Genomic DNA, 142,312 nt, shown 5'->3' on the forward strand with positions numbered 1-142,312 from the left:
ACAAAATTTTCCCGAAATCTGGAATTATTCTTTTGATATTAACAAACAGACACTACAATTTAATTTTATTTATAGATAGAAGATATAGATTTAAACGTAAGTCTTCTTACACAACATACTGTTGGGTTTCACATCCAAAACTTAAATATAAAAGAAAGTATTATTCCTGATTTTTAAAGCGAATGAAACAGCTGTTCGTAATATTCTTCGTAATCAATTGAGACATCAATCATTATCAGTTCCTACTAAAATGCTCGGCGCCTAATAAGGGGTGACTAGGTCACAGTCAACGTCGTTGACTACCGGGCTTGGTTGGTTAGTCTTGTGTGCGCGTTGGTTACTCATATGTGTTTTCTAATAAATCTAAATATTATTAATGGTTTCTGATACGTTTATTTATAAGTTGAATCATTTTATTTATGGCTAACGGAATGATAACATAACATTTGTCATGTTGACTAAAGCAAAATTCGTGTGTGGCTCAATACAAATATGGCTCTCAAATGTCCGGCATAATATGGATGTACTTCCTCTTCCCGGACAAATGTAGGATGTCCGGTTTTGTACGGTATTCTTGTACTTGTTGACTAACTTCGTTACACGGTTTCGTCTGTACTTTACCATGTTATTATTTTTATTCAATTCTATTTCTTCAAAAAGTCCCACAGTTTCGTTATTTTATATCTAACTTTTTTATTTTTGTTATAAAAGTAATTAAGTAAGTCATTATTATTTCTTAATTCAGGGAATAATTATAATTACTGACTTAGTTAGATAATTACAATTACTTATAATCTCGTCTTGACGATATTTTAATTGGCAAATCCACACGGATATTAAGTGATTTGCCTAATGAATTTTAAGCAACTACCCACGTACACGTCATGTTAAAACATTACAATAACCTTCATGATTTATTCCCGACAGTTTCAAATCCTGAAAGATCAAAACTTCTGAAATTACATAAAAAAATCAACACCTCAAGAAGGAACACGAATAATTTTAAACCATCCATATTTAAACGATAAAAGAAAATAAATGAATAGATTTATAAACTACCTACATAGATCATCTAAACGTATTATTACCAGTTACCAGTAGCTAAAACATTAAAGATTAATACAGCATGCATCCAGCATACAGAGGTAATGAATGGATCTTGAAGCGAATGTTATCGTAGTACGCGACCGCGGCGCACCGTCCCTCAGCCGGCTCAGTCGCGCCGCGCGCATCGACCGTTTCACCCGCACTGCGAACCCGCGATCGATCGCCTTGCGTCTGATAACGCTAACGTGTCCAGTGGCCCTCAGTGTTGTGACTTTGTGATTTTGTTATCGGTGTTATCGCTTTAGGAACATTGCCGATCCCATCCTTGTAAGTTTTTATATAGATACTATATTTAAGTTAAATTTAAGTTTGGATGATGTGATAAAAAAAATCTATTAAAAGAATAATCAAAATTTCAACTTTTAATTAGCATTTCGGCTGTAATTTTAATTTATTAAAAATTAAAGTAATTCATATAAACAACCACGTTATAATCAAAGTTGTTAAGAATTGTAGCTTAGTTTTTTTATTTAAAATGTGATTGTTATAATTGAATTCGATGAAAGCTTTAAGATGACAATTATTTTTTATTATTGAAAATCATCCATTTGTAAAGAGCATAAACCATTACTTTCTACTTAGTTAAAATCAAGTACAAGACAAGTTACCTCTCTTAACGCGACAGACACTTCTAGTTGTTAAAGCATTGAAACAAGCTTATTTTTACACTCAGACATAAAAGAGTTAACCGAAAGGGAGCAGCTGCTATAAGTGAAACAAACCAAGCTTTATTTTAGTAGAAGGTAATGTCCTTTACCGATTTTTGTAGTTTGGCTCCAATACTTAATACTGAGATGTACAAACATTGACCTTGCTGTGTTCAATACAAAAATTTAATCAATTATTAACACGCTTTTATCTATATCTATACTAATATAATAAAAATTTCTATATTTTTATGTATTAAAATAACTCAATAACTGGGCTGATTTCAATTCTTTTACTATTAAAAAGTTAGTCTTATCATAAATCTTGTAAGATTACAATGTTATCTACTATCTTGTATTATTTTAATGCATATGTGGTTACAGACTTAATGTCATAAATAATTGTTGTAAAGATTGGATTATTTACTTACAACGTCCACAATAACCTTTTAAATAATACCAATAATAAAAATAACTACAACAAATATTAACAAAAGTCGATACAATAGTAATTTCGTGATATCGTAGTATGTTTTTAAGTAAGTTTATCGCGTATTGTGAAGTAAATTAGTATAGTAACTCGTGTTTAATACATTTTAGATACCAACTTATAATACACACTTCTTTGTTGCCTAAGATCTCAGCAATTACTGAAGATTTTTGAATATTTCTTTTTTTAATAAAAAGCTCAACACTTACGTCACGTTTTAGGGTAAATATTTTGGATAAAAACCCTTATGTGGGAAAGAGACCATAAGTTGCTGCCAATATAAAGGAAGCAAGATTGCCATTGTAAGGTAATTGGTATTTTGACATTTGCAATTGAGAACTTGACAAATGCAAACAATAAATTTATAATTTCATGCGGATGAAGCCGCACGCGAACAGCTAGTATAAAATAATGTAGGTACTAAAGAGTTAAGATCTTTCTTTTAATATTCTTGAATTGTAATAAATAATTTAACGAGTATCAAAAGTTATAGAATGGCCAGTATAATTTGATATAAATCTGAATAAGAAAACTTACCTTAATGATAGACACTGCGGTCGGAAGCTCTAACGATTCCCGGGCGTCATTAGATTTATAATAAACATAGGTTTGTCCTCCTCTGTGATTACCTTACCGGGAACTCGACACATTTCCTACTCGCACGCTTTTTATTTGAAGATATCGTGTTAATGAATACTAGTACCGTTAAAATGCCTGATTGTACTTCTATTAAATTGAAACATTGCATTTTGATTAGACCTTGTAATGAATATTTAACTAAAATAATAGAATTACACAACAAATTAAAAGCTTGAAGGTCTCAAAAGGTATTTTCTTTGTTCTAACAATTAACAGTAACGTAAATTAATACAATTAAAAAAAATCAGGAACAAGAAAGAACATTTAGCACTTAGAACTGCTGAACAATCAGTTATCTTATTAGCTTACTAATAAGAGCCATCTATTCCAAATCATATAGTACGAATGTCATATAATTTCTAAACGTGTAAAGAGTACAGATAATGCAGGGTTAACAACAACTTAAGGCGTTATTTATCTATACTATTATAATAAAGTGTAAACACACACTTCTTTGTTGCCTAAGATGTCAGCAATTACAGCATATTTTTAAATAATCCTTTTATAATAATTAGCCCTACACTTACGTCACGCTAGGCTATATATTTTCACGCCATTAAACTAAGGGGGTAAATATTTTGGATAAAAAACCCGATGTCGGAAAGAGACCATAAGTTGCTGCCAACATCGACATTTGCTATTGGTAATTTGACAAACGTAAAAAATAATATAACATTTTCGTAATTTCATACGGATGAAGCCGTAAGGGAACAGCTAGAAATATATATTTTTCTTTAAAAATCAAAAATCTGTAATTAGTTAAAAAACACAATTCGTATAACGACAATAAAAACCACATCAAGAAATAAGAATATCACAAAAATTGACACATGTAAGTTAATCTCGGATTAAGAAACATTGCAAACAAATATGGTATGTAGGCCATATTAAGATTAGCCGTGGATCATTGCCACTCGAGTACTGAAACTAAAGCACATGACAGTTATTAACGACAGCACATGTGGGCGAATGAGCATAAAAAATATGTTTCCATATGACACAGAACAGAGAACAGAACCCATTGAGCGGCTGCAGAAGTTACTCGTGTATTGCGAACGATCTGCGCCTGCATCGACCCAAATGCCATCCAACCGTTTCGTTAGTCTGTTCAATTCATTACGAAGTATAATTATATGTACATATGCTGAATGTCCTTCATTACGATTTAAAAATACTTTTTCTTTTACCTCGCTATTATTGTGTTTATTACTGACTTGTCTTACTAAAATATATTAAAGCTGTGATCGAAATATATTCCATTGATGATATTGTAAATTCTATCCCAGAATCAAATTTTTTATCCTTCCTATTTCTTTATTGCTTTATGTTATCTTATCGTTCTATTAATGTAGTAAAATAAAAATAAATCTTAAAGATAGTTTAAACAACTAACGTAAGTGTGGTCGTTAGGTATACATATTTTTATTTTTTGTTTTTTACGACGTCAAATCAATTTACATAAACAAAAGTCTCGTAAGAACCCAATATTATTATGCATCATAAGTATGTTTGTTCATCCATTTGCCTAAAATTATTTTATTTTAAATACGATTTATTGAAATGAATATCAATTAATATTTACCCAGACATCGCCGGTTCCGAGCACAATCATCTATATCGTGGAAAGAGCTCATCGCGTTGATGCAATTTATAATCTACTTAAGATTTCTATTAAATTCTCTCGTACTTATGTGGTTTTTGTAGAGTCAGTTTCGCAACCGCGTCTGCAATCTAATTTAAAACCGTACAGAACCCGTTACGGCGAGTTAAAAAGCTATAAAGCGAGTGCATCGCTTGCGGTTTGACCTGTCCCTTATCGATAATCGGTATTTGATTAACATCGCGATAACTTTTAAATCGTTCTAACAACTTATTCATTCTGGCTGCGCTCCACGTTCGTGCTTCGGCAGGGAATTTGCATCTTTAAACATTGTCCTTGCACCATCCTGTTTTCATTACGTATTACGGTATTTTTCTTTTTTGTCTTTCAGAAATACTTACAAAACTTTGATAGTTTTTTATATTACAAGGTGACAATACAGCTAGCCTCCAGAATTCGTGAAAATAACGAAGCGACCGCTGCCCATAGATATGCGCATTTTATAATTCCCCTACCTTTGCGTCACATCCCCCGCTAAATCCACATTACAGCAGTTATTATTCTGTCAAGCAGATAAAAACAGGAAAATGTAATCCCTGTCTGATTCTAAGACATTACATAGAATGAAAAAGATTAAAATGTCATAGAGGTCACAACGAAGCAGAGGCATTTTCGAAAAACAATCCAAAAAAACAACTCTCGTCTGCCAGGTAAAAGATCTGTAATTAAAAAAGTAAACGTTTATAGCAATAAAATGAATAAATCTAGTTTACGATGTTGGACGATCGGCTTCTTTATCATTAGCCTTTTTAATGGCTGCTATTTAGTAAGTGATTGCGTTCTTTTTTCTTTTTTCTCAATCGAATTGTGAGTTGCTACACGAAGGGAAGTTTTGTTTTTTTTTGCATTACGTAAATAGTTATACTTTAAATAAATAAAATAAAAATATTAAACGCAAATAAACTTAAGCAACGTAACGAAAAGAACAGTTTATTAATTAATATAATGACCGGTGAACCGAGTTGCATAACTGATACAACTTGTTTATGAAAAATGTAATCTTTAACATTTATCTTATGCTTAATTAACCGTGTCGAATAATTTGAATAACTTCAAAGTAAATTAACTGTTAAAAATGTCGGTGCATTCCCAAGTTCTTTTCTGTCAAAAAATTAAATTATTTATATAAGGATTTAACAGTATTCTGTTGCTTAAAGGCGATGACAGTTCGATTGATCGATGAGCAATCTACTTTCGATCTGAACGGTCGACGATTGACTCTTGCGCCGAAATAAGACTTAATTATTCGTATATTACCTCAAACGGACTGTATATTTAAAACTAAAATCGTAGTTAAAATGCGAAAGTGATGTTTCAGCACTTACATTAAATTTGTCTAGCATTTTACAGACAATCTATACTCCAAATTACAATATTTCTAACATACGAGTATATCTACTTTCTACACTAAAAGTTAAGTGTTCTAATAAGGGTCAACTTATTGTAGATTTAATATCAGAAATCTAAATAACTCTGAGGATAGTCCTTCAGTGCCTTTGGAACAACTTTAAGGCATTTTGACAACGTTAATTGAAAATGATCCTTACTATAATTTAAATAGTTTCCATTACGTCTAAATATTATAAATTCTTTTACTAATAGATTTGTATGTATCTACAAATGAGTGAGTAATCAAAGTGTATGTAGGATTTTGCAAGAAGCTTTTAGCAACATCTGTGACTGATTCATTTGTCCTTAACGATGCATAACAGTATCTCATACTCATTTGTCTTCTAATCGCGGAGGCCATACAAAAATATGTACAGTGGGTGTTAAATATAATTTGACACAAGGTTGTTGAAATTATTGTATAAATTGCGAAATTTCAATAAACATTTTTATTTATTACGATTTCGTATCATTTTTTTTCTAATGTAATTATAGAAATACATGTGTTTTAATGTAATTAAAATGTACTCTGACCGGTCTATTAAGTGTGTGCACTAAAATGCTACTTTTAGAAATTATAATTCTGCGTAAACATTTTTTTTTTGTCAAGATTTTGCTGTACATTGATTAAGAATTGATTTGAATTAAGCCGAAACTAATGCATATCTATTTAAGACTATAGAAAAATACTTCCTTTAACTTCCTTAAATGTTGCCTGTTTCTAAGGTACAAAAGTTTAACAAGTGGATTGACAGATTACAAAAAAAAAACATTTTATTACCCCATTTATCTCAACGAACAGTAAAGTAATTATGTATCAAGCCACCGGTTCTGTATCTCATTTGTAATCGATTATATTTCATGTTCAATCGAAATATCAAGCCAGTTAAAGTTGTAAAGCAGACGAGTCGAGTCCAAACGACGCGTAATACCGGAAGCGAACTGGTTACGAGTTGATTATTAAGCATTAATTGCTATTGAAATTTTTAACAACAAGATGATCGTGAACGCATGTCGCTGAGAACTCGCTTTTTGTGCACCCATTACGTTTATTAAGTAACGATGCGACTTTCACTGGACACAACTTGTTATTACAAACGAATCACGCAATCCTTTTAGGTAACTGAATACCTACGTTCGGTTAATGAACACTCATCAAGTTACGGTACCCTAAGCTCAATGAAACATGACGATTGTGCTCCATTGCCTTATACATCATTTGACAGCGCTCCTTGTCGAAGTAACTCAAGCGTGACATAATACGAATATAAATCGATAGCCTTAGAATGTACTGAAGAATGTGTGCAGAAACGAAACGACAATTTTATATGTGAAAAAATGAATACAGTAGCCCACTGTAACACTAACAGCTGAATACTGAAACATTTAAATATGGAGAACGGTCCCAAAGCTACGCTTAAACTCCAAATTCGTTTTAAATTTTGACGTCTACCAGATTATAATCGTCGCTTACGAAACGAGTATTTAGATTCGTTTCACTATTCGGCCATTACTGCCACAAAAACAGGAAAGTAGTATAGTAGGTTTTTAATACTTTTAGATTAGGGAAGTGCTTTAAAGAACTGAGTTTTATATTGAGGAAAACATAGTAAGTAATGTGAGGGTAAAGTTCACTTCAAAATTCAAATAAATAGATATAAAAAAACTTGATTCCTTTGTCACCGCGTATTCACTTTATCGACGTGATGTGCCGTGATTTAAAACATAATATCATGCTAGTTTATAGAAAGCAGGCAGTAATTACAGTTCCATGTCCAAGCTACTGCGGACATCAATCAAGAAGATTATCAGCATATATGTATTAGATTATATTATAATGTACTGTAAAGAAAATAACTTGTCATAAAAACTTTTGCTATCAACACATAATGTTAAACACTTTGTACGTGTTAATTTTTAGATAGGTACTTTATGAAATTTCTTACCATAGCATTAGACATTTCTCTCTTTAATATCACTTTAATGTGCGATTTATGGCATATAATTTCATATCTTAAAGTCTGATTGTATTTATTATATGTTAATATATGTATATCTATTCCAACTTCGCGCTCCGAGAGTTTTGTTTTGGAGATACAAAGAAAGCAATTAAATATACCTATTATGTTTACGATTCTGAGTGTAATAAATGTCATCTTTATCAGTTTGTTGAAAAACGGTCCGTGCAAGTTGACATTGCGAGCAGTCAGGTATAAACCGATGGGACGAGGACGGTCATTTTAGTGTATTGACACGAACAACTCGCGGAACGTTTTAATGTTTTATTATTAAACAAAAATTTACTTTCTATGACATTTAATACACCCTTTAAATATTAAAAATCTAGTGCATTAATAAAATACAACCGAAACTTAAAAATAAAAATTATTTGAAAGATTTTTTAAGGCTCTTAATGTTGAATCACTAATTACTAAATTAAAATATTAGTGGACTAAGCATTTTATTACATACAGCTAGTAACTTAAAAGTTAAAAATAATAAAAATGTATTGTCATATCATTTGATTACGGTATAAAAGAATGGAATGCCAATAAAGTAAATGTGGTTTTGGATGCTTTTACCACAAAAAAAGCTTCACTTGTTCCATGACCGTGAAGCGTGTCGGACGTCTGGAGATAATTGTTTTAATTGCAGAATTGTTAATATCAAACGCGGAACAAATCACATCTCGCCGACGAGAGTTCCGGATAAATCTATCGTGTTATGATCTACTTGTTTCCAAAAGTAAATTACAACCTTATACTAATGATGTTATATAAAATAGTGTAACATCTACTGATGACACAATTTAAGGTGACCCTAAAACACGTTCTGGCAAGAAATGTTTTCGGTGACATACGATAACTGCTTTATTTTTATATTTTACGAATGAGAGATGATACTTGTAAAATAAATAAAAAGCTAATAAAAAAAAATCATACATATTTATTACCTATGTGATTTTATTAAAAGATTTAAAGAGATATAGGTCACAAGGCGCCGTAAAAGACTAGAATTTTCCATCTTAATTGGACATTGAAGAATTATGATAAAATTCTGTATCATGTTATCATAATAGTTAGTTTCTTACATATGACCGCATTTTTCTCTACAAAGCAAGTTTTAAATTGTGAAATCATAGTTCCACACAATCTTTACTCTATCGTTAGGTCATAGACTTAAACGCTAGGCTATTCCGATATAAATTTATCTTAACAAGTAATTATAGAAAACGCACAGACTATAAATATTAATCAAAATGCTATCGAACGCATGCTTATCATTTCACATTTATTTTAATGCTTATGTATTACATTTTGTCTTTTTAAAATCTGATTTTGTGACCGAAAACGTTTTAGTATCGTTCAATCAAGTTACTTTTACGAGTATTACTAAAAGTTAATGTCGACTCGTTTACTTTTGTCTGTTTTAAATTAAACGAAGTCTTTTACTATCAGCTGGAAGGGCAATGACCTCTTTATCTGTCCACAGATAATATAAACAATGGATAAAGGAATAAACAATACGGTCGATACCGTTAGTGTGACTTTACAGATGTAGCAATAAAATCCCAAAATTCAATAAGCTTTCGTATGCATTGTTTGCTTTCGATAAGGTGTTGCAATATGCTAAGTTTCGACGGCTCCTACGCATACAGTCGTAACTCAAAAAAGTCCCATTTAGGACAGCCACTTTAGGAAGTTTATGGCATTAAAGTTAAGAGACATCTTACATTAAAAATAACTTTGCCTTCATAACCTATAACCTTTTTTACCGACTTCCCAAAAGAATATTTTTCTTATTTCATTACATCAATATGAAGACCTTGCTACGTTTAGATCAAAGTTCGAAAAGCATTAAATTTTTCTTTTTTTCCAAAAATTAGTTATGTCTTTTTGCGTAGGACCCGTAAGTTTTATTGAAGTTTTGTAGTAGATCGTAAAGGTTGAGGTGTGGGCAGGAGGTGGACCTGTGGGCACCGCTTGTCAATGGCCGCCTACAAACGCGTCGTCCGCCCGCCCACGCGTTTGTAAATCGTGCGTTTAACAGTACACGCGACAAATTGCCCGTGGTGTGGACGCTCTCATTATATTTTATTGGTTAATGTTATTTCCTTTTTCTGCTACATACTTGCACTTATTTTACTTTCTTGCTCATCTCAATTACACTTATTAACTTCTTACGGCGTGATAATGCGATAGTAAGTTAGTAAAATCCTTTATTGTTAACAAAAATATCACGAAGTGATTAACCCATAGTCAGCTTCGTATACGATAAGGAGTCTAGTACCGGTAAGAAAATTCTTTTCTTAACGATACTATCATACTAATATTATAAATGCAAAAGTTTAGATGGATGTACGGACGATTGTTAGAGTTTGTGGCCTATACTACTGAACTCGATGAAATTTGTCGTAAATAGTCTGGAAGAAAACGTAGGCTGCTTTTGTTTTATTTTAGTTATACGCACACGGACTTGCAGGCGAAAGCTAGTTTATGAATAAATACCTCAAGTAATACTAACTCTTCTTAGCAAAGATAAGATTGGATTTCTGTCTCGTGGAAATGGATAGCACCATGTTTTTGACAAGTGAAGCTGTTATTTAATTACATTTCACAAGTATATACCCTAGCCAGCAATAAATGTAGTGCTGCACGCCACTAAGTAAACATACGTTCGCAGAAACGTGTCAAGTGGGCAGGCGTCTCGGCCGAGCACGCAACCGGGCTACGTAGGTTTCAGTAGTTGACTAACGATGCTTAGAAATGATTCATACGCTTAGAGAGTTTCTACTGGAAATTTTAATATATGTTTGTTAATTAAATTTATATTTCGCTACTTTCCTTCAAAAGTTTACCAACAATATTAACGTTTTATTTATGTTTTAATGCGTACGTGGGTTTATTAAAATTAAAATATCATAAATAAATAAGACACATAATTAGTTACAATTTAATAAAATTACAAGGAAACTTTTTCTAGAAATTATATAAATGACACACATCGGAAATTAACATATACTGTATTCCAACGTATTTTTTTAAATCAAACAAAAGAAGTTTGTAAAAGACGAACCGCTACTCAACGTGCATACAAAGTCCCTCTTCCCGAGGAATACAATTGTTTTTTTCATTGCTAATATTTGAATAATATTCCTTGGTAATAAAGACATAACATTTACAACAATGAACTTGGAATATAAATAATAAAATAAATCTTATTCACACAAAGGGATGGCCGCGTATGAGGCAATCTTGTGTAGTTTCACGGTCTACGCCCACACACAATGAAATGAGTAATCTGGGAATCGAAAAACAATTATCGATAAAAAACGTAAATGTGGCAAAATCTTTGTATTTATAGAACTTTTTATAGATTCAATTAACTGTTTCCTTGTACGTATTACATAAAAACATATTCCTAAAAATGTTTGTCAAGGTCAGATGTATTACTAATGTTACCTACATTAAAGTGCAATTTATTAAGATGCTATATGTACCGGCGGTTGATCCTTTGTCTACTAAGGCATAGTTATATTCGAATTCCTGACTAATATCAAACTGTCATACTGGAATATTCCCGGTAGACATAAGTGAATCTAAATTACCGCGGTAAACTTATTTGATTATACGTCTACTTTATTAACACTTATTAATTTTACAATATAACAATCACAAAATGTTACAGACATTTCACTCCAGGATTTTAAAAAGAAAATTTAAAGACACAAAATTCACTAATAAATGATTACGTAAAATTCCGCTGTATCCACGATTGAGGAAAACTTTCCTTCACGAAAGACATTAGCTTGTCTATTGTACAGTTTCTTTATTCTAATTTATGCAAAGCGTTACATTCATTTTCAATCTTTTCTTTGAGGTTATGTTTTTCATTTTAAACTTTAAAATAGGATTCCGAGTTCCGACAGAAATAACACAAGCCGCGTGTAGAAATATCCGCGGAAGTGGAATTAATCTCATTTTAAACTCAAAAGACACTCTACTTTAAATTGCTAAAAATCGATTTTAAACAAGTACCTATATGTAAAAACACATTATATTTTGTATTTGATTTTAATTTCTTATAATTTATAATTTAAAACTGTACCCAAAAGTCGTAAACTAATTTTAGTGAATTTGAAAATGTCCGGAAGCATTGGTTGTATCTCTACATAAACCACGCACTATAGTAATCAAAACCCGGCAAATAACAATAACAAATATAAGCTACGTCCAATAAACGTTAAAAATTAGTTGTTACACAAATTAAATTTCATGTTCAACAATAGTCAATATTTAACCAAGCCGATGGCTCAAACGGTAATGTCAGTTAAAGTAAATAACACATTACAATGGAGACAAGAAATACTTGTTTTTGACAGTAAAAAGCTATAACTTTCGAAGTTATTTCCATGATGTACACATCCGAATTAACTTAATACCATTAGGCCGGTTACACACGAGGGCAGAAAAAGTAAAGCTTAACAATAGACAACGCAGTCCTATGCTTGAACACTTACTGTTAAAACACTACTGTACTTGCTTGTGCCCTCGTGTGAAAGTGGCATTAGCGACTCTTTCAACGCCGCCCCATTGTCCTGCAATAGATGATGATAAAACTACGTGAGGGAATTTTTATGTATCCGATCTCTTGGCGTTGTTATACTGCTATTGTATTTTAGTGGTTATTGCTTTCAGATTTTCAAGCATTTTGCGAAACTAGACAGTGAATTTAAAACAATTCCATAGTCAAGTAGTTTCGAAGTTATTGACCTCTGAAAAATCATAGATCCGACATCTTTATCATGATAAAGGCATTTTTTACAATCATAGGCGACTAAATCTAAATTACCTCGATATAAATACAAGCCAGAAATAGGCATAAAGAATTGTGTAGGAAAAAAAACTTTATTGCTGTAAAAAGAGCTATAAGTAGAAAAAGCTCCGCAAACGTGATGTGCAAATGAGTTATTTAACTTTTCAGTGAACGGTCGCCTGCGCTGGCGCGGCCGCTCCATGAGCATTCCTGGCATGAGGTGAGTCACGTGCCTTATTTATAAATATAACACGACTAATAACATAACACATGTTCCCTACTCTACGCTAATAACGGCTCAAAATAATCCAACAGTTTTGTACTTATTACTGAAGTATCCGAGACGCGTTGGATACGGAAATGAAGAAACTAGATAGCGCATGTGTCATATCCTTTTAACTCCTGATGAAGTGTCATAACAATCCTGTAATACATTAGTAAATGTTATAGATCATAGTCTGGAATAACTCATAGGCTCAGTAAGTTTCTAGTTTTGCTAGGACGGAGACCCTTGCTAAAGCAAGTTAATTAACAATTAAAAAATGAACTCGGACTTAAAGGTAATGATTTAAGCAAAATATTAAGTACTCCAAGCATGAAGAAAAAATGGTCTTATTCTGTCGTTATTTAGTATGTAAAGTCTATCCACTTTATTGCGGGGGCAATTATGATTGACTATTCGCTGAAGTGATAATATAATTCTGAACACGGGAAATCGTTTTATTCAATTATTTTATGGCAACTAATAGATAACGAACGCCTATTCCTCAGCATGCGTCTGTTTTAAAATGAACTCTTCGTATATCCATTGATTATCCCGTAATTGAATTTCTATGATTTATAGACAAAATATTAATATGAAGCACTCTGATTACTTACAGGCTTATTATCATTAAGAACTCATGTAACGATAACAAGTTTCTCGTGACGGTTGAAATGTTTTTTGATAACTTATTTGTTGCCCTAAACATCATATGGCTTAAGTAACCAATCTGTTACAATGACATCGTAGAATTATCTCACAATATTGCTTAAAGCATTATTTAAAAAACTAACTTCTTCTGTCCGAGTTGTACTGAAATAACTGACGGTTATTTTGCTTGTTTTACACCTACATTATTACTAACAGACAGAATTTTTGTTTAATTCTGTAAGAAGTTGTGAGAAAAACGTCATCAACTTGCCGTCATCCCTACGGAGGGTCGGCACAGTGTGCTGCTCTTCCATTCATTTCTATCAGCCATCATATATGAACCCACTCCCTTCTAAAGCATATCCTCTTTCACACAATCCATACATACTTTCTTCGGTCTTCCTCTACCTTTGTAGCCATCCACATTCAATCTTAACACTTTCTGGTTTATGTCCCCATCGTCTCGTCGCATAACACGTCCATACCCCGCTAACCTTGCGTCTTAATTCCTCCACCACTAACGCTACTTTAAGGAATCGTATTTCAAAGAAAATATCCTTAGAGATAAGTCAGAACGACAGCTAATTACACAAAGTGGTCATACGACGCAGGAATTTCAGTGGCATACGCACAGTCGGGGAATGCAAACTATCAAGATGATAAGATGGCATTTAGAGTCGTGTCACAATGAAAGATAGTGGAATTAATTCAGTACATTCCATTGAATTCCCAGTGGTTGATATCAATACAACTTCGAAATTTGGAATAACGAGTTACAATTTTTTCACATCACACGTTCAGTAATATCAATACGACTGTGAAATTGATTTGGATACAAAAACTTTAATGTACCTATTTCTTTGAAAACACAGTGATTGACTTGTAAATAAAATAAATCATACTAATATTATAAATGCGAAAGTTTTGACGGATGAATGGATGTTTGTTAGAGTTTGTAGCCTAAATGGTTGAACGAATTTCAATAAAATTTGGCATAGATGTAGAAAATAGTCTGGAAGAATAAATAGGCAACTCACTTTTGTTGTTTTTTTTTAATTCCACGCGAACGGGATCTCGGGCGAAAGCTTGTATGAACTACAGATCACTGTTAGAAGTTGTAGTGAACATCATGTAGAAAAATAATTGTCAATATACCTACGAGAAACAAACACTAAATGTACGAATTTACATAATATCTAACTTAAATTATTTGTAAGTTGATTGTTATCAATAAAATTGTATTTTTATCTAACTGTTTACTCTTGAGAATTCTAAATAGTAACATGCATTCGCCGTCTAAAGCTCTTCGCTACCTAACTCGTCTTCAAAGCGGACACTATCTGGGCAACTTTCCTATTAAACGTCAATTGCCCAGGACGAGTAAACGCTAAAGTGTCGTGTTTGAAATAAACGTGCAGCAACGAACGACTACTGCGTTATTCTGCGGAAAAACACTTTTTTCTCTTTATGTCGGGCTTCTTGGAGACAAATCCTTACATGTAATGTCAGTCGTGAGTCCGCCATTAGTAAAGAATCACTCATATTCCTTAACGCTCCTGACTAACAAGTCAACGGCCCTAGAACAGGACCTAGCAAGCCCACTTACTCAATGCAAACAAAGCTTGCATTCAAGAGTCCCCTCTAATTAGCAACTAACACACTTCAAACAAATTACCTGTTAAGATTTGAGTTTCTCTTAGTTAATAAAATTCAATTAATCGTAATTAATTTATTTATCAAAGAAAAAATCAGAATACAGTCCTTTCGATTAACTTTCGCAAGTTGGATTAGATTCTAATATTAATATACTTCTTCGTATCTCGATATAATTATTTTAATGATAATAACCCATTACTCAATAATGTCATTAAAATAATTACAAATAATTTAATAAATACAACAGGAAGAAGTGGGATAATTTACAAATAGATTTAAGCCCCATTAAAACTGTTCCATCTAGATTATTAGATGAATATCTATCAAAGTCAATCAGTCCCGTGAACTCTTCCGGTACTCAAGCTATCGTCTGGGATATTACGTGTCTCCTCGCTGGCGCCGTTAAGAAAAACGTAATTACAAAGTGCGTAAACAAATCGAGTGAGGGAACGGCGGGGACTGACATTGGTCGTCCGCTAGGAATCTTAAGTGTGGAGTAATCTAGAAATCTTGTGCGGGCATGCACAGGGTAGGCCGACGACAATTTGAATTATGCAATTACGTGTACCGCAACCTCTGTCAGCTCGACATCACGCATTACATTTAAATACTATTTATTTGAACACAAAATGATGGGTAGTATTGACTAAACTTCTCTACAAAAAATAAGAGCGCACAACAGTTGTGTGATTGTCGATTGTTTCGCAGCCCATTCAACTGTTTAGTTGCACAACTAAAATTCAAGTAGTGTAGGCTATTTCATACAAGCTCATAGGAATCAAAGCGCGACTAAACATTTGTGCGATGGCATAGTAGTCATTAGGCGCATATTTAACTTTAACTTTGATCTTATTTGTTTTATTCCTTTAAAAAAATTGGTCAATCTCAAACGTTATTTATATGCCAACCTACTAATAGAGTAGGAATGTTGTTCGACCGCATGTACACAAGAGGCCATGCGATGTATAGGCAATAATTACTGGACCTGCGTAAGCAACACTTACGCGCACGCATAACGCTAACTCTTTGACTATAGTAAAAAAAACGCTTATCGTGTAACTTATGAAATAGTCACGTTTATACAAGAATTTGAATGCCAGCATCTTTTAATAGTACAATAAAATATCGTATTCACGCGGGACACGGTCATTAATATTTCGTGTACACGGAAATAGCAAATATAGAAGTTATTTTCAAAAGAATCAAAACTAACTTATACTCTACTAATATTTTGAGTCGCTACCGAAAAATTGACACCCTCCTTAATATTATTTACATTATAAAATTACTAGCTTTCGCCCGCGACTCCGTTCGCGTAAAATTAAAGAAAACAAGCGAGTAGCCTGTCTTTTCTTTCGGACTATCCTCTACATCTATAGCAAATTTTATAAAAATCCGTTCAGCTGTTTAGGCTAAAAACTAAAACAAACATCCATCTAAACTTTCGCATTTATAATACTAGTATGATTGAAAATGTATCCCAGATGTTACTGCATTTAGTGTGTTTTGAAAACACTAAATTACATAATTTTAAATTGAAAGTAAACCACCGTTATTACAGAGATTTAAAAATGTAAATCATGAAACAATCCTCTAAATTAGACAAGGTAAAAAATAATGCTTTTAAATTTTATTACTACACCGGTATAAAACAGTTAAATATGACATACAAAGTTAAGCAATCACTAACATAATGTCTTCGTCGTCCGGCCGGAAGATCCCACTTCCTCGCTCGCTACGTGATCCTCATTACACATTTTAAATCATAGTCATAAAATTGGCAAAAAATTGTGATGAATTAATCTTAACGTGATACATACAAATGAGGATGAAATTATGAAACATGTTATTTTAAAGTTATAAAATGGTCACGCATGATTGCTTGGCGTTGCTAAATTTAATCTAAAATACTCGATTTTTTGATACAGTATTTTTAATGTTGACTAGTAATTGAAATTGTTTAATTTATTTACATCTTAGTATTATAAGTAAACAGCTTTACCCGCGACTTCGTCCGCGTGGAATTAAAAAAAAACAAAAGCGAGTAGCCTATGTGTTCTTCCAGATTATACCCTACGTCTATGCCGATTTCAACAAGATCCGTTCAGCTGTTTAGGCTACAAACTCTAACAAACATCCAATCCAAACCTTTACATTTATAATATTAAGTGAGGTACATACTTTTATTAAAAGTCAATATTTTAATTATTGTAAAGTGTTTGATTTCATATCTTAAAATATGTAAACGAGCCTAATTACATCTTAGATCAGACTTAAATTATGTTATTAACATTTTTAGTTAAACCAGAGTTAAAACCGTCATGAAGATATACGACCAAGAAATTGGCTATTTATGAAACTTTTTTATTTCCCGCCAGTCCTTTACGGAATCACGACGCACGGATTCACATTAATTTATTTATAACTCCAACGTCCAAGCAATGCCATTCGGCGCGACGACGTCGTGCGCATGTCATTAACTTATTCTTTCCTACGAATGGTCATTAAAATTATATTAAACGCTCATACGATCCATAATCGAGTTCATTTAAGTGAAAAATAGACCGCTAGTTGAGGGCACGTCCTAGAAATCGACGTTGAATACGGTTACTAAACAGTACAACGAAACCGCATAGGTTTCCGGTCAACCGACTCGACTGTTGTTACAGACATTAGTGTAGTATTTATAGTATTCAAAGCATTGTATGTGGAAAGTTGTCAGTAAAATTAAAATAGACGGTTGATATTAAAGCAAGTAAAAGCTATTTTTATACATAAGTTATGTAAAGACATAAAAAAGATCATCCCTGGATAGTTAAAATTTACTGATGAAGTGAAATGCACCTGACTGGTACTCCTAAGTTTTTTTTACAATAATGTTAGTTATTAATAATTAAATTTATTGTCAGAGCAGAGTGCATGCACGGTGCGGCGGTATGGTTGTGTGAGCGGTCATCATGCGCCTCTTCCGCGGGCCGAAGCGCAGGGAAGTGACCGCGCCGCCCGCCGCGCCCCCCGCGCCCCCCGCCGCTGCGTCTCCGCGAAGAGACGCTCCGCCGCCGCACGCCCCGCAGGCCCCTCATCACTACACGCTCGTCACCGCACTCCCAGCCATGGTTATGGAGGACGATGTCAAGGAAATGAAGAAAGGTTAGTGAATGATCCAAAAACTCATTTATCAAATATGAATTCTATATCTTTAAATGTGTTCTATAATTTTTAGTGTTTGCCACTTGGGGTCGTCGAATGGGCAAGAAGCTGGACATGTTAAAAAAACCAGACGGTAAAGAGGCTTCCGAAGAAATACCTTCATCCGAAGCTGTCAACGATGAAACACCGTTGCCTGTAACCGGCCAATATAAGAAAAAACAAAATTGGAAAATGGGGCGCAGCAGTTCAGATTCAAATGCTACTAAAAAAGATAACGACACCGATTCAATTCGAAGCGGGTCAAGAGACCGATCGCCAAGTCCTTTCAAAACATTTTTCCATAGAATGGGTTCGACTGGCATGTTAAATTCATCAAAATCTCATTCTCTTAATTCACATAGAACTTCCGAGCATAGTTCTAGTCAACCAAATACTCCTTCTCTTTACCGCAGTTGCTCTACCTCTCATTTATCAACTTATGTCAAAGCTGATGATCCCTCAGATGGAATAGACTTGCAGAATAGCGAAAGCGAAAGCAATAAATCGTCGCCTTTAAAACAGAAGCATAATTTAATATCAGATGAAAATTTGGTGAGTTCTGCAACAAAGGCAATTAGCTGTGACAATATTCCTAAATTAGAAGGACAAACGAATACTCTGTCGAAAAAACCTAATTTTCCGTACGCATTTTTACGTTCAAAATTATCAGTTTTACCAGAAGAAAATAGTATGGCACACAGGCCAACAGTTTCTGTAAGACAAAGCTTTTCAGAAAGGATAGATAGAAAATCACCAAAGTTTCGAAGGGAAAGATTATACCTACCGAATTCCCGTTCAGAGGAACGATATCAAAGCAGTGATAATATAACCGTCCATGATGAAAACACATTATTTAACTCTAATCTCAGAGGAAATTGCGATTTTGCGAGAAGCTCTATGAGAAGTGTTAATGATATTGATGCAAATATCTATTCATACAGAAAAAATGACGATGTCTCTAGGCGCTCATCAATGATTTCTCAAAGGGGACCTTTAGATTATGACCCCATGCTAGTTCCAAGAAACAGAAATAGCCTGCCGGTATATGATTATTGTGCAGGACTGGGATCTTCACAAGAACTTAAGACGGATCTTGCATCTTCTAATCAGAGTATCCATCAAGAAGTTCTCCAAGCTCATCGACTAAGTAATTACGTCAGTTCCAACGAATCGGGATATGACAGCGATAGTCGACCAATGGACGAACACAGTAATCATTCCCCGCCAATATATTCGTATCATTTAATGAGTGGTACAGCAAGAGCTGACTCAAATGTAAGAAGTTTTGATGGTAATAATAGTAACTTTTCAAGGCAACTAAGTTTCAATCAAAAAATAAATGTAAACAAAATTCAACTTCCTGCAAGGCGAAGTTCTACACCGTGTGCTCTATTTCCGGTTGATAAAGATGTATCTTACGAATATGAAAATAAAGTATCTGAAAATAAACTATTTATTAATAATAACGCCAGTCAGCAAATTCAAGTGGACTACAACGATGCTAAACCACCACCACTCCCAAAGAAATCGATAAATAAAAAAATACCGTATGTTTACAAAACAGTAACATTAGATGAGCGTGTTCAAACCAGAAGAGTCAAGTTACTTCATTCCCAAATATTACCAATTCAACATTTGTCTACACCAAATTTGAATCAGAATGATATGATGAGTGACCGGCACATTCAACCTCAACATCCAATACCTGAAAGAGATATATTAGGACGGGGACCGTGCACTAAAAGGTTTAGAAAAATCAGGTTATTAAAGTCACGATTGGATGAAAGCCTTGGAGTTTATCTTGCACAACATAGAGTAGACTTCGACAATAGTGGTTCCAATTATGAAATACGTTACATTGTAGTAAAACTTGATTTTGATGGAATCGCACATAGAGACGGACGACTCCGAATAGGAGACGAAATCGTTAATGTAAATGGAAGAATATTGCGGGGATTATCGTCTTTAAAAGATGTTCAACATATAGTTAATTCATGTTCCACAGAAACCAACGTCGAAGAAAAAACTCTGTTTCAACGATACCAGGTCGATCTTGTTATGGCTCATGATGAAATAACACCGATTACTTTAAGTCGTATTATAAACAGTCAACCCTGTGAACCGATCTCTACTCCATCTTCATTAAATGTTCCTCCTGATATAATATCACAAACAGTTCACAAACCATCTTTATCTAATCAACTTACTATAGAAACACATTTTCCTGCAGAAAACCAGTACACTAAACATACGCCAAATAGTAAGAATTCCCATTCAAATAAATTCGAAGCTAATCAGAAATGTGAAATTGGAGTTCAATTTAACCATGCAGTTATATCAAATCAAAAAAGTGATGACGAAAAGTTGCTAGAAAGACGCTATACGCAACCTGGTTCATTACAAAATATTACAAATATAGAAATTTCAATGAGGTCTTCTCCAGTTCCAAGAAGTAAAGGAGCAAACGGTTATAGGCCAATATCCCTCCATAACTCCAGGCCACAACCAGTAGTAGGGAACTACGCAGCCTGCAATGAAAACACATCTAACGAAATCAAAGAGAATACATCACACTATATAAAACATGTTTCTAGATTATACCAAAATAGATCTTTCGAGAGTATACCAGACCAGTTGCGTAGCAGTAGTCGGAGTAGATTTTTCAACAGAGTTGGGTCTCAACGAAGTCCTCAGAATGCAGGCGCGCACGTGTCTCGGCAACAGGAGTACAACGTGGCTATCAATCACGAACAGCAACAATATTCAAATAGCTCGGCGCACAAAGCTGAATTCTGGAAGGGGCCAGGCCACAAGAGTTTAGGCTTTAGTATTGTCGGTGGCACTGATTCTCCAAAGGGACAAATGGGAATATTTGTTAAGACTGTCTTCCCGAACGGGCAAGCCGCTGACAAGGGAACTATCTTTGAAGGTAAACATAACAATCACAAACTGAATTGATTCGTTGAGCTGGACTAGTACTTAAATATTCTTAATTTGTAAATTACAGGTGACGAGATCTTGTCGGTTAACAATGTTCCAACTCGTGGGTTAAGCCACGCTGGAGCTATTTCGCTTTTCAAACAAGTTAAAGAAGGAAAAATCGAATTGACGCTTTCAAGACGAAGGTAATTCAATTGTAGAGATAAGTAAATATTCTTTTACTATGTCTTTTTATATTTAAACGAGGGTTATTCTAAATAAATTGTATTATTTTCAGAGCACCTAGGTCAAGATCGGTAGAACCTCTGGGTAATTTTCGCGCTGACGGCAAGTAAAACAGAACTAAAGGCATTCAAGACCCCAAAGAATTCAACATATTATGGTGTGCAATAATATTGATTTCATCAATCAGCCAAAGGCGAAATTCTATTAACTATTGTATCACAGTTTACATTTCACATTTTTGAAATGAATATAGTACGCAGTACTGGTTTTAGTACTTCCCTTAAAGTACATCGTTGTTACAACGAATATTTTAGACTATAAGCTTATTTGCTTTGTAAGATATGTATTTTAATTCTTTTATATATTTAGAAGCTATTGTATACATTGTTTTACCGAAAAACACTATATCTGGAATGTAATAGATATAAAACAGCTTTATATTATGTGAATACCATAAGACTGTATGTATAATATGATAACGTAACTTAACATTGTTATAGTATGAAATCGTTCAATATAATTATGTAGAAATGCTAGATCTCGTTTAAGATGTACTTTATGTGTACATAATCGAGTATGTTATGCATTAATTCATTTCCATTGTTAATTTATCATTTTGTAACGGAACAGACAAATCCAACGCGTTCATTTGAAAATAGACTGATGTTTTAGTTTCTTGTATGTACCTTTACTGCCAAAGTTTTAGACGTAATGCAAATAATTTTAATCTGGATGTCGACGATTCATAGATTTAATAAACTGGATACTTTGATTTAATAACGTTCAATAACAATAATTTTAACACCAATCTCAAAGGAACATGTCTCAAATGTCTGTCATGTCTCAAAGGAACAAAAGGTCAAAATAATATACAAAAAAAATTAACACAAAAGTTATCTTCAAAGAAAAGATTATTTCCTGTGTCTATTTTATTTAAATTAGCGCAAAAATAACCAGAGACATAATCTTTGTTTCATTATCATTGTTATTCTACCAGATGTATATTAAATCTATGAAAGTAATCGCAACCGAAACAAGATATGTTTAGAGACTTAAATGTGACGTAGGTTATGGATAGTATGAATTTGTAGATGCTTACAAGCAAGTGATCATAGTAATACAATCAGTCCAGTATAAGAAATAAATCAGCGAACGTACTCCGTCCAGTATATTGTAAAATACAATTGTTATGCAACTTACCTCCACTGTTACATGTGTTCTGTAATCTATCAAACTATTGGAACAGTCAATTATCTTCCCACAAACAAAATCCATAACCAGACTACCAAAGGTTTGTAAGTGGTTCGAGAAACAACTCTTGTAAATAACATGCGATACGTCTCTGCTTCGACTATTTAAAATAAAAAGCTTACATTAACAACATCTTTTTTTTATAAATAAACCACAATATAATTAAAATTACGCCAGACTAGATTAACAAGTAAAACTACTTCAGTCGAAAAGATATCGTATCAAAAAAAACACAGGGCTTCGCCAGATGTGATGCGAGATTGGCTGTACAGCCATATTGTGTTTCCTTGACCGAGTAACAGCTGTCGGTTTACTTGATATCGCACAAGATGGCGACTCCTCTTAGGATCCAATGATCAGGGTTTTTAATCGTGGGCAGCCATAGAGGTGTGATAAATGTCAAGTCCGTGCGGCATGGTTTCTTGTACACAGGACACTAGAGATATAGAGAGAATAAATATTGAGTTTCAGTGATTCAAAATTAATCATCATCAGCATTTGTCTACCTACGCCTTCCGCATCCAATGACTTCCCGCTAAGCACACTAAGTCAAAATTAAGGCTTCTAAATTTTGTTTCCCTCAATTTACCAAACCTTACCTGGTACAGCTTTGGATCCTTAGGTGCCGTAGAATTTATGGCGTAAACGTGAACCACTGGCAGAGCGGCATAAAGAACCTTTAGCGTGGACTCGCAGAGACGGCTGTTACGGCGATCCCAGCCCGCGCCGTCCAAAAACACGCCGTGAACATATACACCCTCCTAATAACACCAAAACGTACAATATTTCTTGGAGAATTAAAGATTAACGATTTAAAATTATATTGTCACTAATCTCACCGGCGGTGGCGCTTTTATCTCCTCGTAAACGTATTTGGTGACGTCATTGTGCAAAGCGACCATATCCAGTGCCCAACCCTTATGTGCTCTGGTTACTTCTTGTCTCATGGCAGTCAGAAAACCTGTAAAATTCGTGTTAAATTGATAATTAGTAAAAAATGAAATCATTAGAAGTAATTAGTAGTCAATTATCACATTTCTATCTGCTAAGTTTTAACAATAACGAATGTTATTGTAATATACCTTGTGGATTGAAAAATCCAGTCATCCAAAAGGAAAACGGTCTTGCTTGGAAACACCACGTCGAAAACTGTGTGTTTCTCTCTAAGAATTCGGTAAACCAGAAACCAAGCGTCGAGGAAGACCAAGATCTCCTTAACCAAATGTTTGGTACTTTTGCGTCATAGATATTGTCCAGAGAATCTCGCAATGCCTAAAAAGACGATTAAATTGACATTTTGCTATATCGACGTTATACCACAAAAAATAATTTCATAAGTATCAAGCTATGACAGAATAAAATTAAATAAAAAACATCTATTTAAACGCATATGAACGTCCCTATTTATGTTCATGTTTCGGAGATTAAAACTAAATAAGACAAACCTCATTCATTATAATAGTTCCATCAATTGCCAGCAACAAATCTTTCAATGTACTTCTTACTAACGTGATGACTTTTTGCATTCGATCAATCTCTTGTCGAAGGAAAATCACCATTGAATTCAACATCCCATATAACCTTAACCTGAAAAAATATTTTTATAATAAGCATTGATTAATAAGCATATAATTTTCATCACAACTTTTGAGTTTTTAGATAAACATCTTGTTTTACAATTGAAACAAAAAATACTTTACCTCTCTTTTACTTCATTAGGATCAAAGTTTGGTGGAACTTTCTCAAGCATTTCTTTAGATTGTCGATAGACCGACGCCTCACGGGTCTCACCTCCACCCGAACTGGACTCTTTAGGTTGAATAGACAGTATTGTATCGAGTAGTTCTTGAGTCACATTGCGTTGATATCTGTTAAGAGATTGTACATTAATAAAATGACTAATTCACGTGTAACAAATTTAATTATTAGATTATCTTACGTGATATCCGCATTTGTATGCAAGCCATAAGTCTGAGGTGGATCGACTGTCTTCATCTTTTCGATTTCCTCAATATATTCGGGAATATTTTTAAAGGTCATGATACCGTAGCCCTTATAGAACTGGAAGCTCTCAGAGAACAGCTGGTCGGAGAGCCACACCCTGCAGAAAGTGCAGAGGAGACGGTTGTCGTAGTCATCGGTGACTCGGCCACCGTACTGCACGGCTGATACCATGTAACTGCAACAGTAAAAAGTGACAATTAAGAAATATTGTGTATTATGATTTTCTCTTTTTATATCACTTATTAAACTATGAAACTTACCGTACAGTCGTCCAGCTAATATTCTGTCCGACCTCCAACGAATCGAGATGATTCTGCACAAACATGCAAGAGGCGAGCCAATCTGCAGAATTAAACTCATAAGGAATGTTCCAACCGAGCGGACCAAACTTGCGTCTCTCTTGCACCACGGTGTGGAGGAAAGATATCGTATAAATTAAAGGTAAATAGAAAGGACTGTCGCTGTAGTCTAGAAAATCTTGACTCATGGAATCGTAAGTCCTCATGAGACCAGCTTTGACTCCTGTAAACATTAACAAAAAATCAATTTATTTAAATATCCTCTAGTACCAGAGAATGTTTGTGTCTGAAAAAATTCAAATATAAAAATATCTTGCCTGATGGAGGTTCGCAAGTGTATTTAATAGACATTTGCAACAATGTTATAGGAAACTTTGGATGAACTTCAGTTGTAATCCATAGCCTGCAATTAATAATGTTAAATTTGAAGCACTCATTTGTATTTATTTCTGATGCCCTATTTCAAATCAAAGCATTATTTCAATATAAAGCAGCGAGGCTTCCGTTACCTGAATGTTTCGTGAATTTTTTCCGGTTCCTTTTCCAGTTCCGAAAACTGTTCCATAATTTCAACCATATATTCCAGACCTAAATGACAGTTTTGTAGCAGTACCCAAATACCCTGAAAATTTATTAAAATCCAAGAACGTTTCCTTGTGTAAGTCCAGTCAAAAGATATTAAGGATTGCAACTATTATAAAAAATAAAATCAAAATTTTGATGAGATGAGATTTAAGTAAAAAATTATAATATTGACCTCTTTAAGGCCACGGTCTATCAATTTTCTGGCATGCACCTCCTGCCCCTGGCCCATGGAGACACTCTGACAAATACACTCCAACCGTTTTGCCGTCATTTCTATTGAAGGCGTCGGATCCGACCCCATTGCAAGAAATCCGATCAAAGGCACCAGCGGACGTGACTCGAGGACCATATGCTAAAAACAAGAGATTGATTACATTAAGACTGACAATGTAAATTATTTAATAAACTGCGTCAATTTTGTTACCAAAATCAAATTCATATTTAAAGATTTAGTCTTTACGTACTTCATAGTTGACTATTACAGCTTCGGAGAATCTTGCACCCATTGAATGTACGACATATTTTCTGAAATATAAACTCCAGTAAGCAGCAGTTTCAATATGTCAGATTTTTAAATTAATACCAGAAAGATACATAGATCGAGTGACAAGCGTTAACGATCGCCGAGTACTTACAAACTCTGAGCCAATGTTCTGTCCGGACACCAAGCGCGGACCACCAGCAACTTCCTAAACACGTCCAGTGTGTGGTAACCGTCCGGCAGCGGCTCATCCTCTGGCGCTTCCTTATCAAACCTGTGGAAATTATAATTATGTATACATCATTTCACTGCCCTGTTCATATTTTGTCTAAAGAGATCTACTATGAACTCAGATGATACTGTATCATTTACATCATTTATTGCATTTGCTAAATATTTAGGATTCTGTAATTAGCATACCAAGTTTTCCATCCTTTTTCATTGTTATTCACTTGGTTCAAAATATTTGTGAACTGTCGTAAGTTGGAAAGCTGGACGAGGTTCAACCATGACATGTCAGTCAACCATTTAAATGGTTTAGGAGGACATGCATTTAGATCCAAAGCGGCACCGCCTTCAAAATATATCAAACATTTTTGAATGTATAACAATATCTACTAACAACTTATTCTGCATACCTACAAGAAACTATAAATTAAAACAATGCAAACAAAAGAACGCACCTTTAATAAATGTTTGGAACTCGTCGAATGTGATATATTCCTTTTGTAAATCAATTTTAAGCGTTAACAGAAGAGTGAAAAGATATTTGTGTTTCTCATAAAAACCTCGGCAGATATATTTAAAAACATCGAATGTCTGAAACAATCATAAGGAAAAACCTTTCAGTATAAAAGACATCATGGTTGGAAAAAATGTATAATTTTGCAAATTGACAGTTAAAATATAGTATTTAAGTTACAAACAAATAAAGCTTTCTAAAATTTTAAAAATTATATTGAAATCGTACCGGAGCATATAAAAAAAAAAACAAATGATCGCCAACTGCAAGCATAAACTTAAACGTACCAAATAGTCAATGATGTGCCAAATCCTCTTTATGGTAATAGGGCTGGGCGGTGACCTTTCCATCGATATGTCAAATCGTTCAAGGAACTGCGCCAACGAGGTCTGGTACATGTTGCACACGAGAGACATGTTGCAAATCAAAAAATACAACACGGAGCCGCGAGTCGCCACGGGACGGAATTCCTCTCTCGCTGTGTTTATCTTTATTTCTGTTTCTTTTGCCACGTCTAACTTTTCTCTTACCTTAAAACGAATAGTAAAAGGCAAATTACATTAAAATGAATTAGTATATACTGAAACTTACATCCAGTATTTATCGGCCTATGTTATATTGGAAACATGTTTAATAATAGCTAGGTCTACTATAAAATAATTGTGTTTATTTTAATTAAATTCTTTTTATTTACTTCGGTAGCAGTTGCTTTGGTGACATTGAGCACTTGAATTAAGGTTACATCCTCGACTAGAGAACCTTGTATAGTGGTCAATTTATGCAACAAATTCGCCTCCAACTCCTGCATTTTGCGTCTGTTCGAAGTTACGTCCATAATCAGATGCGTTCGCTCCGATTCTAATTCAGCCTTCTCCGTTAATATTACACGACCCAATAGTTGATCCTCCAACCCTAATAAATAAAAAGATATTACAGATAAATAAATGTTTAAGTCATCAACCATAGAAACATTGGTGTTTTTTGATTCTTCTATTGTTTTTGTCAAATACTCAATTATTAATTTACAAACAATAAATATATCCAAATAGTATCACACCTTGCATCGTCACAGTGAAGTCGATTATTGAGGTTCTTGCAGAAACTTCTGGAGTGTACGCGGGATTAGGTAGCTTTGTAGTAATGTAGATCTTATGACCTTGCGTGACATCAATTTCCTTGTCACCGAGTCTTACCTAAAATTTGTTGTAATTATTTTCACAAAACAAATAAAAATCTCGAAAAGTGAATTTATTCTAATAGAAGATTTCACTAATCAGCAAAACTTAAAAAAACTATTAGTTCTTGAGAAGTCAAAAATGTTTTATTTAAGTACTTTAAATGTAGAACCAATTTTAATGTAATTTTTCTCCAAAATGTTATCCAGCGCCGGATCCAATTCCTCTCCGACATCCTCAATTAATAACGGTCTACCGAGTGACACACAGTCCTCAATGTGATTCCTACAACAAACATTACATTTAGTATTTAAATTTGATTATATCAAATACTTTTAACTTATGTATATCATTGCAAACGTTTTTTTAAGGTACAAAACACAGAAGTCATAAAGTCTACAACACGTTGTCGATAAAAGACTAAACTCGATCTCTTTTGAGAGTAATTTATTCTTCATTAATTAGATTTGCGCCTGCGCTGACTTATCTGGAGATGAGACTTATGCGTTTGCTAATAAGTCATATAAAATTACCTGAAATATTTGTGATTTAACGTAGTGACAATGAGATCGTTATATCTCTCCATGTTCTTTATCCAGATCTTGCCTTGTGTTTGCGGATCTATAAGTAATGGGAACCGAGCCGCCTTCGTCACAATGATACCGTTCTGTATTGACAACTCGTCTGTTGGTAACCCATATAAATTCCATTCACCAATCTGTAGTAAAAAGAATGTTTTGCATTTTAAAGCATCGTTTTATACTAGCTAACGCTCGCGACTTCGTTCTCGTGAGATTAAAAAAAAGTGATGACTATGTGATCGTCTTTACATCTATGCCAAATTTCATTGAGATCCGTTCAGCCGTTTAGGCTACAAACTCTAACAAACATACATCCATCTAAACTTTTGCAATTTATAATGTAAGTTTAAGTTTTATCTTTTTGAATCGACTATTTAAAGAACAAAAAACTTTGTTCATAAATGAAACAAATTCTCCAAAGATGTTTTATTTACCGTAGCTGTATCAGTTAATTCTTCCGTAATACTTAAATTCATGGAGACCGGTACTTTGCGTCGCAGCAATTCGCTCAACCAATTACAAACTAATAAGTTGCGATACTCTTGATTGAATGGTCCAGAGTAAGACAAAAATCTGTTTTTAAACACAACATCGTTAATATGCACGATAAATTAACTGTACTGTCTTTGTATTAATCTTTTCTTGTTTTTGTGACATTTATAGTTTTATGATACTTTTAAAACCTTGATCTATAAGCAATACAAAAAATTTTTATTTTGAAACTGTCAGTTAACTACGTTTCCATAAATTAAATAACTCTGTATAGGATCTTTTTTGTGACGGAATTGTCACTATTTGAAGATGCATTTATAGATTCACCGGGCTTAAGGTAGCCAAAACCTCGTGTATGATTAACTAAGCTCGAGAACTCCATCAGAAGTCTCGGCTCGAGCCATTGCTTCATTATTATTACCGGATTAAGAGTAGGATATAACTTTTCTACGATAATATATAATTCACGTTTCATTACCCAGTGAGGAACAAAATGTCTCCAACGAGACGTTCTATCTGAGCCTTGAATAGAGTGGATTGTTCAGTCCATCGCACTCGTTCTCCGCTCAGACCATTAATCAATGCTGTAGCCGCGTCCATCTTCTGCTGACATTTAGCTGCGTCATCCAAGACTGCCTGTTTCAGTGCCATTGCCTGATCAAATTCTCTCTGCACTCCAGCCAATTCGCGCTAAAAATGATATTAAGGAACTTTATACACTTGTTTTGGTATAATAAGCTAAGAAAAGAACGACATCATTTCGACATAATCCATTAGGGATTTGGAACATGTATCATTTTAGTTAGTACCCAGTCTACTTATCTGATAATTGCTTTTGAAATTTAATATAACAGATGAAAAATCATTTTATTCTAATTTTTTACCTCTTTAGCTTCTAATAATGCTTCCGCAGCTTCCAATTCTTTCTTGGCAGCCTGATACTTGCCCTGCATTACTGCTAAATTCGCCTTTAGAGGTAACACATCTTTGTTGACCCCGTAGAATTGTGCCATTGCAATAGTCCAGGATATCAAACCTGCAACGTTGCCGCAAGCAATCTTCGCAGCTTCGAAGGTATATTGACTGAAAATGATTGAAATTTTGTAAAAAATATACACTCAAGCAATATATCAAATATAATGACATCTTTGGATAAAACCAAAATATTTTCATTTAATACAACTAAAGCAAAAAAAAAAAACAATTACCTGAAATTGAAATAAGGTTGCAACAAGTCAACCATTTCAGCATTAATTTCATCTTTTGGATAATTTTTCAGGTTATTTAAAAACCTAGCATCGGCCATAACCTGTAAATGTTAAAAAATATGTATAGAAGCAAAAAACAAAAAGAATTAATCATAACATGCAGTATATTGCTACCCATTACCTTGAGAGATTCTGCCCACGAAGCTACCAAAAATTGTTTATCCGGATCTGGTTTTATTGGATCGATACGTTTTCTAAAGAGAATTATTACAGCGTCCATAATCAAAGTAATTAGGAAAGGTGGTTTACCCAACTTTCGCACTGTAGCTATATCGGCAGCATTAATAGTCTAAAACAATTCATATAAAAATTTAACATCTAAGCGAATATTTGAATGTTATTTACAAATACAAAATCTTATACCTGTAAAGCAGCTTCAGCGGCATCGAGCGCTGGCTTTGCCGCTGCCAATTTATCTTCAGCCACAGCTGTTTCCGCTGCAATTACGCTGACAAGCTTAACAGCTCGGTCCTTCACTTCCAGCACTTCTGCTTTAACAACTTCAGCAGCTGCCGCCGATTCTGCTACAGCTGCTAACACCTCTTCAGCTTTTGCTGTTGCTTCCTTTATTTCCAATTCCTTTAGCTCCAGCTCTTTTTTCAATATATCTACGCTAGCAGCAGCTTCAACCAACTTATCCAAGCCAGTAGTCATTCTGTAATTTACAATATATGTACAAAACAAAATGATTCTATTGACAGCAGTATTGATAGCATTTACAAAAGTATTTCATAGACAAAATCAATTAACCTTCTTGCCATTTCAGCTATATTGTTATGCTTTTCTTTGTACACAACTTTGTAGCCTTCTAAGAAAGAGAGATATGATTTAGGAGTAACGTGAGTCTGTCTTCTAAATCTATCGTAGTAAGACACACAGGCGCTCGCGACATCGTCTTGAACCATGCCCATCACTTCAATTAACTGTGTTTTTGTTTCTTCTGAACATACAATCTACAAAAATAAAAGGCACAAAACTGACATCAACAATTTTTCCGAATAAATACCAAAACATCGCATAAAATATGGAAATTAGTATAAATACTGCATACTGTATTGAATCTAATTTGGCTAATACGTGCCTTAAAGCCAGATAGGAAATGTTGAGCCACTTCTATTAATGCCTCTTTAGGCCATTTTTGGAACCAATCCATTGTTGATCCAGAAATAAGACCAGGAAACTTCAGAGCTCTGCTACGGAATTTCTCACCGACCTAGCAACAAAATCGAATGTAAAAATAAAATATTTACAACATAAGGCTCCCATTATTAAGAATCTACATTACCGGTGAGAAGCATAAAACAACATGGAGGTTAGCTCTAGATCTCATAATAAAATATTCGTACAACACATCGGGAACCGGAATTCTTTTCGGTGCATATTTCTTCATAATAGGAGTTAATTCGTTGAGAATTTCATCTAAAAGACAATAGCAAATTATTAACAAAACGATAGTCTACTTAGATAACACGGGTATAGTTAACTGCAAAAGTAGATCAAATTTTGAACGTAACCTGGTTAACAAGTTACATTCTTATAGCATAACAAAAATGTATTGAAGTGATGTAACCATAGATTCAATATTTAAGTGATATAACTCCAATTCAAGTACTATCAAACTGTCTACAATTACGTAGATTTACAGAAGTAATATGTATCTTTACCCATTTCTTCTTTAGGGAAAAGATTAGCAATTTCTCCCGAGCTGAGAATGTTATTCAAAAATTCAAGGAACTGTTCTTCTTTAATATCATTGTCAGTAAATATAAAGGAAATGCCAAGACCCTGAAGTCCCGCTGTTCGATACAAAATCTTTATATCATCCATAAAGTTGTTGACGTTATACGACCTGATAAATTAAATTTGTAAAAAAATATATGAATCCAGCTAGACACACAACAATATCAGATGAATACCTTGTCAAAGTGATTTGATAAAATTTAAAGTTAGCTATAAACGAAGCTAATTTGGTTAAACTTTGTTTACCAGATCCACCGACACCCACCAGCAAAGCGTTACCTCTGGAAAAACCACAAATATACAATCAATATTATTACAAAAAGAATAACATAGATGAAACAAGAGAGTTGCAATAAAATGGTAAACGGTACCTTGGTGTATTGATAATTCGCGATATAATAAACAAATGCACCATACAATCGTGGAAAAATACCAAATCCAGGTGAGCACCTCTAATTTGCTCATTAAATTGATCTTGAAACTGTGCCAATTTCTTTAATACAAATTCCCATCTGCAAAGTAAAATAGACTAGTGATAAAATTAAAAAAAACAATGTCTACGGTATTTTTAAACAAAATTATTACTAACGATGGCAACTCTTCATATATTTTGGGAGCTTCAGTACTGAAGTCTTCATCCTCATCACCCGTCGGGTCAATGGGCTCTCGCAAAAAGTTAACAAAATACGTGTCTTCAGTCGGGAAGTCATTAACTACGTCGGGAAGTTCATGTGCAGCGATCTTCCAAAAGTTCTCCACAAACCAATCTTTGTCATCGAATGTTGTAAACCTAAAAACCATAAATGCTTTCCGTGATAATAAACTGCGTAAAGCAAGGTAATTAAAGCGCGCGCACACCTGAACTAAACTATCGCACAACTGTCGTGCAATTGTCGATTGTTTCGCAGCCAATTCAAATCAACATACAATCAAAGTGAGATTAAACAGTTTTGCGATAATTTATTCAAAGTGCGCGTGCTCTTAAAAGAAAATCTTCCTTACCTATCTGAAATTACTCTCAAACATTCATGGAACCATAACTTCATAGCAATTGTTATATTTGGTAACTCCTCTTTCTTGATATAGAGGATTCCTTCCCATATTCTTGATAGATCACGTAAATTAAAAACATAATGAAATTTCGCCGGAGTCGGCAACATTTTTATCTGTAGTCATTATAACGGTTTTAATTAATAAAAACTAATTAATTTAACTAACATTGAGAAAAATATATTATTAGATGTTACCTTAGTTTGTTGCCATATTAATCGGGTGACTGGAACAAGTCGTGGCATAAAATCTACAATCTTTTTATCGAATCGCGCCTTACAAAAATAGCCAGCACTAATTGTTACTAAAAATAAGACAAAAAAAACAATTTTATCATTTGTCAAAAGAAAAACAACAGATTATCAGTTGAATACGTACTGAAAATCTTGTCCATTGAAACAGTACTTGGAAGAGTGCAATTAAATATGTTGAATTGTCTCTTCAAACGAGGTGGAATGTCGTTACGTCCGCCACCTGTGAAAAAATTTGTTAAATTTAACAAAACACTCGAATTATCGCCGCAAAGTTTATGTATGACTATTATGAACTAGCTGTTTCTATACGGCTTCATTATTTTATTGTTTACATTGGTCAAATTCTTAATTGCAAATGTTAAAATTACCGTTATCATAATAACCTTACTTCCTTAATGATGGCACCTTATAGTTTATAGGTTCCTTTCCCACATAAACGTTTTTTCTAATGTCTTTACCCCTAAGTTTAATATCGTGAAGTATATAGCTTATCGTAAGTGTAGGACTTTATATTAAAAAAAGATTTATTCAAAAATATTCTGTGATTACTGACATTCTACGCCACAAAGTAATGTGTGTTTACGCTTCATTATATTTGTATAGAAGTATAGTTATATGAATCGTGAGTTTTTCTGCTTACCTGGATGTATCATAGCACCGAACATTTGAATATCAGCGATTATAATAAATTCTCCCGGTTTATCTAGGGAATAAAATCCTCCGCATTCCATCATTTGTCGTACAATCTCGTTAGTTACCTAAAAAAAAGTACCATGAAAATTAGATCACACTTTTTTAAATGATTAACAATTTTATAAATATTATGAAGAAGACGCTTCTTTGATCTCACCAAAGACATTGACCAAGATATTTTGGTCTGTAGAAACGCAGAAACAAAGAAAAAGTAATATAAATAAAATTAAATAAAAGATGGCCATGTAGAAGAAATTGTTTATCTTACCTGATCACCCCATTCATTGACAACCGGCATATTGATGTCGTCGACGAAGACCGTCATGCTGCGACCGCCAGGAGGGCCGTAAGTCATACCCACGCGCTTTTCCACGTACGATTCGATGATTCTCTATAAACAGAACAAAATTCAACAATAAATATAGACAATTGTTTAAAGAATAACGGTATTGTTAATATAATTTACTTAAATTAATTAATTACCACATTTTCAACGTGGCAACAATTGTTTGAGAAGGTAAAAGTCCGTTTATTTGTGAAAATCCTGTAATTTTGTTGAATAATAGCTTTCTCCTGCGATTTCATTTGTGTAGAATAAAAAAAAAAACAAAAGCAAGTAGCTTATGTTTTCTTCCAGATTATGCACTATATCTATATCGAATTCCATCTAGATCCGTTCAGTCGTTTAGGATACAAACTCTATTAAACATCCATCCATCCATCCATCCACGCATCCATTATTCATTATGTTGTATTTATTATACACAATACAAAAGTATTAGCAAAGATTCTTAAACAAGCCTTTTTCCAAAGCTTCCATTTTATGTACCTGGAACATATTTGGTGTGGTAGCAGACGAGAAGTTTATCATTTTGAACAATTTTACTTCATTATCGTATTTCTGCATGTAACTCTTCAACATGACTGTCTTAGCCGTGCCTTGTTCCCCGATCAGCAACACGGCCTTATTCTGCTTAGCAATTGTGTCTATCAAGAACGATATGCATACGTTGTCAATGTTAGGTACTAATATAGAGGCGTATTCTGGTATGCTGTCAGGCGGGTAAATGTAATCCTCAACGCTTTCTGACCTGAAAACAATAATCAACAATGTTATTTAAAGAATGGTCTTTGCATGGGCAATCACCAAATGTTCTTCAATCCTAGTAAAAATAAACACCTTATCCGGAACTACGAGTATAACGAAAGAAATTGATTAAGTTAATAAAAATGACTAAAAAAAAATTAAGAACTTACCAGTGCTGCCAAACACCACTCTCGTTAACCATGTATTCAAAAGGCATGACCCACTCTTTCGACTTAGAGCCCGGCCAATCCATCCTCACTGGCAACTTCGTCATGAACTCAGCCATTCGCGTGCGCGCGTCCAACTCCAGCACCGTTCCGAGAGACCACATCAGGGCAAATATAAACAGACGCTCCAAATGACGATCCGTGTGAGTTTCTAAAATTACACAGCGAATATTACGACGAGGAATTAAGGTTTTATAATTTTAAAATAACATTAATCCATGCATTTCATTACAGTTTCATATTACTGCTTTTAAAACTTACTTCCGCCAGGAACTTCTATTTCCAACAGACCAACTAGTACGTCGATACATTGTCTATAATAAAATAAAGGATCAACAGTGTAAACGCAATTAAAAACAATATAACAAATTCTTAAGAATATACATTTACCGAATATAGATAGCTTCTAAAAGCGCCATTTTGGCAGGTAATCTTTGTTGAACATAGGTATGGACTTCATCGTATACTTTGTTGAAAGCAACACGTAATACATCGGCTTCTCTGGGTGGTCTCCTTCTTAACCATCCCTGTGGAATAGACATGTTCTTGTCTAAATAATTCAGAACATTATTCTCTAAAGTTATTACAGATTATCATATCTTCTGTTTAAAAATACTAATTTAAGATATTAAAATAAAAAATCATAACTTGCCTCCAAAATCGGTTGCCATTTCAACACTGAAGAGGATAAGAATACCATCCCCATTCGGCTGACAGTAGCCGGCGATGCGTTATCCACATTGTCAGGCTCAAACACTAGCTTGCTGTTCTGAGCCATCGTGATCCGGTCTCCATTAGCTAGAGTTAATGTCTTGTTGTCGTCTAACACTGAATTAAGATTCTCAATCCATACAGCGTCAACTGGGCCATCTGTACGAACAACTTGATTGGTAAATATATTGTAAACGCGAAAACTATTAAAAAAAGTCAATATTAACACAAATACCTAATACAATCCAAGTGGTATCAGACTTTTTCACTTTTAAAGCTCTTCGCCAAAGTGTTGAAAAGATACCATCGGTCCAATCATTGGTAGCGACATCCAGTCTTCCGAACATTTGAGGCGCTGTTATAGCTTTGGGGTTCATTCGCATTTCTCTATGCGGTTTACCCAGTTCAGTTAATGCATCCATCAGTGTATGGATACAAGTAGTCTTTCCAGACCCCGTGGGGCCCATTGTCATCAAACCGTGTCGTACTAGAGAAGTTTCATACAACTGGATAACTTTTAGATTCCACTCTGGATGATTCACGAGGCCTGATCGTTCAGTTACTATGGTTATTCCGCGTTGCATTTCCCTAAATAAATAGGTGTGGAATATGTTTTACAACATAATGAATTTTAACTAGTTTATTTTAAATTATGGAACCCTCAAACAAATACTAGTAATAAACAGGCCAAACATTACCTTTGTACAGTTTGCGTCAACTTCATACCAGGAAACAAATCTTCAATCAGTGAAATAAACAACGGCTCGTCCTCGTCTACTAACTTGGATACGTTCATTTCTCTGTAATATAAAATGTTCACAAAGTCGTATAACAGTATGTGCTAACAAGAAGTTAATAGAAAATCATATCCAAATCATAGAAGATTAATAATTCGAAAGCAAATAGTTAAAACGATATTTTATTATTCGTATCACGAGTGCTTCAATCATCGATTATTCTCTTGTATTGTCAAATACACTTACTTCAACACTCTCATCATGATATTCTCTTCGGTACTGTCAGGGTTAGCTCTCTTCTGTGCCCCCATAGTCCTAAGCACTGACAATATGTTACGGAGACCGAAGTCATAGTGCACCTGCTTCGACAACTGTTCCTCGCAAAGTTTGTACAAAGTGAAAAATTTACGAGCTAAAAATGTAAAACAAAATAAGATATTTGTCACTTGGGTATGTTAACAATAAGCACAATGTGAATGAAACGAGGAAAAGCGTCACTTACCCAACAAAATATTTTCTTTGAAGCCACAACTGGCCAACTTGACTCGGATAATGATCTGTCTGTCTGGTACCATCATAGCCACAGAACGGAATTGAATCTTTAAATTCTCAGGCAACTCTTGCCGGCCAGCGTAACCAGGATTCATTGTGATGATAAATGCAAATTCTGGATTCAAGCTTACGGTGTCACCATCACTATAAAATATCCGATAATTTAAAGATAAGACACAATAGGTTTAACATGTATATAATGTTACATTACAAGTAAAGCCTTAATAGTTCATACCTAAATATGAAGAAATCTTTCTTTTCTCGTCTTGCAGTGAGACAGATGTAAATTTGTTGAGCGGCGACAGAAAGTACGGGCAACTCAATACGATTGAATTCGTCGAAGCAGCCCCATGTGCCAGACTGCGCAAGGCCCTTGTAAATACGACCCAATCCTGGTGATATCACAGTTTATTGTAAGCTCTAATTAGCGAAAACATGAGGCTCCTCAATAACAAAGACACAGTTAAAGGTAGCAGTAATGTCGTGGTAGGTAAGCAAGAATTCTACATTTTGTCCTTGTATTTAACATGGCACTGATAAGTAAAGAATTTGACGGCTCACCTCTGAAATCCATTTGATCAGAGCAGTTGAAGACGATGACGAGCTTCCCAAGAGCGCGACCCATATCCTTAGTGGTTTCAGTCTTGCCTGTGCCCGCGGGGCCGGCGGGCGCGCCGCCCATGCTCATGCCGATTGCTTGCGACAACGTAATGTAGCAACGATCCGTCAACGGCGTTATCACCAGCCTCTCAGTGATACCCAGGTACTCATTCTGGACAAGTATTTTAAACCATTATAAAAGCACTTAACCATAAATTCTATAAAAAGCGAAAAAACAGTATATGTAGCTATAGAAAAATTACTTGATATAAGAAGTCGACATCTGTTATTCCAACGACGCAGTCATCAGTATCTTCAAAGTAGTAAAATCTAGCTTGTTTTTGCCACTCAAAGTCTCCAATATTCTTGATTCTCATTTTTACAAGATCATCGAAAATATCCCTAAAATATCAACATCTCATTATTCCTAAGGGTTATTACTGCTGCTGTATGATTTTAAAACTAGCTTTCACCTGGGACTCCGTTCGCTTGGAATTAAAAAAAGTAAGTAGCCTATGTGTTCTTCCAAACTATGCTCTATGCCAAATTTCATCCAAATCCGTTAAGCCATATACGCTACAAACTCTAACAAACATCCATTCGGATGGAAATCCATCCACCTAAACATTCGCATTTATAATGTTAGTAAGATGTAAAATAACTTTTACACTACCTTTGATGTACATGTATGGTGATCATAGTTTCTATCATTGTTCTATCAAGTGGGACCAAATCTTTTACAGTCTGATCAATAAGTCCATTCAGCAGATCAAGGAACTTCTGATTCGTCAATCTCATGATGAAGCGATCCGCTCTAGCTTTCTTAAGAGCGTATTCAGCGTCACTTGTCCATAGAATTTGCATACCTAAAAGACTAGCCTGAAATAAAAAATACAATGTTATGTGTAGTCATAACATATATTTGGATATTGATAAAATCTAAAGGTAAATGAAACCTATGTAAAAAACTGAAGGGTTACCTGTCCAGGGAAATTCCAAAATCCAACCAAAAATTCAAATTCGGGATCACCAGACATTGTTTGTGAAATGTTAGCAATAATATTCCTCACTGTATCCTTCATGGTATCTAACAAAGTGTTCAGCCAAATCTAAAATCAATATTGCTTTAACTTTAAAATAATATATTTCATTGCATCCTGTTTTTAATTTTCAAGATTATTATTCTGTATAATAAACCCTCAAAACGTGAATAGCGAAACGCTCTCAAAAGGTTTTTGTTTCAAAAGGCAAACGAGGACACTCGTTGCAAGCAATTCATTACACGTAATAAAAATAAAAAATAATTCTAGATACAGACTATGGTATTAATCTTCAAATCTCTTTTTTTATTATTTACTCAGATTAAGTAAAACTATTGAATTTAGCTACTACTGAGAGAAAAAATGTACTAAATACGGCGTTAATGTTAATAGTGTTCATCTCATAAAGAAAAGAAATACAAGCACAACAATATAAGGATCTAAATTATTTGTGTTACAATCTTATTACCTCGACCCCGCCTACGCATGCAACTGCTCTTTCTAACTTTATCTTCTCTCCGTTTGAAGAGTTCATGGCAACAATTCTCTCCTTGTCATCGAAATCAACTGTGTAGATAGCATCAAAGATGCTTGGAAGATGCACCTAAAATGATACAATGAAGGGATCGTGTCAATTATATTCAAACCGCCAGAAGAACAATAATGATTTAAAAACCCTGATTTTGTTATTAATTAATCGTTTTAATATTACAATACCACACGAGCGGAGTCGCAAGCGAAAGCTAATCATAGAATGAATTAAGAATTACAGATCTATACCCTACTTCAACTACGTGATAGATTCTTTGAATATGTTTGAGTAGTATTCAATTATATTAGCACCTGAATTGAGTGAGGATCTGAGGCTTGACCAAGAATCTCCAAAAGTACAGGATCGGATACGAAGAAGAACCTTGGGAAAATAAGTCGTTTGGTCTCCAAGTAGCCAGTGAGCGACTTCTGACATGCCTCCAGCTGGTCAAATAGATGCGGCAGCAACTGCTTTAGAGAATCATCAGAGGTGCACGTCTCCACACAATTGACTATATCACGGGCCCGATACATTATCTTTACGTATGTTTTGTCGATTGTCTAAAAAGAAATATACATTAGTTTACAAGAGGTCATAATTAAAAGCAGAAGAATAAAAAACAAAGGAACATTAGAGCAAATACTATTAAATCAAGTTGACTCAAAAATAGAGAGAATTAAAAACAAGAACATTGTATTTCGTCTTACAGCAAATCTCTTCGCTTCAGCGGGCAACTGTTTGGCAATGTCACCACCAACAAACACAGCTTCCAAATACATCCATAAATTCTGCACTTGCAACCATTTCTCTAATATATCGGATGTACTAATCAACTTATTGATCCAAAGCATAATATCCTTCTTGAATGGAGCATTATACCTTAGAAAAAAAATTTAATTGATAATTAAAAAAATAATAGGTATTAACCTTTTTGCCTTATCTCTTTCAAAATTTTATATAAAAATTGTTTTTGTGAAGCAATCCCCAAACTGAAAAATGTATTCTACCAAACCGTAAAAAAAAATATTAGTACCAGAAGTGACAATATTTTATAGTGAAGTTCTAAAAACAAAATATTTCCGTCACCTATTGGACGCTAAAGAATTGAGTATCATCATGGTATCTTCCAGCATTGTGATAATATCAAGAGTTTCTTGCGGCTTGATGAGAAGTTCGCCTCTATTCTTGAAGTTAGCAAATGTTAAATCGACAACCGCCCAATCCGAAACTACTTGCTTGAGTTTGGCTTCAATATCTTTTTCTTTTACTGCACCGATACAGATGTCCTAAGAAAGGATAATACTATTAATTAAAAAAATTCAGAATTTTCTTTTGTAGTTTAAAAATTGTCTATATTTATTTAATTAATTTTACCTCGACATCTTCTTTATTCTTTAACAAAGGTGCTTCCATCACATTCGCTAACGTAAATGTTGGCGATTCCACGTCCAAAACACAATCTAAAATATTGAATTATTGATATGGCAGCTTCTCATTTTAAAGGTTTTATCCAAAATAACAAATCAATTTGTACATGATTACTAACGCATTAGATCTTCGAGTCGCTTCCAATGCCTCTCCTTCATAGACTTATCCGCCATCAGCTCCAATAACGGACAAGTTTGATTAAAGTCGTCAATTTTATTTTTTAAATCAATAAACGCTGGCCAGTCTTTCATACCTCTTGGCAACTTACGACATCTGAAAATGAAAAGGTTAGTAGTACCCGTATTGTATAAAATAGAATACATTCCTATTTAGATTCATAATAAAAAAGTTAATTGAAATCACTGTTCCAATAAAATTATATTTCGTACCTTAAATCAAACTCGGCCAATTGAGCTACAATTTGTTCAATATCAATTTCGACCCATGGCGTTTCTAAATAACCATCGATGGAATTCATCACAGCAAGGTATAGACTGTACCTGAAATAAGGAATAGAACATTGCAGTTTATAGAATCATATTTAACACTAGCTGTTGCTCGCGACTTTATCCGCATGAAATTAAAAAATATGAAAAACATAGGCTATGTTACTCGCTGATAACGTAGCTTTTTTCAATACAAACAAAAATACAAATATTTCCAATTATTCGTACAGAAGTAGTTAATTATGTTTGTCAAATGATAAGAAAACATTGCTCCGATATACATAATCGTTGTCAACTTTAAGTTTGAATGTTACTAAACCTAATCAACCAGGAATTCTAAAAGTGAAATTTACTCAAAATAAATTAAACTTACAATTTGCTCAAAAGATTGAATTCTTTCTTCTTCTGATGGAGTATAGGATAATCATTTACTTCCATGCCGAATAACTTTTCACCACTGGAATACATCTCGAATCGACGCCATAGCTCGTCAAACCGTGATTGGAACAATATGACCCTGAAAATTATTTTTAAAAAAAGTTAAAAAATTTCTCTGAAACAATTCGTCAGTAGCGATAAAGAATGCAAACTACTATTTAACAACGACGTAACCATCTATCCAAAATTTAAATCACGTTTAAAATTTATCGTGGTTTATTATAAATGTAAGGACCTGTCGCTAGCCTCTCTCGCAGACAATCCTGGAGTCATGGGTCCGAACGAGTCATAGTCCGCATCGAACTTTAACACATCAGTAAGGAATGTATCCACTCCTTCTGTCAGCTCCATTTGCAACGGTCCTTGCATGTCTACTATCTTTTGTTGCACTTGTTGCGACTGAAAATATTTATTTACACAATACTGCACAGAGTTACTGGCCACAATTAATATTCGAAAAAAACCTACACCAAATAGGATAGATACAGACGTTAAAAAAACTATATCTTTTAGATTACCTAAAGGTACATTTATGGAATATAATGTAGATTAAAGAGTAAAATCAATCTTCAAAATTGTCTTTTACAAATTCATCCCTTTTATTTTTACACGAAATTTATGATATGATTCGAATAGCTTTAAAACTTACAGTAATGAGCATGTTTTGAAATGCGTAACGTAAGCCATACACCATATCCGCGTCGTCTTTAGGAATATCAATATCAAATTGACTAAAAGTTGCATAACTTTCTTCTATTAAATCTAACTCCATATCCATCCTTAAAAGTAAATAAAGAGTACTTAGTTATTAGGTTAAACAAAGAAATCTTAAATAACTATCGAAACTCTAGTCAGAATAACGGAATCTTTTAATTAGAGTTACAGAGATAGGCCTAAAATGTTACTATTTTTCCCTTACCCAATAAACTCTTCTCGGATTAATTCAAGACACATCATAGCAACTCTGACGTCATCCAAATCCTTTATCTTTTTGCTCATCGTCTTCATGCGGTCTTTGATAAATTGCATCAAATTTAAGACGCGTTCTCTGTACGAATTACTTAATAACTTTCCCAAAATTCGCTTCCATTCAACTGACTCAACGTGTAATGCCAATTTAAGATTATCTGAAATTATAATAGTTTTTACATTATCACTATTTACCCCAATGACAAATTTCGTTCACGCTGCATTGTAAAAAAAATCATTCATTGAAGTGTACAATAAAATTTTAGATTACTAATTTACTAAATGTAAAGCAACTATTGTAATAACCGAATTTGAAATTATATTGAAGTATCCGAAATTTTTTAACTAGCTGTTTCGTGACTTTGTTCACGTGGTATTTAAAACAGTAAAAGATACTACCTAAGTTACTCACCGATTACGTGGCTTTTTAATAGTGAAAGATTTTTCGAAATCGGCCTAGTAGTTTTTGAGTTATTTCAATACATACAAACATCCAGAATTTTTTTTTCTCATTTTAGTATAAATGTATTTTCTAATCAAATTATTTTGATACAATACCTGTGTCTATTTGAATCGATCCAATTATATGTTTGGGAGGTAAGTTAACAACTTCCTCAGTTTGTGATTCATACTTCTTTAGCATGTCTCTTATGATCACGTTGAGAGGATTTGAATCAACAAAACTTTGAACTTGCTGCACTCTATCCTCTGCCCAGAGATGAGCAAATCTATTGTAACCCTGAAAAAACAATGTCAAATGACGTTGTATAATTTTTTGATTTTTATTTTATTTTGTTTGAACTCCAATAGATAAAAAACAGAAGATAAACATAAGAAGGACTTTAAAGAAAAGATGTAAAGAGAGAATTGCAGTTTAAATAACAATTGAACTATCAAGGAAGAATCGAAAACTAGATCAAAAAAACTTAATACAAAGTGACATACTTGTAATAACTTTTCAATATCTGGCTTGTACATGTACATCATTCCTTGTAGCGCCATCACAGCTCTCACGATATCTTTGTGTTCAGACACCATTCGGAAGTAGCTCCTTACACCACCTAAACTTGAGCCAGATCTAGACCCTATAGCACCACAGAAGAATAAAGAGATAAAACCAAAAGAAATTGACGATATAAATATAGGTATAATATTATGCTATCTCTGTTTATTTTTAAGTGCCTGAGAGGGATGGAAATAGTGTGTGTGTTTATGACATGATAAATGAACAAAGGTTCTTTTTAATATGTATTTTGTAGACAAAATTAAGATTTACCGCTTATGCTTCTTGTAATTGTTAACGAAGCGCCTGCAGACCTCATTTTATTAATTTGATCTTGTTGTCCCCACATGTATACGTTACGATGTATATCCATGATACAGTTTAAAACAACCTACAAAAATGTTATTATTATTCTATATGTTACAAGGAGAACGTTAGTTACGAGTGTGGAAGTAGAGGTAGACCTAAAAAGAGATGAATGGATTGCGTGAAAGGTGACATGATTAAAAAGGGAGTGATGACTGAGATGACGTATGATTGTTATGTGGCGGACAAAAACCTGTTGCGCCGACCCTACGGGAGTAGGATAATGATTATTCTACATGTTAACTTGTTTGCTAATTCCGCTGCAGTGACACTTTTTGGGGAATACAATACAGTAGAAATTTACAGTCAAAATACAATAATGAAACTAAAATATCTCTTACTTGTGAAAACGCAGATTGCACTTCCTCTAAAGTGGGTTTGATTAGAATTCTCGGTATCTGCAGATACATCATCGTTAACATTAGCGGCTTCAATTTCTTCTGTTCCTCGGGATCGGTGGTCATTGTCAAAAAACTGAAACACAGTATATGATTTCTTGAAGACTAATTTCGCTTTTAGGTTTTGTTATAACTTGGTAGCATCTAATACTTTTATGATATGAATGATACTAAAAAATATCATTACCTAGAGACAGAAGCACGTTTCCTCAATACATCGAGACTTTGTCTTGTACACTTGATAAGTGATTCTAAGCATTTCGTTGCAAAATATGCGAATAACTCATTACACTCATTAAGAGTAGGTGTCACTTCAAAACGGTCGGGGTTTTCTATCTCTAAGAAAGCTATAAAATAATGATTACTTATGTCATTACCTTAAGAATAAAATGTTTACACATATTCGTTATTTGAAATTTCAAGTATTCTCTTAATTTATGTAATTGCAATGATAAAAAACATACCAGCATTTTCAGGAAAAACTCTAGTCGCTGAAGTTACAGGTTTCAACGCTTTATCGGGATCTAACCTGAAATATTTGTATGATGTTGACTTTAGTCAATATATTTCATACTAATATTATAAATGCGAAAGTTTAGATGGATGAATGGATGTTAGAGTTCGTAGCCTAAACGGCTGAACGGACTTCGATAAAATTTGGTATAGATGTAGAGGATAGCCTGGAAGAACACACAGGCTACTTAATTTTGTTTTTATTTAATTCCACGCGGACGGAGTCGTGAGCGAAAGCTCGTTTAAAATAAACAAAAATCAAACTGTTTGAAATTTACCATTTATCTTTCAGATCTTTTATAGCTTGCGCAGGCACACTGCCTAAAAATTTGTTAATAAGTTCTATAACAGCTAATTCTGCGTTCCACGACTTCTGCTGCAGACTTTGCGCTACAAATAATGTAATATTACATTATTCAGCTCTTAGTGAAACACTACATACTTAAATATGATTATAATTAGTGCATCTTACCTATCTCATCACGCCTTACTAAATTTTCTTCATAGAATATGTTAGGATCAACCGCGTTTACTGGTAAGTAGACTAACATTGTACTTGCTATGGACTTTAGAATTTCGTCTATACGAGCCTCTTTCATGTCTGTAACCTGTCAATAAAATTTCATTCAATTATACGAAAGATGGAGCAATTTATTTGCTATATCTCATGAAGGGATAGTGGATAGAGTAGCGATCTTACATTGCTACCATGACAGCCTACGCTATTCTCATGACGCTATCTAACTTTATAAGTTAAAATCTAACTAAGTAGACAATTTAATTACTACACCAGAACAAAATTAACAGACTATACTTCCTCGTATGTCTTTAACACACAACATACCTCTTTAACGAATAAGTCGACTTCATCCATTATTTCGGATATATTGTCACAGTATGCTGGAATCTCTAACGAAGTCCATGTAATAGTAGAGAGTCCAGGTTGGAAAGCTTTTTCCATCTTAATAAGTTGCGCCCGTAGTAGAGGTAAATATAACTTAGGCATACTCCTGTAAAAGGGAGGTTCATTAGTTTACACTTTGTTGATTTAGTAATATTTCCTTTACCCACTCCAACTAAGCTCTAAGGCTTGTGCTAGGATATGGTTCACGACAATAGTCGAATGGCGGGATTCGAACCCTAGACTAAGAACGGTAGTCTGTACCCCAAACCATTAGGCTATAGACGCTTAAATTTATTTTATTTAATTATTGCTTAGTAAAAACTCACCTTCGTATTTTATCATTTCTATCGACTAATGCTTTTATACGTTCAAAGTTGGAGAAAATTCTGTCTTTACAGTATGCTACTATTTGAGCTGCGTCGGGAACACCTACAATAATAGTAAAGTTAAAAACTTAACAAAGAACCTGAATTCTTAAATTAGTGAAATGTTTACCAATTTTACATAGATTATTTACTTAAATAACTTGTGAACTTACTTAATTCCAATTGCCACATATATTCAACCTCCCTGATACATTCCGGTATGTAAACGTTAAAATTTACAACGTACAAATTGGTGAGCGGGTGTCGAATCAGCAAAGGAGCAATTAAACCCAACCTCACCTGGTAAGACAAAATAGTGATGAATTTTAAATCTACCGACTTTTATATTTTTAGTTTGTCTTCGAAGATTACCATCAATCTTTTTCAATATTCTAACTAATATTATAAATACGAAAGTTTAGATGATTGGATGGATGGATGTTTGTAGCCTAAACGTCTGATCGGATCTAAATAAAATTTGGTGGGCGTAGAGGATAGTCTATAATAACTTAAACTGCTCACTTTTGTTTTTTAATTCCACACGGACAGAGTCGCGGGCGAAAGCTAGTATCTTTTAAACTTTAAAACCAGCCCACGTTATTCTATGTTATAATATAAAATCTTTTAAATTTTAATCATTTACCTGTCCTACATTTTCTTGCCAAGCGCTATGATAAATTAATTCAAATTCAGTAAATACGATTCTCATGACGTTATAAAGTTTGATGCATCGTTGAGTATTCTGAAATAAATTAAACAATTTATTATGTTATCAAATATCTAGCCATTTCTAGCTGCGATAACTTGTAATTATCCTTCAGTTTTCGTTTGTTTTACTATTTTTTGTAACTTAGCTGTAAGTTATCTATAAATAAATAAATAAAATAAAAAAAAATATTATACCTTCACTAAATAAAGAGTATTTTATATTTACAACAATTATTCGTTTCCTACGTAATTGTTACTCCATATTCCTTTATATCATTCCGTCATATCAGATAATATGTTTTCTATATATCATTAATTTATTTATGTTAATGTCATTAGACAGATAAAATTAAATAGCTTTACCATATGAGTGATAACTTCGTGATGCTTTTTATACTCTTCCATTGGTAATTTAATATTTTTATTATAAAATCTTATCCACATTATTCTACCAGCCACTGGCGGCATATTCCTCGGCAATTCAGGATTTTCTCTTTCTTCGTTGTACCTTGAAAAAATAGATTAAAATGGTGTCGAGGATAAGCCAAAGGGGAAATAGATCCTACCATATGGAATACTAGTCGGTGAGGGAGACAGTGAAAAAGGAATAGAGCGAGAGAAAGATATTAATATAATATTAAGATATTAATATAATAATAATAATATAATAATTGTCGTTATTCTATACCTGTCACGAATGTTTTCAATTTCCGCAGTAAAATTACGTATCGAATCGTAATACTGATCTTCCAAATATAAACAGTCCAGTTTTAATTTCTCAAAGCGTTTCAATAAGCTTAAAGCAATTTCAGTTGTCGGACATAAGTTCACGCTCTGCGAAAAAAATGCAAATCAAACAATAGTAACACCAGTGGTAACTAATTTAACTTGAGGAAACCTGCTACCGAGTTACGATACCAAGTAACTGGGACGGAAATAAACAGTTCTCCTTTTGAGTCTTCTCAAAACCTAACCTACAAAATTTAAAGTACTTATAACATAAGGTGGCAAACGAGCAAGCGGCCACCCGAATCCGCCAAAATGGCGAAGCGACCGCTGCCCATAGACATCCGCAATTGCAGATGCGTTGCCTACCCTTATCCGACGGAGGAGGAGACGCACATAAAGGGGATATTTCCCCTTCCTATCCTTCATCTCCTCCACTGTCAAATCCACTTCCCCTCCCCATCCTCTCCTTATGAGAAAAGGTTGGTAAGAAATAAGGGGCTTTTAAATTAGACCTCCGGCACCACACTCATTAGACGAAACACGGAATTACTTCCACTTCACGCTTGTCTTCTGTGTGGTCGTGGTATTACACCGGGCGTGCCGGCCCATTCGTGCTAAGATGTTAAAGCGGGCACTACCACTGTACTTTAAGTATATCACATAAACCACTTATTTGTTGTTTGTAATACTTATAACATACATTTATCATAAAATTCTCCAACAACAGCTCCTGATTGGCCACATGGTCTTTATAACTCTTGTAATCTTTATCGAAATCTGGTCGCCTGAAAACCAAACATGCCAAATCCATATAGAAACATTTCTAACATTGAAATTGTTTTAAAATATTTTATGTTCCAACCTGTGATCTAAAGCATCGTATGTTTTAGATGAGATCGTTTTAAAAAGCTTGTTAAAATTCGCTGCATACTCTTCGATGCCTTCTAAAGTCGTTTTATTCAAAACATAATAAGTAATATACGTTTGAAATAAATCTATTATCTGCAAAAGAAATTCATTGAGTATATACGCTGCTGTTTAAATTAACTTTATTGAATTATGATTAAACATCCAGTAAATATCTGTGTTACTTTTAATAAACGTTTCCGGAAAGTTTCAAATTTTCCGAAGATGTACATTTCTGAACAATCGAAGGGTCTCTCGTCAGCTGCCGCCATCATCTCCTTTTGCGTCTCGTCATAACACTCACGATAAAAGCTGTATAGACTCAGACAAAGCTGAAAAAGTAATTTAAACTTTATAGTACGTTAAAATAATTATAACATTTTCTTTTGTGTGTGTTTATAATTGTAGTGTTTCTAATCAAATTTATTACAAAAAATAATACCCTCGCTTTCTTAATGAAGTTTTGCTTATCCTGATTCCAGATCGTCTTTTTGCCTTTCTTAGTCAAATAGTCCATGCACATGTTGAGGATCTGATTGGTGACTTTGACCAGGAGCGTAGATATCTGTTTGGTTGTGTTGTAGTAGCGAGATGTCGCAAAAATCATTCGCACCGTGTACAACAAGCCTGGTATATGTTGATGCATGGTTACCGGATCACATCTATATTACAAAAGAATTGACAACTTCTACAAAGTAGTGATATTATGTAATAACGAGCTGTCGCTGGTTAAACTACGTTAGCGCAAATTTGTATCACCATTTACGCCTTTTTGACAGCGCGGATATAAAAAAAATACTATAATATGCCCATCAACGTCAGCTACCCTTCAGTATAAGTCGGGTCGAAATCGACCCAGCTATTTCGGAGATTACCCGGAACAAACACGGCTTGCGAACATACAGACAGTATACAATATTTTTCTTCTTTCCGAAATCTGGGTTTTTTCTTTTGATTTTACAAACAGACACTCCAATTTTATTATATGTAGGTAATACTAAACCCAACATTACCTATACAACGGTTCGCAGTATTTTTCCAAAGCGTATAAATACTTCACATTATCATTAGCTTCGTTATAATAGTCCGTAACTTGATTATCTAGTAATCGCCATTTCTAAAACGAAGAATTGATGAAATACAATAGCAGCTACATACAACTAGTTACTTAGAGATGGATCACTTTGAATGACTCCCGATATGCTTAAAAATCTTCGTTACTGATACAGGAATATAGTAACACTAGGTTGGCCGCGACTTCGTCCACGTGAATTTACTAAAATTCAATTATATTACCTTGATAAGCTTAGATTTGGCTCTTATAAGTGTATGGATGTACATTTGGCATGCTTCACTCTTGATATGCTCTATTATTGACGTGAAAGTCGTTAGCTGACGCCTCCAATAGTCCAGTTCAGCGAGCGGGCCAATGTTGGACGGCTCACGTCGCAGCTGCTGACTTTGTACCAATACCTGGGAAAAAGGCGGACAATTTGATAATGACGCTCAAATAAGAGCTGAAGGTAATTACAGCGTTGGTTAGTATTTCAAAGATTGATGTTCTATAAACTTGACATATCACCCGTTGTCTCTTCTACTATAAAATTAAGGCCTTATCTATGACAAAACATTTAATAGGTAAAGACCGTTTCTCACAAGTTAAATAAATATTTTTTTTGTGGTGCTGAAGACTCAAAACTTTCATTGTACCAACCAAAAAAGCGTAAAAATTTTCTTAAGACTAATCATATGATGTTTCTACTTATTTTACCATTGTAATCTGTTTCATCCATTGCTTAACAAATTTGCAGATTTCTTCTAATACGTTAGTTTTAGTAATAGCGTGTTTCATCTTCTCTTGATCTGATAGTTCGTCCTCATACAACATATAGTTTATTTTGAATATCGTGCAGCAGTCGAGATCAATTTTCGTTTCTTTAAAAATTATTACAAATGTGAGAAATAAGTACAAAGACCATTTGTTTTTTTCCTATAAAAAGCTGGACAATAATATTTATTGCTAGCTTTTGCTCGCGACTTCGCCTGCGTGAAATTAAAAAATATAGCCTATGAAACTCACACCTTTCTTAAAATCGGCCCAGTAGTTTTTGCGTGAATCAAATATGTACATACATACAAAAAATCCAAATATATAAATCTTTCCCCTTTATAGTTTAGTAAAGATGACGATACGTGAGAAGAAAGGACGGAAACTGTTCTTCGTATTTAAATTCCCATAATAACTTACTGGATAATGATATTTAAATAAGTAATTTAGCTTACTTTCAAGATAATCTATAAACAACATAATCTTGGAAATGTATGACGGAATTATATCTCCACTTCTTGGATTGGGAGGGTTGAGATCACCCCAAGCTTGGCATTCTTTTAACGCGGGTACGTACACTTGTACCATTGTTTTGTATATACCGGATACTACGTTGTCCTTCTCCGAACTTATATCAATGTGTACTAAATAATAATCCTGAAATAAAAATAATCTAAAGTTCTGAAGAAATGATTTTCACACACATTATTACGAAATGATTTTTTTGGATGTAGAATTATAAAGAAATGTAAAATATAATTACATCTGCAACATTTTTCACATCAATAGCTTTGTTCTTGATTCTGTACATCGCCACGCATCGTCCCTGCACGGGTATTGTGGATGTATCCGATATGTATGCTCGTTCCATCCATGTCTTTTGATTTGGTACGAAGCGGCCAGATTCTAATTAACGCAAAGTACTAATCAACATGCATACGTTACAATACATTTGATTTTATGGAGACCAAACAATTTTGACTGACTACTCCTAAATACTTTAAAGAAGACTAATTAATGACAATAGTTAAGCCGTTTAATTAGGCTATCGTTCAATTAAAACTAAAATGCATACATAAATAGTATACTCGAACATCAAGCCGCCTAAAAAGTTCCAATAAAACCAAGCGATAATTTAATATCTACCCATTTTTAGAGGTGGCAACAACGCATCACACAAAACTATACAATTTCTGCCGCCCTCAGCAACAGCACTATCCAATATGTCGATGTGAACGTCTGCATCAAACACACCCTCCTGTAAGAATATTAAAAATTAGCAATACGTACTGGCACTGCCACTTATAATCGATTAAAAAAGAAGAAAAAGCTATGAATTCTTTTACAACTGATTGTCTATTCGACGAGGGTTTTTTTAAGTTGATTAGGTCTAGAATCTCGTATAAACCTTTAGTATGATACCGAATCTGGGCTTTGTATTGCAAAATCTTCATTCCATTATGGCAAAAAACTAGAACTCATACATTGGACATGAATTACCAATACGTATTCTGGAGTCTTGTTTATTATGGAGGCAGCATTTTCGAGCAAAAATCTGTGCTGTGTTTTTATACCTCCCATGCGGGCGCTACGAGCTTCTTTAGCTTTCGCCTAGAAAAAAACTATCTGTGTAAATGGTGCAAAAAGTAAAATAAAACAATTTTATTGCTAATTATCAAATTTATTTACTTGCTTGTCTTTATAAGACTCGTGGCCAAGAGCAAGAGTGCTCATTGAAACTCTACTCTTTTTCTGAATGTCCTTCAGTCTGGAACTGACATCCAAAATAGCTTCAAGAGCAGTGCGATCCACGACTACCCGCTCCTCATCACTATCGTCAGCCTCTAGTGTGGGACGTCTTTCTCTTGAATATTTTTTTGAGAGTTCATCTATTTTCACGGCAGTATGTTCGACGTCTTCCGCCTTCTGTTCAGCATCTCCGGATGCCTGAGCACCCTCAACCTGAACCGTTTCCACATTTTCAGGAGCAGGTTTGTCAACATCATCAGACATAGTTTCTAAAACTAACTTTACACAATTGTACTATAATTAATTACAAAAATAAATTATGTAACTAAGAACAAGCAGTGGCGTAAATTGAATTGAATAATTAAATATGACGTTATTCAAATTATCATTTTTTATGTTCGAATTTTAAATAGAAAACTTTATATATTATTTAATTAACATTGCTTGAAAAGTTCCTTATGTTTTTCGTAAACCGTTAATAGAATCTTAACTTTGATGTTCCCCAAAGTCCGTAAAAATTGTTCTTTAAACGTATACCAGCGTTTATTTAAAATTCAATTCCACAATGACGGCTAAAGACCTTATATGCAATGCAGAAAAGACAGGTAGTGTTAATTTTAAAAATGTGAAATGTCATTGTCAATGTCAAATTCATTATTTTGTATCGACGCGGGAAATTAAAACTATTAAATAATATAACTTAACTTAAATAAAAGGGATTTATCTCTTCCAGCCTTAAAGTCTTTCCCATTTAGGCATGAAAAACGATACATTGTAAATAAACAAGTTGTTTTTCAAGTGTTTGTCTTATAAGTGAATTATAGTCACAAGGAACTATTGTTAGTGTATTACATTTGTTTAAATATGCGACGAGGTTGGAGAGGACGATATAGGAGTAATTGGTACCGTCCTCGCGGTAGGAGTACCTGCAATAATTCTACCGCTGCAAATCAGAGTATAAATCAACCTTCAACATCACAACAGATATCGCATAATTCCGTCGCATCTTCGCGGGCACCAGCTAATCAAATACCTCTGGTGATAGCTGTAAGTAAAGATCATCAAAATGACACTTGGAAGTTATATTTCCCGACCGAAGGTAATTTAATACATCCATATAAATCATAAGATTACATTTTATTTTAATTTAAATCATAACAAAAAAGAATATGCATCATTATAACTAAGTTTTAAAATTATTTCATTCATTTATTTCAGAAGAAACTAAACCAGATACTTTAAAACATGTCAATTGCTTCAAGACCTTTATACTCAAAAATAGAAGTTTATTTGATTTGGAAAAAATTGACCAATCACGAAGTGTGCCACTTGATATGCAAATGATGTTAGAAGACACAGATTTCAATACTAATTGGCCATCATTTCAAAATGATTTATTTGAAATGCCTGAAAACACACTACATTTACTAGAGTACTGTTTACATGAGGTTAGTATTAGAAACATCATTTTATCTTTTACATCATTGTTCTAGGACTTTTGAGGTCTAAAAAAACATTTTACATAACTATTCTTGCTACATAAAACTGTTGAATAATTATTGTTAGCTTAATAGAAGTAAATTTTTATTTTTTACAGAATCTGAAGTGTGAGTCGAAAATTAAAGTAAGAATTTTAAATCATCAACCAGTTATACCTATAGCTAATTTGAAAGTTAACTACTTTGGTAAGTCATTTTATAACTATTAAATACTTGTGAGAGATGTCTATCAAGATTATTAAGTAGAAGTTTGTGGTCTTTGCCAACCCCATGAATTGTTAAAGATTTGTCTTCTTAGAAAGTATTAAAATTAAATTTGGATGACTATAAAGATTGAAGACCAAAGAAAGTATGCATGAATTTTGTAAAAGAGGATATGCTGTATGGAAGAGTACATTCTGTGCTGATCCTCTTTAGGGATAAGGGCAGGTTGATAATGATGATCGTTAATAAATTTATACGAAATTATTCTTCTATTTTTTCCATGTCAATGGCTAATAACATTTTGTATAAATGTTAAAAGAGACTCAACAATAATCATCATCAACCTGCCCTTATCCCTACAGAGGGTTGGCACAGAATGAACCTTTCCATAAATCTCTGTCAGCATATCCTCTTTCACAATATCCATGCATACTTTCTTTGGTCTTCAATATTTATACTTTCTAGTTTACAGTGACCAAAAAGTAACATGGTTTAAACTATCATTTCAGGAAAATTAGTGACTATCAAAGGTACAGTTATCAGAGTTGGTAGTGTCGGTCTTATTTGCACTTCAATGGCATTTGAATGCACCAGTTGTCATAATATACAAGTCGTTATACAACCACAAGGAATATTTACAGGTAAAACAATCTTACTGATATTATAAATGTGCAAGTGTGGATGGATGCAAATTTGTTAGAGTTTGCACTCTAAACCATTGAATGGTTCTTGATACAACTTGGCAGAGATGAACAGGATTGTCTGGAGAAATGCTTGGACCACTAGTTTTTTTTTATTCATATGTACTTACTATTTTTTTGGCATTTGGCATCAATTGGAATATCGCAATAGTAACTATATTCACAAACTGGTGCTTTGCTTATTTAAAGTTAAATAAATATATCTTTTCAGCTCCAAACTTCTGTCAAAGCTGTCAAAGTGGACACAAGTTTGATACGCTGCAGTCGTCCCCTTTCACCAACACAACTGATTGGCAAGTCGCTAAAATACAAGAGATTCAGTCTCAGGTGCATAATTTATCCTTCGAAAGCATCCTTAGACCATTCTTTTAGAAATTCAATTTTTATTTAATTTTAGAGTGTTTCCGGAACTATACCAAGAAGTGTTGAAATAGAACTACAGGGTGATTTAGTTGGAACAGCGTGTCCCGGGGATGTGCTCTCTGTTACTGGGATTGTTCAGGTATAACCATGTTATTATGTTAATTAGAAAAAACCTACTTTACCACTAAAATTTGGTAGAAGTATACAAATTTAATGACATCACACTTGTTGAAATCTATGCAGTGTTTAAAGTACAGGATGACATTAAGGAATTGACAAATATACAAACCCATTTATAACATATGTATTTAAAAAAATATTCTGTATTAATCAGACGGACTACTAGAAGCTAATATTAAAATTTTAATAAATATGTCAACTTTTTAATGAATACCAAAAATTTAATGAATGTCATAATTTTAATGAATATCAAATGTTTAATTTAATAAATATGTCAACTTTTTAATGAATACCAAAAATTTAATGAATGTCATAATTTTAATGAATATCAAATGTTTAATGACTGTCAAAATTATAATGAGTATTAAAGATTTTTAATGATTATTTGCAGGTGCGTGGAGAGAGCAAGGGCGGGGAGGACGGGCGGCGGGCGGCGCGCCTGCTGCAGCTGTACCTGGAGGCAGTCTCCGTGCACAGCCAGCGGAACCTCAGCAACCCCACACTCTCTTTCACGTTGAAAGATTATTATGCTATACAGGTCAATTACATATATTTTTTATCTTTAAATATGATTAGTTATGTGAAAGTTTTTACCTGTTTCATATTTTAGTAATGTTAAAAGATTTGTGTTTTGGTTTGTAACGAATAACTTCAAAAATTACTGGTCCGATTTAAAAAAAATCTATTGCTATTAGAAATCTTTATCACTGACTAACATAAACTATATTTATTATCGGACTATACATAATTTCGCGCGAAGTCGCAAGCAAAAACTAGTAAAACATGCATTTGTACATTTTCTCTTTTTTTTTAAAAAAAATTGAAAGAAATAGAAAGTTATTGTTCCAGTATTTTGATAGTAAGATAAAATTCACAAGACATTAAAGTCTAGAATGAATATTTCAGGAAATCCACGCATCTGAGGATGTATTTAGATTGTTGGTACATTCGTTATGTCCGTCGATATTTGGTCACGAGGCGGTGAAGGCGGGGCTGGTGCTGGGGCTGCTGGGCGGGGCGGAGGGGGAGGGCGAGGGCGGGGCGGGGGCGCGGCCGCACCCCCACGTGCTGGTGGTGGGCGACCCCGGCCTGGGGAAGTCCCAGCTGCTGCAGGCTGCGGCGCATGCAGCGCCACGAGGTGAGATTCCGATCAAAATCATTGTGCACTGTTTACATCTGGCCAGTCCAGTTGGTCAGTAGCACTCAAAACTGGACTGATATTCAATTGGCATTATATATGTCTGGCGTCAGTGAGTTCATACAATCTTTGACTGGCTCACATAACTGTACTAGCCTAGTGTGAACCGGGTTTATCGTTGAATCAATATGCAGTCAAACCGTGGAATTTGCCATGCGTTTGTGAATTTAGGATTACAACCGCGAAGGATACCATAAGTTCAGTTTAACAGTTATGTATTACCACATCATTTAAATCTTTTACTTAATAATGCAATTTTAAGGTCTTAATTTTCTAGCTTCATAATCTTAAGAAATGACTATAAATCTTGTCATAATGCATATTTAGAATGAAAAATATAAGTTAAAAGCGCTTTGTTCCCACCGCTATAAGATTTTAAAGCTTATTATATGATCTTTTGTGTATTATGTAAAATGATAATTGATAAATCATACTTCATACTAATATCATAAATGCGAAAGTTTAGATGGATGGATGGATGTTTGTTAGAGTTTGCAGCCTAAACCGCTGAACGGATTTCGATGAAATTTGGTATAGATATAGAGGATAGTCTGGAAGAACACATAGGCTAATCAATTTTTTTTAATATCACGCGGACGGAGTTACGGGCAACAGCTAGTAAGTATATAAATGTGTGTTTGCGTGTTTTCGTGTTTGCAGGCGTGTACGTGTGCGGCGCTTCCGCGTCGGGCGGCGGGCTGACGGTGTCGCTGGGCCGCGAGCCCGGCGGCGACTTTGCGCTGGAGGCCGGCGCGCTGGTGCTGGCCGACCGCGGCGTCTGCTGTCTTGATGAACTGGATAAGGTAACTACGCTACACCCCACCCATCTTCAAAACCCTTACACATCTTGACACTTCTTCACACATCTTCATACATCCTGACCCATCTTCATCCAACCTTACACATCCTTACATATCTTTACACATCCTCGCTCATGCTTACCCATCGTCATCACCACCTCACTATAATATTTAAATATAAATTTACTTATATTTCCTTTAACCACTCCTACAAAGTTCTAGGCTTGTGCTAGGATATAGTTTACGACAATAGTCGAATGGCAGGATTCAAACCTTCGACCGCAAGATCGGTAGTCCTTACCCTAAACCATTAGGCTATTGGTGCTTTATACACCATAGTACCATTTGTGTTATTTCAATAATAGGCCGATTTAAAAAAATCTTTGATCACTAGAAAGGTAATTTATCATAACATAGGCTATATGTTTTATTACGTTTTAATTTGACTGGGACGAAGTGGCGAGGAACCGCTAGTTTATTAGGGGTGTGGTAGATGGGAGCGCACCACAGCCGGCTGCTGGAGGCGATGGAGCAGCAGCGCGTGAGCGTGGCCAAGGGCGGCGTGGTGTGCAGCCTGCCCGCGCGCGCCACGCTGCTGGCCGCTGCCAACCCCGCCTCGGGCTCATACAACAGGTCTCATACATACACACTTTTTCTATCTTCGCCTTCTATTTGAGGTCGGTCGTTTTTTTTAACATAAATAAACCAGCCCTTGACCACGATTCCACCTAATTAGACGCGGTCGAAGGATAGATACGCGCTAGATACCGATTCACCCTCCTTTTTAATGCACCCACTCATAACTGCACTTCCTTGTCCTTAGACAGCACGAATCTTACAAGTTTGTTCGTCAACTTACATACTCAAATCCACATTTATTATACAAACTAGCTATTTCCGTGCCCTTTCATCCGCATCAAATAATAAAAACTTTATTTTATTGCTGATATTTGTGAAATTTTTAAATTCTTATGCATAAATAACATTGATTCTATTGCTATTGAAGTACGACAGATTATTGTTGTAACAAAATTAAATTGATACAAGTCTAAATTCTATGACAAGAACTTTACAATTTACGAAAAATAAATAAATTTACAATAAGATTTGATTTAACATGAAGTAAAAATTCTCAGATCCTTTTCCGACTGATAACAGCATTTTTTTTCTATTTCAGAGCTAAAACTGTCGCTGAAAATCTGAAACTAAACTCGGCGTTATTATCAAGATTTGATTTAGTGTTTATACTGCTGGATCAACCAGATGAGGTTGGTGTATAAATTCTCTCTTTAATATTAATATTTTTGTTTTTATTCCTATAGCAGTGTTTTATTTCTTTTTAGAAAATAGATGCGATGTTATCAGAACATGTTCTAGCGCGACACTCTGGTAGAGGAAACTCATCGAAGAGTAAAACGAATCTTAATACTGAAGCAAGTCAAAATGATCAAGATGTATCGCTAAGGTAAAAGGTAACTTAGCTATATTACTTGTGCGTAAGGAATGAATAGACTTGTTCGCAAATATATACTGATGTTATAAAGAGGAAACATTTGTATTTTTATATATATTGAAATAACACAAAAACTTATAGGTGTATTTCTTAAATTTTTTCGCCATAAAAAAGCTGTTATTAGTGAGTAACATAGGGTACTTTTTTATTATTATTTGATTTAGTATAGTATTGTAATTTCTGTGATTTGTAATTACTTCATATGTTACTTAAATCCTTTGATTTGATATCCATTATAGGGCGGTGGCGTCAAAATGTATCTAAATTCCATCCGCCGCCATCTTTGATTTACGACAGTATAAAATAAATTGTCTTCGGGATTAAAATGAGTATAGAAATCTAATTAGGTCTTATATTAAATACTTATACTTAATAAATGCGAAAGCTTAGTTGTTTGTTAGAGTTTGTAGCCTAAACGGCTGAACGGATTTCGATAAAATTTGGCATAGGTGAAGAGAAGTCTGGAAGAACACATAGGCTACTCATTATTTTTTTATGCAGACGGAGTCGCGGGTGAAATTTAGTAAATAAATAAATAGATACACAAAAACCTCTTTATTGTTTTCAAGTTACAAGATACATGTTGAATATCAATATTTCAGTAAAAGGCTACGTTTGAAAGCAGGGGAAGTGATAGACCCGCTGCCGCTAGTATTGCTCCGTAAGTATATAGCGTACGCGCGGCGTTACGTGCAGCCCGCCATCAGTACTGCGGCGGCGGACGCGCTGCGCGACTTCTACCTGGAGATGAGGCACCGCCTGCAGACTGCGGACGGCGCGCCAGTCACCACAAGACAGCTCGAAGCCAGTATACGACTCACACAGGTATGTTACTATTCTGTAAACTTGTATTTACAGGCTAAACCCTAAATACTAGTATAAGACCAGTAGAGACGGACATTACTTTACCATTCGAATGCTACATTAACTACGTACTAGTTTCGGTCGCAACTCTGTCCTCGTAGAAATAAAAAAAAAACTAATAAGCATATGTGTTCTTCCAGACTATCCTGACTGGATTTTAAAAAAAAAGAACAAAATAGCCCACGTGTTTTTCCAGACTATGTCCTACATCTATACCTAATCATCGATATACGTTCAGCAGTCTAAGTCATAAACTCTTTTAAACATCCATCCATCCAAGCTTTCGCTTTAATATTAGTAATGATAATTTAAAAACAAGCCATTCCTCGTTCTAAGTTTTAATATCCTGATAGTTTTATTTCGTATATATAGGCTCGAGCAAGAGCTGAACTCCGCGAGGAGGCGACGGTAGACGACGCGAATGACGTCATCTGTTTGATAAAACACAGCTTAGTGGACACTTTCAGTGATGAATTCGGAAACATTGAGCTTTCAAGATCCATAAACGGTTCTGGAATCAGCTCTAGAAGTAAAGTAAGTATATGAAGTATACACAGAAATTAATGAATTACAATATATATGCGATGACAACTGACAAAACCACTCTTATTAGGGAGGGTGGATAGGTTTGTAAATTCATATGTAACAAACTCAAAAGGGGAATATAAAAAAAAATATTCCCTTACCAAAACTACGTAAGCTATGTGTAAGTATTTATTACCAGGAAATAATATCATTGAAAAAATTACTAAATATATATAAATTATATATTTTCAGTTGAAGAAATTCTTAGATGCGTTAACAAGGCGATCTCATCAGTTAGGTAAAGATATATTTACTAGGAAGGAAATGATAGAAATACACAAGGCCGCGGCAGTCCCCGGAGACGCAGGTGAACTTATTGAGGCCATGCACGTACATTCGTATTTACTACTCAAAGCTACCAATACTTACCAATTGATCTCTTTGTAACACCACCGCTAAGAGACGTTTAATGGTCATTTAAATGTAACACTGGCGCACCCATTCGTTTGTCACGAAATGGATTCTAAAGATGCCTTAATGTATAAAAAATATTGTAAGTGTAAAAAATAAAATGTTATAGTTACACAAAAATGTTTGGCTTATTTATTGATATTACCACCTATAATTCTATGTATTAAAAGTAACAAATAGAGTTAAATTATTTCTATCAATCAAAGGTCTATCTGAATTTTATGCACAATGCACAGAATATCATGATTAGAAATCACAATGAAATAAGAGTTTTTCTCATTAGCAAAAGATAATAAAAACTAATTGATATTGAACATGGTTAAAAATAGTCAATTTATGATACTTAAAAATCTATGATAAATAACACAATTGCATTTTTTCCATACACGAGAAATTTCGAGCAGATTGAAAAAATAATAAATACATTAAAATAAAGAATAACTTTATTGTATACAAAATAAATTATAAAGGCAATAAAAGCGTAAAGCAACACAACCTTAATTTAATAGTATGTACTTCAAATGCAATGATAAAAATAAAAAGGAACTATTAATAATTACGTCATATCCAATAGAAGTAAAAAATACTAATATAAACAACTGTCATATGTTTTAACAGTTTTTCTGCCGCTTCTAGATGGCATGTCAACCAACGCCATAGAAACATGACAACAACAGTATAATGATATACAAATCAGTAAAGAATTCCACAATGATGGATGTAAAAAACATTCAAAAAATAAATCCCCAACATCAGATCCAGCGAATAAATAGAAATTAGATATAGCAGACAGTGCTAACAATGGAGTACATAATAGTGCAATAAGGCATGCCTCCATTTTCTCAGTCTTTAATACATTTGTCTTAAACCAGTTGTACTTTTCATGTTTTGACAATTCTTTACCTATATGTTCTAATGTAATACCTATATAATTTAATATTGACCAAACAAATATATGCTGGATTGTCCCATGCCACATAAATATAAACACAAAAGTGGCAAGTGAGGCAAGCAGTTTATACACTATTTTTGGTAGTTTTATTGATTTTGAAATTATAGCGAGCCCAGGCTTGTAAATGTATCTGTGAACAATATTAATTTATTAATTAAATGTGACCATAAATAAAATTTTCCCAGAATTACATGTTCAATGCACAATTTTTACAAACTAGCAACATTGCATGCTATCTAATACCCATTTATATTATAAAATATGTTACAAGTTGTCCATGGAAGGGTAAATAAAATATTTATTTATACAACTTACTTTACTAGGAAGCGATAAAGTCCAACATCAAAGTATCTCCACATTTGTGAATAGATATGAACTCTTACAATACACCTTGGCATTGGAGGAGTTTCTATATTGTCAAGCTTTGCAAATGCTGTAGTGGTTCCATATGATATTACATATTTCATATGAAATTCTAAACCCATCCAAAGTCCTCCGCCACATAAAGCTATGGTTGGCAATTTCCTAATCAACTGTAAGAAAATAGTTTTAATTATATATTTGTACATTATTTTACATTAGAGTATCTTATTGAATTATAAAAACATACCTCCATATTGTCTTGCATAGCAAAAAAATAAATATAATGTAATGCAAAATCTAAAATAAATGTATACAGTTTGTATACAAGCATATCACAAAAAAATTGTTTCAGTCTTAACCATAGAGGTCCACCCTTGATGTTTAGACTCTTTTCAAATTCTGCATAAAGTATAACAGGTCCCGTGTACAAAAGTGGTAAATATAATATGTAACTTAACATATTTATTATGTCATACCAAAAGGAGATTCTATATATCTCATCCTTGTCTCTCCTCTCTATATAATCTATACAATAACTAATGCATCTCAATTCAATCCATGCCACACTAAATAATATGAGGTAAATTTCTTCATCTTGTATTTCCTCATGTTCCAGGTAATTCCAAAAAAATTGTTTATACTTTAAGGAATTGTAACCTCCAAGAAGCAATAAACTGATGAACCAAATGCATTGTTTATTACCCCCTATATATATTATAGCACCATATAATATTGGTTGTATTAAAACTACAACCATTTGTCGGACTCCCATTTTATAAACAATGAATATTGTACTTGACAGAATGTACCAGTATTTTAACATGGGTAATGATAATCTACGTATTACTTCCGATATAATAAACTGGAACATCATGTAACCCAATGACGAATAAATAAAATATTTCCAGCTATTCCATTCAACATCTGAGACATCTCTGTGTCTTTGAATAAAACTCCAACCTGGTCGGAGATCTCTGATTGTAAGTATACCTCCGCTAGTCCCTTTAATTACTTCTGTAAGATAACAAATGACAACCTATTTAGTATCAAAGCTTTAAATATTTAAATACAATTTAAATGTAATATTTACCTGATTGAGCCTCGATTAACTTAAACAAAGAATATAAATTTGCACTTGTCCATACACAAAAACAAGTGTATATTTCTACAGTATTTAATGCAGTTTTCATTGTTAATTCCCTTTGTTTTTTATTGTTCAGTTCCTTGTTAATAGCATTGTAATTCAATTTTACCGGCGATTCACATCAACAACATTATTGTCACTTCAATTCAATCAAACTTTCCTATCAAGTGTCAAAGTTAAGTCAAAAGTCAAATTCAAAAATATTGGAATGTGTGGCCAGTTTAATCTTCTACTCTAATGGTAGAAATGCTTGAAATAGTTCTTAGTATGAAGGAATTGGTTTTTCAAAATGTTAATCGATTATCTCATAATTTACTTCGTCACACTTACATCTAATTTCAATTACTGCGATAAGATTTATCTAGGAAATAAATTCAATTTGAAAAGTCTCAAGTAATTTTCAAGAAGTATTCGAATGAGTACTTTACTATAAATTGCATTCTGCAGAAGACAAAAGAAAGACATGTCAAATGTGTATTTTGAAGTACATCCAATCATCGTCCCTTCCCCCAATCCCATCATTTTGGGCCATTTTACCCTACTCGTTGCCTGGAAGACCTTGAGCCATCGCGAGCCATCGCTGTAGTTAAATAACTAGCTATTCTTGGTCTACCCCATGGAAAGCTTAGTATATTATTATATACTTAAAAACAGTCGTATTCCTATTTTGAGTTACTATTAATAACAAGGTCTGCTGCCAATGGGGATGTTTCCTAATTTTTGGAATTGCTATGCTAAAGCCTATCGTCCCCAAAAACACCTACAGGGTCGTACTACTACAAGTTGCGTAATACTTTTTATTTATAAAAATAAGTATTACATATATTTCACATTCTATCTTGTTTCAGATTGATGTAAGAGCGAGCGTTAGAGCAGCTATGACCTAGCCTAGCCAAACTAATAAAATTACGGCCGTGACTCCACGATCCGCGAGTGAGAGCAGCGGTGACGTAAGCGCATGGTCTCACTATGCTTTGTAAATGTTTATTGAACGAGTTACTTACGATCTCATTCTCGGATGTTGTTTTCGTCATTTCATCTTCACTCCATTCCATTCAATCTGTTCACAAAGTACGGTCGTTTTTGTAATATCTAGTCAAGATCAGTTTAGTAACTTAGTTTTAACAATTTAGTCGTAAGAAGGTAACTATAACGGGAGTTCATCACGATTAACCGAATATTGAAATGTAAACAGTGATCTTTTATTGAGTTGAAGTGATTACACTAAGTTTTTCCTTTTATAATGGATTCAAGAGTACGAGTTTTATTTATATCAACTTTATTTATTTTACAATGTGGAATAAGTAAGTTTTAAATTTTATTGATACTGTTTGTTAAGATTAGAAGAGTGAAACAGGTCAAGAATATATTATCTAAACAGTGATAAATAATGTTTTCTGTAGAATATCATTAGTCTTTGTGCGTATTTAGTTTAAATTTTTCACATTCCTATTAGCTTAGTGGTAAATCAACGCAGACTTAAGTCCGAATACTTGGGTTCTTGGCTCGTAGAGTAGGGTCTAAGTTTCCTAAGAATAACGATATACAACGAAGTCAAAGTATTAAGGCAGTCTAACGACCAACTTAATAAATAGTGGTTATTTTACCATCTATCTGAAAGATCGAGAAGTTTTAACAAATGCAAAACAGGAACCAAACCTGTTTCTTTTTACTCCAAGATGAACTTCTGCTACTGTGATATTAAAATCTTTTAAGTTATGCATATAAATTAGCTACAAATTTATCACTTTTTTCCTTGAAGGTATCGGCAAAGTGCAACGCTATAATACCAATATAGATTTTTTACTTCATGAAGCTGGAGGAATAACTAGTGCACCAAAACGAGATTATTCAGCGGAGTATCCATCTCTAAAACCGTCTTCAACAACACTACAACAAACAAGAACCACACAAGGCTTGAATATTGTAACTGGAACGACACCAAAACCCCAATCACCAAAGAGGGATTATGTTGCACCGCAACTGCCAACAACAAAACATGACCACAAAACAACATCACCTCAACATAAGGTAACACCAAGTCCAGCTATTCAATCAGGACCTGCAGTCAAACCACCATCATCACCAAAAAGAGATTACGTCGCCCCACAGTTCCCAACCTTGAAACCACCTCAAGATAACAATAGACCAACAGGAAACGTTAAGGATCTTATAAATTACTATGATAACTTTAACAACAACAACAATAATAATGCTCGAAAACCGAGTTACAGCTCTATTTTGCAAGGATCTAGTATTGGGACAACAGTTAAGCCATCTCTAACACCAAAGATACCAAGTTTCAGCTCCGTTGTTGGCGGGACAACAAAACTACCAACTAGTCCACCAACCACGCCCCCTGTTCACAAACCAACAGTTCCAAATAGTGGTAAAAATACAGCGGCAACAGTACCCGTGCTACCAAGTACAATATTAAACAACAAAAACCAAGGCAGCAGCGCTTCTAATATCGCCACCGACGCCGAATTACAAGCCATTAGCGAAGAATTATTAAAAAAAGATACGAATAATGCAGCGAGATACGTTACAATCAATTTTCAAGAGAAAACCTCCTCAAGTTCCAAAGAAGATAAAGCTTCGCAACCGTGAGTATCATTTTTTAACAAAACAAACAGCACAAAAACAAGCAAACTTAACAAACAACACGTACAATTTCTTTGGAAATTATTGCATACTGTCACGTTTACTTACATCAGTACGTTCTTAATCTATAAAAACTGCGTACTATTTAATAGAAAGTATTCGCATATGAAAAAAAAAATGTTAACGTGGTATTACTTCGTATTTGACAAGTAGTTATGTATATTACTCGCTCATACGTGTAAACGTAGATCCTAATAGGAACAAAAGTAACACGACAAAAATCTTTATATGAGAATAGCCGGTAATTCTTATACGTTCCATATTTAAGTCCGTATCAGTAATACCTAATAGCTAAAATAATATTGAGAAGTTGGTTATGAATGCATATGAATGCTGCCCATTAAATCCCAACGTTGTCATTGATATGACCTTATAGGACTGAATTTGGAATTCGCCGTTTGTTATAAAGAGAATGTTAAGCAATTGTTTACAATGTGATATCGGAATTTTTTCCTTGTTTGCAGATTACTCAACATAGCATCCGATGTTTGGAATATTCCAACTATTCAAAAGTTTTTGCCACTTTTGGATAATTACGAAAGAGATACGTTGGTTAACGAATATGTAACGTCACAGGTGCGACAAATTAAGTATTTCTAAACAAACAAATATTCTTAAATCAAAACATTTTTATAACTATTACTACATTCTACATTAACAAAAGCTGAATGTTAATCTCTCAAGTAGTGTATATTTGATATTAGGGTTATTTGCATAATTTCGGGGACAATAGAAGGCAAAATAGAAATGTTAAATTCGGTGTGTATAATTGTATGACATTTCATTGATTGACTGATAAGAACTTAGTATACAAAACTAAAAATCCATTCCAGGAGAGAACAGAAGAAAATGCATTTATGGATGCCATCATGTCTACAAGTGTTATCCGACATTTAATGAATTTCCTCAAGGAAAAAGGTAATCTCATAAGTTGTTAATAACATGTTTTCACGTCTCTTGTAATTTTTGTATTCACCTTATTCCGAATATTTTACCGAAAATAATACGTGAACTAACTAATATACAGGGATAATAAAAGAGTTTAAAAATGATTCGTTTTTTTAGGTAAAGTTCCTCCCGATCCGGCGAAACAGCGGGACTTCCTAAAACAACTATGGTTTGGCTTATATTCAAGAGGAAAAGGGAAGATCAGCAGTTCGGGATTTGAACATGTTTTTGTGTCCGAGCTGAAAAATGGCGAAGTATCAGGTACAAACAAAAAGTTTGCTTTGGCTATCGAATCTATTCAATTGTTTTCAACATTTCAAATTGTTTTCATAGTTTACTGACGATGATTCATTTTGAGTTTGTAGCATTAAAATATTTTTATTTTACATTCTCAGGTTTACACAATTGGATATACTTTTCGAAAGAAGAGTCCGCAAATCGAGTAAATTACTTAGGATATTTGAAATACGTTCAGCTAAACGATGTAAGTATTAAATCGTAGAATTGAAGTATAAAACCTAAGGTCATTGCTTCTTGCTCACAATTAACATCAGTAATTAGTACATAGGCGGTACAAATTGATGTAATCTGTTGATGCGTTAATAATATCGGAGATATACCGCAAGGGAGGTCAAAGACCATTTTTAGAATAACTGTCCAACTTATACAAAAAGAAAAAAAAAACTGCAGCCATTGTATTATAATGTCAAGCTATAACTATTGTATTTGCAAATTCAAAATCGTCTATTGTATTATTATCGGTATTAGCGGATCTCATTTTAAAAATAACTTGTTCTATCCATCTATGACACATGGACAAGTAAACATTATTTTTAGAGCTAGTGGCTGCTCTTACGATATTCCGGTGTACGTGACATACACATATATTCTTAAAAAAATCAAGCAAAACCTTTAAGCATAAGACTTACATTTTTTTTTCTTAAATGATTTTATTATTCTAAACTGAATTATGACTATATCATTTAACTATTTCAGAAAGGAGTCGTTATCAAATTACATTTTAACCAACAAGGGGTTGACAAGCCAGTAGATTCAATGTTCATCGGCACTTCACCAGAACTGGAGATTGCGCTCTACACTCTTTGTTTCGTCACTCGCGAGGGAGACGATTGCAGACTGAAGCTCGCCAACAAAGATGTCAACATACTCACACATAACTTTAGATATAGGAGCAAAAATTACATAGGCAGTGCCTTCCCTCAGATTTAAAAACTTGCCCTCACTTAAACTTTATTCCTATAAATTGCGTAGCAAGTTAAAATCCATGGCAATTAGTAAACCACAAACTTTGATAAAGTAATCTTTTGTAACCATTCAATAAATAATTCGAACTGCTTTACTTCTTATTATTTAACCTATTTTAAAACATCAATTGAAATCTCTATGTCTAGTATTTAGATGAAGTATCCAAGCGGCCACAACCTTTAAAATACTAGTATCAGATTTATAACTGTAAAGGATCGAACCGAACATGTAATCTTTAGGTTCGGGTTCAATCCCCGCTTTATAAAATTATGTCTATTTATTTTCGAATGTCATCATTTATTCATGTATCCAACGCTTTAACGTAAAGGAAAATATCATGATGCAACCTGCACATATCTGCTAAGTGAAAGTACCCTTAGAGAGTAGTAAATAACATCATAAAGACAAATTAAGGAAAGGAGAATTTGGAAATTGCTTGTGTAAGCGACAATTTTGCCTTCCATGTTTTAAAAATTCTTTATTGTTTGTAAAGCCGTGATGCTACCACGTCATAGCGATATTAGTGCTGTTTTGTTTATTTTATTTGTAGAAAACTTGTATTATTAACTAGTAACACTGGATGCCAACTAGATGAGAATTTGAAATCTGTCAAATCAAAAGTCAAAACTCGAAAATCGAACGAGACGTTCGCACGTGTTGCGAGTGTTAACGATTATCGAACATTATCGTAACGAAAATTATGCAATGTGAAATTTATTTTTATGGTGTTTTTAGTTTTACTAGTTTATTAAAATAATTCATAATTTGTAGTCTTATATCGTAATACATACCACCGTAATCAATAGATTTAAATTTCTGTATAATTTTCAAAGACAAAATGAATTCAATGTATACCTTGTTTAGAGGTACTGTTCATAAAAAAATGTCTCAAAATAAAGTCAAACTATACTTTAATATATTTAGAAACTATTCCTCGCGAGAATATCTTAACGATGTTTATTCTCGGACTAAGTTAAAGTGTAAATGTAAGTAAAAAAAAATGATTTTTGTCTTATAGCTTATTCAAGTTAAAAAACTATTTTATTGTTTCCAGCAAAAAAACTGCCTCAAGATGTCAACCCTAAAGGTGTTTTTGCGTGTAATGAATTAGATTTATCAGAAGTTAAAGTGTATGGATTCGATTATGATTATACTCTGGCTCATTACAAACCATCTTTAGAACATTTACTATACAACCTCGGAAGGAATATGCTTTTAGAAAAATATAAGGTCTGTTTTCTTTTTTATATTCTTATCAGAATTAATGTGAAAACTCTTAGGTTTGCGTAAATTACTGGCTAGATGTATTCAAGTAACTGGCTGGTAATAAAAATTGATTGACTTTTTCTTTATCACTTTCGTCATTCAATTGTTTTTTTTTTCATTAACTTCTCCCTTTAACGTCTGTTAATAGTTTTAATTTTTTAATTTTACACATACTTATAACATTTGAGTGGAAAAGTTAAATTATAAAGCAATCTTGTTAAATATTTAATATGTATATTTTGAATTACAGTACCCAGCTGAAATTTCAAAATTGGAATACAAACCACATTTTGCTGTGAGAGGATTGCATTATGACATAGAAAAAGGTCTTCTTTTGAAATTAGATTCATTTCTACAAATTCAATTTGGTGCTGTTTATAGAGGACTAACTCCCGTATCAACTGAGGAAGTGCTTAAAATATACAAGAACAGAATAATACCAATTGCATATGTTGAGGGTGACAATAGAGCACATAAAGTAAGTAATTTTATTTTCTACAAGAAAAATGTTAGATAACAGGATTTACAGGAACAAACAATGTGTACAAAAAGGAAATGTTTTTATGTAAATCCTCTCCTTGTCCTTTAAAAGCATCAGCCTTTTAAGTTATTCCAGTTGTTTGTAGGTAATTAATTCACTTTTTTAGTCATTTTGAGTAGTCATTTGTCAGCCAATTTGTTTTTAAAAATACAGCATATAAAACAAATTAAAAGTGCAATTGAGCAATGGAATGATCTTTCTAATATACTATAGTTTTATTTACAAACATGGTGCCATTTGTAGACATATGTATTATATTGTGTGTTGCAAGCAATCAAAGGCACTTGTATGCAATCATTCCCCCTTTTCATTGTGACACAAGGTCTATATGGCATGATATGGTATAGCTAAATAATGGATAACATTTGTTTGTCTACTGTAGGGTGACCATGTCACATTGCAATATGAGATATGTCTAGTTTCATAGTTTGATATTTTATAATTATCCAATTCTTATTTAATCGTGATTTTAAAGTATTTCTGCCAATGTTATTATTAGAATCAATAATAGTAAAGGTGTAGAGAGTTTTATTTAACCAATTTCAAAAAAGGTAGACATTCTCAATTTGTGTATACATTTTTGGTGTTCTCAGAACTGCTCCTTTGATGAATTGATTTGGATATCTCTTTTTGTATTTGAAGGCTAATGATTCTTGTCTGTCCATTTTTAAACTTTTACTGAAGATCAGAAAAGTTTTTTTTTCTGTCTTCCATTTTATTTTGGGTTATTTTAAAATTATTTCTTTTAATTTCCAGGGCAATCGAGCAAAGATGGTGCATTTGGCAGATCTGTTTTCCGTACCAGAAATGGGATTGCTTTGTAATGTTGCTGAATATTTTATCAAGAATCATATAGATTATCATCCTGAGATCCTCTTTTTGGATGTTAAGGTACTAAAAATAATTATTATTCAAGTTGTTGTTAATTAATGCTATGTTTTGGTATTAGAATAGAATAAAAGAAGTTTTTTAAGTGGATTTGTAACTTATTTTCAGAATTCTGTGCAAAGCTGTCATCCGATAATGCATAAGATTGTCGCTCAGAATGTGGATGAGTACATTCGGCCGAATTCAGATTTAAAAAGATATTTTCAACTCCTAAGGGACCATGATAAAAAATTGTTCCTTGTAACAAACAGTCCATATCATTTTGTGTAAGAATATCTTTGTTTTGTGTGTGTCGCTATTTTTAAGCGTTGTAACAATATTGACATTGTTGCAAGAAATTTTGCATGATGAAAAATACTGTAATTTTCAAATGTAAACCTTACATAACAAAAAACAATACTCGTTTCAAATGTTAAAAAAGTATGTTTTAGTTAATTTTGATGTAAACTATATCTCTGATTTTTATTTAATCATTAAATATTAAATCATTTAGCAAATGCATGATTTATTCTGGTTTTGGTGTGATATTGTGTTTTGCATGTAATATGTTTTTTTTTTTAATATAAAACTGTTTTCATATATCATTAGAACCATATTTGTTGCAGTAACGCGGGCATGGAGATGTTAGTGGGTTCAGATTGGAGGGAGTACTTCGACGTTGTGATAGTAAACGCGAACAAGCCCAAGTTCTTCACGGAGGTGTCGCGGCCGATACGTGTTTTTGACAAAAACGCCAACACTCATATTTGGGAGAAAGTTACGTCACTGGAAAAGGGCATTATTTATTACGAGGTCAGTGTAATGCCCGGTTTACACTTGGCTAGAACAGTTGGTTAGTTGCGACGGCCAGTTGTTAATTGTATGGACTCACTGACGCCATTAAATTTTTATTTATTACGAAAATAGTAATATATTTAACAGTGGTAGTGCCCGCTCTAACATCTTAGCACTGCAGGGCCGGCACGCCCCCAGTAATACCACGACCACACAGAAGACAGCCGTGAAAAGGGAGCAATTCTGTGTTTCGTCTGATGAGTGTGGTGCCGGAAGCCTAATTTAAGTCCCTTTCTCTTTACCACCCTTTTCTTATAAGGAGTGGTTGGGAAGAGGATGTGGATTTTACGGTGGAGGAGATGCGTAGGAAGGGGAAATATCCTCTCTATGTGCGTCTCCTCCGTCGTATTAGGGTAGGCAACGCATCTGCAATTGCGGATGTTTATGGGCAGCGGTCGCTTCGCCATTTTGGCGGTTTTAGGTGGTCGCTTGCTCGTTTGCCACCTTATGTTATATATATAAAAAAAGCCTTTTTTCTAAGCTATCGCACCACAGTAGTGCGACTGTCGATATTCGATTCAACTACCATAAACATCTAAAGTGGAGTAGTGTGCGCACCTTATACTATAAGGTCATAGGAATCAAAGCGACTAAACAGTTGTGCGATAGTTTAGTGAAAAGGGCGCGATCTTAGACACCAAAGTTGGCAGTATGTTTTGTGCAGGGCACGGTGAAGCAGCTGCAGGAGCTGACGGGGTGGCGCGGCCAGCAGGTGCTGTACTTCGGCGACCACCCCTACAGCGACCTCGCCGACGTCACGCTGGAGCACGGCTGGCGCACCGGCGCCATCATCAACGAACTCACAGTAAATATTACTAATGTTGTTAATGCGAAAATTTACATGACAGATGTTTGTTACTATGTATCCACAGAATGGCACGCGAAGTCACGGGCGAAAACTAGTGTCTTATATTATCTATAAAATTAATCATGGGTATTTTTGGTGTCTCGTTAATATTGAAAATATTGAAAACAAGCAATAGATTATTGACTATAATTAAATTAATTAATTAGCCAAAACACAAATGTGCTTTTTTTATTATAAAAAAAGTATTTATTAATTTTGTTCATTTCATGTCTTAGAAACCATATTTATTCCTTTTTCAAAATCTAGTTATATCTGTTTACGAAAAAAAAAATTATAACTTCACAAACCGTTTTTGACTTTCCAGCACGAAATAAAGACGCTGAACACGCAGTCGTTCAAGGAGAACGCGAACTGGCTGCAGATGTTGACGCAGATCATCGAGGACCACCAGGACCACCGCCAGCCCGACGCAGTCGCCGTGCTCGCGCACTGGGCCGCCGAGCGCGACCGCCTCAGGTACCGCCCGCACCACACTACTCTTTTTGACCAAACTTCACAGAACAAAGAGATAATCAATTCAACTATTTTTTAATTACAAGAAACTTCTAATGAATTTTAGCATTAATAAATTTGAATCACATGTAAAAAGAACGACGTTAGTTATGAATGTGGAGGGGTACACCGGTAGAGGTAGACCTACAAAGAGATAGATGGTTTGCGTGAAAGGTGATCAGAAAGGGAATTATGATTGAGATGACGGATGATAGTTATTTTGAGGACGAAAACCCGATGCGCCGACCTTACGGGAGTAGGATTAGGCAGGGGTGTCCCCTATGATGATATTGAATTCGAAAAAATTGCATGAGAACTAAAGTATTTTATAGAAAGCAAAATTTAGTTTAAATTTTCCGATTTAGTTTTGCAAAAACTGTTGATTTTTCAAAAAAAATCGTATTTTTATTTATTGTTAAGATTTTTAAAATTGTTTTACAAACTCAGAGTAGCCTCTTTTGATAATAATATTTATTGTTTAATATAGAACAACAGTATATTACCAATGTTTTGTTAAATCTCGATTATATCGTAACTGACTGATGATTTTCTTGTTACAAAGCATCGCCCAACAAAAACAGTGCGTATATCTGTTACAACTTTTTTCTCTTGTTATTAGATCTGTGGAGTGATTTTATCTTTTTTGTTTTATCTGTAGAATGTTGTAGTATCAATGTTTTTTTTTAAACAAAAACTTTAAAAATGTTAGTTTTTTAAACTTTTTTTATAATATGTATTGATACATGTTGGCTTGATTTGAATTTGCTATTATATATACTTATAGTGTGATTTAAAAAAATGTAGTTTTTTATTTCTCAGGAACGATACAAAGTCAGTATTCAACAAGCAGTTCGGCAGCGTGTTCCGCACGTACCACAATCCGACCTATTTCTCTAGGCGTTTGTTCAGATTTGCTGATATTTATACGTCTAATATAAGGAATCTTCTCAACTATTCGCTGACGCACACATTCTACCCCAGGCGAGGCGTCATGCCACACGAATATGGATCTTATTTCGTATAAATATAGGCTTTTTATTTCTAATATCGATCTTTTTAACCCTAAAATGCGTGATTTTAAATCTTTAAAAACATTTAATGCAAGATTGGTATTATAATACAAGATAAAAAATTAGCTTTTAAATTTATATTGTGTATCGTATTAATGCAAAAGTGCGCATTTAAGGGTTAAAGAAATTTGTTAAAATGTCATAATTTGATTGTTAACAACCTGTATTTTTAAGATTATAATTTGTTTCATATTGAGATTAGTTAAGCTTATAACAGTATATTGCCTCATACTAACAGTATATTTTGCAGTATTTTTTTATTTTAATATACAATGTAAGCAATTACTATTCCAACGATTGAATACTGTCTTATTGAATGTAAGTAATGTCAAAAAAAATCAAATAAAACTTATTTCTGAGATATGTATTTATAAATAACGTCATAACAAGCAAGAAGTACATTATTTTATGTATTTGACTAATTATTATTGACTGAATTAGATCTGTCGTTAATGTAGTGTTCAATTTGTATACTTTCAAATATTACCAATAATTAGTATAGATATAAAAAATCTAAACCGTATGTCTTCAATTATATTAAAATCTAATGGGAATTATGCTTTGGTTGTATATAAACCATTTAAACTTTATCATTGCTTCTAATTTGTAGTGATACCATAATATAGTAGTCATAAAAGTGTGTCATTTAATGTGCCATTAAATATTCCTAAACAAACTTTTGATACGAAGTTAAAATTATGCTCATACTTTTCTAGTCCGAAGTATTTTACATAACGCCAACATATTATTTAGATGTTTTATAACTAAAGTAGTTAAAACATTTTTTTTGTAGACTTATAGTTCGTAGTTTTATAGTTAACTATACTTTCTTTACATGAATCGATGTTTTTAAAGATGTTCCAAAACTACATGTGTAATATTTTTAATTTTAATAAAAAAATAGGTGCAAATGAAAACATAATAAAAACATTTATGTCGTAAAAATTGTAAGATCAATGTTTAAGCGTCAGTAGTCTAATGGTTTTGGGTACGGACTACCGATTTTGCAGTCAAGAGGCCAAATCCCGCCATTAGATTATTGTCGTAAACCATATCCTTGCACAAGCCCTAAAGCTTAGTTGTAATGGTTAAAGAAAATGTTAGTAAACTACCAAAAATATACTAATGTTTTTATATTTAAAAAAATGTTACAATTATTTCACCAAACAGGAATAAACCGCTGTTTATTACGCAATATGCCAATCTTGCCTAAACCATGTAGAAAATTAGGGAGCCAAAAATTAAAACTGATTTCTAGTTTTATAAATTAAATTAGGATATGAATTAACATTTTATAGTGCAAGATATTGAATAAAGATTTACATTAATACATAATCCGAGTAATAACTGTATACATAGGTTATATAATAAATTTGTTTTCGCCATATCAGTAAGATTAAAATAAGAATTTTTGATCTGTAAAATAATTAATCTTATAAGAAAACTTATCAAAGTATTGAAATAACGAATAATTTTCCAATATTTTGATACGATTTATTTTTATTTACGATATTTTTTGTTAATTTACTGTTACATATATGAAAATGTTTTAAATAAATCGATAGCATCATTAAATTGTTTTATTCGAAATAATGCTAATCTGTTTGTTGTTCGGTTTTTATCGCAATTGGTTGGCATTATGATAACCTATTTGCTTCATACTTTGTCGATTCCTGTCGTATCTTTCATAATCAAATAAACTTTGACCCGCATATCTAATAACGATTTTAGCACGAAACTTTAAAATCATATTTGTCTTAATTACGAGTACATGATACCTTTAATTTATTTCAGTTTAGTCAACTCTGTATTTAGAAGTATGCAATTTAAAACAAATACAAAATATGTTAGAAAAATCGTTTATTCTTTACTAAAAGTCACATGTGAGTTAAAAATCATAAATAAAAAATCTCGACATAATCTCTTCTACAACTATTTTTGGTTTGCTTACAACTTAATAGGTCGGGTAAGCGGTGTCAATGAGGAGTACATTATCTGCTTTGAGTGTTTTAGTCTGAATGGTAAAGTGTACATTGTTGTATGCCAGCTTGCACGGTCTGTCAGGCCGCGCCATGAAGCACAACGTGTAGAGCGCGGTCTCCAGCTCGGGGGATGTGCCCACAAACATCGTGATCTCTGGTGCGTCTTTCGTCTCACTTAAGATCGAATGCTGCTTCAGAATAAATCCTTTCTGTGAAATGTAAAAGTAATATGTAAATAGTGGTGACTGCTTCAAGTACTTAAATTAATCTGTCAAATGAAAAAAAAGGGTTATAGTAGTTGTCGTTAAGTTGCAGCCCTTTTCAAAAATAATTGATTTCAAACATGTCTTAATCTTTTCTTTGGATAATGTAAATATGACAAATAATGATGATAAGTTTAATTTATATTAGCAGATATCTGAATTACTCACTCCGGACAAATCCAGCTTGTCAATATATCCAAGATAATTGGCTTTGCGGTCCATCTCTCGTTTCGCGAAGAATAGCCAACTGTGAAGGCCTGGAAATAAGAAACAAAATTAAATAACTGTTCTTCGTGTTTTTCTTTAGTTTTCTTCAACTTTATTAAGAAAATACTAAACCATTTGTCTTACCGAGAACTTCATTTGATTTCAATTCAGCCATGAAGATGTTTTCGAAAGCACAACTACACTTGCAGAGGCCGGTCCAGTGACGCGCGTACTTTGTAAACCAGATCTTTTTCAATAACTCCACTTGCTCATTGTATTCATTGAGTTGGGCCAGGCCTAGAAAAAAATACAAATAACGAACACTTCAGTTTCCTTAGTTGTTTTGGCTTCATCAGTCTTTTTCAATGCTACATCGTAAAAAATAATTACCTTTGTTAACCAAAAATGTCATCAAACTCCTTATGGGACCAGTGGCCAAGATTGTGTTAATATATGTAGTTTGTTCTGACTCCTCCTGGAAATTAAACATAACTTACATTAACAACAGCAAAAAAACCCAGTAGCACGTATAAGCAGATATTTTATTTCCCCATTAACAGCTCGTCTTAAGAATAACTTAAGGGTCTGAATTAGGACTTAGTACTTTGAAACCGTGTTAGCGCAAAGTCGAAGCTTATTTAAAATTTCACAGTTTGCGATCAACCTGAAATAGATCCCCTTTGTTGCTGTCACTCAACTTGTTCATGCTACTTAAGTGGTTATTGAGTTATTGTGTTCCTCTTCGAAGAATAACAACCTTTGTGGAAACGTATATTTGAGGAATAAAGATATTATTCCGTCTGATGTGAAAATATTATACTTAGTGACAGCCCTAAGGGAAGAGATCAGGTGCCTTCGAGAGGCGCCTGAATACCAGTTCTATTGACTACCTATTCGTAATGTTGCCTTTAATCCTAATAAATTGAAAAACGATAATAGTTCTTTGAATGTACAAGAACTGGAATAAAATATAAATGTTATTTTTATGGTTTCTTGTTTTGCCGGTTTTATCTTCTAAGTGTAACCGCTGCAGCGGATGTTTTATTAATGGACAGGATCCACAGACTGACTAGATTTACATGCTTTTCGTGATTTGTGTAGTTATCTAATAGCAAGGAAGAATTTGCTCACTCGTATTACATCAAGTAGAGGTATAACATAAACGATTCACTGAGACAAAGTGAGGAAAATACTTGATTTCAATGATGTCATGCTCCACGAAATTCGATCCCCTCATTCGGAGAGACCATTCCTATTAGTATCACTAAAGCGCTAATTTACTGGCAAATAGGTACGTTACTTCATATAGGATATGTTTTGAAAAGATAACTTACGTTTGGTGTAACGAACTCTGGCCTTATGACATTCTTATGATAATTGTCGAAAAGAGCAACGAAAGGTCGGATTGTTGGGCCGTTCCACACGTTCTCTGGTACATTTAATAAGCTGCAAAACAAGTTTTTAATTGTATATAAACGTTTCTTTTTTTACTCTCCCATATAAATATTTCAATCTCCGTACTCGTAGTTATGTAACTTTGTCGAAATTAACTTTGTTTTTAAGTATCAGAAATAAATAAATCCACGATTAACATTTCTAAAAAATATTTCGTTTGGTGAAGCATAAGCATTTTTTTAAGCAAAAAGACCTTGAAGAAACATAAACATCTTACTTTGATTGGGCCTCGTCGTTTTTGGAGAGGGGGCTTGTTTTTCCTTGCAAGTTAACTTGTATGTAGTTGAGGGCATTGTTTATGTCTGCATTGAACATCTCCTCGCTTAGTTTTAAGATATCTTCGTCGGTGGTAGAGTCCTGCACCTGACGTAGCATATCTTCATAACTCTTCTTCTTGGCATAGTCGACAACACCACCGACGACGGTGCCGATCTGCTGCAGCGTATTGGTCGCCGTGTTCCCCTGCTGGCCTGTTACCGAATTACTGATAAGGTTCGGGAGAATATTCGAGAAGATCTGGCCGGCGGCATGAGCCAAATCATCGGCGTGGCAAGCCGCCACACACAGAAGAAGAACCAGTGTTATTCTCATGTTCCCTTAGTGGCTAGGACGTTAGTTCTATCACAGCCGCGACACACTAGTGATCTCTGCGCTCGCGCCAACTACGATACGAAGCGACCTCAGGGTGACGTCATTTCCAGCCGCATATATCTCTATAGATACGGCATGTTGTCGAGATTCAATTCGCGGATTTCCAGTTTTAGAAGCGAGGATCGTTCGGCATAATCAATGCCAGTTGTTAGTAAACCTTGGTAAACAACAATGACCTCGGTCCCTCGTTAAGGACTCACACGTACGGTGTATGCATATATCTGTAGACACAAATCAATCACTCCGTCCCGTATAGCACGTACGTTTTAAATGACTGTATGAATCCACTGGTCCTGTTAGGTTTGTTTATATTTGCTGATGTGATTGTTTGTCGATGTTGTAATGTATGAGACAGTTATTGTACTACGATGGAATTGACACATTCCCATGTACTGCCCATTGTATTAAATAACATACGTATACGTCCGTTCGTCTAGATTCATGTGTCAATGTTATTGCCGATGTGTCAGCCCTATTCACTCTAAATATTTAGACAGGTTGTGTTCAGTTTATATGAAGGAAGAGTTGGAATGTGATACCATTTTCTTTATGAAATGTTATCGTAATTTATCCTAATGTTTTAGTTGAAGCGTTGCGAAATGTCGATAAGTACAAAAAGAAAGTTATTTGAAAAGAGACATCAGAAGCGGACGGTTGCAGGCGAGCGCGCGCGTGTAATGCAAAACTTGCGTGCTGAGAGCCGCCGAGCTACCGAGATGTTCGTACGCCGGGAAAATCGTATCTTACTCTATGTATAATGCATCGGAACCAACGATTGAACTGATTTAGTGTCGCACAAGAAACTATAGATCGATATTACTATGCAGATTTCCATTCATGATGACATTACAAATATTTCTTGTTGAATGAACGCTACGTATATTAGGTATATTTCTATGGTTTAATATCCACTTTTAGTATTCTAGTGTAGAGAATTAGAGTAGACTAACTTTTCTATGTCCACATACTAATAAAAAACCCGCCGGCCATTGTTTAAACTTTTATATGTGGGTTTGTTTCCTATTCTATTTAAATAATTCAACAACACAGAATGACACACCAATACAAATAAGGTACCTACTTATGCTTGCATCATTTTTCTTTGTTCGTATTTCGATTAAACATAATCAGTTCAGTTTTAAAAAGGTATCAGACCTAAGGGAAAAATTATATGAGCGCTATAAATAACAGAATGTTTCTTCTAAATGTTTTAAAATACAAATTAGATTATTGTGCTTATCAAATACGATTTCCAAGTAAATAATTCTTACAATAAACAATCTTAATCTCGGTCCACTCTCGTCAGCTCAAGTTATCGTTCGAGGTTAACTAACAAAGGTCAGAGTGAGGCAAAATATGACGTGACCCGACGGTGAGCTACGAGTTTGCCGAACACATTTACCAGGCGGTTCTCAATACTAAATAGTTGGTCTTGAAACACAAACGTTACCCGTATTCTTGACAAAATGAAGATCGCGTTTATTTTATTGTTCGCCCTTTATTACACTGAATGTAAGTATTAAATTCAACTCTTAAAATATGTGCTTTATGAAAATTAATCGAAAAATAAAGATAGAAATAGAAAATAGTCACAGCTGTTAAAAATTGTGTATATTTTTAGGTTTCATATCAATTTATCGCTTAAGTTAACAATGTTTTCAGTGATATTGTTTTTTCTGCGTTATATGTTTATTGTATTTGCAGTGTAATAGAGAAGCGACAACATAATTAAACTTAACCTATTTGTATAGGTTAGATTTCTGTCGCAATTTTCTTTGTTTACTCACACTCAAAATACTTATAGTTCCGTAACTTGAGGGTTAATTTTGATATCAATATGTTACCTATTTATAAGCTTTTTGAAGAATATTATTCATTCTCTTATCGGTAAGATTTAAACATTTCTGTAATTATCTTTGTAATATTTCAGGTCGTAAAGTATATCCGCCTATTGACAAAAATGCGAACCTTGCATTTATTAACATGGAGTCTGGAGGTATGAGACCTGGTCAACGACCTGCAAATCCAGCTCCAGCTGTTCCAGCGCCTACACCTGCTAACGTCACTCCTAAACCAACACCTGCACCCGTACCAACTACTATTAAAGCGGTACCAGCGAAACCTATTCAGACCACCCAAGCACCGCCTCAAATTAAACCAGTACCCGTGTATCCGAGTCCAGCGGGTAAGCCAGTCACTACACCGGGACCCGGCAGTGTTCAACATCTTATTAACTTCTACGATAGTCAGGGTAAAGCCAGTGTTATACGCCCATACAGTTACAGTCAAGCTGTTAAACAAGGTTGAATGTTTCATATGTGATATTGGAATACTTACATGTATTTATATTTTGTATAAAATAAATATGTACCTATTATATCTTTATTTGCATATTTTTAGTCTCAAATATAGTGAATCCTTACACATGATTGTTAATTTTGTAGATTTTCAACTACAATTTTATCTTATACTTAGTTTGTGTCATTTCTATCTTGAAAGAGGTATAATTATTGTGAGAAATCATTATTTTTGACCTTTTGTGATAGTGACAGTAGTATCAACTCTTTAATAAGATATGTAAAAAGATACTATTATTATAATCATTACATCCATTTTATTTTTCATACCAATTAGGTGTTTTTTGATTTATTAACTTTTCATAAAAACACAAACCTTTATGGCAGAATAAATTCGACGCCTGGTCAGACTTAACCGCGTTGTAAAGCATTTGCAAATGATACTATGTATTATATTTTTATTGCAGGCGCTTATATTTAAGAGGTATATGTGTACGATTTTTTTTGTTCACAAACACCTATAGCATAAAGCACAGAACAAGCAATATTGAGCTCGCGCACCCCTTTAACTAAACTATCTCACAACTTTTTAGTCGCGCTATGATTCCTATGAGGTTATATGAAGATGCTCACACTACTCGTTTTTTAGTAGGACATAAACATTTGAATTGGCTGCGAAACAATCGATAATCATACAACTGTATAATAATCATATAACATAGTTTAGTCAAAGTTGTGCACCCGTTCTAACAGTCTTTTTATACATAGAGTGACCTATTAAAATAAACTTTAACTTAAATACTCTTAACATCTGTAAGCTGTTGCCTTCTATCCTGTCTGAGGGTCTCGGTTAGGGTATATTTAACGACTAATAGTACGAATATGTTAGAGTTTTTGCATACTAAGTATGGTTAATGCAACGACAAAGGACATTCTCTAACGGATCAATTACAGTTGAAATCGTGGTGTTCCCGTCAGTGAAAGTTAGACGAGAATGCCGTCTCGCGAGGGTTGGTACGCTTTTACTGCTTGTACCTGCTAGGCAATGCTCATTTGAGTTTCACTAATCGAGATAATGACCTAAAGGAAATAATACTTCTGATCTCTAGGACACTTTATTGTACTTTCTCTCTAAATGTCTGTCATTAGCAATTATTATATGATGGAATTTTTATTCTGTTATTTAATTATTCTATGACAACAAATTATTCTTTGGTAAAACTAAGGAATTAAACTAAAAAATAATTACTAATCTATACTATGTAATGTTAGTTTTAATAATTTAGTTAAAATTAACTAATTAGAAGTGAATTTTTACTTAAAAGAACCACATTTTAAGATCGTAAGTTGTTTTCGTCATTTAAATATTAAAATTATTAAGGTTATGTTTTAAAGAAATATAACGAAATGTTACGCTTTCGCTATGTGAGACGCAGTATTAAAGAATACATAGTAAACTTCCGAGAGTTAATTAAATACCAAATTCGTGTACAATTTCTTTTTCATTTTAATAAAGAAAGTAAATGTACTCGAAGTAACTCGTATTTGAAATAAGATTTGATTTGTGTCAAGAGTTATAATTTGATTTGATTGTTTTGATCGATATCTTTGAAATTGTTTTAGTTTCACAATCTTTTGAGAGCATCTTTAACTATATTCCACTCACACTTGTGTATTCTGTGTCATATCTATTTTGTCAAAGACAATTAAAGGGATGATAAAATGAATTATTGCAAGGATCACATCAATGGAATCCTACGGTAAGGTTAGTTAGACTTGTGTAATATCTTACTTCTTATCTCACTATCTTACTGCTTACTAATATTATAAATGTGAAAGTTTGGATGGATGGATCTTTGTTAGAGTTTGTACCCTAAACGGCTTAACGGATCTCAATGTTATTTGGCACAGATGTAGAGGATAGTCTGGAAGGACACATAGGCTACTTGCTTTTTTTTATAACACCTCGCGGAAGGAGTCGCGGGCGAAAGCTAGTTGTATTATGTGTGCTAAATGTAAACCCGTATTGCTGTAAAAATATACATAGTTAACGCAGTTTAGTCAAATGCTTTAACTGGCAACGTCACATATCATATTTTTTATTCCCAAAATATGTAATTGGAGTCTACCAAATTGTTAATAAAATATATTTGTACTAAAAACTTTATGTAACACTTAAATACATATAATTTTTTCTCGATTTGAGATTCAAATCATTTAATTATTTAACATTCGATAATATATTATTCTATCTTCATCGAAATTTCAATTCTAAGGAATTATTACAACATAATCAATTGATGGTTTTTTTGTAATGTCATCTCCATACATATATTTTAATGTTATAATTTACTAATTTGAAAACCAAAATAACTTTCACCAAATACATTTAGTGGGAAGCGGAATTGTAATTGTCCTATGAATATATAGATCGAAATTACACATTATTTAATGGATTAGTTTTACATATTTATGACATAACAAGCTTTCGCCCGCGACTCCGTCTGCGTGGTATTAACACAAACAAAAGCAAATAGCCTATGTGGTCTTCCATACTCTGCTCTACATTTATGCCAAAGTTCATCCAGATCCGTTCAGCCGTTTAGGCTACAAACTCTAACAAACATCCATCCATCCATCTAAACTTTCGCATTTATAATATTAAGTTTGAAGTTTGATGTAAGTTTTATAGCAAAAATACACGCACGATGCATTTTATCTTAGTTTACTTCAGTTTCTTGTCTACGGCACACCCTTAGCGGATTGGGCCAGTGTCAAGTGAACATTTTATCTCAATCTAAAAGAAAATAATTATATGCAAATATGGTAAAATACAAGTATTTAATCAATGAAAACTGTCTATCATATAAATATTATAAATGCGAAAGTTACGATGGATGGATGGATGTTTGTTAGAGTTTGTAGCATAAACGGATGTGGATGAAATTTGGTACAGATATAGAGCATAGTCTGAAAAAACACATAGGCTACTTACTTTTTGTTTTTTATAACACGCGGACGGAGTCGCGAGCAAAAGCTAGTATATCATAAATAAAAACACTGTTAGATAATGAATGAAATGTAATAAAACACATTAGTATTAGTCCAACGTCTCGAATACCTTACAAGAAATACTTTCACTTTAGTTTCAGCGGGTGACGTCATCAGGACCCTCTATAACGGCAGTCGGTTGCGCAACTGTCCTCATTTAACGAACAATAACAAATGTGACTCATTAATGTTACGTCGACGGTATAGTTCCTTACAAGATGCTAGATAGACTTGTTTAGACAGGGTTTTTTATATTGTGATATAATACAATTACTTTTCTTAGTAACTAGACCACAGATAATACTAGTTACAAGTATATTGAATTTAAAACTAAAGTTAAAACAATAATATTCACAAGTGTGTGGAAATACATAATGGAAATCGCTAATTTTTACATATCTCGGTTGCAGGCTTGATACATCAACCATATAGATACTAGCTTTCGCCCGTGACTGCGTCTGCGTGGAATTAAAAATAAACAAAACCGAGTAGCCTTTGTGTTCTTCCAAATCGTCCTCTACATCTATATCAAATATGTTCAGCTGTTTAGGCTACAAACTCTAACAAACATCCATCCATCTAATCTTTCGCATTTATAATATTAGTATGAAAAGTTTGACAAATCTTCAGCCGGACTAGATACTAATATAATTAATATTAGTTCTGTCAAACTACCGAAACTACACAATTCTGTTGTAGTCGAAACCAAACAGTACAAAGCCCCCTTTAAAAATATATATAAAAAAAGAAAAAGAAACCAAAGAGTGATAGAAAAATTTTAAATTGTCTTTTTTAAGACTTACATTTCTGTTTTAAACCAATTAGCTTTACAGTTTTATTGTAATTGGTGTGAATGACTATGGTAAATTTACTATACTACCTTAATGGACACTAGATTAATTAAGTTAGTAAGTATTTGGTACAATGCACAGCAGTCTCTATACTTATTATAAACAATAGGCTAAGCCAATTGCGTCGTGTACTTTTTAACTATCTAATCTGCAAACAAAGACAAGAGGCAATTTATATCTGTATTGTACGTTCTCAAATAAACGAAAGTGTCTCGGTATTTTATGTGAGAATAAAATTTCAATGAAGTGAAATTAGGTTTTTAATTGAGACTTAAAAGCAGTCGCGTTAAGATGTTGTCGGATACCAGTAAAGGGATCTTTAAGTAGTAGAAAAAAATTAAAAGTGTTAATTTGTTTTAAAAAATCATTCCAAATAAATTTTGATATTATTATACGAGGTGCTTGTAAGAAATGAATTTATTAAACAAAATGTTATTACAAACCATCAAAACTGTTATGTATTGATTTGAAGCAATTTATTAATATAAAACTCGTGTACAAAAAACGAGCAATTAGTTACGTCAAATGATTATCGTAGAGAAAATATTTAAGATATGAAATGGCTCTGGAGTTCCCCCACATCCGTCTGAGTGGAGCTCTCACTTTCTTCGGGCGGGTGTCGCGTTACGAAACAAGATCCGCCCTCATTCTCGAGTCCGCTTCGAACAGCCGCGCCGTTGGATAATCGAAACTGCCTCATTGTTATCGTTCTTTTGACGTATTTAATTACACAATTATTACAAAGGGTCAATGCCGTCAATACGCTCGAGTTTCAAAACACGTATTGACTCGAGTCATAGTTTCCTTTTTTAAATGTATATTTAGGACAAATGACGGACGTGTTTTGAATTTCATTTCACTTAACTATTTGTTATCTCATGTTTCTTTATCGTTAGATAAGTTTTACTTTTTCGATACAATTACTGCATATTGAAAATAAATACATATATCAAGGATGCATACACATATTTGTAATGAGATAGGAAGCAGTGGTGTTTAAAAAATGCACAATTTTTATGACAAAGTTTTAACTAAACTATCGATAAAATTCAGACTTAAGCCTGTGAACAACACTATGTATGCAATGAATCCTTAGGATATTTATAGAAAGTACTAATCCATAATTAAAAACGAGAAAGACATCTTGCTTGACAAATTGTACAATATCTAATAGGCAGTAATAAAGATAATTCGGCATAACATTATGTAAATCGCGTGCTTAACGTACTATAGTGACTAAGGTAACCTCAATTGAAACCTTATTTAGTCTGCAAGGAGGTCGTTATTGTGACACGGCGTTGTGCAAAGCGGATCCATGTGCGCGGAACTGGAGGCGCCTCGCCGTGCCGGGTCGCTCTGACGTCTTTGCGGTGACAAAATAATGCAAGCGAAAGTAAAGCTGTACAAATAGTTTAAACCCAGTTGACCCATTTGTTAAATATAACTAAAAGAAAATTTCGATTTCTGTTTTGTTTTGATTCTTTTGTAACCAGTAATATAAAGAGTACTCAAAACCGACAAGCATTATTGTGCTAAGCCACAATGAACCGTAAAATTAATATATCTTTTGGGGTTGCAGGTAAGTACATAAATGTAAATACATTTTTACGATGAATATATTCGGAACTAAATACGCACGTTACTGTTGTCAAATACCAGGCCAATACAGAGATAATTCTTAAATGCACTTAAAGTTGGAACTAAAACATTCGGTTATAATTTTTAAAATGAAATTGTTAGAGTAATTAATATCAATTATACTGGAAGTGTGAATGAACATTAACGCAAGTAAGATCGCAACGTAACCGCGACGTCGCACACCGAAATATGAAATTGACGAAAAGAGTGAAATCGAATAAATTACCCATTGTAAGGTGCACGAATTTGGTATTACTTTCTGTTTTAATCCGCTCGAGCTCGGAGTACGGCGGGTGAATGATCTGAGATAATGCTCTCGGTCGTAATTAGTGACGCCGCTGCATTTTGACGTTTCACATGCGTACCCGTACCCCGTACAATGTATCCACCACTACACACGCAGTAGCTACAATAGTGAATATAACAAATTAATTAAACTAGTTTTATTTTGAATCACTCTGCGAATTTTCTATTCATTTTCGACTTTCTCATTTTTAAATCAACTACATACACAACATACGTTATTGAAACACATGCTTTTATTATTCAAAGCCATTATAAATGGAAAAGTATGATGAATTTTCAGAAGGATCCACTAAAGTTTGTAATATTAACCAGTTTAAACCAACTTGTATGCAACCAAAGGTAACAACAAAATGTTAGTGGCATTTATACCCATTAATACTTGTTTAGTTTAAATTATGATCTTGTTATATTCCTCTACTTTATGGTTACCTCTTTAAGTTTATGATAATTAAGTAAAAATTTCATTTAATAAAACATGATGACTTGTTAAAACACGATTTTCTCTCGGAGACTTTACGCAATTGAGAAATGTCTCGAATGCGTTGAAATCTTTTGTTCGAGCATTTCATATCTGCCGTTATTTTTTCATTAAAATGATTTCATTAATTACTTGTCAAAACACTTGTACAGGTGAATTATTGTTATTGGTTAAATCCCTATAATTCTAAGTTAGAAAATTAATTTCTAAGTGTATAATTAATTTTCTATCCCATCCATACCCACAAATCTTCGCATTTATAATATTAGCTAGATGTTTTTACTATTTACTTAGTAAACCTTAACCTATATCACCAAATTTTTAAATACATGAAAAAAGAATTAAGAACAACGTAATGACTAACATCCTTAACATATTAAAAACGGACGCTCGGATTAAGCAACACCGGATGCATATGACTTAACAATCCTTACATTCCGCCCAACCATTCATACTGACATCAGCGTCATTACAAAACCGAGCTGAACCGCGCCAAAATCTCGATCCGGGATCTAAGCTGAGTGGAAGTGACGTGCCAGGCGCAACTTTCACGCGTATAAAACGTTGTGGTGGGCAGCCGGCGCGGCCAGTGCATACCACGACAGTGAGAGGTGAGCAGTGCTTGCCCTACCCCGTGACAATCGAAAGTGACCCTAACTGACTGTGTACGTGTGTTGTGAACTCTGGAACAGTGATCGGTAGCTCGCTGTGTTATCCTGAAACTGTTTCTTCGATATCTTGAAGTGCTGAAAACTCACCTGAAAAGGTACTGAAATTTGGATTTTTACATGATCGATTTTGATTGCTTATTTGTGATCCGATCAGAACAATTATGTTTGTTATCGATAAAATACAATTTGACTTGTGATTAAAATTCGCTGTTGTTTTCAAAATATTTGTATACTCTTTTAATTTAAGCGAAAATAATTGAAAATAGCGGATTCATTGATTTACAAATATTTTACGATGATCAGATATTTATGTGTTAACGAATTAAGTCATTGTCAATATCATCATTAAACCACCATAAATGTATAATAAAATAGTAGCATTATATTAATAAAATTTACTAGTTGCTTGTTTATCTATAATTAAAAAATACAACATTAAATACAGAATATTATCGAAACAATTTCAACCATAGAAAGTTGCATAATTCCACTTTCACTCACAACCGAAATTATCTTCCGCTCGTGTTTCAAAGGCATTTGCATGTTTTGAGCGCTCACAATGGGCGTCGGCTTATTTCATGACATGTTCTTTACATTTTATAGGAATATGCTCTTTATCTAGATGTGTATAAAGAGACAAGTGGTGTTCGGTAGCGTAGAAACGACATGTGGTGCGGCGCGCGAAGAAAGTAGGTCGCGCGTCACACAAGCTCGCGTAAAGCGTTTTGCGGGGTTTCTCATTAACGTCTATACGCTAAATTAAAAATGTAATAGCGACGCTAAATTCTTTTACAATAAATTAAAGAGAAATATAAAGAATTTCCAAAATGATAACTCTTAAAGAAAACCTTCTAAAGATTGACATTTTTATTACGGTTTTGTCACAATTTATCGAAAATGTTGATTTTTGATAAAAAAAAAGGAAAAGCTTGTAGAATTGAATATCGCTTTTATTGCATATGAAAGTATAATAATTAAATCAGGGATACGTAAGTATCTATGCCTACGATAGGATCTATGCCTAATGGCAAGATTCCCGGCTACTTTTAATCATTCGTTAGTGTTTTTAGTTCGACAAATTTCTGAAATGAGTTACCGAACTACGAGTTACTACGAGCTCGAGTTTTAATCCTTTCCATTTTTATTTTAACCTAACACTAATGAATCACTAGGTTCATCATAACCTTCCTCCTTATCCTACTCCCGTAGGGTCGGCGCAGGTTTTTGTTCTCCACATATCTCTATCATACGTTATCTCAGTCATCACTCCCTTTTTGATCATGTCACCTGTGACGCAATCCATCCACCTCTTTCTAGATCTACCTCTAACGGTGTATCCTTCCACACTCATAACTAACTCCTTCTTACATGCGACTCATCCCTACTCATAACAAGCCTATACCATGTTAACCTTTTGCTCCTTTATGAATCACTAAGTTATGATAAAATAAAAAGAAACTTCAGCAACCCAGCATAAGGAAATCTATTTAGCAGCGTAGAACCTCGCGTCTTATTTGTAAAGCGGATGTAGCAGCAAAAGCTACACGGTTGTTACTTGTTGTTACAGATGCGACTAAGTGCGTGTTGCGAAATTCGTCCGCATCTTACACAGTAGGACTTTCCGTACATTGTGTCTGAACAGATGCGTTTGGAAACATTGTATGCTTCACGGTGGTTTACCATCAACTAAGATTATTTACTTAAACATTGAGAAACATGTTGAGAAATATGTTTAAAATTCTTACTAGAAGACTTCATTTAACCCTTAATTCGACGGAGTTTTTGTAGGAAAAAACTGTTTTTTATAGTATTATTTTTGGATATGAAATGAACTACATACTTCAGTAGATTTATTAACTTAGTTGTTTGTCATACTGGACTATCGAATTAAGGTTTAAAGAACGTCAGATATTACGTTTTATAAATATTTTTTTACATTAGTTACATATGCGCTTAAATAAAACTTCATTTTCTCTTCTAACACGTAAATATGTTTGCGAGATAATTCTTAATACGACGGAAGTTTTACGGAGAAAGCAAGTTAATGAGCGATTTTAATTTGTCGAAAACTTGCAAATCACATCACAAGCTGAGCATTTTTAATGTGTAATTACGTAATAAATATTCATGGGATAAAAAATCTTCGGATAAAAATTACTACAACGTCAAGTACACTTTTAAATAATCCTAATTTTTAAAACCGAATAAACCATTTACATACAAGTAGCAAACATATAAAAAATAAGCACGTTTTGCGTATTTTCATCTAGCCTGAACATAAATATTATTAAGTGTGTTGATACGCATGTTTTAGATATTTTAGTAATTGTTAACAAATGAAGGGCCATTAGAGCAGTGGTTAGGGGATGGACTATCACACAAACTATTGAATTTTAGTAATGGGACCTTTTAGAACCAAATACATACGCCACGAGCGTTGTGCGTATGTTTACGAGCAATATTAGTAAATAACATTTAAGATATTCTAAATTTTTTATGTTAAATTAAATTATTCCGTCTTTACATATGATGTTAGCGTGTTGATACCACATGAGGCGTCGCTCGTCGAAGTCGGTGCGATGGAAAGCGAGTCAGTGTGTCAGTCTGTGCGTTCCCCGTCGCTCCTATCGTGTCATCTTTGAACAACGACTAATTTGACACGTTATTTAAACAATCCTTTCCAGATATTTCCATCTTACTGGTACTAAAACAGCTGCAAACTTGAAGCAGACATAAAAAGTAATTTAGAGTTAGACATTTTATTAAATGCATTATTTGTTAAGACTAGATGGGTAACGTTTTCTCTCTCTCGCTCCGAATCGTTTCCTCATTCCTTAGGGTCTCGACCTCTCTCCTAGACTATCTCTCGAAGGGTGTTTCTCCACTCTGTGCGATTCTTAACGTTTGTTCTATATAATATTACATACATAGTTACGGGGTTCAGCGATTACACGGCACTTGCCTTCATTATCACCATATATCACACTAAAATTATAAATGCGAAAGTTTAGATGGATGGATGGATGTTTGTTCGAGTTTGTAGCCTAAACGGCTGAACGGATTTCGATGAAATTTGGTATAGATGTAGACGATAGTCTGGAAGAATACATAGGCTACTTTTGTATTTTTAATTCCACGCCGACGGAGTCGTGTGCGAAAGCTAGTAAGTACATAAATTACACTTCGGTGAAAATATTGGGTCCATCGGAATATTCAACGTCGCGTCCTAGATTTTAATCAATTCGGAGACACAGCTACGATCATTTGTCGAAATTATCTTAATTCTGATCAAGAATCTTGAAATTGCTGACCTGCGCCTGAGTTATGTATCTGCCTAGACCTGAAAGTTAAAAGTATTTTTTAATGCAACTTATGTTATATACCGCAGTTACAATATTTATTCTCTCTATTGATTTTGTCGATCTTTAGCGGGGTTAGCGAATAGTAATTAAAAACAAACCACTAAAAACGAATATTATTGTGACAATTTTAATTATAGAAAACAACTTAAGAGAAGAAAATATTTTTTTTTATTTGTGACGTTTGAAACAAATGCAGTCTGCAGTTCTATTGTTTTAACATTAATTATAATAGAGAACAAAAGTTAAATATTCCTTCGGTTTTAAATGTTTACTATATATCTAAGTGAAACTTAAGTTAAGCGAAAAACATTTTATGAATATTATCTTAATTACATCGATGGTAATTAACAAGTGCGAGTTGTAGAGAAAAAATGATTGTTCTACGAATGTAAGGGCCTCTATACACGCATAGATTTAAATGGTCGACGGAAAAAGTCTAAGAAAATGCAGCCGGCATCAGTCTGCTGCAGTAAACTTCTTGGCTTTGTGCGTGTACGACGGCCCTTAGTAAGGTATGTTACACGCTACGGGAACAGTATTGTCTTAAAACACGGTTTATAATTGGGGTTTGTTTTCTTTTATCTTGGGAAATAAGTCGAGTTATAAATCCGTACTGCGACTCGATTACAAAGTTGAATACTTATCAGTATGTTTATTGTATGCTTTATATAACTAACTAGCTGTTGCTCGCGACTTTCTTCGCGTATTAATAAAAAATATATGCCCTATGTTACTCACTGATAACGTAGCTTTTTAATAGTGAAAGAATTTTTTAAATCGGTATAGTAGTTTTTATTTCAATACATACAAAAATACAAATCTTTCCTCTTTATAGTATTAGTATAGAGATAGCGTTCTAAAGTTTATTATTAAATTACAATAGTATTTTTTTTGCAATTACTATCCCTGTCATGAAGACTGGAAGGCTTATTTGATAACATAGATGATTTTCGTTCTTACACTTTCTGAAAAGTTATGATCTAGTGTAGTTATTTTTACTCTGAGTAAACTAAAAGTCATCCCGTAATCAAACTTTTTGTGTGATGTTTATCGTTAGAAACTTTCCGATGTCTGAAAAAAAAACTTGATGATTTCCATCTCATGTCTATAAGCAGTTGGAATGCAAAAGAAAGTTTGCATATTTCCGTTTATTTGTTATTTTATAAATTTTATCGAGTTGAAAGTAAAACCATAGATACATCGAGGATCGTAAAACATATGAAAACCTTTTAATTTTTAATCTGTGTTCCATTTAATATTTATTTCTGTCTATTTTGTTGATACGTAGCGAGGTGAAACTAGATTTCTTAGGAGAAATGATCACAAACCAAGCGTAACCGCGACATTGCCTTGGAAATACATTTTTTAATATATTTAAAAGATACTTTATACAAGTGCGCCTAATTTTCCAGGCCCTTTAGATTTTTGTTTAACGTAATAATTACTTACCACTACATGTAAGTGGTAATAGTATTCGCAATAAACAAAACAGTTAAAAATAACAGTTTTTATGACACGTTATTTTTTCTCTATTGAATTTTAATGAAACACGTAATATTTATAACTCAGTATTTCGTAACAATGAATATATGAATATTGAATTGAAAGAAAAGTTTTTTTTATAAATATGAAATTTCCTATAAATTATTCGCATAATAGTTATGTCACACATGTAATACTATGAATATTTTAATAGGCTTTCACTTATTTTACCTTTTTAGGCCATATCCAACAATTCCATGACACATCCATATACTCGTACATACGAACGATTCTGTAATTGCGAATAAAACCTCGTCAATACAGGGATTGTACATATCCTTTGATAACATAATAGTTTGCTTGTTGTCTACGTAGTTGCTGTATAAATGTATGTATTTATAAACAATACATTTAGAAAGTACCTTTATGATTTACTGCAGAATAATATGATTTTATATTCTCAATAAATAAGCATAATAAACGAGTTTACCCGTATAGATCATAACGAGCCGATAGCGCCCGTATCCCTGCTCTCCGCATTTGTAATGCAGGGAAAATCAACGCATTTCACTTTTACTGCACTTTATAACTTTGTATTATAACCGTCGAACTCCACTGCCATCATTTACCACGATATGCAGCAGTTGAACCTAACAGAACCTAGGAGATGTTAGCTTGTCACTGTATAAAATCATACCTGATACAAGATTCTTTACGGTACATATTAATTTCCTTCGTTAAATCGTGTAATAATTAGAGATTGTAGTTAGTTTACTAAATAAGAAATTAAGGGAATATTTTAGAAGTTTCTTAGATGTTTAGATGAATTATCTTTAGTAATTTGCAACTAAACAAATAAAAACCTGTTACGAGAAAGTATACGAAATTATTTTGCTCTAGTTATGTTGGGCAAGCTACGATGTAATTTATACCGGATGTTCCGTCTCACTTAACTATCTGTAACTATTATTGCCACTTATATGTACGATTTACTCTTAACACTAACCGTGGGTTCACACGGCTGACAAATCTTTACTCTAGTTATCTTTTGGAATTGATATGCTTAAAATAATCTGTGAAAACCGGCAACAGAAACAGATTAGTATACATTATAATTTATTTGGTAATAAGCCAAGTGAAAGGCAAATAAAATTATATTTAATTTGCCCATTGACTAAGTAATTTCGTCTTTGTCTGAGTTAAAGTATAGCCGCAGGGTTATTGGTTTCTGAGATGTTAGCCTAACTAACTTTATTACTTTTGTGAATAACATCGTTATTAACTCATTAGACATTGAAAGATAAATCCGTAGCATTGAATGCGCTGCCCAATCTATCCGATTATTTTATCGATTTTAACAGTATTGAATAATGTTTAACGAAACATACGAATACTTGATCTATAACTGCTTGTACAAAAAATTGTCTCTGTTTATAGAATTTTTAAATTCAAATATTTTAGAAATCGTAATTCACCGTGATCCGATCCAACTTTTAAAAATCGATAAAGCTAATTTCACTTTTTATAATCAAGAGAATTTATAACGATGAAAACATTAAAAAAATCATTCTAAACTGGTTATTATTAATTAAGGTAATTCGTGACATTACTATAAACTGGCTCTCGGCTTTCTTAACTGTAGAAATACTTTTTATTTTAGTTGTACATTAAGTTATCATATCATTTAATTCAATTAACAATAAACATATACGGGTTTAACATTAAAGTTCACATTTAAAGTACAAAAATTTCTCTTGAAAAAAATCTCTGATTTAATAATTCTTATCGAAAATATAACGAATTCGTAAACGGCGATTAATCGAATAATGTATTGATCATTGAGTTGCGTACACGTACTGTAAACGCGAGACGAGATGAAAGTGGAGAAATCTCGTACCGCTCGAGAAATCGCCTCCATAATAAATAATGCACTAGATCAAGTCGTTGTCGCCCTTCGGCTTCTCTCCTCTAACTAGTTTTATGAGACATATTTTGACAAGATTTATCTTTACATTCCTATTATAAGCCAATTTACTAATTTGCTACAATAATTATTATATAAATTATTCGAACTACAATAAGATCTATAACCTTAATTGTAACTAAACTAGACATTTACCAATAAACATAGTATACTCTTAAGTCATCGCCAGCTTACTATGCGTCCTCACAGAAGGACTTTAAGCATACTCTAAGTTAAGTGACTAGGTCATAGATAATAATGAATGCCCACTGCATGTTGGTTGACTTAACACATTTCTTTTAATTACATACAGATATGAATAGGTTGCATCACGATGTTTTCCATCAGATAATTTTAAAAACGTCGTCGATGTATGTACAAATTATGAATATCTAATATCAAAAAAGACAGTGCCTACATGTCGAGGATCGAAGCAGTTCAAACAAGTGTTCAACAACTGTGTCCTCGACGCTCATAAACTGTTATATTTCGTTACATAAACTATTTCGTATTATTACGATATGAAGTAAAATGGTCTATAGATAGTGTTTCTTTGGAAAAGTTGACGTTAAATAATAGTTTAGCCTCTCATATAAGAGATCTCTCAGTACCTAAATATAAAACAACGCGTGTGCGTATGCGTGCGTCACTAACATTCTTTAACAAGTTATTTAAATATAGTGCTCGAGTTAAGGTAATTTATCATTTTATATTACACCTGACAGGCACAGATAAAACAAAATGCTTTCACTTTCGCGCGTTTCCGGCGACGGAGGCGGGAAGTCGGCTTATCGCGTAAATAGCTCATTGTTTTAACGTCATTGTTGTACCAAGGACGATTTCACTGACATAGACAATTAGATAATATCCGTACTTGTTTGTTGCTTTATTATCTGTTAATTTAATTTTATTTGTTACAGGTTTTCATCTCTCTGTCGTGCCTTTATGCCACCAAGATAAAATTGTAAGTATAAAATAATTCAATGGAATTAATTCATTTCCCAGTTTCATTAGAAAGACGTACGATTTCCAAAATAAATTCGGTTACGCAACATACGATCTTAATTTATTTACGTAACAATTGGTTCGTAAAAAGTTCGGAAATGGAACTCATATTTTGTACTCGATTACTCGACGAAATATCGACTTTCTCCCGTTGTAATTACCTAAGTGCGAGTGGGAACGTAGTAGGGGCTTACGTAATACATCTGTAAGGCCATTTAGTGAATCACACGAGTGAAAGTGAACTCTAAAGGATCGTGACCGCGACGTTCTCAAGTTTAATGTCTTTGTTTTATCTTAGAATTTCTAACTATATACGTACAATGTTGCATGAGAAAATCTTAAACAGAAGACAATAACAGATAAACGTAATATCTAAATGTAACTCGGAGATTATTAGTGTTTAGACCGTTTAATTCTGCGCATTAATATTTGTTTACATTTATGTTTTTCATATCTTTTTTATGTCTAAAATAACCTCATAACCTTTACAACTCTCTCGTTCTTATAACGGTTATACAAAAACACTAAAATCCATTTAATTTTTCAAATGCAGCAGTTCTAAGCATAGAAAATATTTCATAAGATACAAAAGTATAGCTACTTATTTCATAAGTAAAATGTAACAATCATCTTAAGTATTTGATGAGTTGAAAGAAAGCGTGTCGGAGTCAACGTCCTTAAATAGCTGCAGCATTATGATTGCTACACAATAGCGCGGGAAGGTTCAGTGGCAAAGGCATCAATTATGTTCGGAGGTTGCGCAATGCGGGAGCGACGCACTCGTCCTTGAGACCATAAACCGACTTTCTCTTCCGTGACCCGCTGCCCCGGCGCAGGCGCCGCCCGGCTTACCTGAATGCTTATTAATGGTAACACTGAACTTCCGAAATACAATCTAATGAACGAGGGTCTCCCCAACAAGTATTTAAGTTATGAATCTTTTGCCTAAAAATAGGTGGAATTCGAATTAAGAGTAGACTAATGTTAAATGCAAGATTGCATTAAATAAATAGGTTGATGAGATTTATTACTTTCCATTATTTAAAATGATAAATAGCTATAATATATTGCCGTCCTACTTTAAAAAATTAGCCTAGTTCTAGTTTTCTTCATGAATAATCAAAACCGTCATCTGTTAAATTAATTTGATATCTTCCTTAATGTTCATAAATTGTAAAGTTTTATTAATTTATATAAAATACAGATTATTATCTTTTTACTACTATTAATGGGTTGTAAAAAGATGAAAGGTCCGACCGCAGTGCGTAGCACGCATTTTAATATGAAAACCACAATAGTCCTGCTATAAGAAATTGTTTACTTAGAACGAATACAATAAAATGGCATAATGTAAAAAAAATAATCGAACACATTTACATATTTTAAGCAAGTAATAACGATTTATTTGTTTAACAATTCTTATTAAAAGATAAAGATTTTTCAGACTCTTCCCAATGAAATTACCCGCGCTTTTATTGTAGACTAGCTATAGCATGCAATTTCGTCATCGTGGAATTTTAAAAAGTAAAAAAGCCTAAATCACTCACAGATAAATAAGCTTTTTAATGGCGAAGGATTTTTTAAAATCGGTCCAGTAGTTTTTACGGGAATCCAATATATACTTAAATACAGAAATACAAATTTAAATTCATATAATCTGAAAATTTAAACTTGGTTATTCCTGATTGATAGGATTTTTATCAGGAGCAAAATATGTTTCTTAGAGAGTTTTCACGATGGCTTGTTATTTGATATCCGCGTATCATTTGTCTGGGAATTACTGAGTGTAACGCTTCGCTGCAGAGCGGATGCAGTTTTCTCCAGACAGAGGTTCCGGTTGCGAGATTACAAATGTGAAAATTGGCTTCAGGGAACGAATTAGAATTTTTGTTTTTATGTTGTGCGAACCCTAGATCAAGATTCCTTAAAGCTTTGATTTCTTTCGTTTCTTCATAAATTTCACTACCTTGCTAAAATAAAAAACGATCAATCTCTCTACCTATATTTTAACAGTAACCGTCAATAATTATCTTTGCATTCGTCTCTTACATTCTGGTCCTATACCGGGTTTAAATTAATCTAGATATCAAGGGAAAGTCTTATCGGCTCCTTATTAATATTCAAACAAAGCTTCGATACATAAGTCATAGCTCTCAAGCTATATGCTAATTAACTAGAACTCTTAGAATATTGCTCCAATATTTTAATAAGATACAAATTCTATTTATATAAACTAGGAGTAGAACAGCGTATCGAGTTTGTAATTGAAGTTAATTTTGTTTACTAATAAATCATTAGAAAATGTTAAAATACTGTTAAATTATGTTGGCTACTTATCTATCTATCGTACGGGAAAAATTTAAAGGAAAATTAATTGTAAAGTAACCAAATATTAAGTTATTTTTTCATACTGCATTACAGCTTTTTTGGACTTAAGGAGTTTATAGAGATTATTCGTTTAACGTTAGAAAATGTCTTGTATCAATTCTGCCAGTTGAAACAACAAACATCCTATTATTTCACTTATTCTGAAATCTAACTTCTTATAACGTTATTACGTCGTTAAGGTAACAAAAATGTAATGATATACAACAAAACGTTGGCGTATGCGATTACGCAATCGACGTCAGGTAATTGAATCGAGATTCAGAGATCGATCAAAGTCAAATGGTTACCATACGAGACGAACTCACACAATCGACAATCGCACTATCGAAAGTTACCGGACTCCGTGCACCGCCAATGCCAAGTGCGGCGAAGAAAGCGATCTGCCCAGCTTCCCAAGCGCACTATCTGACATATCGTCATCTCACTTCCCCATGTATGGTCGCTACTCGAAAGAAAGAGACTACTGCGTGCTTAAAAGAGAAAGTGGGACGCGTTACGTTTCTCGGTGCCATTAACATGGGCATTGAACGTTAAAGTCGCTGGATATCATCTTTGAATATCCTTAGTTTTGAAATTAGATGGTATTGCTTTGGGAATAGGGGTGGATTTTGTTTGTATTTGCATTTGCGTTCGGGAGTTCCGCCATTGATATTGAGATGCAGAATTCGAGGAGCGTTGAACTGCCGCGGAGAAAGTGTTGTGCGACGTAACCTTGAGCCCGCGTCGCAGCGTCGAATCACCTAATAGATACGTCACACTAAATAATGCGCGCAGGTGTAGGTCGATGTCGAATTACACTGATTGACTGTCGAAATACCAACACTATTTTGATAACTAATCAGCATATTTTAAAAATAAATGTAGGGTAATTTTATGAAAATATAGTGACATTTTAGCTCCTTATTAATTTTTATATTGAGTTTAGGATTTCCATATGGATTCGTTCCGTATTCAGATGAAAGAGATCTAAATGCTTCTACTGGCACAAAAATACCAGTCTCCAAAGAAATATGTAGAAAAGCTCAACTAATGATGCAGAAACGTGTGCAAGCTTTCTCATTTTTCAAAAATTTGTATTGGTATTTTGTTTGTGATCAGTAGTTAATATACACGGATGGTTTATAAGCAAATCCGCCTCATTACGTGCGTCGGGTATCAATCAGTGCCAACCAGCGCGAGTATCGAGGTATTGAGGCAAGAATTTGGCGTTAGGAGATTATGCGGCCACACTCCGCCGTTGCGAGCTCAGATTTCTTTTGTGTACGATGAAAACAACACATAAAAAATAGAGGCATTCTAGATGACATTGTCACGTTCCTGTACTCCGTAAATATACGATGTTAATATTAAAATATTTATTTTTCCAATAAATCAGACATATCGCCATTTTGCATGGTTGTCATTTCATATTTATGCATTTCACTATTTATAATTGTATGCATTTAGTAAGATTTATCTTTAAATTAGAAACTAATTTTTGATTTATTATAAACGCTATGAAAAATGTAGGCTAAGAAATATATTTTGTTACCAAAGAAATGAGACATTTTTTCATTAAAAAGAGTTTAACGCAAATATATGATTGAAGAGAGGTAAGTCAGCAAAACTAATGATGCACCGTCTCATAGATATTCAATAAACGTGTTGATGCACGATAGCAATTTATACTGTTGTTGGTTACGCTTCAATAGTGAACGATTATTTTCTGTTTTTGCATACACATGAGATGTCGAGAGAAATCTGTAAGAATGTGAACAATAAAACTAAGTTGAATTGTAATCGAAAACTGTACATTTTAAAATAACGCAAATCTTTTCACTTATGGGACATTAAACCTTATTTGAATTAAGCCAAATATTCGTAAATTAAGTCTAAATGGTTTTTATTAAAAAAAAGTTTTTTTAACCTCAATTCTGTGTCAGTCAATTCCGCAGATAGAATTCTTAACATATAAAACATCATTTTCTATACACACAAGCGTTGGCTCGTTTAGATATGAGATAGTCAAGGGCGCTGTTAAACCTAACTCGGAATGCGTGAAAATCTCACTCACTTTCTAACGCTGCAACAATAAGCGTACAGAATTTTCGGACTATACCTAGTCATTAAGAGAAACTTACGAGTAACTCGTTACTAATTAAAAGTGCTTATGTTTATAAGGAATTGAAGACACGAAATTCGAATTGCACATTCAAATCTGTTATAATTCTTTTTTTCTTTTGTTTCTAATGGTATTCTCGTTATAATTATCTTGAAATGATAAGCGTGTAAAATCGGCGCCACATTTAACTACTTTCTTTAGTATTAACTGACAGACGCGAACACAGAAATAGAAATCTTTTTAGAAGATGCTACAGATAACGTAAAACGTTGGACTGCATTTCCCGCCATGATTTTGCAAATATTACGATCGTTAGTAGAAAAAAAATTCTTCGCGGCCAGTTACGAGCACTGGCAGTGCACAATCATAACGGCATCTCTAGAAAACTGACGATTAAATTCTCTTTATTCTTCTTGCTATTGAAAAGTGTAACCAATTACGAAATTATCCATTATAATCCGGTGATAAAAAAGTTGATTGTTATACAAAATGGTGATTACAAGTGACGATTGTATTGACTTGTGAAGTTACACATAAGTGTGGATAGAAAACGAAAGTTGAATAAAAAGCGGCGAGTCACGACACTTTTTGTCGATCATCTCGTGTGAAATTTGAACATGACTACGAGTGTCTGTTTCGTGTATAATGCGCACAATATAAAATCATTCGCGAGTATTGTGAATGATATAAGTATACATATTTATAAATATGTTTCTTTATATTATACACTAGCTGTTCCCGTGCGACTTCTTCCGCATAAAATTATGAAAAATGTATTATATTGTTTACATGTGTCAAATTACAATTGCAAATGTCAAAATGACAAACCATGGCAACCTCGCTTCCTTGATGTTGGCAGCAACTTATGGTCTCTGTCCCACATTAGGGATTTTATCCAAAATAGTTACCCCCTAAATTGAATGGCGTGAAATTATATAGCCTAAAGCGAGACGTAAGTGTAGGGCTTTTTATTAAAAAAAGGATTATTCAAAAATGTGCTATAATTGTTGATATCTTAGGCAACAAAGAAGTGTGTGTTTACGCTTTATTATAATAGTATAGATAGAATATCGTATAGAAAATTAGAAAATTACTAAAAAACTTCGAACAATTTTTTATTTAATTTTATTAGAATTAATATTATTTGTATTTAACTTATAGATGTTATTTTTAACTTCTATACTCTGTTTTAATTTTGATGTATTGGAATTAAATACTTCGCTTTGTTGTTAATACAATTTACTTGTATATTGTTAATTTTAATAACAATGTTTTTTCCTCTCATTTTTAAAGAATCATAGCTCATAAATAACAAATCAGCTTTCACTGAATTTAGACGTTGATCTATGTGTGAGTAAATTGGATAAAGCTGTCCACTCCCAAACTGACGTCTACTAATGGCTGTTTTGACAGAGCAATTAGTTCCATTTCTCAAATAATTGTACACTACATTCCGGTTGTTGTATAACCAATTTTACTATTTTTAGGAATTTCACTTTAATGGAATCTTATCAATACTAAATATCTCATCAAAAATCATCTATCATTTCGTTACAAGCAAACGCTAAAGCTTTGTGTAAATTAATTCGTTAGTTTTTTTAACCTGTCAAAGAAGTGAGTTAATCGTGACTAGAAATATATGAATAGGTTTATACGTGTTATATTTGCATTGTAATAACAGTATTCTTTTATTGAAATAGCTTTTAACAGTTTGACAGTTCTTACAAAATGTAATGTTCGATGTTCTTATATTGATTTTGCTAAATTTGAGCTGTTATTTTTGATATAATCATCTCGCGTGCCGTATCCATTTCTTCGTATTCCGTGTAATTGAAAATATTCTACGAGTAGTAGAGTTTTGATTGATTAACCCGACAATAATTTCATTTAATGCAAACTATTATAATAATACGCGTTTAGATTATATGAAAATAGAAAATTGTCGAGGGTCCGCTTTCTTACAAGTAACTGGCAGCCTAGTTCCAGTCAGGTGGGTGCAGCCGACGAGAAAAAAATCACCGGCAACTAGACCCGTCACGAAACACATTGATATAACTACGCCAATTTCGCATGGACAGGTTTAATACAACCTCCTTTGTTGTGTTTTATTTATATCTTTGTTTGTTTTTTAATAGTACACATTAAGGAAGCTTAGTTTTCGACTACAGTTAATAAATGTTAGAATGTTAGGGATAATTAAAGCTTCGCTTACTTTTTATTCTATTAAATTTCTATAGTCTTCTCTAACCAAGTTTGCGATGTCGATGCCGATTTGTAACAGGACGCGTCTTCAAATCGTTATCCTTCCATTCATTTTATTTTAATTTAATCATTAAATTATGCTAAATAGTTACGGACTTATACAGGTACATTTTATCTAAATAGAAAAACCGTAAAGAGAAACCGTACAACGGCTTTTAATTTTGTATGTGAATTGTCCCAAATTTTACCATATAAAATTGATAATATTTTACTTGCGTTAGCATATAATGTTTTAAGAAGATAAAATAGTAAGAGATGTTTCGTGTTCCGTTACATTGACTTAATATGTCCAATAGCGAAGCAATGTTGGAGACTCGATTCGAGATGAGACTTTCTAACCAGCAGTATAGGGTGAAATCGTCGACGCGCCTGCCCGCACGTCGACAGAACTGCGTTCCTTAGCGTTCCATTCGTATTAATAAAAAAAACGCACAAATCTGAAATAAACAATCAAGACCTTTCGTGCCGCGAAAAATAGAATATAAGTCATGTAAATATATGAAATTTTTTATAAAGATCAGTTATTTGCGCATTTAAATATCTCAGTTACATAAAGTATAAACAAGTTAAATTGTAACAAAACAGACGAAGATGTTTTGTGAAATTATACGAAAACCAAAACAATTAAAGATCCTTTTTTGTTTCTAAAATAAAACAAATGAATAAGAATATATTTAAGAATGAATTGGCGACCTTCGTGTAAGGTGAAGGCCGCGCGGTTTCCTCGCTGCAGAGGATCGGCGCACGCGCAGTGCAACCGCAAACACAACCGGTGCAGTTCCGGCGGCACGGCGCGCTGCACTCGGTCACTGGGTCACTTAGCCCCACTTGCCGTAGTGGGGCTGAGGGAGGTAGGGGGAGGTTGGGGCAACACTAGTGCAGTCATCGCTACAGCGGTATGGCCGTAACTCCGCCGCTGCGCTAGGCCTTGCCCGCGCGGGCCGCTCTTGTGCTCGACTGATCGTGTTCGTTGGTTGCAGGCTGTCGATCGCCGCATTGTACTATGAAGAGGACTAGTCTACTACTGGCGATCGCGCTCCTTATACGGGTGAGTCGAAATTTTACTAATAGAGGGTGAAAATTTAAACCAAATTTTCAATATACTTTTACAAACAGACCTTGGATGTATTTTTTCATAATTTTCATTTAGTCTTTATGTTTCAAATATGAAATTCTTTTTGAACGATTTTAATATTTTCGCTTGTCATCGCTCTAGAGTGTGGTGCAGTGTTAATGATGTGATATACCGTCTATTGTAGCGATACCGTTTTTCAAGTCAACAGCAAATGTGGTCAGAATATAATAACAGTTTACAGCATTATGTAGCGTTAATGCTAACGTTACACGTTACTCTTTAGATCAAAAATAATATTGAGTATGCATGACTTCACATATTACGTTTTTTTCATTTTAAATTTCATTAATTTTGTACAAAATCAAACTGATAAAGTATACTAATGATAGTTAATATTTGTCAATTTGAATACAATAAGGATTTAAAGTAATTTTGTTACAAACGAGCTTAATTGAGTAAAAAATACAAACATTGATTTTTTCATGTCTTGGGAAATAGCGAAGGTATGAATAATAAATAAATATAGCATTGGTCTCGAAATTATTAACTATTAAATTAGTAACAATTTATTGATTTCGATTGGACTGTGCTTTGTTTAGCAGTAGAGATGAGAGACAAACTGAAAAAAATCGGAACGTTAAAAGCTCGCTACGCATACGCACACTTTCTTGGTAGTTAAGTTAACGCCTGTAGCTTATTAAAGACAGTTATCCTAAGCAGATATTACCTTAATGAAAACAGTTTAACGATTACTATCCAAGATTCAATGTTACGACTTACGATATACGTAATTGTGAGGTAATATTAGGTGATAAAAAATAATTTTAGTTTGAGAATTAATTCAAAAGGCCCTTCACATTTTTTTCGCTAATTCTCGTCAAATTGTATAAAATAAGCAATAGCACGAAATAAAAAAGGATCAGTAAAAATTGATCATTTAATTTTTTCAAAATCCTAATTTTTGGTATCATTATTCTATCTTTAATAGCATACTATTTGATGTTACAGTTTAAGTCTAACCTAAAATTTCAACTGTAAGAAATAAGAACAATATTGTTATCTCTGCTTTTTTCACCGGTAATGAGGACAGCAATATTATGATAGCAAGACTGACTAGTGCATCACATTAAATACCGTTTCAAGTACACCAATCAATCTCGAAGTTTTAACGCGTATAAAATCATTCGTAGAACAGAACGTATCGGCGCGTGCAGTACAGCGGCGAGAAATACTAGATTATTCAGTTTTTTCTACTCGCGTTTAACTAGGCTAATGATTCCGTTATCACATCCACAAAACATCCCGACAATTGGAAACTAACTGCATAAACGCTGATACGTATAAGTTTGTATATTTCGGTGATCGAATTACCCTTACGCATATTGATAAGGAGTTTCAATATAGCAATGCGATGCGATGATAATTTAGGCTGAATAGTGATTATACTTTTACACATCTTCATAGTTATTTTGACAACTCTAATTAAAGTTTTCTTTACTAATATATTAAATGATGAAGTAAATAGGTCAAATTAGTATAAAATTTAGTTGAAATATCGTCACAAAGTATTACAATTAGGTAAATTATTTTGATTAAACTCGTACATACATATGTACAGTTATGAGCATCTGTCAAGAGAGACGTTTAGCGCAATACAATATCGTCGTGCCTTTTATGGAATTGAAAGTTGTATGCCACAAGCATTATTGTAAAGTTAATATCGTAGAGATGTGATCATTAAGAGGTAATGCGTGTCGTGACTCAATGATAGGCTTTGTCGCGTCATGAGTGAAAATACGGAGCCGGATTTGAAATATGAAAGAAAGTGACAAAAGGAAATTTATATAAATCAGTAATGTACGCCAAGACTTTACTTGAATTATAAGATGTTAGAATTACAAGAAATATTTTTGTCACTATGTAGATAATCGAATATACTACAAACAGAAGTTTGATTTTAATTCCTCTTTAACTTATAAAAGTTAAATTTAATTACTGGTAATATAATCTATTGGTTATTATTTAACTGATGTTACAATAGTGATAATTATACAAGTTAAAGTATCAAAGAGATTTAAGTTTTTGAAGACCAGTTGACTATTACTTTTCGGATTCTAAGTAAAAGAGTTATTCGAGAAAATTGCGTAACTCAAGTTCACGAACTATGGTAGAGCAAATTTCTCAGTGAGTCGTTGACCGACTAAATATCTGTTTAAACGAGCACTTTCGCTGAAGCAAAATTTCTCAGCAAAGCTTTGTCGGCGGATGATGCAACCGGTCATCGTTCAGTTTCATTTTAAAGTAATGAAAATTGAGTATACATAAACACTAGTAACAATGGTAGTTAGGTAATCGTATTTTCCCAAAACAAAGCCTGTTTTAAGTACGAACAATATGTTTTTCTAATGATACTATCATACTATACTATACTATACTATACTATACTATACTATACTATACTATACTATACTATACTATACTATACTACACTATTATAAATGTGAAAGTTTAGATGGATGTTTGTTAGAGTTTATAGCCTAAACGGCTGAACGGATCTTAATGAAATTTGGCACAGATATAGAAGATAGTCTGGAAGAACACATAGACTACTTGGTTTTGTTTTGTTAATACTACGCCGACAGAGTCGCGGGCAAAAGCTAGTGTGTAATAATTAAATAATTACATTAACATTTTTGATACTTCAATTTGATTAAAGCATTTATTAAGTAACCCCATTTTCTGTAATGATAGCACACTTATATTGTTAATTTTACGTAGGTTTGCGGCACTTTGATATTTTATTCATCAACCTTGTATCTTGTATGCATGGCGAAGCAGACATCATCGTCTGCCAGTAAGGCAAAAGAAGCCATTCTTTTCCATAAACTTCCGTTCGCCGAATTCCCTACAACACAAAAACTCCCCTAACTTATAAGCAGTCAAATTCATGGAAACCTTAAATTATTCTATCACTTCCTGTCGTCGTTTAAAATTTGAATTCAAATGGGAAATATAACGATGTAAAAGTCAGATGGCTATGTCAAGAGTTAAACAGTGCCTTCTAAGGGCTAACTTTATAATCTAAGCTCACTTTGAGCGTGATATCTCAAAGGAAACGGAAGCGGTGCGGTGATGACTTTCACCCGTGCGACTGTGGGCTGACCGCGCCTGTCACCTGTCACTCTGTGCACACCGCGTGCGGCGGGGGGAGGAGGTATACACATTGCTCAGCCGAGTGTACAACCTGTCACAATTACCGAGTTTGTACAATTTACAAATATAATGTTAAAGATACTGCAACCATATTATATTTAAAAGTTTCAGAATGCAAAAATACACGAAGCAAACTTTTTTTTTAGATTAAGTCAAGCAATTTATGTGAACAAACTTTGACTAAGTATAACATCGTTATTATGACTAATTCATATACGCACCAGTGAAATCATGAGCATTTTTCCTACATAAACAACGAAGTAATTTAACTATAGCACATAGGAATATCTGACATAATTTTGTTTTAATTTTAAAAATAAAAGCACATTTGACTCCAGTGAGAGCAAAAAATGAATTGATTTCCGGTTTCTTTATGCTTTAATTAATTCATAAGTGGCAGGCAGATATCTAGTAAATGTCATTAGATGACGGACACCGTTGTTATTTAGATGCGGCATATTTGATAAAGTCATGATGATCAAATATAGTATTTACCTAATCGAATTAAAGCATAGTTTTGCGTAAAAGCTATTAGTTTAGAGGTTGTGTGGTCCGTCGAGTCTAAACGCGTGTAACCATTATGTCTAAGCCGTGACATCTATATTGTAAAGATTATCTTCACGTTTAAAGCTATCTTAACAACGGTTAGGAACTTGATTCAAAGAGCGGTACATGTGTACTTACAAATATGTACACTTGTAATACTTTATGCTCAGATTTGTTAGTTTTTTAACGCTAAACGAATAGCTTTTATTTCCGATTGCAATAGTAAGTTCAATGCTATTTTTGCCTATAAAGAAAGCCGTCTATCGGCAAAGGTCCGGCGTTTTCTTCCGCAACAGATATCGAGCAGTAGGTAATTTCTAACCGGTTTAGAAAATGCGATCGTCCGCGCTCCCGTGTTACTACTCCGCACTTGTCGATCCTCTGAGACGTGCACAAGTCCGCGCACTGGGTCCAACTCTCACTCCATATATTACGAATCTAACTAGGTAGATTATTTAAAATCATCGTAGCAATTTTAAATTCTGGGCACATCTTACATTAAGATGGCTTTATTCACGTGAAGTCTTATCATATAAGTACCATAGATTAAAATAAAAACAAAACAATCCAAACGATATAGATGACGGAGTTAGAAATCATTTAGTATGCCAAGTGTGAAAATAATTTATTTGTTCAAAAACGTAACAAGATAATTTTTAATTTTCAAGTAAAACTTCGAGACTTGCCCGCGCTGATTAATATATTAATTACTGGTTACCATCCGTCAGAGTAGAAAGTCGGTAAGCAGCGCCGGGCCGGCCGGCGCGGCTCAGCCGTCGCGTGGTGCGAAGTAGACTGCGACGTCGTGAGGAATGTGCTCCTCCGCGGCCAGCCATGCGTGCTCTGAGCGCTGCTATCTCACATCACCCTGCACCCGCGCTAGCAAGCCTTTAATAAGTTTCCATGAAAGAGCAAAAGCGAAATTTCACATACAATATCATTTTTAGACAGTACAACACTTGCGATATCCGAAAACCTATAAAAGTAATTATACCTGGGGCAAAACAATACTTTATCGTAAATTTAATAAATACATAAATTTCGTTTTCAGGATGCATCATGCGAACCTCCGGTGGACTCCGCGTCGCTACCTCTAGAGCACCGGGCGGGCGGCGCATACGGCCCGCCCCTGGCGCCGACACACAGCGATGATCCCTGGCCACTGGCCACACCGGATAGCCCCAAAATTAAACATCTGCAGGTACAATGCGAGAAAACACACATGCGGGTAAACATCGAATTCGATCGACCCTTCTACGGTATGATATTTTCCAAGGGATTCTACAGCGACCCTGCTTGCATGCACTTGAAGCCAGGGACGGGCCATCTGAGTGCCACCTTTGAAATATTCCTAAACCGATGTGGTATGTCAAGTTCTGCAAATCACAATGTCGCAACATATGGCAGCCCTACACCCAGCGGGTCATACGTCGAGAATACGATCATTGTCCAATACGATCCTTACGTGCAAGAAGTTTGGGATCAGGCCAGAAAATTGCGCTGTACTTGGTATGATTTCTACGAAAAAGCGGTTACATTTAGGCCCTTCCAAGTTGATATGTTACATGCTGTTACGGCAAATTTTCTCGGAGACAACTTACAATGTTGGATGCAAATACAAGTGGGGAAGGGACCTTGGGCCTCCGAAGTATCTGGGATTGTCAAAATCGGGCAAACGATGACCATGGTTCTTGCAATAAAAGATGACGAAAACAAATTCGACATGCTAGTCCGTAACTGTGTCGCCCATGATGGTAAACGAGCTCCTATACAACTGGTTGATCAATATGGATGTGTGGTCCGACCAAAGATCATGAGCAAATTCCAAAAAATCAAGAACTTCGGACCGTCTGCCTCAGTGGTATCCTTTGCATACTTCCAAGCGTTCAAGTTCCCAGATTCGATGAACGTTCATTTCCAGTGTGTGATCCAAGTCTGCCGATACAATTGTCCCGAACCCAAGTGCGGACTGGGTGCCGACTATGGAGTGCCACTGCTTGGTGGTAATGCCCTGAGCGCCGGCGAATATGGCTTACCGAATGCACCTCATGCCGAATATGGCCCCCCGCCATCGGCACCGCACAGCGAATACGGAGTGCCGCCCGCAGCTTTCCCCGATCCTAGACATCCGGCAGATGCTACTGGCTCATTCTCAGAAAAACGCGACGATGCCGTACCGGCTCCACAGGTGCAAGTATCTTCAACGCCAAATGCACCCAGCCCGTCGTCACCGGCTCCGACACGAGAAGACGACGAAGTCAATCTACCTCCACCCCCACCACCGGGCCGTCGCGGAGTGTACAACACGGTCAAGAGGAAAGACGAGGGTCACGGCAATCTTGCGACGTTAGGCGGTCGGCCTAGGTCTGTAGAAGATTTGCCCGAGAGATTAGTCGGAGTCAGGAGGAGACGTGAAACATCCTCCCCTGTACGAATATACAAGCGTGACGCTCAAGAGATGACCGACGTGAACACGAGTAGAATAATTCAGGTGGTGGCACCGGGAGACGTCAACTTCGCACTAAACAACGCCGCATCCAATGAAACGGTAGTTATCCAATCGCCCGCGACGGATCCAGAAACGATCTGTATGTCTGTGCCGTCATTCGTGGCGGGTCTGGTGATGTTATTACTAGTTTTGGTGGTCGCGTCGCTGGTGGCAGCGTTCCTCTTCGTGCGTGTTCGCGCGCTGGACAGGAAAGGGGCGCACGGTGCCCCCGCGTACTACGAAACGGATTACGTGAAGCATACGAATTAGGGGAATAAGGTGTGACGCAAGGACGTTCCATAAACTCTTCTCGGATCCAAAGAGCGTGCGGGCTTCGGCCCCGGCCGGGCGGCGCCGCGCTGCCGCGGTCGCGATCGAATCGCGCCAGCGTGCGAGTTATTTATTTAGTTATTTAAAGTGTGTGATGTATATGTTCGACTGCTTTTTTGTAAATTATTTTTATTCGTGTGAAAATCACTCCCTGTACGGCCGTTATAGTCGATGCGTTTGTTGTAATATTGTAAAGAGTCGTAAGTAAGGAAAAATAGTCCTTAAGCTATGTACCAATTAAAAGTGTCGTGTGCGATTGTCGTGATTTATTTATGTTCCTTTCCACTACGATATTACGGCAGAAATTAAGCGTTGTCACTAAACGTTAATAAATCCAGCAATAAAAGATACTGTCGCAAACGCAGATTTCGAATCATAGTGTAGATGAAGATCCTGCTATTAAATTAACATTTGCAATAGATTTATTGCACATGCAGCAACCGCCAGATTGATTACTACACGGCTGTTTCTTGTTCGTTTAATTTTACATGAAAATTTCTCTGACATTGCACTTGAGCAATAAAGTTTTATCTCCAGGTTTACTGCGCGGATAGCGATGCGAAATCTCAAACCTTATGCACCTTGCAACGCTAATTGGCTGAATTATGAGAAAGCACAGCGCATTGTCTTATTGAAGAGAAGACAATTATAGTCTCACGTCTCACTTAAATGTAGGTGAAACTTAGCAAATTAACTTTTTCTAGCCATAAAACTATGAATAAAAAGAAGCTCTCGCGTGTAAGCAAATTAGGATACCTAAATAAAGATCGAGTTTAAATGCATATTTACAAAGTTCATATTGTTTGTGGGGTAAAGATACAAGAATATACTGAACAGGGTATACCAAGGTGGTAATATTATTGGCGGTTCTTGTCATGGCAATAAGATCTACGTAGACTTTAATTACAAACAATACACCTAAGTAAATTTCTTTGGCAAAACTGTTTTACTGTCCGATAAAAAATTATAGTCAATAAATAGTTATGTATCTGTGAACTAGAAACGCAATAAAACGTACACAATAAAATCATGAAAATAAGAATTTATTCAGAAAAATATACTAGTTTATATTTACAAAATGATAAAAACGTAAATGTATTTGTCGTCTATATTGTTTTCTAATTTAGAAGCTTTCATTAATTTGCCGCAGTACTTTACTCACCTGAAATCGAAAAGAAAACTTTAATTATAAATAAAACATATATTTCAAAATGTGAACAATAAACCCAGAATTCACTTTTATTTTAGTAATAGAATAAGAGTTTTACTAATAGATAAAAGGAAATTAATATTAATATCAAAAGAAAACGAAGAGCTATAAGCATTATTTAAGAAATAATAATTGGCAAATTTTAAAGTCGCAAACTCTGGCTTTGAATTTTACAACTTGTAAACCATATAAACCACAAAATTTTAAAGCATTATGATAAATAGTCATAAAATCAACGACCGATGCACCTAATGAATATGGAAGCAGAAGATTAAAAAGTTTCATTTTTGTGAAAGTAACATAAGTCTGTAAAACAAAGCAAATGGGCAATACTAACCGCCACACTCAGACTTTTTATACTATGTCGCAAGAGTTGTTACTATGGGTTACCAACTTACATGTCAGTTTATAAAACCGATAGCCAGTCAATATCTGGCAAGCTTGGCGGCTTCAGATTTAATACCCATCATATTGCACAGTCGGGGTATTCGATGGTGATTGCGGAGCGCTATCGGAGAATTAGAACGCCTCTTCTTTTTACCACGACGTTTAGCTGGCAACTTCTTTACGTTTTCATTGCTGGGGCTCTGAAAAAACACATAGTACGCTGTTACGAATGTGTACGTAATTCTATAGATATACTTATGTTATAATTATTTTAAGTATTTCATAGTTGTTTTAAATTCACAATCATAGTTAAATGACAGAGTGAAATTAGCAACTTTTCAATAATAGATTTTTTAATTTTATCAGCCGTTAAGGGTACAAATCAAACGTAGAAGATATTTTATGCTAATGTTTAGAATTATTTAAAAAAAACTGAATAGAATGTCGATTATCAATATTATGTATGATCTGTGTATTTTATAAGCTGTGAAAGTTTAAAATTGTAGCATCAGTTGGCTACAGATGAGTGCATTGAGTACATATACTAGGAATGAATGTTGTTGCGTGCTGCTCGAACATTCTTCCGCAGCGAATTACTTTTTGTGTGCGTTGCTGATCGCACGCGCGATGTAGGAAAGTGGAGTATTGTGTGCCGTTACCGTTTGTCTTATACGGCTTACAGTAGACATTAGGTCGCCTGGATAGTATTGTTACTAAAAGAATTCAAAAAGACTGTAGTGGCATTCAAATTAATTTTCCTTGCAATTTGCACATGACAAAGACATAGGTACAGACGCTTTCCTCCACTTGTAACGAGCACATGTGGCACCTTCGTGAAGCTATTAGGATTTGCGTGTCTTGCCTCCGATAACTGTAGCGGCGGTATCCGCAACGTGGGCGGCGGCGGACGCGGCGGCGGGCGCAGCGGCGGGCGGGGCGGCGACGGCGGCTTGTGCGATCGCGCTCTCGATGCCGCATGACGCGTTGTACAACAGCCGGCAGAGTGTGCACCAGCTTGAAGACGAAGCTATACCACACAACAGTTATAATATCATTTATATCAATATAAATTGTACAGATAAACCTTGTCTGTAGTTAGACTCTTACGATTAATCAAAAGAAGCGAATAGGTTAACTGTATTAGAAGGGACCAAGATAAAAAATCGATTCTAATCCATTCCTATGAAACGTAAATAAATTGGTACAATAAAATGTTTATATAATTTATGTAGATATAAGTTAGTTGAATCTCAGGTACGAAATTCGTACATCGGAAGCAGCACCTGGATCAAGATGCGAGCAATTCGTCCTTTCAGGAATAGCGCTTCGGTTTCTAGTCAGCTTTACAGCGTCAGGTGTTGTACAATTATTCCCACCAGATCCTGTATTCGCCTCATCATCTTGAACGTGTACTTTCACATTATTTCGGACTAAATACGGCTTAATTTCTTCAAACCATACGTCGCACAACTGAAAAGCAAAATAGCACAGCGATATTGGATACATGAAACTTTGCTATTTTATTTATCAAGGCGTACATTTAATACATACATTAACCAAAGCATTTTCTAAATCGTACCGCAAATTTTTCGGGATACAATATTTACTTTTACTGCGTTTTCGTGTTTCATCAACGTTTACCCTGCATTCTTTGATATCGTTAGGTGCAGGTAATCCAGCTGGCTTTAGTACATTTGCAGATGGCTTTCTTGCTCTCGATTGGTACATTTATATATTTCAACCGCTAAATTAAATATAAATACATTCACAACGTAAAGATATATAAAAATTATTCTAAAAACTTAAACAAAATATAAAAATCTATATTTTGTTTTACAACTCGGCTGTCATTCAATAAGACATTTCGATTTACCTTTCTTTTAAGAAAAAAAAATAACCACCGTAAAAGAAGTCCAAGTGTTGTAAGTCATCCTCTTTGCATAATTAAAACGTCGTAAACTTAACAATTTACATTGGAAACTACATCAACGAAATGAATGTACCCAATTGGAGATCTTTTATTAATGCGACGGGTTCCGCATTGCTGAAATGCGTTACATTTATGACAACATTGAAAACAGAGAACAGTGTACATTGTGATAGTATAAACGAGGTGCTTTTCTACGGAGCAGAAGATGATAAAAAGTCGGAAGAAATCGGAACAAACAATCTGTTGTGCATTTACTATGTGGTAATCCACGCTTGTCGTTCAATAGACGTTTGCTTACCGACTTTGAACAGTGATACTATATCCAAATGTCTCTCAAATGTGCATAAGAGAAACTGTGTAGTTATACGAATAGTGTTGTATAACGCCGACAACCAAGATATAGTGCAAGGACTTGTGAAACAAGGAATTGCTGTGAAGATAGTTAATTTAGCGCCAAAATTGGAACACGAATTTATAATCATAGACGCGATTGATGAATGTAAAGATGCAGTGGCGGTACTTGGATCGTTAGATTACGAAATATCAAGAGTAAATTGTAACAGAGATTCTACTCTACTTACATCTGATTTTACAGTGATTCATGCTTTAAAAAAAGAATTCGACAGAATATGGTCTATTGAAGAAATTGTTGAATTGAGTTGAGAAAAATCTTATATATAAGTATAAAACGATTTTAATTAAATAACAGTATTAAATGTGTATTAAAAAGTTAAGGTCCTGAAATATAAATATTGAAATAAAAGTCTTGGATTAAACAAAAATATCTAAATTTTATTTTTTTTTTCATTCACCCGATTTATGGTATTTTCTGACATTAGTTATTGTAAGCAAATTTTAATTACAAAATCACATCCATGAAAAAGTTTAATTTTTTACAACTATTTGTACTTAAAAGTTCTTATTGTTTATTATTAATTTTTACAAAAAGCAACTGGAAAACTATTGTAGATTTTTACAGTATAAAAAAATGATTAAATACTATAGTAAGGTATATGCATAATTAAAATTATTCAACGTCTAAAAAACTTTATAAACTAACATCAATAACTTGCCGAATATTAAATAAACAAAATTACAATTATCTAAAACCTTTAAAAACAACTTGTATCATGGTCCACATCAAAAAATGGCAATATTACAAGAATATACATTTAACACATTGAGAAAGATTACAAGCTAACTATAACCATCCCATTCATTCTGTTTTATAAGAAAATAGACATCAATAATATTCTGCAGGTATAGCAACAGTTGACTTACAATTTAAAGTCAAAGAATATACCCCATGAAAAGTTCTGCTATCTAAAACTGCTATTGAAAACTGTCATAAGATCCCTGTAGGTCTATAACAACTTACTATGATTTTTCAAATGACCACCAAATAATAAATATTCCAATAATTGACATTTTAAAACTTAAGTCTTTTTACGGTTGCTTTAAACAGATCTTATTAGTTATTATACTTGGTTGCTGTCAGTAAATAGAAAACAATATTTTACAAAATTGGAATGGACTTTTTGATTTTCATTATATTGTCTGCACTGTAATCAATACAAAATACCAGGCTTCTTGATAGAAACTGCATTACTGAGAAAAACTAGTATGGCTATGTTACATTGTTTACAATTAAATTGTAAGATTGTGGGGGTATGTTATATTTGTCAAATATCAAAACTTTTCTGGTAATTTGAATTATTGTACTCATTTTACAATTACAATCACAGCATAAAAATAAGCAGTCACATTTATTTTTTTTACAAAATATTTACAAAACAATTCACAGTATTTACATCAGTACTTATTAATTTCTTTATTAACTAAAATATAAAATTAGCATTATGCAGTATTGCATAAAACCTTTTAGTTAGAGTTATAATTACGATATTCAGGAAACTATAGTTTTCTTTACAATCTCTTAGAGAAAATTGACATTGATGTTTTTACATATATTTTTGAGGATGTGTTTTGGCAGTGTAAAATAAAATAAAAACATACTAGGTTTGTTATTAATAATTAAATAATGTTTTTAAACTCTAGGGCATGCATATTCTTTGGTAATAAAAAATTCCCAATAATTACCAATGTAAATAAAACCTTGCCACATAACTTACATAGTTAGTTATAAACATAAAGAATATAAAACCAAGATCCATATATTAACAATTTTTCATTCAATTAAATTAAGGGCAAAATAGGTAAATTAAATTCTTTTCACTAAATATTGGAACCTAAATTTTAGAATAAAACTTATACCCTAATTAAAAATTAATGACAATGAAACTATTTTAAATATATTTTCAAAATCTACTAAACAATTATAACTATTGCACACTTTCTAAAGTTTTTAATCATTCAAATTAATCAAGAATTGATATATTTTCAATAGAAATCTGTCAAATATATTAAGAATATAAAACAAACATTCTATATCCATGTGTGAGTGTTTATTAAAAAGATTTTTAAAAAACTTTGGTATTAGAATGTGTAAAAGGTTTTTAATTTTCCCAAGACATTTTACTTGCTATAGATATCGAAAACTGACGGCCGAATACTAAATCGGATTTAAAACACCTAGGGGCTGTCCCGCCACTGGCTGATAAAGGCTCAGATACTTTAAATATGACGTCACTGTCAGATATTGTAACAATATTTGATATTTCCATCAAATATTTTACATTTTGGATTGTTATCAGACAATATATAATTTGTTGGGTCAGGCCCTTAATAAATCATATTTTAATGTGGCATTTCAGATTCAATTAGTCTTAATAAAAACAGTATAACAAACTATGTCACTGAAAACAAAATCGCTTACACTTGCATTTGGTTCAGTCACTTTCTTGCACAAATACTAGACTATCCTAAAGGCTAGAAAGTTAATGTCATACATCATCAACTTCAATATCGCTGTAGGTATCCTGAGTGTCGGATGGTGGTGAAACTACATCAGGGTCGTTCGGCTCCACTGAAGAGCATTTGTAATCTGAACTCTCGTCATCATCAAGTGAATCTTGATCCTCATCCATCATTATTGAGGCCGGTAAAGATGGTGATATTTGCAACTGGCTTGAGTATACTGAAGCTGGAATTAATATATAGTAAGTATTGGTTTGAATTTTAATATTAATCATTAAAAAAATTGTGAAATTACATTTTGTATCAGAACTAAGTTCTGAGCAGAGGGATTCCTCCATTTCCTCCATAGTCAATGTGTCAGTATCTAGACTGTCCATCGAGCTAGAGAATGATGGAGAAGTGTCCGTGTTTGAACTTGATGCTATTTGCAAAGACTCCACTGGAGATATATGTGGCCGTACCTAAAATTAAGTAATAGAAAATTAACTAAATCACGGCAAAAGTTTGGATAGATGGATGTAGATGGTCTGCTAGGGTTTGTAGTCTAAAGTGCTGAAAGGATATCGATAAAATTTGGCAAAGATGTAGAGAATAGTCTGGGAGAACACAGACTACTATATAATTTTTTTTTATTTTCTTTAGATGGAGTTGTGGAAGCTAATTTTTTCATATTAAGTTAATACACCAGGCAGGTTGATGGCATTGAATGTAAGTTACCACAATAAATGAAACTATTAACTTTACAAGGAACGGAACAAACAAAAATTAAGATTTTGTCTATAAAATTGTATTAAATATAATCTCTATCATTTACTAGAAATAGTGTTATACCTTTAACCCATCTGGTCTATGAGGATTTCTACATCCCTTGCATTTACATTCAGTACAGGGTTTACTTTCAACATAACAGGGGCATCTCTGACCACAGCAAGTCAACTTGCCCGGTGTTGCCGTAGCATTACCACAGCGGCAACCTTTCCTTTTGCTTGCAGAACTACGAGACTTGTTTGATGGTTTCTTGAACCCTGATTCCCCTCTTCGAGATGGCTAAACAAGCAGAAGTTATATATGTTACTTATATTTATACTGTAACTTAAAATTGCATTTAGATTAAATTTATTAATTATATTTATTATAATTAATACAATACTTACTTTACATTCTTTACGACGAGGTTCATCTGGAGGTGATTCTGATTCCTCAACAGCTTTTCGTTTTATAGTAATTTTGTTACCAGAACCAGCGTACATTACAGAATAAAGTGATGTGCCATTTGACATTGGCTTTGAAATAGAAGGTTCTCTACTAGACATTCCTGCTTCTGTACCATTTGATGTAGACGCACCTTGTGTTTGTGTGGATGTAGTATTTGTATAAACACAAGGTAATATACTATACTCAGATCTTGATGAGGCAGCAACACTTTCATAATTATCACTAAAAGCAGCACCTTCCTGTACTAAATCTATTAATGCAGAGCTCGCTACTGTCGAACCATTCACACCCGTAGCAATTTCATCTTCTTCTAGCAAAACTCTATATACATCGGTACCCATGAAATATTCACACAACTTCTTATAACACTGTAAAAGTATTCGTATATGCAAATTTTCCGAATAGTTCTCGTAGTCTTTACACCAATTGCAAGTTGGTTTTAATTTTTTTTTACCACCTTTGCACTTTTTACATACGTGGTGCTGGCAAGTAGAGTTCTTAGGAGTGCAGGGTTCTACGAGAAGGTTACCACAAACTGTGCAAGACAATGACTGACGTAAATAAGGGACCAAACGGAATAAATCGGTCCAAGAACTTTTGTTAGCAGCTTCTGCTAATATCATCAGCCGGCAAGTGGAGACATATAAACTCCCAGCATTCATGGTTATTAAAATGCCAGTTCTCTTACATTTGTAAAACTTAAATTGTTTACACTGTGATATGATATCAAAAAAAACACTAGCAAAAAGCCGCAAATGCTGCTTTAAATCTGTCAAATAAATTAAATTGTCACTGTCACTGATAATATCTGATGTATTAAATATAATGGCAACATCGATAAATCTCTGAAACAATTTCTGAACTTTATTGCGCCAATTTTAATATTGTCTAATAAATAATGTAGATACCAAAGTAACTTATCTTAGTTTTATCTTCTTTCAAAATATAATAACAAGATAAATCACGTCCTTGAGGTTGAAGATAGGCAGAGATTACGAATTTCCATTCTGCACTCTGGACTGTCTTTTCTCACCCTCACTTACCCTCACCTCGTCTACATTCATACATCTATAAATACATGCTCGCCGCTTTCTGGTGCAATGGTATTTCACTAATTTGGTCGGAATACGTCCGTCTAGATGGAGAAGGACAGGGGAGCTCCTTCAGACGTATGTTTATTTATAAATGCTTTAAGAAGAAGATGAACGTTTAGTCTATTCTGATAATAGAACTTACGTCGATGCTTGCGCCAAGCTTATTGGAAACAAATTATAAAGTAAAAGGTATATCTAAGTAAATACTAACGAGAGGGAAAATAAAAAGAGGACATTTAAAAAAAATAATAACGGTACGCCTTATCGTTACGCTGAGCAAATTCTACGTAATATAAAATTTCTAATAGAAGACTAATTCACCTTATATAACATGTACATATATTTTGATTTTGTCATCTAATTTATAAAAATGACCTTGCAGTAATGGGTTCGTTTGTATAAAACGATAATAGATATATTTTTATTTAAATTGACCTAAAATTCTCTCATTATCGTTACCACAAAGTAGATGCATAATTACCTAGTTACGATGATGACCCTATCTCAATTATTGACAAGCATATTTACTCGCCTACACAAAGAGACGCATTACTTATCATGCATTGAATTCGTTAACGTCTCAAGAGCAAACATAATCAACTGACCAATCGGAGCATTCAGATATCGCGCCTATCTACGAAAATAATAGATATTCGGTTCTTGCCATTGTTTCTGATTACTTATTATTTAGATAGGAATTTGGTCCGTGCAAGAAGGATTGATAAGAGATTACCGCGGCCACAGTAACGTTTGATCCTCCGAGTAAAGAACATCTCGTTGCGGAGACAACAGAGCAACAGTTAACTAATTGAATCAATTGAACGAGTGCCGTCCGCCGGTGATTGCGGCCCCCGAAGTAAGTCGATGTGACTGCCCTGTGCTTCACGATTCCAGAGTGCCTTATTGTGTCTAAAATGTGCATATTTGCGTGATATGATGAGATATCAGTTTGACATAAGAAATGGAAATTAAAATGAAGAGGTAAATATTATTATTATTTATATTTTTCGGATCTTAATCTTAGTTATCTACAAGTTCCTTTGAATTAAACAGAATTCATATTATCAAACGCATTTAACTGTAAGGAAAAATATAACTACAATGATAGTATTAACAAAGTTTATGATAGTATTTGGTTACTAAGGAATAAATTACTGTTTAACAATCAAAGTGATTAGTAATGATTCCGCAAACCACAAATTAATTTTAGATAACGATTAACTATAAAACAATTTAAATTAAATTGTGACAATTATATTTTATAAATACTGTTTAGTTACATATGTTATAATTTATTACAAACGTTTTTTTAATACAACAAGCATTGATTACGAAACGTATGTTAGAAATTATTTCACATTTATTCAAATGAAAAATGTCTTAGTTACGCTTTACGAGGACATAGAAATGAGATACAAAGAAATTCCATCTCAACACGGGTGCACCATTATGCGTCTTTCACTTTCCTAGCTGTTTTGGGACTTTTCACGTATAAAGGCATTTTTCTCGTATAAAATAAGTGTTACGCCTGATGTTGAATCCAACATCTAAACATACACATTGTATACGTAATTGAAATTTACATGTCATAAAAATTATTGCACTAATCTTAAAAACTCATTACTGCTGAAACCTACAATCCTTTGTAACTATTTGGAAATGTTTAGTAAATTAAAATAGTTTTGCTTTTAAACAATATCGCGATAACAACGTCACGATGTATATTCAAAGAAAAAAGAATGAATCAAGTTTATCTAATCGATATTTTCGTCATGACACACGTTATTTTTTTAATCCACGTGAATCAAAACGAACTGAGTAAATAATCATTTAATTAAAAACGTCCCAGACTGTTGTTTAATTGCTTTATTTAAATAACTTAAGATATTAAACAAAAAGATGTTTAACTGTAGCAATAAATATTATTTACTAGCTTTCGCCCGCGACTCCGTCCCCTTAGAATTAAAAAAAAGTAAGTAGCCTATGTGTTCTTCCAGACTAACCTCTACAAGTACGTCAAATTTCATCGAGATCCGTAAAGCAGTTTAGGCTACAAACTCTACCAAACATCCAACCATGCATCTAAACTTTCGCATTTATAATATTAGTAAGATTAACTACTGCTATTATTTTTATTAACAATTCAAAAGTTGAATTGATCGCTTTATAATATCGCATCATTCGCATATTTTTCTTATGATTAACATTAGTAGGGGCGTGTGCGGTGGGCGAATGTTAAACATAAATCAGACAATTGGACCGCCACGGTCGCCGCGCACTGCGCAGGAGTGTCCCTCACAATATGTGCAGCTTCCGCTGTATGGATCATTGAAGTCCTCATGTCGTAATCACTAAAATTTACTTAAGGATATAACAAAGATTAACTACGTCCGAACTTATACCACGTATTTATTGATAACTAGCTTTCACCCGCGACTCCAACCGCGCGGAATAATAAGTAAATAAAAGCAGGTATCCTATGTATTTTTCCAGACTATCCTCTACATCTATGCCAAATTTCATCGAGATCCCTTCAGTCGTTTAGGCTACAAACTCTAACAAACATCCATCTATCCACCCATCTAAACTTTCGCATTTATAATATTAGTAAGAAGTAAAATAAAACAATTTACAACAGGCAAGCAAGTTTCTCTTACATATTGACAACTTTTCGACAGCACAGTGCAAATAATAAATATGTACACTTATTTTAACTACTAAGAATGCCTACAAAAATCCGGTCAATAGACTCCGTGATAGTGATCCGTTGAAATGACTAAACAGTGACGATTCCGCGAACTCCATCAAGACGATGTCAGACGAAGTTGGTCAATTAAAAGAAATTAATTTGACCTTTTTACAATTAAGACCGCTAAGAACCACACCAATTGAGCGGTAGGATCAATCTACTCTTGCGCTGCGACTTGCAATTCAAAACCCTACTGGAGTAAAATATGTATGTTTGTGTTTAGAAATTACTGTCAACTCCAACTACTAAGAAAAATCTTTACGAATTTATTAATATACTAACTGTTGCTTGCGACTTCGACGCTAGAAATTAAAAAATAATAAAAGTATGGCCTATGTTACTGATAATGTAACCTTTAAACGGTGAAAGAATTTTTGAAATTGTCCCAGTAGTTAGTCCAATAGGACTAACTCAAAAACTAACTAACTTATGATTAGTATAAAAATACAAATCTTTTTTCTTTGTAATAGTAGTATGTTTGTTGTTTGTTATTGCTGAGTACATGTACGAAATGTTTTACGATTATTCATGTGTTTAACTGCGAATCTTAACCTTGATGGTTTTATCAAATTCTACGTTGTTTATGATATTAGGTTTTATATCTTAGTTATATCTAGGTCATGGTCAATTACAGTGAATTAGGTACAGTTTTAAGTAAACGCGTTCTGGTAATTATAAATAAAACATATTAGGTATGGTAAATTTTCATTTACATCGCTGCCTTTTTGATTTTCATAACAACAATTTAAAACTTAATTTAAGAGTGGTATAAATTAAATCTATACTAATGTTATAAACAGGAAAGATGTGTATTTTTGTATGTATTGAAATAACTTAAAAACTACTGGGCCGATTTCAAAAATTCCTTGACCATTAGATAGTTTTCTAATCTCGTTATCAGAGAGTAACATAAGCTAGATTTTTTTAGTTATAATTTCACGCGATCGAAGTCGCTAGCAAGCAGCTAGTAATTAATATTTATTTAAAACAAGGAGTGAATATAGATTTTTTATATTACATTCATTATGATCACAGAAGTTTGCGAAATAACAAAATTAATTATTACTGAATACGGAATCGTTTGTTCCGATTTGTACATAATAAAATGATTGACAGAAGTCAGGAGGTATTGTGCAGGTTACTGATGTAGGTACTAGTACATGTGATTGCACGGACGTTACGTAAACAAGCGCATCTCACATCACATCTCCACTCATTACCCGCTATAACATTATTTATTGTATTACTTTTAAACCTACTAATTTGCAAATAATTTAACCTCAATTATCTTCATTATCTGTGCTGACAATACATTAAGAACGCGTTTTACAATGTCACTATGTGACGCGGTTAAATTATAGGTGCGGCAAATTCTAGGGTTTTCAGGAAACATTTTTCGCTGTGGTTTGTCATCAGTGCGTTGTTAATTTCGAAATTCCCCGTATTTTATTTTACTTTAGTTTACGTATGTTCACTTGTAGACAAGATAAATACATAAGTGACTCGATTCGATTTTAATCTAGTGCTAATTATTAAATCCTCGAATCAGCGCTCGGTTCAGTTCTCTTTCGGTTTAAAATTAATTTAAGCAAAAACAATTAAACCGAAAGTGTTAATAACTGTTTTAATTTGAAATATGTATAACATCTTGATATATTGCTTTCGTGTGTGCTAGGTAGGTTTGTGTTTTTAAACAATAATTTATCATACTTTATCGCACGGGAACACCGTATGGTACAAGGTTTTCGTAACGCAAGATATGAAAAAATTGAAATACGGCCGTGACTTAAGCAACAAATTCCACTTACGATATCTAATACAATTCAATCTTGCGGAATACTACAAGTACCATCTTTTTTAGTTCCACATGATTAAAATATCCCATACAATTGACACTGCATTACTCGTAAGTGCGTGACCAATGTGGAAAACTCAGCTGGAACTCTTATAGATAGGCCAAAGTAAGGATCTCATTATGTTACTCTTTTCCCTACGAATTTTGAAAATGTTCTTATTTATTGTCACAATAGTTTTTTGGGAACTCGTTAATTAGAAAAGCTTCTTTGTATTTGTAAACGGATAAATATTCCCATTTATCCATATAAATGACAAGCAGTTTATTGTTGTTCGTATTTACCTATAAGATAAAGTTTACTTGGAAGACCAAAGGTCCAACGATAACCTCTTTCAAGAAACAAGCTCAGTACTCGATCTAAAGACCTCCGACGAACAGTAAATATTTGATTACTGTAGTTATATAATAATTATTTTAAATATTAATTATTTAATAACATTACCAAATATAACTTTTGCGATAATCGAGTCATTTGACGGTAATATCTTGGAGTTTTTTTTTCATATAGCAATTTAATTATATTTATTATCAACTTTATTGTGAACTATACTAACGTTCCGGTTAACGCACAATACCATAGCACCTTATAGCAGTTTCAGGCGAAAATACCATAATAGTAAGCATCATGAAATAGAGTAGGCAATCGATGTGTTGCATTGGAATTTGAAGACCCAGATTTGATTCTTGACTTCTGGTTTATTGTATTACAAAATCATAGACTTACAATTATCTTATCTAAACGAAATTTTAATTTTCTAATAACAATATTTTTAATGAATCTTTATTTATCACTAATAGTAATCAGTCATTTGCTTAGATTTAAAAGTATTAGAAATCTAATCTATCCTTAATTCTTGTTAAGCTACTGCTTAACAGTAAATCTATATATCTATTAACTAAATGTACTATTTATATTTAAAACACAATAGTAAAGTAAACGTTATTAAGTATAGATCCTAATTTGTATCATTAGAAACTTAAAATTTACAATGTCTCGCCTTTTAATAAAGTATCTAGTAATTAATACAAAACTTCCGTAAAGTCATCTACCCTTTATTCTGTTACAATAAAACGATCTTGCGTTATAACAAACGCACATTGTCACCTTGTTGTATATTTATCCTCAAAATCCGTCGAATGAAACCTAAAAGAAATTTCAAATAAGCTTCTAAATATGAAATTACCTAAACGTACAACAAATATTTAAATTAAGTATTACATTTTGTAGATCGTACATCATCTGCCTGGGGTTGGTGTTAACCGTGTCATGCAAGGAACTGACGGACCTAGAAGTGCTGGCGTCAGCGCCAACGCGGTGCACATATGAACATGCCTACGATATGCTCGGAGCTCACTGCGGAGGTCTACGACTTACCAAGATTCCTTCGCTGAGAGGCGGCATTGAGGTATGTTAATCACAACTGCTACTAACTCGGACCATAAACTTAGTAATTCACGGACTGGTGAAAAATTTTGTGTTATATCGACAAATAGAAATGCTGTAAACTAAACACAATAGAAGGAAACAGAAAAATTTGGTTACCTTAGCTTTAGTGCAAAAAGAAAAATAATGTACATCAGTATAACCAACCAATGCAGTTGATGTTATCAAATAGTTATTTTTATTGCTGTATTTGTTTTCCTTCAAGGGTTTTATTTGAGTGTTCGCTCGCACCACAGCATAACAAAAGCCGCTACGATTACGCACCTTATCGAGATACTCAAAAGCTATCTTATCTTTCCTCATTATACTTCAACGTGTGTTTTAATTGGCCGTATTGTCACATCATTTCACAAAGATAATGTCGGTTATAACAACAATAATGTGTGCATAGCCTAAAATGTCGTTTTAAAATATTAAAAAAAAATAGTAACCTAAAAACGTAATAGTAAGAACTATGATGAGTTGGTATCTTTTGTATACATTTCCTTACATGATGGTTAAGATTAAGAGATTAACTAAATTATTTTATGCTTATAATCTTGATAGCACGGATTCAATACACCTTTGTGTCATTTTTCGTATTACATGGGCAATCGATTAATCTACCCAAGTATCTCGTGCAAAGTGATCACTGTTCTTACCAGAGTATAGAAACCTTGTAACTAATCAAATTTCTTCTTTCATTCCACAGATTCTCGACTTCAGTGACAACAAGTTGTTAGAAATACACGCCGAAACTCTGTCTTCGTACTCCAGCATAAAATTCCTATATTTGTCTGAAAATCAAATATATATGATCGATAAAGATGCATTCGCTTCACTATCGTATCTGGAAACTTTGGATTTATCGAAAAATGTTATCCTAGCACTACCAGATTCATTATTCCAGCTGCCATCATTAAGAAAGTTATATTTAAACGGAAATCCATTGCTACATATGAGCTTTAAAGATCTGATTATAACGAAGCCAATACAAGCACCATTGGAACTATTAGACCTGTCAGATTGTAAGTTAGATAAATTGCCAGACTGGGGTATTCTACCCAATTTGGTTCTTTACAATATATCGCAAAATCCATTAACAACACTCGAACCTCAACACTTCAGTACCATGTGCAAGTTGGCTAAAGTGGATTTAACAGAATCCATAGACAAATTAAAATTGTGCGAATTAAAAGCGACCGTCATTTGGTTTCAAGAGAAAAATGTTTATTTCCATCTAAATGATTACAACAGGTTGAATTCTAGAGGTCAGTGTTATACTTTTTTTGTTATAAATTAATTAATTGATATTTGTTATTTATATACACATTAACAATGAACCGGAATTCAAATGACAACAATATTTAATCTAATCGAACTTTAACCTATTATATCATTGGAATTAGATAACATCGAGTAGATTCAATGACTTTCCAACAATAATATAATAGACATTTTGTATATTTTTCAGAATTCGACAACTGTCCAAAGCCAGAAATATCTGCTACGTTAAACGCTAGTTATCATCTCTGCGAATCAGTTTATACACAGGTAATCACTTTTTCTACGAAATAAAAAAAAAGTTTGTACTATTAGTTACTACTAGTGTCACTATTCAATTAACTACCTAAACATTCACACTAGAACATTCCAGCTACTACTGTGATCTAATTAGTAAACTTACTCTAATGAGGCTCTAGAATCATGAAGATAAAGATGTAAAAAGCGGTTAGTTGATTTATTAATAGATATAACATTTAATTCCAGGTTCAAAATATAAAAACATCAAGACGAACATGGTTAACAATAGGCGGCGGACTTGCCGGCTTCCTGGTCGGCTTTGTACTACTTCTTTACATCATGCATCGACACAACGTCGCCCAAACAAAGAGAACAGCGAAAGAGAAAACTACGGCCGCTGACAAGAACGCGACTACGAACCTTCTCAATGACGTCTCCTAAGACCAAGGAGGTAGAAAAGGAGATTCCACCTCTTTGATAGATGGTTAGAATAGGAAATACCACTATTGATGCCCGGTAGTCGATTATAGACGTTATTTAAATATTAAGAGCACTTCTGAATTTTTCCTTGAATTAATAATAAGAGGCAATCGTAAATAAAAACGTATTTTTGAATGTATGGTGAAAAATAGAAAAGTGATGTTGCCACAACGTGAAACGTTAGTGGTTGAGAGTGTAACAAATTAAGTAAACATTTAAGAGCTACATTTACTGGTATAATCTACACAATACAGCTAATTAGAATAAATTACGTGGATTTTTACAACCGCGGGTTCTCATTGCAAACAGCTACATACTTATATCTGTCTTGTTTTCAAAAGTAATGAGAGGGACGAGTACAGGTTTTTGTAGTGAAAGCTCACGGTTATAGTAATGAAAACCAAATAACTACCAAAGATTTTGTTACCCCGTTATGTATTATTTCAAAAAGTCAATTAAATGGCTGTTTTGTTAAATATCTTCCCTAATTAAAATATAACTGGATAGAAAAATATCGACAGGAAGATGGAATTCAAGATATGTTTTGTTAAATTTGTTATAAATTCTTTTTTGAAGTTTCTGTCGAATTTGTCGTATTGGAGCGGTTATTTTTCACGGGATTAGGACATAATAAGCGTTCCCGTTAGACGTAATTCCTTTAAGCGTATGATTTCGACCAATCAGATTATTTTATAGGCTTGTTAAAATAATTTAACGTGTTGTTTTGTGTTGTAAATCGATATATACTTTGAAATTCTATAATACCATTTTCGAATTATTTTATATAAGTTTAGTTAAGTTAATACTAGCAATCCAAACAATTTAGAGGCTTATAAAGGCTGACTAGATGTACTAATTTCACTGTACAAAATCATTATTGTAAATCACGAACATTGTCTAAAATAAAATAATAACTTTATCGCACATGTATCACTAAGGTAATTTGCATTTGCCAAAGATGTTAAATTTATATTTTATGTTTAACTATGCTTCAATAATATTATTTGGCTACTGTGATAAAGAAAAAAAATACATTTCTATTAAAAAAATTATTTTCGTTTTATTGAGAAACCAATGAATCTTCTAATTATTTATTAATTTATAATAGCTTTGGCCAAGGTCTTTGACCGTGCGGAATTTAAAAAAAAACAAAGTAAATGTTTAGCCTGTTAGACTATGTTCTATACCTATGCCAAATTTAATAGACCCGTTTTTTTTTTTAACTAACACAAGAAAAAACAATTAGCGAAATCCGGTCAAGCCATTCACGCCTGATGCCGTGACAAAGGGAAGTTGGGATTCATTTTTATAGGTTAGAATAATCTTTCCATAGACTAAAATTTCTACTTCCTGTAAATAGAGTCGAGATTCTTCCCCAATCGAGGCTACCAACTAACGCAACATTTGCTTCTTTATTACAATCCAAGAATGTTAAGAGGTTATTGCCAAAACATAATCAGAACGCCCTTGTGTGTGTTTCTTATTAACAAGTTTATACAATTGTTATACTATCAATTTCGTCCCAAATTACCAATACTCAATTAACATAAAAATAAATATGTAATTTTTACCCTATCTCAAATTTAACTTAAGGCACATGCGCTATATTTAAAGAACATTTTAACTATGCATAGCATCTAATTTTTGAAAATGAAATATTTTTTTATCACAACAAATTAAGATAAGAGTTGTCGACTTGTAGTCTTTATTATAAATATCTAATAACATCTTTTACTGTGAGCAATCCTAATATAATTTTAAACATTAATCGTTTTTTACCTATGACAGCTTAATCTAATTGCAACATTGGCTTTTAACTGTTTCTCTTTTTAAATTCTAAAATCATCTACTTACGTATTTCCACAGATAATATAATACTATGTAACTGCGTATTCCTCTTCTAGAAAAGGAATAGTAGATATATTAATCTAAGTCCGTGGGTTATTTCTACGAAAGTGATAGTTCATTCATTGAATATTTAGTCAACCATTCAAAGCCATACAGCCATATAATAATAAAACACTAAACATCTTACACACATAAAGCATTTATCCCAACAAGGTTACTTTTTTCTAAAGCAGAAAGAAACACATCGACCATTCATAACAAAAAAAGCATAGAGGTAAGGAGGCACAGATAAACAAACATCGATCCCAGTTTAAAATGAAATATATTTAAACGAAATTAAACAAACCAAACTAAATTTCACAAGCTAATAGTATGAAGCATTCAATGCGGTCAAATTCATGATTAAAATGTTATGAAAAAGAAAAAAGAAAACAAATTCAACAATTTCATATCGCGTGTAAATTGAACAAATAAGAATAACAGCTCTGAATAAACAGGGACAGTCCGTCCGTCAGTTGGCACATTCAAAGGTCCCTCTTCTTTCTGCAAGACTTGTATTGAATGCCAGCTTCAGGGTAATTCCGTTGATTGTTGTCCAAATATTGGGTATTGTGACAGTTTTCTCAAGTGTCTTTCTTTTCACTATCGGTTAATGATTTTGTTGTGTTCGGTTGTATTTCTTTTGCGAGACGTTGTTTACTGAATTTGCCCATTCCCGGCTGGTATATAACCAGGCTTGGGCGGTCCTGAAGGAAGGAAAATAAAAAATTACAATACTTTTTAATTAGGTGCTGTAATATGCAATTTAATTTTTCATAATGTCAACACCAGCATACTTTAGCCAGTAGAAATATTCTACAAGACTAGTTGGAGTTAAAAAGTTGTCTTTTTCTTGTTAGTTATAAATAGACGAATTTAAGATAAAATCTCTCACCTTATTCCTAATTCTCCGTTCAGCTCGACGTTCTGTATTGTCACCTTTGTCTACTTCTTCAGACTCTTCTCTATCAGTAGATTTACTTCTATCGTCAAGGGATTTTTGACGCTTTAATGTTGACTCTTCTTTCATTGGTATATCATTAGAGTCCAAACTATTTCTTCTCTGTTTTATAACACTGATGCTCTCAGTATTATCGTTGGCGTCTTTTTTATTGTCATTTGAATCATCCAACTTAACTTTCCTGTCCATCCCTTCTATAATTCTAGTTAAATCGTCAGTTTTTACTTGAGGCAGTTGAGTAAAAGGTTTAATATCGTCATAATTATGAGTTTTACTTTTGTTCTCAGATAACAACATCTTACTAATAACCGCTTGTTTATCAGTTTTCGCAAATTCAGTTTTGCCTAACCTTTCTTTTCTTGTGTCACTGTATTTTTTGCTCTTTTGCTCGCGCGGTGATTCTTTGAATTTGTCTTTCTTATCTTTCTTGAAATTCTTATCATAATCTTCTGTCATATCTTCATCTTTTGGTGCATATTCCTTTTTATCACCATCCATTTTTTTCTTTTTATCTCCAAGTGTGGTAGAAATTAGTTTGCGTTGCTCGCGGAATGTTCTAGACTCGAACACAGTCCCATCTCTGGTCTCTTTAACATCGTCATCTTTAGACTCTGTTACAGATTTCTCTTTTTCCCATTCCCTGGATTTTATCTTTTTAATATCGTTATCAACTACTTCATCCTCCTGTAATGAAATACGCATAATTGTAGTTTTCATTGAAATTTATTTTGTTATTTCTAAAAATTTCAACGTTATAAATATTTTTACGGTGTTAATTGACAAGATCGACACTTTATATTAATTTACTTTAGACTATTTTTTTTACAAAGTAAGTATATGCCACTATTAACTACTACAACATATCTTATAGATTAAGCATAATAATAATATGATATAATAAATATAACAAACTTTATGTAATACTTTAGTAATTGCATATATCTAAAATTACAAAAAATGTGTTTAACATTATATGACCAAAGTTGTGATCACAATATAGCCATTTATCCGTTAGTTTTCTACAGCATGATTTTTTTCGTTTAAGGTCTTAATTCCGTGAGATAGTCAAAAATTATTCTTGTCATGTTTTCGAAGAAATTAACATAATCACTTCACTATACATTGCTATATGTTAAGCATTGTTTGAAATGTAATATATGCTCTTAATCACATTTTATCAATTTTTGTAAGTTAAAGATCCCGTACTCATTTCAAAATAACTACTGAAAATAAATATAGGCTTAATCTCTACATTACTGCTACTTTTCAAACAAAATACTGTATTAGGGTACAAATGCTACAAAATAACACCTTAAAATATGTGTCACCCCCGCTATTAGGGATACCACCTTGATTTTCTTTTTTATCACAATATTTCCCTGAGGTCAATGTAAATGTATTATGACTTTTCATTGTCAAAGCGGGAAAATGACTGTCCCAATCGGAATCTGTACTTAAAAACTCATCAGAACCATGAGAGCCTTTCACATCTGATAACGGAACAGATTTAACTTTTGTCTTGCGATACACTTTTTGTTCTCCATACCAATAGTTGTGCTGTTCAAATTTATGGTCGTAACAATCATAGTAATCGTTGTAGATATCATCTTCCGAGTTGTCACCGGCTTGCTAGGTAAATAGTGCACTAGTTAAAATCAAAAGTCAGATAGGCTAAAGACTTTATCAACTATAGTCATGGCATATGATTAGTTTGTGGAATTATTAAGCATTTTTATAAGGTGGCAAAAAAGCTAGCGGCCACCAGGATTCGCCGAGAAAGCAAAGCCCATAAAAATATAAATCCGCGTTGCCTACCCATAATCACCGGAGAAGGAGACACATGTAAAGTGGATATTTCTTCTTTCTATGCATCTCCTCCACTGTTAAATCCACTTTTCCTTCCCATTCTTTCTGTATAAAAAAATGGTGGGAAAGGAAAGGGACTAAAATTAGGCCTCTGGCCAATTTATAAATATAATAAAAGCTTAATCTTTAAGGCTGTTGTAGCAACATTACAGTAATGTTTTACATGACTATAAAAATAATTTATTGATTTTTAAAACCATCTAATATATTCTTAATACATGGATTGGGGTACATATATAGGTTAATAAGATTATATAAATACCACAAACATTACCTTAATTGTACCATCTTTAGTTTTCCTCTCAACTCTCATTTTTCTTTTATCGTTTTCTCTCCTGCGTCTTTCATCGCGGCCACGTTTGTCCTGTTTTCGAGCAGCCAGATACTCTAGTAAAGGTGTTGATTGGGCTTTTTTATCATTTCCTGGAAATATAACAAAAATTTATTATTCTATGCTCTGACAATTGAATAGAACAAACAGAAGAGCAAAGATTTATTGAACATGGATACAGAGTTGTCTATGATCTATCTGCTACAGCTACTTTTATATAGTTTTTGTGAATTTTGTTTTCTTAATTTTTATTTCTGTTATAAAACAAGATATAGTTATCAGTTCGGACCTAATTACTACTAAATAACAGTGCAACTTTTCCTTAAAAAAAAATCAAAACAATGCTTTTGGTCAAACACAGAAATTACTTTAAAATAATTCACATAAGCTATGCTTACAATATGAGATGGCAAAAACAAAAGGATTTGGAGATTAAGTGTGGTCTTATCATTTAAGACACTGTTACATACTTTAATGACATTTCAGTATTTGGGCATTATTATTCCAACCACCATTATTACTTATTACTACTTTTGTGTGACATTATACTTTATAATTTATAACATGGCTAAACTCACATGGCAACCTTTGGTGTAGGTCGGTGCCTACACCGAAGCTTGCCACATAATTTAGCCGTGTTATAAATTATACACCATTTTTACATACCAAATAATGACTTTTTTATATTAACTTACCATCATTAACTGGATATGAATACTCTAGTTTAGGTTGATTCTCAGTTTCAGGTTCTTTACTTAAATTCTCTATAAAATCTTGATAAATTGGGTCACTTTCAATAGTCCCACATTTAGGATCTTTTTTCTTCTTTTTCTTGGGTATTCGTTGGAAAGGGGCGTACTCTACTATCCCAACATACTCGAGGCCTGCAATTTTATACATCATAGTAACATTCCATGGTCTATTTTTTTTAATAAAATTGTAAGATTTACAAACCTTTCTCATCCACAAAGATGTACCCATCAAATTTGTCTCTAAAGAGATATATGTCATCAACATTAACAAAATTTATGTAAGCTCTGGAATAAACATTACTACCGAGGGACGGATCAGGTTTAGCAAAATAGAAATAGTCATGGTCTGGTATGGGTGATACTTGATCCAAGAATGCTTCCTCCGTCATTGTTGGAGGTAATCGTCGAAATATTATCTGAAAATTACAAGTAAATACAAATCAAAATAGGACACAGATGTTATGAAGTTTATAGATCAAATGTCAAAATTACTTTGGTTAGAGGCCGTTGGGTTTTGGCTTTTTTGGTTTCTCTATTTTTGTTCACGAATGTTTTGCTGCCCGAATCAGATTGGGAGTCTTTAGCATCTTGATCTTCTGTCATTTTTCTGTTTTATTCTTTTATTAGCTTATTCAATTGATTCACATTATCAAAATGTTGTAATTGTACTTATTTGTTAGTGACGTTTGACGTGCGCGTTGACTTGATTTGACACTTGACATTTCACACAAAACAAGAACTGTGTAAAGATTATAAAAATTTGTAACTTCCGATTAGTTGTGTAATTAAAATAATGATGGATTTAAATGGTTTTGTTTTAAGTTATAAAAGATGTACAAATAAAAAACAAATACATTTTATGTTCTTGTTTTTTTACTATGCAATTGAATATTAGCTAGAATTACGCTGTTATAAGAATATCAAATTATTTGTCACGAAATACTTTACCTGATTATCCTGTTCGTAATTTTTAAGTTTAATAGTTCTGTTTTAATTATGGTAGATTTTTTATTTCAATAAAAAAATCATTAAATCCTGACCCAGTCTGATACCAAACTAAACTTAAACTGTCACCTCCCCTGTCACTGCAGAAATGTCAATAGTCAAAACAAGAAAAGTTACTAAAAATATTTTTTTGGTTATATTATTATAACCTTTTGTATATCGTAATTGCAAACAGAAGCAGTAACAAACTTTATTATGTTGATTAACTTAGGATTGCGACAATACGCAAAGTATTCGAATATTCTTAAAATTCCCCGTAGATTGTGTAGCGTAACTACAACTCCAAATGAAAATACAGACAATTCCTCAGATCCTAAAACGGGAGGTTTTGCGAAGGCCTACGAAAAACAATCACAAATTTTGAAACAAGAGGACAGTCAAGATTTAACTTTTCCCGCATTACTCCGAAATTCAAAACTAATCGATGTAAGTACTAAATTATCTTTCGCATACATCCAGCCTATTCATTCCTCTTATCTTCATATATTTCATCTTTACAGTTAGGAGATCCCGTTGGAAAAATAGTTGTTGGTAAAATATTTCACGTAGTAAATGATGATTTGTATATAGACTTTGGATGGAAATTTCACTGTGTGTGCACAAGACCTACAACACGAGGAGAAGAATATGTCAGGGGTGCAAGAGTTAGGATACAAATCAGCGATCTTGAACTCTCGTCCAGATTTTTGGGATCCAGCACTGATCTCACTCTACTAGAAGCTGATTGTAAATTATTAGGTTTACTCTCATCTCCAGTTCGGGTAGCAGTTGCACAAAATTGATAATTTAATGTAGAATTTCTATTAGATAAGAAATAAATCATAAATTAGTAACAGCATTGTTTTATTTTATAATCCTTTAGGAGATATCTAATACTAGCTGAAATGCAAGTAAAATAATTTTTTTTAATTTATTTTGATCTAAAGGCATTAAGTGTATCACTGATCCTTTTTAAGATGACATTCCACTATTTGATATGGAATGTCCATTAGTGTGGTGTGTGTGTAATTTCGCTGTGAGGTGAGTGTGTCTCATGTTGTGCAGTGTGCTTAAAGTAATCTTAATTCTAGTCCTAATTTTGATTTTATGAAACTATGAATTTACAAGTAAAGTAAGTAGGTAAAAAGTTTTTATTTATAGAAGGGGTATAACAAATTAAACAAACATTTAACAATTTAATTGACATATATATTTGGAGGCAGGAATAACCACAAAGCTACTACAATATTCAGCTTTTACTATTTAAGATACTTATTGTCTTCATCTGAGATGCATTTATGACTCAAATTCCTGTAACTTTCTCTACTTAGTAGTTTTAAAGTAGAACAAGTTGTTTTAAATATTCAAAACAAATATATTGACAGCTGCTGAGTATAAGAAGGCTCACTGTGATGTTCATAGTCAACAGCTGTCTATATGTTTGGTTTGAACACACTTATATGTAATTGAATAATAGAAGCAACCAACCTTTACATAATCACACGCTACAAAAGTAGGAATGGTAAATATGATAAGCGGAAACATGATCCAGAACATCAGATCTTAGAAAGACTTATAAACTCCTGTAATAGAATGGAACATCAATTTTAAAATATACTTTTATATTAAATGCCTGTGATCTATCTACTTATATACTAGACACATATGAACAAACAATAAATAAAATGTAAAGTAGAAGTATGTCATTCGAAAGTTTATCACAGCCAAAAACAATTGTAAAAGTTCATAAAATTAAAATAGAGCACAAAAATATAAATAGAATCAATTACAAAAAAGTATATCGTAGTATTGTTTCGATTTCCTATTTTTACTATAGTCAAATATCTACTTTTTTTCTCAAAAATTCGACTAGAAGAATCTTTAGTTGTATTGTTATTAATGATACGACACCACAATTTTACATGTGAAATAAAAAAGGAAGAGGAAGAAAGGAAGGGTGATAACAATTTATGGATCAAATTAAAAGAGAAAGTATATGTCGTGCCGTATCATAAAGTCAAGAGAACAATGGAAATCGCTACATTAACAAGGACAACTTGCTCCTTAAAAGGTATTGATGATCGATATTAAATATGAATCGGGTAAGCGGCCTTTACGCCACCAATATACTACACATCAAATACGTTTTAAACATTAACATGGAACAATACACATTATTTTGGCTTTTTATGAGATTTACTGCACTTTATCCCCGTTTCGCGTAACTATTTCTTGTATGCTCGGATCTTTGACAGCGTCGTTTGCTTCCGGATTCACCTCGAGGATGGCGTCGACGGCCGATTCGGATTTATCTTCTGTTCCGTTGGGATGTGTGCGTTCCCATTCCTTCAAGTATTGGACTACGGCTGTGTGTCCGAATGTCTCGGCCTCGTTCAATGGACGACTGCCCCAACGGTCTCGAGGGTCGTGAGGCACCGAGCATTGAGCGAGGAGGAAGTCAACGCAAGATAAATGTCCTTCGGCTGCAGCCAGATGTAATGCTGTACGCCCGTCGTAGTCAGAAAGCGTCATGTCCATACCGGAGAGATGATGCCTAAAAAGAAATCAATTAGAACTGGAATGTTTTAACAGATAAATCTAACTGTATTGAAATTAAGGAATTACAGAAAAGCGCGTCACTATTTAAAAGTATTGTGTAAATAAGATTTCGGAGAAGCCAAGTGAATGCAAAGAAATCTTTAAGCACGTTTGCTTTTTTTAAATATGAATGATATATGATGTTTCACAGTAGCTATACAAAACTTTCGTATATAGTTACTTGTGATGGACTGTTATTCAGTCTTGAGATTTAGGAGTCACTGGCACGGGAAGTAGAGACGGATCTGAAGTTTTGCTGACAAACATTATACAATACGTTCATCATTATCTGTTTTATAATCAAAACAATCAGTTGTTATATTTGCAATTGAATACCTTCTTAGAGCACTGAGATCACCACTGGCGGCGGAGAATAAGAGATTCACGATGCTGAGGCCAGTAGATTCAAATTTGTAACGACGCGGGTCCTTTTTGTGACTGGCATAACGAATGTTATCGTATTTGTGGAAGTTGAAACGCATGATTAGATCCTGTACAAGATTAATTCGGATTTAAAATCGGTCTCAGATAATATATTTGAAAGAATATCAATCCTGCGAAGTAAACTTACCTCGCAGAACTGGAGCCCCCTGCAACTGTTTCCAAGGGGATCCAGAGGCGGAGACCAAGTGCAGATGCCCATAACATTCGGAACAACAATGAGCATAGCTCCCGACACTCCTGACTTTGCTGGCAGTCCCACTTTGAAAGCGAATTGTCCCGAGTAGTCATACATGCCGCAGCTGTGCATTAAGGATAACACATTGCGGACGGAATCCGGCCTCAGAACTTTCTCGTCAGTAATGGGACATATTCCACCATTAGCTAAAGTAGCCGCCATGATTGACATTATATCACAATTCGCCTCCATTGAACAACACTGGAAAAAGGAAACGGTAAGGTTAGCATTTGTTTTTTCTTATTTAGTTAAAACTATCTCTTGTTTGGTTAAATTTTAATTTTCTTTTCAAAATGTGAATACCTGGAAGTAGAAGTCCATGCATTCACGAAGATTAGTTTTATCGGGATAGCATTTGTGTTCACGCATGTAAAATCCTAACGCGTAGTTTCTATCCGCGGCTTCGCGCTCAGACAAAAATACAGCATTATTGAAGCCCAAAACTTCATGGCCAGCGAGACGACTGAAGAATGACATAACATAGTCGAATTTTTCCGCCAATGTCATTTCCGGTTTGTCGAGCGTTTTCAATAATGAGCATACTAAAATAGCACCCGCATTTATCATAGGATTGTGCGGTTTCACTGTAAAAGAAAGAGCAAAATAGTATAACAAACGATTATAATTTAGGTGTCACGAGTTTGCGTGTTGTTATTGACTAAACAAACTTAGTGTGCGGTTTATTTTTAGTTTGATAGACGCGCAAGTGTTTTCTAGGTGGTGTATCATTTGTTATGCGCTTCCTACATATACTCACTGTTGTAATCTAAGACAAGTTCATTGAAGTTTCGGCCGCTGGGCTCGGTGCCAACGTATTTGTGGACTACGTCAGGTCCCAGTGTTTCAAGAGCCATAGCGTATGTGAGAGGCTTGCTGCATGACTGCAACGTGAATGGTACGTTGACGTCACCTAAAAACATGAAATTAAAAAGATGCTCATGGAAATTATAGAATTTTACAAAGTGGAGATAAGAATTATGTTTACCAATTGAAAACCTTTGCCCATCTATCGTGCATACACTCACTCCCCAGTTTTCATTTGACGCTCTCGCGAGCTGAGGTATGTAGCTAGCGACCTTGCCGTCTGTGTTACTTTTAGCTGCCCAATAGATTTCTTCTACGTCTTTTATAAAGTCCTGAAAGTCTGGTATGACGAATTGACTGCGAAATGCTCTCGTTATCAGAACAATGTTTGGTGCTATAACCTCTTTGAATGTCTTTCTATCCAATTTCAATGTTTCGGGCGAGCCGCTCTCAAAATTAGATTCCTTATGCACTTTGTACAAGTTGTGCATTACTTCCTTAACACGTGGGTCATTCTTTCTAATCCCCGTTGTTCTTAAAGCCTGTAAATTGATTCAAGGTGTTGTTAAACAAAATTAACACCAGCGTAGTATTTTCATAGTAGTGTGATAGATTGTGATGATAAAAAAATAGATTAATTATAATGTAACAGACACTTACAGCCAAAAACTTTCCAACTGGAAGAAGGCCAGTTTCGTCATTTTTGAACATGTCAAATAACACGTCGTCGGCATTTTTGTGGGAGCCCTCGCGTACCCTGCGGAATAACGATCGAAAATTATAATATAGGGTGGGTGTTTACGCTAATACGGATCACGATATCATGCAATTATAACACTACAGTACAGTCTGTAGAAACAAGCGATTAGCAACAATCTGTTAAACAACTAAAAATGAATCGTGATAATATTGTTGGATGAATTTTCTATGCAAATATGCTAGGACACATCTATCATCACGACGTAGTCATGTAATTATCACTTGTGACGCGGTAGGCGGGTGTGTCGTTGACGTATCGCTTCACAGATGTTCCAAATCACCTGACGCGCTTATTTTCAGCCATCTCCAGATATACTATCATATTCAGTCACGAATAACTGCCAGTTGCCATGGATTATGGCGCAAATAAAAAGTGCAATACAAAACCACACCAAACAATATATTTTACTAGGAAACATTAACTAAAACACTTCTAAATTAACACATAGGGATGCAGGTCGTCCTGTACTCACAATATCGGATCGAGGTTGTGCACGAAAGAGTAGGCTCTGCAGCATGAAACGTGAATAAACATTTATTAGCCTTAGTCGAAGACATTCATATTTTTTATTTTACAATCCGAAAAATTCTTCACGTATTGCACATAAAGATAAGACTTGTTTAAATTGTCCCTAAAACTCTTATTATAAATGTTAACGAAAGCTTAAACGAACGTTTAAATGTCAAGGGTCAATTAATGCACCACAGCGCCACCAACTTCCATAACTGTGACGGCCAAAGTTTAACATAGATCAATAGAAGTTGATGCGTATCATTGGAAACAATTTATTTCCAATATTGACTACTCGACCTATGACGTCATTGGAGCAACCTTACTCTTCCTTAAACAATGTATTTGTTTATACATAGTCAATTAAAAAACTCACCTCATATCTATCGACTGAAGGGCGTAGAAATTCGGTGTTGAATTTCGCCATTTCTGAAACAAATTTCGAATAGAGATTAAAGTAACGAAACATTAGAAAAAAGCACATGAAAAGACGACAAACGAACAGATTCCCATAGGCATAGTTCAGTAAGCACGTACGAGTAAATGACATAACACAAGACACTCACAGGTCGCTCTATGACATATACCGGTCTCACTTGACTATAGCGGCGTGTTCGGACGCATTCCGGGAGAGCTAGCGAGGGTCGGGCGGCGAGCAGGCGGCGGAGCTGGCGGCTGTTCATCGCGGCGTTCGACGACAGAAGACAAGGCCGAGGGGCGCTCTATCGCGCTGAACCAACGCGCACGCGCTAACTGGCTCCCCTGCCCCTCACTCACGACTTTATCTAATACTGATGTTTACCTTGCATACACGTCGACTGTTTTCCCAAAATGTGATGTATGCTCGTATCTTGATAACGGCTTAATTTTATTACGTTCGCTTTACTTCACAATTTTATCAATTGTGAAATGATATTTTTTATCTACTCACTCTGACACCTAGATTTATTTTTTACTTACTAAACGACTTCAATGAAATTCGTGAAAAAGGACGTAAACATGTGAAGTAGTAGTAAGCTCTAAAGACTGCGAGAATTATTCTGATGACCTGTTTGTCTGATTGAAGTGTTGGTTGGTAGAGACCACAGAAGTAACTTCGAAACGAATCAAAATATCGTTAACTCTATATAAAGCCCGCTTTAACATCTTCGCACGATTGAAGTGGAAGCAATTTCGCGTTTCGTCTGATAAGTGTGGTGCCGGAGGCCTAGTTTTAGTCCCTTTTCCTTTCCACTTTTTTCTTCAGAGGAAAGGATAGCAGGGAAAAGTGGATTTGACGGTGGAGGAGACGCATAGGAAGGCGAAAGGTCCTCTTTATCTGCGTCTCCTCCTCCGTCAATTAGGGTAGGCAACGCATCTGCAATTGCGGATGTTTATGGGCAGCGGTCGCTTTCCATTTCGGTGGATTCAGGTGGCCGCTTGCTCGTTTGCCACCTCATATTTAAAAAAAAATTGGAATAGCAAAGCTTCATGTTCAATTTCAGTGAGCAATCAGCCAGTCAATCATTTATTGCAAGGGTCAGAGATATAAATAGCTTCTTTCTGTCTTCATTTATAGTCATTGTCTTATTTTATTAATTGTATACGTACTATTTGAATAGAAATGATATAAATTGCTCTAAAGATAGCAATCTATATTAGCGACAATGTTGTCTTTTAATGTATTCTATGAACGTTGATGATTTACTTCTATCTTTTCCAAGGATCAGTTGAAAGAAAATATCCTTTGAAAGAATGAAATAAAAGGATATATACGAACGGACGCGTCTCTGAAGACATTTCTGAAAATGTTAGAAATCAAATTGTATTTTTAAACACTTTGTACAGTGTATTAAGCAATTAATTTGTATTTGCAAAGACGTAGGGTTATTATTATAGCAACAATGTAACGATACATGTCAGTATTTATAATATAAAAGAAGCATGTATAAACAAAATCGTTCATGCTTCTATGACTCAGTAAGCTCGTGTTACGTAGACCAAAGGCAAACTTGGCATCAACAAATTTACATGGTAGGTGTGGTTTTACGTCATACGTCTATGTTTGTACCTTTTTATATTCTCTCTTCTTCTACTTTTTTATTCTCTCATTTGAGAGATTATTTACAATCAATCAATTTGAATAACTATTTTTCCGGTTTCCGAATTATGAACTAGATTCAAAGTCAAGTTTACATCATTGTAAAGTTTAACATATTTCCTTCCTCATCATTTTCCTTCCCTTTCAACTAAGAACAATTGTTTGTTCGTATTTGTTCGGTACTATAAACTGCTGTCGAAGCGAAATACCATCTCCATCTCAGTAGTTATAACATCTATGTTATTGACTAAACTTTTAAGCTTTCTCATAAAACTTCTCCCATGATAATTGACTACAAAACTTAATTTTGACTAATTGAAACTTTTCAATGACGAAAACAATTAACGGTATTTTTTTAATCGACCATTACCTTGTCATAAAATAATAACTATATGGACTCAGTGTGGAAAAAAAATTATACATTTTTATAACACTTGAAAAAGTTCTGTCTATACAAAGTTTAACAAATCATTAAATTAGTATTAGTAGTAGTAGTATTTCTATCGGCTATGAGATGACTCCATCCGAAGGAACATTTAGAACTAAATCCAACTAGTCTCGCCCGCGACTCCGTCCACAGAGAATAAAAAAAACAAATATGAGTAGCCTATGTGTTCTTCCAGACTATCATCTACATCTATACCAAATTTCGTCGAAATCCGTTCATCTGTTTAGGCAACAAACTCAACAAACATCCATCTAAACTTTCGCATTTATAATATTAGTATTAAAGAAACGTGTACTTATGTTAAATTACCTCAAAATCATTGTCACATTCCATAATGAAGCTTTCGTAGCTGTCTTTTGTCAAATATCTCATAACAGTCAAGGGCAGGCGTGGCGTCGAGGGCTGTGAGGGAACTTGGGAAACTTTTCGCAACAACGGGCGCGCGAATCGTTCGACGCTTCCGCGCACGCTCAACTGAGCCATTCTTTTCAGTCTATCGTTTATAAATAAACGACTTCTGGGACTGCCAACGTCGGTGTATGCGTACTTATATTTGGTGTGTCCACCGTCTATTTCTTTATTAATTTAGGTCAACGCTGTTAAAAAGATCTTTGAATGAGCGCTTTCTTGTCACGAGACTTTTATGCGATGTTTTTACGAAGTTTGTTTAAAAACTGAATCAAAATAGTTTTCTGTTAATAGAGAGT

At 33.8% G+C, this 142,312-nt stretch overlaps 15 protein-coding genes across 26 annotated transcripts; 8 read left to right on the forward strand and 7 right to left on the reverse strand.

Moving 5' to 3' along the window:
* Window positions 1–1,198: 1,198 nt before the first annotated feature.
* Window positions 1,199–23,049, forward strand: LOC106100580. 4 transcript variants are annotated; one of them, XM_013279474.1, is made up of 6 exons: window positions 1,199–1,374; window positions 12,917–12,968; window positions 18,227–18,467; window positions 18,541–21,435; window positions 21,514–21,631; window positions 21,724–23,049. In XM_013279474.1, the coding sequence occupies exons 3-6, from the start codon at window positions 18,275–18,277 to the stop codon at window positions 21,779–21,781; spliced, it is 3,264 nt and encodes a 1,087-aa protein (XP_013134928.1). In that variant the 5' UTR covers window positions 1,199–1,374; window positions 12,917–12,968; window positions 18,227–18,274; the 3' UTR covers window positions 21,782–23,049. The 4 variants fall into 4 exon arrangements, with proteins under 4 accessions (XP_013134928.1, XP_013134929.1, XP_013134930.1 ...); XM_013279475.1 differs by having other exon boundaries at window positions 18,232–18,467; XM_013279476.1 differs by lacking the exon at window positions 12,917–12,968.
* LOC106100340 (dynein heavy chain 8, axonemal-like) lies at window positions 23,046–52,888 on the reverse strand. The gene is made up of 89 exons (XM_013279165.1): window positions 52,463–52,888; window positions 52,274–52,384; window positions 51,920–52,031; window positions 51,537–51,679; window positions 51,229–51,430; window positions 50,717–50,880; window positions 50,242–50,418; window positions 49,959–50,062; window positions 49,388–49,607; window positions 49,131–49,277; window positions 48,902–49,041; window positions 48,740–48,824; window positions 47,999–48,144; window positions 47,674–47,818; window positions 47,246–47,344; window positions 46,776–46,902; window positions 46,564–46,666; window positions 46,178–46,343; window positions 45,806–45,941; window positions 45,612–45,723; window positions 45,285–45,349; window positions 45,008–45,167; window positions 44,764–44,896; window positions 44,330–44,447; window positions 43,999–44,138; window positions 43,612–43,792; window positions 43,004–43,211; window positions 42,734–42,863; window positions 42,320–42,483; window positions 42,020–42,163; window positions 41,590–41,700; window positions 41,319–41,473; window positions 41,147–41,232; window positions 40,859–41,058; window positions 40,480–40,651; window positions 40,084–40,332; window positions 39,710–39,844; window positions 39,181–39,309; window positions 38,874–39,079; window positions 38,464–38,602; window positions 38,162–38,372; window positions 37,836–37,992; window positions 37,551–37,744; window positions 37,295–37,460; window positions 37,010–37,111; window positions 36,547–36,899; window positions 36,253–36,470; window positions 35,991–36,127; window positions 35,862–35,914; window positions 35,544–35,751; window positions 35,116–35,377; window positions 34,555–34,677; window positions 34,234–34,351; window positions 33,718–33,813; window positions 33,537–33,643; window positions 33,292–33,455; window positions 32,879–33,079; window positions 32,661–32,801; window positions 32,466–32,570; window positions 32,214–32,398; window positions 31,835–31,968; window positions 31,631–31,762; window positions 31,300–31,502; window positions 30,913–31,204; window positions 30,671–30,838; window positions 30,490–30,590; window positions 30,166–30,364; window positions 29,760–29,971; window positions 29,224–29,362; window positions 28,742–28,926; window positions 28,367–28,493; window positions 28,091–28,226; window positions 27,728–27,945; window positions 27,321–27,563; window positions 26,975–27,110; window positions 26,712–26,865; window positions 26,446–26,565; window positions 26,275–26,335; window positions 25,983–26,162; window positions 25,735–25,847; window positions 25,543–25,628; window positions 25,187–25,448; window positions 24,862–25,101; window positions 24,623–24,790; window positions 24,368–24,509; window positions 24,005–24,194; window positions 23,762–23,883; window positions 23,522–23,683; window positions 23,046–23,358 (listed from the first exon to the last, which is right to left on the reverse strand). Exons 1-89 carry the CDS (start codon window positions 52,784–52,786, stop codon window positions 23,233–23,235), a joined length of 14,040 nt encoding a protein of 4,679 aa, XP_013134619.1. The 5' UTR covers window positions 52,787–52,888; the 3' UTR covers window positions 23,046–23,232.
* Window positions 52,889–53,272: 384 nt separating this feature from the next.
* On the forward strand, window positions 53,273–60,933 carry LOC106100819 (DNA helicase MCM8-like). The gene is made up of 16 exons (XM_013279869.1): window positions 53,273–53,621; window positions 53,741–53,970; window positions 54,120–54,207; window positions 54,735–54,866; window positions 55,138–55,253; window positions 55,324–55,428; window positions 55,861–56,007; window positions 56,376–56,607; window positions 57,328–57,470; window positions 57,961–58,100; window positions 58,645–58,735; window positions 58,811–58,932; window positions 59,583–59,805; window positions 60,217–60,378; window positions 60,622–60,816; window positions 60,897–60,933. The coding sequence occupies exons 1-15, from the start codon at window positions 53,387–53,389 to the stop codon at window positions 60,814–60,816; spliced, it is 2,361 nt and encodes a 786-aa protein (XP_013135323.1). The 5' UTR covers window positions 53,273–53,386; the 3' UTR covers window positions 60,897–60,933.
* Window positions 60,934–61,265: 332 nt separating this feature from the next.
* Window positions 61,266–63,858, reverse strand: LOC106100470 (protein-cysteine N-palmitoyltransferase Rasp). The gene is made up of 4 exons (XM_013279333.1): window positions 63,246–63,858; window positions 62,403–63,169; window positions 62,108–62,325; window positions 61,266–61,922 (listed from the first exon to the last, which is right to left on the reverse strand). The coding sequence occupies exons 1-4, from the start codon at window positions 63,343–63,345 to the stop codon at window positions 61,427–61,429; spliced, it is 1,581 nt and encodes a 526-aa protein (XP_013134787.1). The 5' UTR covers window positions 63,346–63,858; the 3' UTR covers window positions 61,266–61,426.
* A 413-nt stretch (window positions 63,859–64,271) lies between these two features.
* LOC106100714 (poly(U)-specific endoribonuclease homolog) lies at window positions 64,272–68,265 on the forward strand. The gene is made up of 7 exons (XM_013279710.1): window positions 64,272–64,603; window positions 65,062–65,905; window positions 66,428–66,539; window positions 66,797–66,881; window positions 67,029–67,172; window positions 67,307–67,395; window positions 67,908–68,265. The coding sequence occupies exons 1-7, from the start codon at window positions 64,543–64,545 to the stop codon at window positions 68,139–68,141; spliced, it is 1,569 nt and encodes a 522-aa protein (XP_013135164.1). The 5' UTR covers window positions 64,272–64,542; the 3' UTR covers window positions 68,142–68,265.
* A 396-nt stretch (window positions 68,266–68,661) lies between these two features.
* Window positions 68,662–74,377, forward strand: LOC106100715 (5'-nucleotidase domain-containing protein 3). Its single transcript, XM_013279712.1, has 9 exons — window positions 68,662–69,163; window positions 69,232–69,407; window positions 69,694–69,921; window positions 70,741–70,875; window positions 70,981–71,138; window positions 71,478–71,664; window positions 72,371–72,511; window positions 72,879–73,030; window positions 73,886–74,377. The coding sequence occupies exons 1-9, from the start codon at window positions 69,016–69,018 to the stop codon at window positions 74,088–74,090; spliced, it is 1,530 nt and encodes a 509-aa protein (XP_013135166.1). The 5' UTR covers window positions 68,662–69,015; the 3' UTR covers window positions 74,091–74,377.
* Window positions 74,378–75,979: 1,602 nt separating this feature from the next.
* Window positions 75,980–78,804, reverse strand: LOC106100457 (poly(U)-specific endoribonuclease homolog). Its single transcript, XM_013279317.1, has 6 exons — window positions 78,261–78,804; window positions 77,923–78,034; window positions 76,979–77,063; window positions 76,733–76,885; window positions 76,550–76,638; window positions 75,980–76,327 (listed from the first exon to the last, which is right to left on the reverse strand). The coding sequence occupies exons 1-6, from the start codon at window positions 78,632–78,634 to the stop codon at window positions 76,091–76,093; spliced, it is 1,050 nt and encodes a 349-aa protein (XP_013134771.1). The 5' UTR covers window positions 78,635–78,804; the 3' UTR covers window positions 75,980–76,090.
* Window positions 78,805–80,055: 1,251 nt separating this feature from the next.
* On the forward strand, window positions 80,056–81,079 carry LOC106100502 (vegetative cell wall protein gp1-like). Its single transcript, XM_013279367.1, has 2 exons — window positions 80,056–80,206; window positions 80,625–81,079. Exons 1-2 carry the CDS (start codon window positions 80,161–80,163, stop codon window positions 80,999–81,001), a joined length of 423 nt encoding a protein of 140 aa, XP_013134821.1. The 5' UTR covers window positions 80,056–80,160; the 3' UTR covers window positions 81,002–81,079.
* Window positions 81,080–87,893: 6,814 nt separating this feature from the next.
* Window positions 87,894–110,459, forward strand: LOC106100785. Its single transcript, XM_013279810.1, has 4 exons — window positions 87,894–88,081; window positions 95,714–95,757; window positions 103,530–103,597; window positions 108,435–110,459. The coding sequence occupies exons 3-4, from the start codon at window positions 103,553–103,555 to the stop codon at window positions 110,139–110,141; spliced, it is 1,752 nt and encodes a 583-aa protein (XP_013135264.1). The 5' UTR covers window positions 87,894–88,081; window positions 95,714–95,757; window positions 103,530–103,552; the 3' UTR covers window positions 110,142–110,459.
* Window positions 110,460–111,771: 1,312 nt separating this feature from the next.
* LOC106100513 (uncharacterized protein DDB_G0284459-like) lies at window positions 111,772–113,598 on the reverse strand. 2 transcript variants are annotated; one of them, XM_013279379.1, is made up of 4 exons: window positions 113,350–113,598; window positions 113,068–113,268; window positions 112,661–112,825; window positions 111,772–111,998 (listed from the first exon to the last, which is right to left on the reverse strand). In XM_013279379.1, exons 1-4 carry the CDS (start codon window positions 113,524–113,526, stop codon window positions 111,837–111,839), a joined length of 705 nt encoding a protein of 234 aa, XP_013134833.1. In that variant the 5' UTR covers window positions 113,527–113,598; the 3' UTR covers window positions 111,772–111,836. The 2 variants fall into 2 exon arrangements, with proteins under 2 accessions (XP_013134833.1, XP_013134834.1); XM_013279380.1 differs by having other exon boundaries at window positions 111,897–111,998; window positions 113,082–113,268.
* Window positions 113,599–113,749: 151 nt separating this feature from the next.
* On the forward strand, window positions 113,750–114,391 carry LOC106100342. The gene has a single exon (XM_013279166.1). It carries the CDS (start codon window positions 113,792–113,794, stop codon window positions 114,389–114,391), a length of 600 nt encoding a protein of 199 aa, XP_013134620.1. The 5' UTR covers window positions 113,750–113,791.
* A 1,787-nt stretch (window positions 114,392–116,178) lies between these two features.
* On the reverse strand, window positions 116,179–118,596 carry LOC106100465 (E3 ubiquitin-protein ligase MSL2). Its single transcript, XM_013279329.1, has 4 exons — window positions 117,760–118,596; window positions 117,437–117,652; window positions 116,901–117,066; window positions 116,179–116,831 (listed from the first exon to the last, which is right to left on the reverse strand). Exons 1-4 carry the CDS (start codon window positions 118,480–118,482, stop codon window positions 116,632–116,634), a joined length of 1,305 nt encoding a protein of 434 aa, XP_013134783.1. The 5' UTR covers window positions 118,483–118,596; the 3' UTR covers window positions 116,179–116,631.
* An 888-nt stretch (window positions 118,597–119,484) lies between these two features.
* Window positions 119,485–127,087, forward strand: LOC106100803 (tsukushin). 2 transcript variants are annotated; one of them, XM_013279838.1, is made up of 5 exons: window positions 119,485–119,895; window positions 124,747–124,924; window positions 125,654–126,212; window positions 126,416–126,495; window positions 126,712–127,087. In XM_013279838.1, the coding sequence occupies exons 1-5, from the start codon at window positions 119,876–119,878 to the stop codon at window positions 126,904–126,906; spliced, it is 1,032 nt and encodes a 343-aa protein (XP_013135292.1). In that variant the 5' UTR covers window positions 119,485–119,875; the 3' UTR covers window positions 126,907–127,087. The 2 variants fall into 2 exon arrangements, with proteins under 2 accessions (XP_013135292.1, XP_013135291.1); XM_013279837.1 differs by having other exon boundaries at window positions 119,486–119,895; window positions 124,744–124,924.
* Window positions 127,088–129,096: 2,009 nt separating this feature from the next.
* On the reverse strand, window positions 129,097–133,449 carry LOC106100792 (regulator of nonsense transcripts 3B). 2 transcript variants are annotated; one of them, XM_013279818.1, is made up of 7 exons: window positions 133,235–133,449; window positions 132,945–133,158; window positions 132,686–132,874; window positions 131,934–132,082; window positions 131,105–131,422; window positions 129,728–130,477; window positions 129,097–129,539 (listed from the first exon to the last, which is right to left on the reverse strand). In XM_013279818.1, exons 1-7 carry the CDS (start codon window positions 133,343–133,345, stop codon window positions 129,417–129,419), a joined length of 1,854 nt encoding a protein of 617 aa, XP_013135272.1. In that variant the 5' UTR covers window positions 133,346–133,449; the 3' UTR covers window positions 129,097–129,416. The 2 variants fall into 2 exon arrangements, with proteins under 2 accessions (XP_013135272.1, XP_013135273.1); XM_013279819.1 differs by lacking the exon at window positions 131,105–131,422.
* A 1,473-nt stretch (window positions 133,450–134,922) lies between these two features.
* Window positions 134,923–142,129, reverse strand: LOC106100816 (glutaminase liver isoform, mitochondrial). Of its 6 annotated transcripts, none has more exons than XM_013279861.1 (10): window positions 141,915–142,129; window positions 139,454–139,506; window positions 139,040–139,075; window positions 138,468–138,564; window positions 137,989–138,349; window positions 137,761–137,913; window positions 137,307–137,587; window positions 136,896–137,204; window positions 136,661–136,815; window positions 134,923–136,280 (listed from the first exon to the last, which is right to left on the reverse strand). In XM_013279861.1, exons 1-10 carry the CDS (start codon window positions 142,086–142,088, stop codon window positions 135,923–135,925), a joined length of 1,977 nt encoding a protein of 658 aa, XP_013135315.1. In that variant the 5' UTR covers window positions 142,089–142,129; the 3' UTR covers window positions 134,923–135,922. The 6 variants fall into 6 exon arrangements, with proteins under 6 accessions (XP_013135315.1, XP_013135318.1, XP_013135317.1 ...); XM_013279864.1 differs by lacking the exon at window positions 141,915–142,129 and adding an exon at window positions 139,674–139,941; XM_013279863.1 differs by lacking the exon at window positions 141,915–142,129 and adding an exon at window positions 139,644–139,941.
* Between the last annotated feature and the right edge of the window lie 183 nt (window positions 142,130–142,312).

This window comes from Papilio polytes, unplaced genomic scaffold (genome assembly GCF_000836215.1).
Source record: "Papilio polytes unplaced genomic scaffold, Ppol_1.0 DF824047.1, whole genome shotgun sequence".
Lineage (NCBI taxonomy): Eukaryota > Metazoa > Arthropoda > Insecta > Lepidoptera > Papilionidae > Papilio > Papilio polytes.

Coding starts and splice junctions, on each gene's coding strand:
- LOC106100457 (XM_013279317.1), bottom strand. CDS start 78,634: ATGAGAATAACACTGGTTCTTCTTCTGTGTGTGGCGGCTTGCCACGCC. Junction 77,064..77,922: donor CAGAGTTCGTTACACCAAAC/GTAAGTTATCTT, acceptor TTTAATTTCCAG/GAGGAGTCAGAACAAACTAC. Junction 76,328..76,549: donor ACAAGCTGGATTTGTCCGGA/GTGAGTAATTCA, acceptor TACATTTCACAG/AAAGGATTTATTCTGAAGCA.
- LOC106100715 (XM_013279712.1), top strand. CDS start 69,016: ATGAATTCAATGTATACCTTGTTTAGAGGTACTGTTCATAAAAAAATG. Junction 69,164..69,231: donor GACTAAGTTAAAGTGTAAAT/GTAAGTAAAAAA, acceptor TATTGTTTCCAG/CAAAAAAACTGCCTCAAGAT. Junction 69,408..69,693: donor TGCTTTTAGAAAAATATAAG/GTCTGTTTTCTT, acceptor TTTGAATTACAG/TACCCAGCTGAAATTTCAAA.
- LOC106100470 (XM_013279333.1), bottom strand. CDS start 63,345: ATGAAAACTGCATTAAATACTGTAGAAATATACACTTGTTTTTGTGTA. Junction 62,326..62,402: donor CTATGCAAGACAATATGGAG/GTATGTTTTTAT, acceptor ATTTTCTTACAG/TTGATTAGGAAATTGCCAAC. Junction 61,923..62,107: donor CTTTATCGCTTCCTAGTAAA/GTAAGTTGTATA, acceptor TATTGTTCACAG/ATACATTTACAAGCCTGGGC.
- LOC106100785 (XM_013279810.1), top strand. CDS start 103,553: ATGAAGAGGACTAGTCTACTACTGGCGATCGCGCTCCTTATACGG. Junction 103,598..108,434: donor CGATCGCGCTCCTTATACGG/GTGAGTCGAAAT, acceptor TTTCGTTTTCAG/GATGCATCATGCGAACCTCC.
- LOC106100513 (XM_013279379.1), bottom strand. CDS start 113,526: ATGTACCAATCGAGAGCAAGAAAGCCATCTGCAAATGTACTAAAGCCA. Junction 113,269..113,349: donor TAGAAAATGCTTTGGTTAAT/GTATGTATTAAA, acceptor TTTGCTTTTCAG/TTGTGCGACGTATGGTTTGA. Junction 112,826..113,067: donor ATCCAGGTGCTGCTTCCGAT/GTACGAATTTCG, acceptor TGTGTGGTATAG/CTTCGTCTTCAAGCTGGTGC.
- LOC106100342 (XM_013279166.1), top strand. CDS start 113,792: ATGAATGTACCCAATTGGAGATCTTTTATTAATGCGACGGGTTCCGCA.
- LOC106100502 (XM_013279367.1), top strand. CDS start 80,161: ATGAAGATCGCGTTTATTTTATTGTTCGCCCTTTATTACACTGAAT. Junction 80,207..80,624: donor CGCCCTTTATTACACTGAAT/GTAAGTATTAAA, acceptor GTAATATTTCAG/GTCGTAAAGTATATCCGCCT.
- LOC106100465 (XM_013279329.1), bottom strand. CDS start 118,482: ATGAATGCTGGGAGTTTATATGTCTCCACTTGCCGGCTGATGATATTA. Junction 117,067..117,436: donor ATAGACCAGATGGGTTAAAG/GTATAACACTAT, acceptor ACTTAATTTTAG/GTACGGCCACATATATCTCC. Junction 116,832..116,900: donor ACTTAGTTCTGATACAAAAT/GTAATTTCACAA, acceptor TATTAATTCCAG/CTTCAGTATACTCAAGCCAG.
- LOC106100819 (XM_013279869.1), top strand. CDS start 53,387: ATGCGACGAGGTTGGAGAGGACGATATAGGAGTAATTGGTACCGTCCT. Junction 53,971..54,119: donor TAGAGTACTGTTTACATGAG/GTTAGTATTAGA, acceptor TATTTTTTACAG/AATCTGAAGTGTGAGTCGAA. Junction 59,806..60,216: donor CCAGTATACGACTCACACAG/GTATGTTACTAT, acceptor TCGTATATATAG/GCTCGAGCAAGAGCTGAACT.
- LOC106100340 (XM_013279165.1), bottom strand. CDS start 52,786: ATGTCTGATGATGTTGACAAACCTGCTCCTGAAAATGTGGAAACGGTT. Junction 41,059..41,146: donor AGAATAAAGAAGATGTCGAG/GTAAAATTAATT, acceptor ATCCTTTCTTAG/GACATCTGTATCGGTGCAGT. Junction 26,566..26,711: donor GAAAAAGGATGGAAAACTTG/GTATGCTAATTA, acceptor TAATTTCCACAG/GTTTGATAAGGAAGCGCCAG.
- LOC106100803 (XM_013279837.1), top strand. CDS start 119,876: ATGGAAATTAAAATGAAGAG. Junction 124,925..125,653: donor CGCTGAGAGGCGGCATTGAG/GTATGTTAATCA, acceptor TTCATTCCACAG/ATTCTCGACTTCAGTGACAA. Junction 126,496..126,711: donor GCGAATCAGTTTATACACAG/GTAATCACTTTT, acceptor ATTTAATTCCAG/GTTCAAAATATAAAAACATC.
- LOC106100816 (XM_013279861.1), bottom strand. CDS start 142,088: ATGGCTCAGTTGAGCGTGCGCGGAAGCGTCGAACGATTCGCGCGCCCG. Junction 137,914..137,988: donor TGGGCAAAGGTTTTCAATTG/GTAAACATAATT, acceptor TCATGTTTTTAG/GTGACGTCAACGTACCATTC. Junction 136,281..136,660: donor GATCTCAGTGCTCTAAGAAG/GTATTCAATTGC, acceptor ATTTCTTTTTAG/GCATCATCTCTCCGGTATGG.
- LOC106100714 (XM_013279710.1), top strand. CDS start 64,543: ATGGATTCAAGAGTACGAGTTTTATTTATATCAACTTTATTTATTTTA. Junction 64,604..65,061: donor TATTTTACAATGTGGAATAA/GTAAGTTTTAAA, acceptor TTTTCCTTGAAG/GTATCGGCAAAGTGCAACGC. Junction 65,906..66,427: donor GAAGATAAAGCTTCGCAACC/GTGAGTATCATT, acceptor CCTTGTTTGCAG/ATTACTCAACATAGCATCCG.
- LOC106100792 (XM_013279818.1), bottom strand. CDS start 133,345: ATGACAGAAGATCAAGATGCTAAAGACTCCCAATCTGATTCGGGCAGC. Junction 131,423..131,933: donor CTAAAGATGGTACAATTAAG/GTAATGTTTGTG, acceptor CTATTTACCTAG/CAAGCCGGTGACAACTCGGA. Junction 129,540..129,727: donor AACGGAGAATTAGGAATAAG/GTGAGAGATTTT, acceptor TCCTTCCTTCAG/GACCGCCCAAGCCTGGTTAT.
- LOC106100580 (XM_013279474.1), top strand. CDS start 18,275: ATGCGCCTCTTCCGCGGGCCGAAGCGCAGGGAAGTGACCGCGCCGCCC. Junction 18,468..18,540: donor TGTCAAGGAAATGAAGAAAG/GTTAGTGAATGA, acceptor TATAATTTTTAG/TGTTTGCCACTTGGGGTCGT. Junction 21,632..21,723: donor TTGACGCTTTCAAGACGAAG/GTAATTCAATTG, acceptor TATTATTTTCAG/AGCACCTAGGTCAAGATCGG.